The sequence below is a fragment of the Peromyscus leucopus genome, chromosome 10 (genome assembly GCF_004664715.2).
Source record: "Peromyscus leucopus breed LL Stock chromosome 10, UCI_PerLeu_2.1, whole genome shotgun sequence".
Lineage (NCBI taxonomy): Eukaryota > Metazoa > Chordata > Mammalia > Rodentia > Cricetidae > Peromyscus > Peromyscus leucopus.
In genome coordinates this window covers 89,202,444-89,346,622 of record NC_051071.1, presented here as the reverse complement: position 1 = coordinate 89,346,622, position 144,179 = coordinate 89,202,444, and the positions used below count along the sequence as shown (strand labels likewise).

Sequence of the window (144,179 nt, the reverse complement as noted above, 5' to 3'; positions counted from 1 at the left end):
GGATTTTTCAGAAACTCTCAACATAGTAACTGACTCTCAGTATGCTGAAAGAGTGGTGTTACATATTGAGACTGCAGAATTTATCCCTGATGCTTTAGAATTAACTTCACTATTTATTCAATTACAAGATACAATCAGGAAAAGGGATCATCCTTTATATATAACTCACATTCGATCCCATACTGGTCTGCCAGGCCCTCTGGCACAAGGCAATGATGAGATTGATAAATTATTGATAGGAAATGTGCTGGAAGCCTCAGAATTTCATAAAAAACATCACGTCAATAGTAAAGGTTTAAAAAAGGATTTTTCCATAACCTGGCAACAAGCCAAAGAAATAGTAAAGAAATGTCCTACTTGTTCCGTCTACAATCAAACGCCATTACCAGCAGGATGTAACCCAAAGGGTACTCAGAGAAATGAAATCTGGCAGATGGACGTGTTTCACTTTGCAGAATTTGGAAAATTGAAATATGTACACCACACTATCGATACTTATTCAGGATTTCAATGGGCAACTGCTTTGAGTTCTGAAAAGGCTGATTCTGCAATCACTCATTTGCTAGAAGTTATGGCCATCATGGGTATACCTGCACAAATCAAAACTGACAATGCTCCATCATATGTCTCTGTTAAAATGAAACAGTTTTTTGCTTATTACAATATAAAGCATATTACAGGCATACCACATAATCCTACAGGTCAAGCAGTTATAGAAAGATCAAACAGAACTCTAAAGGATATGCTAAATAAACAGAAATGGGTAACAAAAACCCCCAGAAATAGACTACATAATGCTCTTCTAACTTTGAATTTTCTGAATGCCAATGAGAAAGGAACAACAGCTGCAGAGAGACATTGGATAATAGAAAAAACTACAGAATTAAATCAGCCTATATACTTTAAGGATGTGCTGACCTCAGAATGGAAACCAGGGTATGTATTACATTGGGGACGTGGTTTTGCTTTTGTTTCCACAGGAGAAGATAAGCTGTGGGTACCATCAAAATTGATAAAGGTTCGATTTGAACAAGAGAGACCTCTTAATTGAGGAGGTGATAGTTCATCAACCAGCATGAACATCCAATTTAAACTAACTTGTATCAATAAAACATGCCTTTTCATTTAATCAGATAATAACTTGCGAAAAAGGAACATCCCCAAAATTAGTCTTGGGGAAAGGTTTTTGTTTTTGTCTTTTAGGAAAATGAAGGTTAAGGAATCTGAAGAACACTGGACAAATGAGACAACTGAAGAAAAGTGACAAATCATCTATCCCAAGAAACAGAATGAAACGGTGTATGGGTATATATTATCTAAAAAATTTTATGTCTTCCTAAATGTTTGTTTCTGCTTTTCTCTAAAGATTTAACACTATTGGTCTTCTAACAGTCCCAGTTCAATTAAAATTTAAAGCTGACTTTGGAGTTGGAGAATGGCTCTCTCCTTCTTTAAACTCAAGCATGTTGTTAAAAGGAAAATGCAAACTCCCTGTATCATGCCAGAATAAGAGCCATCTTCTGCTATGGTACAGGACAAAAGCAAAATTAATTAAGGGACTATTCTATTACTAATCTCAACTCTTTGATTCTATTCTGATTCTTTAAACTTTTCTCAAAGTATAAATTTTATATCAAAATTTACAAGATTAATATATATATACATTTTAAACTTTGTTAAGATATGAATGGTCACATAGAGTACTAACTAATTCTAGAAAAAAGGCTAGCTGCATATATATGTTTTTGTGTTCAAGTCTCTTATCAGTTTTCTGCAGGAAATCACGGCCAGGCCTAACATCAACTGAAGTCTACAGAAAGAAGATGGGGCCCCACAACAACAACAATTCCACGTGGACAATAATAATATCATTAAGCTGACAAACATCATCCACAGATCAGCTTTGAACTACAAGGTGCTCAGAGCAAATTTGAGATGACTAGCTGAGATGATCCAGTCTCAAAGACTACTTGAATAAGGACTTGAGATAAACCCTGAACTTTGGCATTATACACAGACTGGATAATGAAGGATATAGTTACCTCTCCTAGAATTTGACAATTAACCTAAAATCTTTCTTTCAGGATAAAGAAAACTTCGCCCATACCCAGCAGGAAGCAATTTTAAGAATACGACGCCCACATTCCCAAAGAGGTAGTGTGGGGCGGGTGGTTTTTTGGTCTTTTTAATGGGTTTTGGGTCTGGGATAATTTTCAGTATTTAGGGGGGTTGGTTACAAGTTATTGTCAAGGGTTAGGAAAAAGGCTAAGCAAAGGAGATTAGATTTAAGGTTCTTGTTTAAAAAAAAAAAAAGAAAAGAAAGAAAAGAAAAAGACAATTACTAATTTTAAATACTTTACATTGGATTGGATTGTTTTATATTGTATACAAATTTGAAACTGATATTGTTAGAAAATGCTATATGTATATTTCTAATTGTATTTATTCCATCCATTTAACAATGTAATGCAAATTTCTGATCCTTGAATGTTATTATTATCAACTATTAGGATATAAAGAAATGAAAGTTAGTAGTTAGACATTACCATAGAACTTTTAGTCATATTAGATATGTTTTAAAAATTGAGCAGAGATGTTTTAGACAGGTCATCTTCAAACCCTTCAGAGATCTATAGAATATGGCATTTAAAATGTTTTAATAACTTAGAAAATTTTCTTTTTTGAGACATGTCGGCTCCTGGCAGTACCAATCTACTTTAGAGAAAATATGGGCATTGAAGAAACTGCATATGGAGTCAACTTTCATTCTGGCAAAAGTTAGCCACTGGACAACAAAGTATCCTTGAATCAACAGGACAAAATGGACAGACAGATCACGAAACAAGGGACTACTGATTCTTGCCAAAACAAGTGTGGTTATGGCTTTATCAAAAGGCATCTTCTGAGGCCAGGACAATATGGCCCCATCCCTGAAGTGGCCTTCGCATCCGGAAAAGGTACGGTGCCCTTTTCTTCAAAGCAGCTTAACAGGCAGAGGGCCGATGGATTCTGTTGTACAATGGAACAGCAGCTGAAAGCTCATGCCTCTCAAAAGTAGACTGGCATTTAATAGAGGGATGTGGAGAAGAAGAGGATGCTGAGATGAAGCCATATATACACAGCCAAGAAGAATGGACAGTTGAATTTAAAAACTGTCAACAATTTCCAGAATTTAAAATCCTGAATCATGACAGAACACTAGTGGAATTCAGGTGTTTCTGGTACGTGGACTGCTCTCACCCAATGTGAGGTTGAACTGTTGACCTTGTGTACATCCTACTTCACAAATGAGTCTGTCAGATACACTAAGCCTATAGGCTGAAGATGATGCCCCAACACTGCAGAGAAACCTCAGGTGACTGCCCAGGCAGCTGGCTGTTTCTGTCAACTCACAAAATTTTTTGGAAGTTGCTTGCATGCACTTCCTGTTTTTATTTTTGTTAGCTAATATTATTCCCTTCTTGGGTCTCTGAGGGAGTTGAAGATTAGTTAGTTATGGTTGAAGATTAGTTAGTTATAGTTGAAAATTAATTAGGATAGAAAGTGCATTAGATACATCTTGGATTTACCAAAATAGGATAGATAATGGAATTATTTTCTCTGATTTGTCAAATACCTGTTTAGGTATTTATTACTTGTATATATTGTATATAGTTATTGTACTTTTGTATATAGTTTTTCTTTTGTTAGTTATAACCTTTTGCTTTCTTTTTCTTTTTATTAAAATAGAAAAGGGGAAATGTGGTGGTAATCTAATTGTACTGAATTATTATTTTGATTGTATGTTAATAAATAAAGTTGTCTGGGGGTCAGAGCTATTAGAGCCATAGCAAGAGTGTGGCGGTGGTGGCACACGCCTTTAATCCCATAAGATCTCTGTGTGTTCAGGGTCAGAGCTATTAGAGCCATAGCAAGAGTGTGGCGGTGGTGGCACACGCCTTTAATCCCATAAGATCTCTGTGTGTTCAGGGATACAGTCAGCATTGGAGACATATACCTTTAAGACCTAGGGGGCTGTACATTCAGACAGTGACGAGGCAGTCATGTGTTTGGGTTTACAACCAATGAGAAGGCAGAACAACATACTTTAAAAAAACTAACCGACAGGAAGTAGGGCTCTTTTCGAGAAGCTGGGACAGCAGAAGGAAGGGTGAGATTTAGCTCTGAGCTCTGACCTCTTGGCTTTCTCTTTTACATTGTTTCTGTGTTTCTTATTTAATAAGACGGTTGGTTACATCAACATGGAGCCAAGGGTGACCTTAATTTCTGCAGGTCCTCCTGTGTCTGTCTCAGGTGCTTCTACAGTTATGCACCTTCACATCCAGTTATGTGCTGCTAGGAACCAAACTCAAGGCTTTATGCATGCTAGGCAAGCATTCTACCAGCTGACCTGTATCTTCAGCCCACCACTTTTTGAGCATAATAAAATTACTCCTGTGTAATTCCTTACAGATTAGAAAAGTGTCTCTAACTGACCTGACTACTGTCATTATCCTATGGACACAGCAAACCAAATGGTCTCTTCCCATCTGTATCCCAATTCTTAACAAAGTCTTCCTTCCCTATGGATCTATACTTCTTAACATAAAAGTCTGGTCCCTGCTTTCTTGTTAGGAGCCACTGTCAGCAACTATGCAGGCCATGACCAATTGCAGTTCATGGCAATTGATAATTCAGATGTCAACCCACCACAGGGGTGATTCTCTATGGGGTACCCTGTCCAGCAAGGCTTGCAGGTCACTGACTCTGAATACTGTTGCTTTCGTCTGTAATTTCACTTGTGCAATAACAGCTATGGTATCTCCCCATTAGCATCATTTCCATGTAATGTGTACATTTAATCACATGATTACATCTCAATCTTATGGGCACACATATTTGTGGGTGGTCAGGAAGATGACTTCTTATTTAAGTGTATAATTTTGATGAGTAGAAACATGCCAAAATATGCTTCATAACTAGATCTATTGTTCCATGTGGACCTGTAGACACTTAGAGGTCTTGTTCTCCAACCTTAGCCACTGACAAGGCAATTGGCCAAATGAAGTGTCCTTGTGTATCTTTCACAGTGCAGAATTGCAGGTGCCTGGCCTTTTTGGATCAAAACCCTTCAGAAGAATTACAGCAAACTAGAAGTGATAGTGCAAGTGTCTGGCCTTGGTATATCTGAGTCCTTCAAGACAATTATAGTGTCTATATTGCCCTAAGCTTCCTCCACCAGCCCCTCCCCACTCTGATTCAAATAACAATTAACACTTTGTATTTATTTCTACACCAGTTTTTATGCAAGATTCTAGGCTCAGAAGACTAATCATGTATAGGTCCTGGGATTCCGGTGATTAAAAGAAAAGGGCTGTTAACTGATTTATCATGTCTGAATATTATTAATGACATAAAATAGTACATGTATTCTTTGCCTTTTCCTTAAATCTCTCATTGGTTTAATTTCTTCTCTTTTATCTCTTGTAGCTATCCCTTTAAAAGATAGCCAGAACTTTTTACAACCTACAGCTGTTGTCAGACACCAATTAAGTTGGCCAATTCTTTGCCAAGTGTGACTCCTAACAGAATGCTTGTCCCTGAGAGTTTATAGATTTTACTAACAAGTTGCTAATGAATGGACTGGGGAATTTGTAATGAGTAGTAGAATAGAGGTGTTGTGGAATGGAGATGTAATAGAACAGAGATATAATAGAATAGAGATATAGAATAAAGATGTAGAAGAATAAAGATGAAGAGGAGTGAGTGGATGTGAATAAGAGTATGTAGGTATGTGCTGAATGAGGGATGCAGCTGAATGGCCAGAGAGAAAAGTAAAAAGCTATGGAGAGAGTAGATTTTTACATCCCTTTTAATACCCTGAGCTGATAGTGGGAGCCACAAGTGAATGTGTATGCAATCATGTAAACTGCCAAATATCATGTTTTTAAAATGTTATAAATAAAGCCAGGCATGATGACATATCTCTGTGTCTTAGTGAGGGTTTCTATGGCTGTGATGAAACACCATGACCAAAAACCAAGTCGGGGGATGGGTATTTGGCTTACACTTCCACATGGTGGTCCATCACTGATGGAAGTCAGGACAAGAACTCAAACAGGACAAGAACCTGGAGGCAGGAGCTGATGTAGAAGCTATGGAGGGGTGCTGCCTACTGGCTTGTTCTGCCAGCTTTCCTATAGAACCCAAGACCACCAGTCCAGGGATGGTCCTACACACAATGGGCTGGACCCCCCCCCCAATCATTCACTAATTAAGAAAATGCCCTACAGGCTTGCCTAGAGCCCAGTCTCATGGAAGCATTTTCTTAACAGAGGTTCCTTCCTCTCAGGACTTTAGCTTCTGTCAAATTGACATAAAACTAGCCAATATACCCCATAATATCTATAATTCGGAGGTTAGGTAGAAAGAGCACATATTAAAGGGCAGTTTGGCTACATAAGCAAACCACATCTAAAATAATAACAAGAATAATATGACAAACAGTAAGTACAACAGAAATTTCCTTTACAACTGACAATAGCATATAAATTGTCTTTTATAAATTAAATTTAAAAAAAACACCAAGCCCTAACAGACAGCAAACTCTATTAGTTAACATAAAATTAATTAACATAAAAAGCTAAAAAGATAGATTCTAATAAATCATGCTGTTGTGTTTTAATGAAATTAGTTAGGCAAAAATCTGGCTCTAGAAGACTCACATACCATCATGGCTGTATTCCTCTGTGTCTAATGTAGCAAGGAAACCTCCATTAATGATGTCCAGGAAGAACAACTCAGTTCTTGTAACCTACAAAGAAGTTGGCCAAGAACACAAACCCGAGGATCCTCTTTCAGAGAGTGGGATAGGGGAGGGGAGAAAGAATCTAAAACTTCTCCCACTTCTTGCCCCTCCCCCCATTAACTTATCCTTTTCTGTTATATATAAACTCATGATATTTCAATAATATGTTCCAGTCTAATATATATTATATACATATATACATTTATGAATATATATGTATGCTTATGTGTATGTTATACATACTTATATGAACTCTTCCTATGAAACAATCATTTGAATTTGGCCTACATTTTTATTGGACCCTAAAGACTCACAAATGTTTACCCATTTTTAAATGACAAAGATTAATCAAAAACAAAGAGTGATGGATAGCAATATTTAAACCTATATTTGGAGAGAGAAACATCCATAACTATACTCAAATTTCTCTAAGATGAAACTGACAGCATGAACCATTACAAAATATATCATCACTCAACCTGACTCTGAAAAAAAAAAGGCACACAAACATATGAATCCACAAAAGCCAGACTTAAACCACTACAGCCCCCAAACATTGCCTAAACCTGAAACACAAAGTTATTGCTAAAGTTAAGTAAGGTCTCCATAGCTCCCCATTGTCAGATAACACTAGGGGAAAACTGAAAACCACCATCTGCTACCTGAGCAAGAACACTATGATGCTGGCCTTCCCAAAGCTTTTCCAATGACAGATAACTGAGGCCAGCTCATTAATTAAGAGGATCACCACAACTGGAAGCAGAACAAGAGGCTCAGGAAAAATATTGTAACACAGGTGTGGGAGCCCGTTCTCGGGTTCCTCGTGGCTTTACCCAGCAGGTCCGAATAGAGGATGATCAGGACCACGGGCCTGAGTGCAGGTGTCTGAGATGGTCTGCACTTGGCTGTGCTGGGGGAGGAGGTCTTTTGCTCCACCCCTTGGCGTCTCTATAAAAACCCTGGGGCAGAGACAGTTGGGGCCCGTTGGAATAGGTTCCAGGTCCTCTCGAGGCTATCCTGTATTTTCTATCTGTTTATCTCTGAAATATTCTCCGCAATAAATCCTTCTATCTAATATTTCCTGCTGCTCACACTCAAGAAAACTCTGGGAAGCTGTGGGGTTGATGGGTAAACGCCCCCCACACAGGCATGACACAGGACAGCAGGAAGAAAAGAGAGCTGAACAACAAGCCTGTGCTGCACAGCTAACAGAATCCTGTCACCAAACTAACCAAAGGTATTTAAAATGGAGAAGCCCACACATGGTAAGTCTGCACCAGGGTCAAGCAGTACTCATGGAAGCCCTGTTCTCTTCCTAGATCCCAAGAATGAAGGAGCTCTCACGGCAAAAGCCAGCCATACCTACTGATGTGAAGTACTCCAACGCCTCTTGTGCAGGGCTGTGATACAGGACTTTTCCTGAGGCCACTAAAGTGAGGCTATCAAAAAATCTGAAGATGGAGTATTGAGCCTGATTAATGGAGAAGATGATTGTCCATCCCCTCACGGACATCCTAAATTTAAAGAAGTAAAAGTCATAAGTCACTGGACAGCAGAACCTTGAAATTCTCAACAAATATTTTATTTCTGAAGTTATATTCTTTGTTCCAATTTCAGCTTGAATTTTTCTTAAAAACACCTCTTCTAACTTGTATTATGCACCTGATAGAGAAACCAAGCTCTAAGCCTTTATTTAAAAGACTAGGACTTGTAAAGTGTGGGTCATTAGTAGTCCAGGGTTCACTATAGTGTCAGTATATAGATCCGTGCACAGTCTTCTCAACTGAATCAGAATATCTGGGAGTCATTGCAAGGAATGCATATCATGAACAGGCAGCCCAGGTGGTGGGCATGTTCATTCAAGCCTGAGAATCCATGACAGAGCAAGGATTACAACTATGATTGTATGCACAATTCTCTTCCATCACTTTCACTTTCTGCCTCTTCAGGAATTGGTTTTCATTGTTCTGAAACTGTGATTCACATTATAACCACTTGTTCTCCCTGCTAAACCCTTCAGCAAGAACCTCATCTCAAATTTCACAATATCGGCATAAGGCAATTCTAATACAATTCCCCCCTTCCTGTTGATAAGACTTAAAAGATCTAGCACCAAGGCAAGGGGTCACAGTGAAGGGCAAGCCTGGGATTTGATCATTGGTTTAATTCCATGATAGGAAAAAATAAGCTGAACTACCATTTCAGGGAGTCATGTCTTCTGTTAGGAGAAACAATAACCAAAAAAAGTATTTAAACCTGCTAGGAAAATATTCTCCTAAAATCTGGGTATGGTGGCATATCTGTAATATTCCACCCAGTACTTGGGAGGATCAGGAGTTCAAGGTCCAACTAGGATATATGAGACCCTGTTTCAAAAAGACAAACAGAAAGAATGAAAGACAGAGAGGGGTTGGAGGGAAGGAAAGAAGGGAGGGAGGGAGGGAGGAAGAGAGGGAGGGAGGGAGAAAGGGAGGGAGGGAGGAAGGAAGGAAAGGAAAGAAGAGAAAAGAGGGAGAGAGAAAAAGAAAACTGAAATGTAGTGCACACCTTGAATTCCAGCATTTAGAAGGCAGAGGCAAGAAAGTGATATCAGCCTGGACTTCAGAGAAAAATAAAAAACTATGAAACTTCAAAGAAAGCATCTCAAAGCATATACTTTAAGGTGTCACTCTATCCAAAGATAGACAGCCTCAAAGAAGCCAGGCCAGATAGTAATGTCAATACAGGTTGGAAGAAGTGGAAAAGGTTTCTTGTGAGCTAAATAGACTTACAACCCCATCTGCTGGTAAAACAGAGTACTACCAGGTAAGAAGAGAAAGAACCAGCTGTACACAGTGTGAACTAAAATATCTGTTCAGGAAACTATGAGAGCTCACTGCTACACAGCAAGGATTGTGTGTGCCTGAATGTGTTTGAGGAAGGGAGGAAGGGAGAAGAGGAGACTGGGAGGAAGATAGAGGTAGATAAAAAAGGATACAGAAAGATAAATAAGTGGCATAGAATTAGAATATTAAAAAAGAGATTGTAGGAAGAGCAGCTTAGACTCAGGAAAATCCCTCTGTCATAAGCTGGAACATCAGGTGGAGGGTAGTAGAGAGCTTGCAAGGACTCAGAGTAGACATGACAAGAGCCTTCCTCAGAGTAAGGTCTAGGATCTGTGGCCTCAGCATCTCCTCCCACAGCATTTAGTTTGGAATCCTGGGCAGCATCTCAATCACACCTACAGAATCACACCTAGAGAGTCACACCTACAGGATCATACCTACAGGATCACATCATCTACAGGATCACACCTACAGATCAGACCTACAGATTCACACCTACAGAAACAGAAGGTGGGTTTTTTGTTACATGAAAGTAGAATTTTATTTTAAAAATATATATCCTTGTCTTCAATTTTCTAAAAAATATTTATTTATTGTACAGGGTGTTTTGCCTTAAGTGTGTGTATGTATACCATGTGTCCTTGGTTCATGTGGAGGTGAGAAGCCTGCAATAGATTCTCTAAAACTGTACTTACAGATGGCTGTGAGCTGCCATGTGGATGCTGGGAATTTAACCCGAGTCCTCTGGAAGAGCAGCAAGTGCTCTTAACTGTTAATTCATCTCTCTAACTCTTGTCAAAGAATTTAATTTAAAACATTTTATTTTAAATATATGAATCCTTGTCAAAAATAGGAATAAAATTGAAATATATTGTATAAATGTCTAAAAAAATTAAAACATAAAAAAATCTCCCAATGAAAGGACTTCCTCTAGCCAAAAAGGGATTGATTTAATACTTAAAGTAATGAAGATTAACATATTACAGCCCACTGTACAACATAGGAACCAAGGAGAGAAACCTTTCCACACACAGTGGCATGACAGCTGGCGAAGTGGTTAAAACAAGAGCAGGAGTTACCAATTCACAGGACAGCTGGTTGGTGGAGATGAGATAAGGAGCAGAATGATGCCATGACAGCCAACTGTTCCCTGTCAGACTGTTAATAATCACAAAGGGAAAACTGTAATTTCATATGATATAACCCAGAACCACCAGCATGATTAGATGATCAGGATTCAAGCCAGGGAAACGAGATGGATCAATGGGTAAAGACACTGGATGCCAAGTCTAAAGAGTTTAATTCCCAGAACCCAATTAATGGAAGGAGAAAGCCAAGTCTCCCAAGGTTTCCTCTGACCCCTACATGCATGCTATACACACACACACACACACACACACACACACGCACACGCACACGCACACGCACACGCACACGCACACGCACACGCACATGCACATGCATACGCACACGCACACTCACACACATAAATAAATAAATTAATTAAATAAATGCAAAAATTGAAATATTCCTACCATGGAGGATGCACTTCCAGGAGTGTTGGGGACCAAGGAGAACACAGCATATTGGGTACTGAGTCTGCTCCAGAACACTGGGAGGAACCACACTTAGGATGACCCCATGCAATGCACTAAGACTAGCCATGGCACGAGACACGGGACAGAGAGAAATGTTCCATACTGAAAATGACAAGAACTTGATCTTAGAGTGTCCTGAAGCAGACAGGAGAGAGGACAGACAGGGAAGGTGTGACACCTGAGGAGTCTACAGACTAGAAGGTGACAAGGCCTCAGGTGTTGACTTCCTCACTGGGAAGGTGCAATGATGGATGATGTGGTTCTTGGAGGGATGGGCAGGAGTGTTTAGGATGATGGACCATGATGTCAGAACAAAAGAAAGAGCAAGGGGAAAGAAGGACAGACAGAGAGTGCAGTAGAGTTCAACAGCCAGGAGCCCAGGTCGTGGGAATGGGGCAGTCCTTGTACGGTTCTTAGGGTTATTCAGTCAGTGTGAAACTCTTAATTTTAAAATGAAAAAAAAACTAACCCTTACACTTTTTTCTATAAACATTCCAACCCCAGACTTATTTCTTGAGAGAAGGAAATATCACTTCTTTTAATTCATTCTTCCTCAGGTTCAGGACCCAGACCTTATGAATCATCCCCTCAGCCATCACATCCAGGGTCAGTTGCAGATATAATGCTATTTATTCCATCTTCAAAGCACACCCAGAACACAGCATTTCCTAGTTAAAGAAGCCCCACCTCTCAGCTCCTTACTGACATCTTTGCATCCCCATAATGCAACTGCACAACCTTCTCCATGATGCATGCTCTGCTCTAAACTCAAAAGCCTTCCCACATCCCATGCCATGGAAACCTTAGTGCTTATAGTGGCCCAGGTAGTCTAGGCAATCTATAGCCTACCTAACCAATCCCCCTCACTTCAACTGTGAATGTGGAGGGCTGAATTGTGTCCTTCCAAAGACTCATTTGTTGAAGATTCTATATAGCAATATAGAATGTGACTATCCTTAAAGACAGTCTTTAAAAAGGTAATTATGTTTAAATAAACTTACTAGTGTGTCCTAATATAACTGGTGTCTGTTTTATCTTTATAGATACATGAAGAGGGAGGAGACACCATCCACAACTCAGTGACTGAGGCCTCAGGAGACACAGCCTGTGGATACAATAATATCTGGCTTCCAGGATCAAGAACAGTAATAAATTTAATTTCTATCAAGTCACTCAGTCTGTGGTGATTTTAGCAGTGCAGTATCAATTTTCCATCCTCTCAGGCCACCAGGTCTAGTCAAGTTGGGCTATTTAATGTTCCAAACACAACCAACATGCTTTGCCTCAGAACAAATGCATTTTCCCTCTGTACAGCACTCTTTTCAGTTCTCACACATAGCTCACGTGACACTTGCTTGATGGTTATGGGGACACTTATTTAAAGCAGTCCTCCACCTTCTCCACAGCCATCTTTCCCTATGCTCTTGTCTCATTGTTCTTGATGTGTGTTTCTTGTTAATTGAAGTTTCCCTCTAACAAACCAGGAAGAAACTCTGTGGCTTACTTCTGAATCTCCTGCACCAAACACACACACTAGTGACCAGGTATTAAGTGAATAAAACTTAATTTTCCTTTGGAACTTACCTTTTCATATCCAAGATGACATCTATTGTGGTTACCAAGTCTAAGTCAGTGGTGGGATCGTCCAAGAAAAGAATGGGATGCTCGGTGACCAGCTCCATTGCTATACTGGTCCTTTTCCTGAGTTCCTTAGATCTAGGCTGAAGCACCAATGACCACCATTATCAACAAGAACACCCACAGTCATTGTCATTGTTGAACTAGCCTCTTCCAGCATTAAAATGTTTTGTTATATCATTATCCTAAGGAGCACAATGTGGGTACCTGGGAGAAGAAGGAGGTTTTTCTTTTCCAAGTGAGTAGAAGAGGCTCAGGTCAGACTTGACATGAAGCCCATGCTAATGACAGTTACTGTTTGTTCTTTATCAAGTCACATGTTCTATGGTAATGAGTTATCACACTCCAAGACTGGCACAGTGAGATCTCTGTCTAAGGAAGGAGGAAGACGGGACAGAAGATGAAGTATCTCTAGTAACTTAGAAGTCATTTAACGTTCTCCCAACACACACATACACACACACAGGCATGCTACACAACACACAGGTACACACAGGCATGCTACACAACACACAGGTACACACACACACACACAACACAGACACTTTATACAACACCCACAAATACACAAATTACATAATGCAGCACATAGTCACACACATGCACATACTGCTTTTTATCAATGGGACCTTCTAAAACTGAGAAGATTTTTAGGACAAAGGACACAGTATATAAGACAAAACAACAGCCTACTGGATGGGAAAAGATCTTCACCAACCTGACATCTGAGAGAGGACTGATCTCTAAAATATATAAATAATTCAGGAAACTAGACATCAAAACACCTAACAATCCAATTTAAAAATGGACTACAGAGCTAAATAGAGAATTCTCAACAGAAGAACCTCAAATGGCAGAAATACATTTAAGGAATTGCTCAACATCCTTAGTCATCAAGGAAATTCAAATCAAAATGTGTCTGAGATACCATTTTACACCTGTCAGAATGGCTAGGATTAAAAACACTGAAGACAGCTTATGTTGGAGAGGATGTGGAGCAAGGGGAACACTCCTCCACTGTTGCAGGAATCTTAAAAGTTCTTATTAATAAAATCAAACCCGAGGCCCGAGTTATTGGGGTCCATGCTGGTAGATCAGAGAGACAGAACAAGCCACAGCTATCTCACCTCGCCGGATCCTCAGCTGGTCTTGTCTCCTCAGACTGGAGGCCTCTGCGTCCTCATCCTGAATGGGTCTCAGCTGAACTGCTGCTTGAAAGCCTGAAGCTTAACCAGCCACATGCTTAACTAGCCAAAATGCTTCTAGTTTCTGGTCTCCACGCCTTATATATCTTTCTGTTTTGGTCATCACTCCCTGGGATTAAAGGCTCGCTTTCTGGGATTAAAGGCATGTGTCACCATGCCTGGCTGTTTCCAATGTGGCCTTGAACTCACAGAGATCCAGATGGAATTCTATCTCTGGAATGCTAGGATTAAAGGTGTGAGTGCTACCATTTTCTAGCCTTTGTATCTAGTGGCTGTCTGTTCTCTGATCCCAGATAAATTTATTAGAGTACACAATATTTTGGGGAACACAATACCACCACATTTCCTCTCTTTTTGTCTAAAATTAAAGAAAGCTTATAACTAATACAAGAAATACTATCCAATAAGTATATACAATATATACAGCCAAAAATTACATTAATGATATCTAGTCCATTAACATTTGACAGACTCAGTAAAAACTCCATTATATATATTAACAATGTCCAGTCCAGTAATGTCTGATAAACTCAGACCAAAAAATTTTCATTACTTATCTTATTTAAAACAAGTAGTTCCTTTTTAAAAGTAGATTCCATAATCTCCCTTTTTATCTTATCATATCCATATTCTTTTTTCTTTCATAATACATTCAGTAGTCTACCTTTTGTCATTTTTATATCTTCCCCTTTTCTTCAGTGTAGATTCAATGATCTACCTATTTATCCTATTATTTCTTTATCTTTTTTCTCAGAGTAGATTTGATGATCTATCTCATATCTATATTCTCTTTTTCTTTTTGCTTTCTAGGGGTGAAGATATCTTTAGGGAATATTGAAAAGAAAATTTTTGGGTAAATCATCAAGTCCCGTATCATTTGTCCAGTCTCTGCATAATAGGAAAGTTCAGGGCTTGTTTCAAGTCCTTGGTCAAGTAGTCTGTCAGGCTGGATCATCTCAGCTAGTCCTCTCAAAATTGTCCTGACCAGATTGTAGTCCAAAGTTGATTTTTCCATGGTGTTAATCAGCTTGATGGCTTTATCATAGTCCATATGGAATCATCGTTGTAGGATCCTGTCATCTTTTTGAAGATTTCAAAGTCACTGTTAGGCGTAGTCATGGTTTCAAGCAGACTCTTTTTTTTTTTTTTTTTTTTTTTTTTTGTGCCTCCACTGTGGTTTGAAGCAATCACAGTCTGATAAATGTCTGTCTCTCGGAACCATGAACATTCTTCCCTAGAACAGAAAATCTTCACAGCAATTTTTCCCCACCATTTGTCTTGCCAAACTTTTCCAAACTGACCTTTGCCAATGCTTTCTTGAAACACGATGGTCCTGGCAATTTTTCTCTGAACCAGCAGTGGTAAACCCTTCGTCCCAGGTAGCAGCATCTCTACAGTGACCAACACAATGAGAAGGAGCTGGCAACATGGAGCAGTAGCCACTGCTTCCATGGTCCCACCACTGTTTGTGGCTCAGTCCGGGCCAAAGCTTCTCTCAAGCCTCCTAGGCCGGCCTCAAACTCGGGATCCTACTGCCTCTGTCTCCTTCAGCAAATCCTACCAGTGTGGGCCACCACAACCGGCTGAGTGTAGCTTGGGCCTGAGCTGGGGCTCACAAGGCCACAGGCAAACAGCTTTTTCATGAATTCGTAACACGAACGTTGGGTGCCAGATGTAGATGTAACTAACCATCTTATTAAATAAGAAACACAGAAACAATGTAAAAGAGAAAGCCGAGAGGTCAAAGCTCAGAGCTAAAATCTCACCCTTCCGCCTGTGGTGTCCCAGCTTCCCGAAAGAGACCTATTTCCTGTCTGTTCGTCTATTTATAGTATTTTGTTCTGCCTTTTCATTGGTTGTAAACCCAAACACGTGACTGCCTCGTCACTGTCTGAATGTTCAGCCCCCTAGGTCTTAAAGGTATATGTCTCCAATGCTGGCTGTATCCCTGAACACACAAAGATCTATGGGATTAAAGGCGTGTGCCACCACCGCCACACTCTTGCTATGGCTCTAATAGCTCTGACCCCCGGACAACTTTATTTATTAACATACAATCAAAATCACATTTCAGTACAATTAGATTACCACCACACTCCACTGTTGGTGGGAATGCAAACTTATACAGCCACTTTGGATATCAGTATGGCAGGTTCTCAGAAAATTGGTAATCAACCCCCCTCAAGACCCAGCTATACCACTCTTGGGCATATATCCAAGAAATGCTCAATTATACCACAAGGATACATGCTCAACTATGTTCATAGAAGAATTATTTGTAATAACCAGAACCTGGAAACAACCTAGATGCCCCTCAACTGAAGAATGGATAAAGAAAATGTGGTACAAATACACAATAGAGTACTACACAGCAGAGAAAAACAATGACATCATGAGGTTTGCAGGCAAATGGATGGAACTAGAAAATATCATCCTGAGTGAGGTAACCCAGACTCAGAAGGACAAATGTGGTATGTACTCACTTATAAGTAGATACTAGATGTAAAGCATAGGATAACCACAGCTCCAGCGAGACTATCTATCAGGGAGGACCCTAGGAGGGATGCATGGATCACCCAGAGAAGGAGAAATAAATGAGATCTACATATGCAAACTTGGGGTAAGGGGGGTTAATGGAGGGCAAGGGATGGGGGATGAGAGCTTAGGGGGGTGGGAAGTTTGAGCTGGAACAGGGACAGAGTGGGAGAGCAAGGAAAGAGATACCATGATAAATGAAGACAGCATAGGAATAGAGAGAAACAGAGTGCTAGGGAAGTTCCCAGGAAAATCCACAAGGATGACCCCACTTTAGACTACTGGCAATAGTCAAGAGGTTGCCTGACTGGCCAACTCTGGTGATCAGTTGGGTGAATGCCCTAACTGTCATCATAGAGCCTTAATCCAGTGACTGATGGAATCAGATGCAGAGATCCATGGCCAGGCACCAGGCTGAGCTCTAGGAGTCCAATCGATGAGAGAGAGGAGGGATTCTATGAGCAAGGGACATTGAGATCATGATTAAAAAAATATACAGAGATGGCCAGCCAAACTAGTAGAAATGCATGAACTGTGGACCAATAGCTGTGGAGCCCCCATGGGACTGGACTAGCCTCTCTGGATAGGGGAGACAGTTGTTTAGCTTGAACTGTTTAGGGGGCCCCCAGGCAATAGGATCAGGATCCATCCCTGGTGCCTGAACAGGCTCTTTGGAGCCCAGTGCCTATGGTGGGACACCTTGCACAGCCTTGGTGCAAGGAGGAGTCACTTTGCCTCAACTGAATGTACCAGGCTCTGACTCCCCATGGGAGACCTTGCCTTGGAGGAGGTGGAAATGGGTGGTTTGGGGGGAAAGGCAGGGAGGGCAGGAGGAGGGAGGACAGGGGAATCTGTGGTTGGTATGTAAAATGAGTAGAAAATTTCTTAATAATAATAATTATTATTATTATTATAAAAAGAATCGAAACGTTCTACATTGTCTTTTTAGGACCTTTTTAAGTCCCTTAAGACTTTGTAAATTGACATTATTTACACTGTACAGCATCGCAGAATTCATGACTCATCCTTGTAAGGAAATCCAAAATGTGGTATAGTCTACAGGTCAAACTGGCACAGTCTTGGACCAGTCAATGTCTGTGGTGATGTTTTATTTGTATGTTAATAAAGTTTGCCTAGAGATCAGAGGTCATAGCCAGCCATAAATAGAAGTTAGGTGGGGGTAGCACACACCCTTAATCTGATCACATGGCAGGCAAAGTCTCTGTGTGTTCAAGGACACAGCCAAGTCTGGTGGCACACACTTTTAATCCCAGTACCAACCATAGAGACCTGGAGGTCTGTATAGACAGACAGTGACAAGGAAGTGAGGTGGCTGGGTTAAGAGGCAATGAGAAGGCAGAACAGCAAGACAATAAAGGCACAGGTTAGACAGGAAGCAGGTTCTTTTGCTTGGGAAGCTACAGCGACATGGTGAGCTAAGGTTAGTTGATAGCTATTCACTATTTCTCTGATCTCTTCAGCTATCACCCCTGTATTTGGCTCTGTGTTTCTTATTTAATAAGACTGTTTAGAAATTTGTCTACGAATGCCATTGTGTAAAGTGAGAGGGACTAGCAAGGTTAAGGAGGACACAGAAATAGGGACAATTCTCCCCAAACATGATAATCAAAACCATGATCAAGCCCTATTGACAACATACAACAAAGGATGTCTGGGGAATGTGGATGAGTGTGGCCATGACAAGGCTAAGGATATAAAGGAATTATTCATTTTGATAGTTAAGAATAGAGTTTCTAGGTAAGCAGATGTCCTTATTTTATGAATGAAAAGTGAGTAATCAGGAATAAGATACTCCCTAATGTTCTTTTAAAATGCCGCAATGAGAAACAGCTTTAGTGAGTATGTTGTTGTAAACACTCATGTGCCCAGGAGGCTGGTATTAGCAGTGTGTTATTGTGCTGGTTATACAACAGTCAAACTTTACAGGAACCACATATTGCCTCTACATTTCTTAAATCAAAATCGTATGAAAAGCTGAAGAGAAGTCTTAGCAAGGAAAAGCACTTGCCACACAAGCCTGAACCCTGGGTTCAATCCCTGGAACTCACATATAAAGCTATATGCAGTGGATTGCATCCATAATTCCATCAAGATGTAATTACAGTGAGGTGGGAGATGGATCAGGAGCATCAGGCATGCATGTAGAGCATCAGCAGAAAGAGACAGAGGCTGACTTTAAATCAAGGTGGAACTCTGTGAGTTTAAAGCCACCCTGGAAATAGCCAGGCAAGGTGACTCAAGCCTTTAATCCCAGGAAGTAATGGCAGAAAGCAGAAAGGTATATAAGGTGGATCATGAGCATCAGGAACATCAGGCATGCTTGTAGGGCATCAGTGAAATAAGACAGACCCTGACTTAAAATCAAGGTGGGAAGAGAGAATGGACCCTATAAATATGTATATATGAAAGGGATAATAATGAAATCATCATATAATAGACAAGAAAATGCTCTGGAAAGACATCTTATGTCACCAAGTAAACCTTGAGTACCAGGAATGGATGACATCATGTTCAGTCATTGGCCACTAAAAAGTTATATTGAAGTTCTTGCAATCTCCCCAAATGTCACAGACTATTGCCAAGGCTTTTGGTTGCTATCTATAATCTGATAGTAGGATCCTATTGCTGAAGACCCCACTTACTTATGCCATCAAATGCAGAGAATTGAAGCAGGTACACATTGGAGGCTTCACCACTACTCCTAGCATTCATGCTCCTGGGAGGTTCTTTGATGTTCCTACAGGAGGATAGTAATCAACAGTATCACCTAGCTATGAGCTCTGTGACTTCCACAGTAACATGCCTACAAATATTCTGGCACAATAGTGGCACAAATGTTATGGAAGACTGGTTAAGCTTTGATGCTTTCGAGCAACAGTTCAGCTGAGATTCCATCACTCAGGAAAAAATAAAGTGTCGTAAACATCAGTTTTTTTATTATTTTCCCAACAAGACAAACATCTCATAAAAGATTGTAGAGAAGTATTGTGGGAATCAACAGCCAGTACCTTCCTGTTCCTCACTGCCTCTAAGGAGGAACCACCACAGGAGTTAATCCATGAGAATCATATTCTGGGGAGCACATTTCCATTCATACCACCAAATGTCTGCTCAGCAGACATCTATGTATAATCTTCTCAATTAGTCGATGTCACTGTGAGAGACAGGACGGTTTGGAAGACACAAGAAGAGGGAAATAACCCTAATGTTGAAAAACTCTAGGCATATAATAAATTAAATGCCTGATCAAGTTCTATAAACAATGTAATAATTAAAAAAAAACATTTGGGGAAGGTGAATAGTTGTAGACCTGATGGGGCTGAGGAGATTCAAGATTTTATTCATTTTGATAGTTAAGAATAAAATTGTTAAGATAACCATGTATATTTAATTTTTAAAGATTAAGAATAATTAAGTATTTAGGAACGAAGTATTATCTAATAGTCTTTTAAATTATGTTAGTAAGAAACTAGTTAGCTATGACATAGTTAGCTGTGAAGCTCACCACTTATCTATTACCCTTCCTGATTCTGCACAAATCCTCATAGGAGTCACCAAGTCCACTCTTTGTTGCTCTTGCTCAGGTTTGTATGATTAAAACCTAACACAGGAGCTGGTACTAAATATTGACAGAGGATAAGGAAGGAGGGAGCAGGGGCAAAAGGCTATCCTAGGTTTCCATCCAGTTACAAAGAAAAAATGACCTTGCAAAAAGTAAACAAGGAGTGAAAGGTTTTATTTCAGCACAAAATTTCAAAGTACAGTCAACCATTGCAGAGAATTCCAGGCAGGAAGCCGATGCAGCGGGTTACATCCAGTCAAGAGCACAGAGAGGATGAATGCATGCAAGCCTGTCAGTGTTCAACTCACTTTCCCCATTCTCATGACACCCAGGACCCAAACCCAAAGAATGGTGCTGCCTAAGTGGGCTGGATCTTTCCACATCGCTTAACTCAATCAAGACAGTCACCTCAGAAATGACCACAAGCCAACTGACTACAATCCCTCATTGAGACTCTCTTCTAGATGATTCCAGGTGGCTCCAGACTGTGTCAAGGTGACAGTTAACACTAGCCACCACAGACAGGATGAGATAAAAACACAGAAAGGCTACAGAAAATAACAAGCACTGAACAAGTCAGAAGGAAATGCTAGAGAGACCAAGTACAACCCTGGAGGAAATAAATGCAGAGTGAAACACAGAGCCAGAGTCCTCAATCCCACGTCATATGTCAGTCCAGAAAACATTCTGAAACAACAAAGGGACAAGTCCTCGGGGAAGAGACAATAAACAGAAGAAAGCCCTTGTCAGATTCTCCATGAGTCAAGAGTTTAAGTCTGAGGAGGAGGAGGCTCATGTGAGGAAACTTGGAAATGGCCATGTGAGGAACGCTTTTCCCTCCTGGATCACACTCCATTCCCAGTTTAACCATTGCTAAGAAGGCTTCCCAGCTCAATTTCCACTTTACATCATGTAACCAGTCAGTCAGTTACTCATTAATACAGAGAGCAGCCACCTGGACCACACACATGAGAGGAAACTGATAACAGATGGTCATTTATCAACACAGGGAAATTTTTTTTTTGGCTCTAAGTCTTTCTTTTTTTTTTTTTGTTTTGTTTTTTTGTTTTTTTGAGACAGGGTTTCTCTGTGTAGCTTTGCGCCTTTCCTGGAACTCACTTGGTAGCCCAGGCTGGCCTCGAACTCACAGAGATCCACCTGGCTCTGCCTCCCGAGTGCTGGGATTAAAGGCGTGCACCACCACCGCCCGGCGGCTCTAAGTCTTTCAAGAAGTTTCTTCACATTACCTGGACATTTGCCACTTTATCCAGATGCAGAAGTTCAAGGACCTCATCAATTCGCCGCCTTCTTTCATCTCTTGTTACAGTCATTGGGAGTCGAAGAGCTGCTGAGAACTCTATATTGTCTCTCACAGTCACTGTGTGCATCACCACGTCTTTCTTAAGGTTAAATAGTATTTCAATTAAATGTAGTTATCACTAAGACAAACATTCCAACAAATGTGACGTAAGCCACATATAAAACAAAAAAATATAATACTCTACTGAAAAATAAGCCTTCAGCGTTACTAATTTCAAGTAAAAAGCCTGATGCAATCATTTTCACCCCCTCATGCCTTCCAAGTAGAGCACAGGGATTTAGGTGACTGCTACCTGCAACTTTGCAGAAGGCATCTTCTATGCAGTGGAGAAAGATGAAGGAATGGCAAAAATCGGACAATAGTCCTTTGTAGAATTAAATCACAGCTGCAATTGCTAATACTGAGCCACAGTGGTCATCCTCCAGTCCCTCCCCATCTTCTTATTTAATAGTGCCAGCCTCAGGCTAATGAGTCATCAGGAAAAGCTAGTGTAGAGAAAGTTGGACCTACAAATGTATCATATAATCAATCAAAAATGCACAAATCTATAAGCTGAGCATCTAACCATACAGAAGCAGGGGAAATCTCACATTATAAACCCACCAACACTTACTTGTGGTACATAACCAGAAGTACATTTGAAATTAGCAGGTCGAGGTTTCCCATTTATCAAAATATCTCCTAATAATCCACGTGGATCTTGCCTTGCAGCTAAGACATCCAATAACCTACAACAGGTAATATATGTTGTGTAGTTTACTTTCTCCCTTCAGTAAAAGCTATCACCTTTTAGCTACTCAGACTAAATATTCTGTATATCATAAGTTTAACTGAAATCACACACACACACACACACACACACACACACACACACACACACACACACACACTCCTTTCTGTTCATTTTGTGCTCTAATGCCGACCAGAATTATGAATGCAAGAAATGATCCACATGACCATCCCTCCTGCTGTCTGACCTTGGGAACTCAAACTTGTAATTTGCTGCTGTATTTTGAGAATTAGGCCTAGTGATTATTTCTTGTACCCAGAAAACTTTGCTCCATCTTTCTAATTTTAATACTATCTCCCCCATATTAGATAATAATATGATCCAACACCATATGCTAATCACTCTATCATTTCCTATCAGTAAAGTGGCCCTTGTAGAAAATTGAATGCACCATCCTTCACATTATCCACAGCAAATGAGAACAGACTCACACATATAGACTCACACAGTAGATGCAGACTCACACTATACACTCACACATAAATAACGCCTGTGGAAGTGATTTTACAGCACAGAAACTGGACACAAAGGGCTTGCATGTGCTTTCCGTTATACTCACCAAGATCTGCTCCCATCCTCAGGTCCCATGATAGCATTGAGGCCAGGTCTCATGATCCCACTGTAAGCACAAAGTCATACTGGCTGATTTGTCTATTTTAAAGAAAGTTATATTAGCTTAGTGTCGACACTGAATAGTCTATTGAAGTGGATGGAATTGCACACACATAATTAGTACAAACTCATAGGAAAAAATTTAATTTTAATACAGGTCCAATATTTATGAAGTTGTTGAATACTAACTAGTGTGGGACTCATCAGAAATGTGTCTCAGATATCACAAAACTCCATTTGTTTATTATTTAAAGGATCTGTCTTTTTTGAAACATGGTGGTCTATGTTTAGTGTTCCTTGAAGCAAGCAGCAGGTTCTCATGAAGACTCTGTTACACACATGGGCTTCATGTGTCAAGTACACAACATCTTCGTGTTCATGTTTGATGGTGAGTATCTTCATACAGCCCTGCTTACTGCCTCATAAACCCTTATCACAACAAAATAATTCATGGGATACCGGTAGCAGGGTTATTACTATTAAAATAGAATCAAACCAAAATCAATACATCTTAAGTATAAATCCAAAGATTAGAAAGAAGTACTCAGAGGACAGAAAAGTATTGCCAAATTTAACACTCAAAACAAAACAAAACACCACATTAATCAAAATAGAAAAACTAACTACACACCCACAAAATGATGACTTCCTTTCCTGATACAGTGACTAGCATATGCTCAGTTTAGAATGGGGAAACATCCCTCAAGTAGAGGACATTCTTCATTGATGTATAGGTACTGCCCAAACACAAAGTATGTCAGAAAACTGATTGATTCAGAGTAGTGAATATCCAGATTAAAAAGGCATATGCTCTTAGAAAACTTAGCTACATTCCTGTTTTTTATTTCAATCCAGACAATGTGTCAATCCTTTGCCCTGCCCATTCCCCTCTTAGTAAGAAAATGATGGAAGTTCTGGTGGAAGAGCAGAAGTGACCAGTGCCCAAGAACAGAGGCCATGGTTGGGGTGGGAGGAAGAGTCTATACAGACTGAGCAGGGAATCTTGGTGTGTGTGTGCTCTGTCCTCAGAAATTTGGTCAGATCCATGCCTTCTCCATGTTATGGAACAATGTGTAGAATGTTGGTTTTAGCTCTTCTTAGCTCTTAATGAATTTTGAGCAAATACATGAGGCCCTGGACCTTCTGCTGTTGGGACTTCCTCATTGCTTCCATCTCATCACTTGTAACTCACCCAGACAGCCTGTTAGAAACCCTCAGTTCAGTTTAAGGAGGGGATATGGGCATAGAAGTGTACACAATTTAGATTTTCAAATTTGTGGAATTTAAATTTTCAATATTTCCTCATATCCCTTGATTTTAACAGTATGCCTTTGATATTATTTTTCATCCTTAATTTTATTGAATTAAAACCACTTCTCAGGATTGTTTTTTTTAATGTATTTAATATGTCTAAGGGATTGTCAAGCTTGTTTGTATTTTCAATGAACCAACTTTTTGTGTCATTAATCCAAATATGTTGTAGTCTCCATCTCATTAATTTCACTGTGATAATTAATCTATCTGTATGTATGACAAGGTGAGGCTGATGATGGTTCACTGGGTGAATCACTTGCTGTGTGAAGGGGAGGCTCTGGTAAAACATCCAGAATTTACATGGCGTTGGGTGAATTGTGGGCACCTGGAACTCCATGCTCTATGGAGAGATGGAGACAGAGGCAGGAGAATTCTCCCAGGACTCTTGCAGGCTGCTAGCCTGGCGCACCCAGCAGTGAACAAAGACAGACTCTGTCTGCAACATGGTAGAAGGTGAAGACCAGTGCTCAAGGTTGTCCTGTGATGGCCTTGTGCCATGGGTGTGTCATAGCATGCACACATCTGCACATGTGAACACATACACACACATAAACAGATATATATATATATATGTATATATATATATTGAACACACACACAGCTTATTGATAATAGACAACTTGTTGAAAAAGTTATAAAATATGCTGATATCTTTAGTTCATGCACATACTTGACATTAAGATAGTCTTTCTTTCTCTGTTTTTTTACGAAATGGCAAGCCACTCTGCACTGTCTCTCGATAGCTGATGTTATGAAAACTCAACACAGCCTCTCCAGTCAATGTGTTTGGGTCACTGGTGTCCATTCCAAGAAGGTCGCTGGGATTTCTTTCTATCATCGGGATTGCAACAGGGTCATTATTGAAAGACATCTCCAGAGGTTCTTCCTTCCTGTAGAAGGAACAGCAATAATAAGTTGATGATCCACACAAACAACATTATTACACAGCACAGCCCACTTCAGGATTGTTTTAAACTGTGCAGTCATAGGCAGATTCCTTCCTGATGAACAGTCCATATGTTGTAATTACCTAAGGACCCAATGAGAAGCAGACAGAACTGAGAAGATAGACTCCCCTTAGACATAAAATTCCTAGTAAACAAATGAGCCCTAATGAGCAGAGTATAAATGTTATTCATAATTCATAAAAGAAGAAGGGGACAGATGAGGGGACAGATTTGTCTTACTTCAAAAACATATTACAATATATGAATTCAAAGCTAGAATACATGACCACCATTACCACATCTCCTCTGTGTGTATGGGCCATGTGTGTGCACATGCACAGGTGTACAGATATGTCGATTTGTGGAAGGAAAATCACATAGATGATACACATGCAGAGAAAGCTGTTCTGGAACAGGGTGGCCAAAATACTCAGTTGGTTCAAGGCACAGTGTCAGTTCAAGATCCAGAGAGGGTTCAAGGGGCAGATTGCTCCAAAGCACGGAGCTGACTCCAGGCATAAGGGGTCTGAACAAATGGGAGCTCAAGTGAGCCACTTCACATAGGGCTGGTCATGGTGAGCAGAAGTCCTGGGATAGAGTAGAGAGTCTGTTGCCTTGTGTCTAGTGATGCATAAATCAGGTGGCCTGATGATGGCTCAGGGGCTCCAAGTGAGGGCAGGACAGTGCTCATTGCTCTAGTGTTCTGGACAAACACACAAGCTTGTTTTCATCCTTGGATCTAGGTGTTCCTGCCTTGATACTTTTATAGGTAGGGGTAATTTGTTTGTATTGATAAGTTATTTAACAACCTACATTTACTTTCTGTGTTGGACATTTGCACAGTTAAGGTACAGAGTCATTTTTCCCTCAGCATTGTTTTCAAAATGAAGCAAATCACTGCTGTATAAAATGGAGTCACTCAGGGCAAGGCACACTCTGAAAACTACTGTCCTATACAATATAAAGGAACAGAGACAGGCACAGCCCAAGCTCTGCATACTCAGTCTCTCATGGTGCTAGAACCAGGAGCTTCTATTCTCTGAGTTTAAGCTGTGGTGGGGATCCAAAATCATCAAGCACATGTCATGGTGCCCTGGGATGCACTGGATGGTGGGCAGCCATGAGGGACAGCCGTGCAGGTGGGAGTGACTGACAGACACACTCCTGGCTCAGGCTGTGGAGGCCTGAGGACAGGCAGCCCTGCCTCCTGTACCGGGAATGACATGGCTCCTGTGGATGACTGCTGAGCCTGAGAGTTCTGAGCAGGTGGATGGAAGATCCTTTGGTTTGTGAGACTGCCTCATGCTGCAATTTGTGTGCAGCAGACAGGGGCTGAGAACTCGGAACCCCAGTGAAAGAATTATTCAATTTCCACAGCTTCTTGCTTATTGCATGGTGGTTTGCTGCTGGATAGGATCTGAAAATGCTTAGGCACACAGCTCAGCTCCCAGGACTTCTCTCCATTGCAGAACTTCATGCTCTGTTTTCAACCCCACTTCCCCCAAAGCATCTGGGAGACAAGGCTTTGTTTAGACAAACCCACAAACGGAAGTGTCTACCTGGACTACAGGCCACATGACCTCTGGGACTTTCAGTGGCAAAGAACATACAAAGATAGTCAGTCTTAGAGTGAATGATGCTCTGTACTTAAGGCACCTGTGTCTTGTGTCCAGCACCAGCCGTGAAGGCAGCAGCAGAGAGGGACGGTACACACCAAGTATGACCCCAGTGCCCCAGACCTGGAAAATTCTATGGGAGCATCAAGAGGGAGGCTCACCCAAGTCTCTCTCTTTCAGATATTAAAATATTATGTGTTCTTTTCATATAGTACATTACTTCTAAGTTTTAAAAAAGTTTTTAATCTTTAAAAAATCCTTGTCTTGTGTTTCATTAATCTTACTGTTGTTGACTATGAGGCAGGGTCTCTTTGAATGGTCCAAACTTGCCACAAATTTGTGATCCTCCTGCCTCACCTTTCATGGGTCAGGATGGTAGGCCCGTGGTTTACCTATTTTATTTACAATTTTTAAACTTCGTAACCATATTGTTTTTAATCTCTTGTTCTTTTCTCTTCTGCTCCTTTTCTTTTTTCTATCCTTTCTTTCTACACATCCTTTATTCAATTATTTCATTATTGTTATTTTTACCTTTTTTAGTTTCTAATTTCATGTTTTATTACATCTATTATGATAACTGTGGGGAAATTGGTTCTGGTCTGGTTACTGGGGTTCATTTTCTCCATCCTGACCTTGCTGAGGTTTAAGCTCTTGGCAGATGAATGTTGACTGTGCACGTCCTCACATCAATGTCTAAAACATATTCACTCCACAGGTACACAACCCACAACAACAAAACACAAGAATGTGAGGAAACAAAGTCAGACCACTTTCTCCAAAGGTCATAACATGTCAGCAACAGAGTCTAAACATATTTAACTAGGTGGAGTGTTGAAGAAACCATTCAATGGATTAACTTAGAAAGGATTGCAACTTGAAAAGGAGACAACTGAAGGAAGTAAGCAAAACTACATTGGAGATGAGCAATAAATGAGAAAAAAATTTTAGATGGAAATTTTGGAAATGTTTATAGATAATTTTTTTAATTCAGGAAAAAAATCAAAAGCAGACTAAATTAACTGAAAGATAAAAATACCGGGGCTTCAAAGACACTTAGTTAAGGAGTTATTGCATTCAGAGAGGAATAAAGAAAACCTTATGATGACCTTCAGGAAAAGACAGACAGAACCAACAGGAATGTTTTTATTAGAATAGAATGCTGAAATAGAGACTAAAGACACAGAAATCCTGTTCATTGAAGGAATATTGTAAAATGTCCTGTATCTACTGAAAGATTAAGATGTCCACATACAGAGGTAATTTAGACCACCAATAGATATGATGAGAAAATAATCTTGTCATATCACATTCATGGTAAAATGCAGAGAGTACAGAACAAGAACAGAATGCTGGAGCCACTAAGAGAAGAGCCATGATACAAACAACGTAACTGATTGGCAAACCAGTCAGAACAACAGCACATTCCTTGACAGAAATGCTAAGGGCCAGAGTGTGGACCTATGTATTTTGAGCACTCAAAGAAAAGAACTGACAACCAGTGTGACTACAGCAAATTTGTTCTTTATAAAGACCTTCAGGAGGAACATAACTAAAGCAATGCTGACCACTGAGGCTGCCGTGAGGAAGACACTACCAGGAAAATAAAAACACAAAGGAAGAAGACTGAAAGCTACACTCCCAAGAGCTCTGGAGAAAATAACTCCTGTAGTTCTCTGGAATCAACAATATTAACTCAGTAAGTGTGCTGGTTAGCTTTTTATCAACTTGATACACACTGGAGTCATCCGGGAAGAAGAATCCTCAGCCGAGGAATTGCCTTCATGGAATTGGCAAGTCTGTGGGCATTTTCTTGATTGATGATTGATATGAAATGGGCAAGCCCACTTTGGGGTCCTGGGATGTTTAAGAAAGCAGGCTGAACAAGCCGTGAGGAGCAACTAGTAAGCCATGTTCCTCCAGTGTCTCTGATTCAGTTCCTGCCTGAGTTCCCACCTGGCTTCTTTCAGGGGTGGCTTGTGATGTGGAAGTATAAGCCAAATAAACCTTTTCCTCCCCAAGTAGCTTTGGTTGTGATGTTTTATCACATCAGTAGAAAGCAAACTGCCAGTGAGTCAGCAAACTTCTAAGATGAGAAAAATAGAAAAGAACACATAGAAAATGAAGCCAAAAAGGAAAATCGAAAGATGAACAGAAGCCTGCTAAATTACAGGATTTCATTCAGTACAAACATTTCAACACTAACCTAAATATCAATGGTCTCAATTCCGGAGTAAAAGATGCACCTGGCAGGCTGAATTGAAAAGCAGAAAACAATAACCAACTGTTTATTGCAGCAGGAAACTCAACCAGCTGGCAATGTATATGGAGACTGAAAGTGCAAGGATGGAAAACGGCATTTAAGCAAACAGACTCCAAAAACTATGCTCCTACCTGACAAAGCAGATATCCAGCCAAAGTTAGGAAAAGTAAAGATAATTACATATTAATTATTGGAACACCCCATCACAAATGACTATAAATGTATATGTAAGGAAAATCAGTATAGCAAACTCCATAAATTAAACACTACTACACAAATGCAGTTGAATATAGTAATGGTGGGTGACTTTGGTTTTTTATTTTTTATTTAATATTCTTTAATGTATACTGTTTAATGAGAAAAAGTCATATCTGTGGATGAATATTTGCTGTTCTGTGCTGTAAGCATTGATGCTTTCTCTTCAGTGTGTAAAGAGTCCTTGGTAGTCTGCCTCTGATCCAGGAACCTTGGCCTAGACTTTGATTCGCCATGGTAGAGTGTGTGTGTGTGTGTGTGTGTGTGTGTGTGTGTGTGTGCGCTATTATTTGCTTTGCTTTTTCATTCTCTTTCCTTTTCACTCTTATCTAGTTATGGTTAGAATGATTGTCTCTAGTGTAGTTATTTCAATGATGGGTGCTACAGTGTTGGAGTACATTTCTTTTCAAATTTATTTTATTCTTTTATGTGTAGAAGTGTTTTCCTCCATATCTGTCTACATATGACATGTGTGTCTGGTGCATGTGGTGGCCACAAAAGGGTGTTGTGTCCCCTGGAACCAGAGTCAAAGTTGTGAGCTGCCATATGGGTGCTGAGAATTGAACCTTGATCCTCTGGAATGTAGCCAGCATGCTGACCCATCTCTCTAACTCCTGTAGTTTCTTTCTTCTTGTTAGTAATGTATATATTCTGCAATCTGTGGTTTTGGAAAACAGTACTTAGTAAATTTAGGAGACAGACAGTTGCTTATGAAGTTACTCTGACTGACTCATGATAGTTGAGTGATAAAATTTCCACATTTTACCCTGTACCCTAGTGTAGGAATCCTAGCTATGCATGTGATGTGTGTACTGTCCATTTAGAGTTGTTCAGCACACATGACACTGCTTGAGTACGCTCCCCCTTCAGTGAGAGAAAACTTCTGGAAGCTTAGGGGACCATGTACACCCTGGGTTCACACCTGGGTTCTGCTTGCTACTTGTCTGAGTGACTGCTAAAGTGCTTCCCACACTTCCAGGCTTGTGTGGGATTAGGGAGACTAAGGCTATCAGGCTGAGGACTCTGACCCTGGGCCCTGTGAAGCAGCACAAACCTGGAGCTCACGAGAAGGGAATGGTTGTAGTGAAGCTCACTGTCTCCTTTTTCCTGTTTGTGCCTGGGTAGTCCCCACCCCTGACAGTTTTGCTATAAAATCTTCTAGAACTTTCAGATTCTCCTACTTAAAAGGAATATATTCCAAGTCCAGTGATATCTATTTTGATATTTTTCTATGCTTTCAGATTTGATGCCTCAGCTTTTTATTAAGAAATGTGTGGTTAATATATTGTGCACCCCAATAAACTTATCTGGGAGTAGGAGAACAGAACAGCCACCATATTAAACATAGAGGTTAGCCAGTGGTAACACATGCCTTTGATCCTAGCATTCCAGAGGCAGAAATCCATCCAGATCTCTGTGAGTTCAAGGACACACTGGAAACATAGCCAGGCTATGGTGGCACACGCCTTTAATCCCAGGAAGTGATGGCAGGAAGCAGAAATGTATAGAAGGCATGAAGACCAAGAACTAGAGGTCTTTTGGCTTTTAAGCTTTTAGGCTATTAGCAACAATTCAGCTGAGATCCATTTGGATGAGGACTCAGAGGCTTCCAGTTTGAGGAAACAGGATTGGCTCAGAAGTTGGCAAGTTGAGATGGATGTGACTTGTTCTCCTTCTCTGATCTTCCAGCATTCACCCCAGTACCTGGTTTGGGTTGCTTTTTTTTTTTTTATTAAAAAGACCATTTAAGATTCATCTACAGAAATGTGCTATTAGATAATGTTAGTCTTTAAAATTAACCAAATATCGGCATTCTACATAATGGACAGCTGAAACTATGTGAAGTGTAGGGTGTTGTGACTGAGCTACCTGTTCTGGGCTGTGTCCCAATGACATCGTGGCCCACAAAAATCTTTGTGACCTGAAGGCAGAGGCCTGACACAGGCAGGCTGGGTGGAGGTGGTGCCCTCAGGAGCCCTGGCCAGGTTGCAGCCTCGGGTGCAGCTTACTTTTTAAGACCCAATGAAAGCCTTCTATGCTTTCTATACTGTCCTTTTGGTGTTTGGGCATGTCTCTGAAGCCAAGTTTGATGATTTCAAAGATGAGGAAGACATAGTAGAGTGTGATGATAATGATTTTGCTGAGTTTGAGGATGTCATGGAAGATTCCCAGGAGTGATAAGCACTGAAGATGATGAAGATGAGACCACTGTGGAGTTGGAAGGGCAGGATGAAAACCAAGAAGGAGATTTTGAAGATGCAGATACCCAGGAGGGAGATACTAAAAGTGAGCCATATGATGATGAAGAATTTGAGGGTTAAGAAGACAAACCAGGAGGGACATTCAGGCCCAGCGGTGGCCCACAGAGGTGGACAGGCCCTGCGGCGGAGATAAGCAGATGGAGGTGGACAGGCTCGGCGGCGGCAGCCAGCCGACAGAGACATTCAGGCCTGGTGGCGGCCCACAGAAGTAGACAGGCCACACGGCGGATAAAACCAGATTTAATCAATACCTGTCTACAAACTCAGGCCTACAGAAAGCACTAGAAGGGAAAATTCAACCCAAAGAAGCTAAACACATCCATGAAAAATCAAGCAATAGATAATCCCACACCAACATACACCACAGAAGAAACAAGCTGGTGTAGCTATCCTAATATCTAGAGAAAAAGGATGTTTCAAAAGAGAAGAAGTCTTGTGGCAATGCCTCAGTGGTCCAGGTAACTACCAGAACTCGGAAAAGTTGGTTGAACTTGGGATTGACTGGGAGACCAAAGATTTAAAAAGCAGAAGATTCTCTCAAGACACAAGTTGTGTGATAATAGTGTGTTTTGTGTGTGTGAATGACAATTTGTAAATGTTGAATTCTAGGCTTCGACAATCATTGTCAGTGCAGATTAAGCTGCAAGTATTTATGTTCTAAAACTTAAATTATAAAGCTAGTTATGTCTTTCTAACAACTAGTTTTAATGTTTATGAGCATATTTTACCTACATTACCTTTTCAGGATGTTGAGAAAGATGCATCACAAGCACAGGCTGGAGGCTGGGGACTAGATGGTTTTGAGGAAGAGGTCTTGGTGGACACTTGTATAGAGCAAAGGGAAGCAATGCCTTCTGGGAAATGAGCTAAGTTTTAATCTAGTCTTTAAGATTAGAAGTCAAAAACAAAAATATTAAGGAAAGGAAAACCTAATTCATCTTTGAAGTATTGTTATGTGGAATTGAATGGGACTTTTGAGGCCTTTCTTCCAGAAAACAAGGACTTGGTTGTCAGGCCTATATTAGGCCTAAACCTTGGTGCCATGTAGTTGTACTTAAATCATTTCAATGAAAGTGTCTTAGTTATTGGATCTTCTAGTGCAGTTTGGAGTTCTTCCATTTGAAAAATGTGATATTTGCATGGGATTGTTTGAATCTTGTTTTCTAGTCCCTCCCATCACCACCCTCATAGTCTGAAGGTAGATTTTTCTCTTGATAAAGGAACAAAAAAGGTGAACATCTTGTTTGTAAATAGGTATTTAGTAACTAGTGATAAACTTGAAATGGTAGAATTCTTTAAAGCCTAATTCTAGGTAGCCTTAAGAAAATGTATCTTAATTATTTTTTGAACCTGTATTCACCTTGTTTTTTTCAAATATCTTAAGTTATATTTTCTTTTTCAGAGCTGCTTCTTATTTGGGGCTACTTTTTTTTTTTTAATTGAGGCGTAATTCATAAAAGGGTATATTGTTTTGATGAGACTTTTTACAACTGTGGCTGGATGTCTTTCTTTAGTCTTCCAAGAAGGGCCATTTTACTTTTTTAGAGTTACTTTTTAAAGTCATGAGGTCAACAACTTGGACTACTATGCATGTAAGTGCTAATGCAAATTAAAGCCCAAGTTGACCTCCAGCAGCAGTTCATTCTATGTTGACAGTGAGAGAACACTTTGCCTGTTAGGATACTGTTACTCGTGGACTGAAATGCTGAAGAAACCCCTCCCCCTATTTTGTTTTTTGCAAAAATCAAGGTATATTCTAGGGTTTCCTGGTTGACCTCAACAGATAAACTGAGATGATAGTCTTAGTTCAGAAATGATCTGATTGTAGATTTACAGTCTACGTGTACAGCTGGCTAAGTGAGATCGCTTTCGCAGTTCTGCATGTATCCCATCGGCTCCCCATTAGTCACTGAACTCTTAAAACTGGTATTGTAACATTATCACAATGTTTTGCGCCAATTTTATAAAGTTTATAGTGCAATATGTGTTCCTTTTCTGAGGCAAACCAAAGGTATACTTCTCAAGGTTCTGCTGCTATCAGCAGCGTTGATGGAGGATTTTTTATACATTTGTAATAGATAGAAATAAACAAGAAAAAAAGTGGTGGAGGAAAAGGTGAACACTGCAAGAATACTCAAAAGGGCTGAGAGTTGCAAACGCCAAGAATGGCTTTGCATAGTAAATGGAATAGAACAGCTCTGAACTATAGCTTACTTTTCCTGGTTTGGTTTGACAGAATGATTGAATGCTTTTGTACAAAAATCAGAGCCTTAAAAACAAGGATTCGGTGAGATTGTAAAATGGTGTGCCACTTTGGCAAAACAGTTTGGTGGTTGGTCAAAATGCAAAACATTGTTACTCTGTTACTCAACAATTCTACCCTTAGGAATATATCCTCAAACTACTGAAAATGTGCACCTATGAAACATGTACATGAAGGTTTACAGCAGTGTGTTGCTAATAGTAAAAAAGTTAAAACAACTCAAATAGCTATCAAATACTGTAGAGAAATAAAATGTGGCTTATTCATACAATAGAATATTATTAAGACATAAAAATGAATGAGAAACTGACAGATTAAATGACTTTGGTGAACCTTCATAATTTCATTTGTAGATCTTTCCATTTCTAATTTATAAATACATTTGGGGTTATAAATTATAAATGTACTGTCTCCTGTCAACATTGTATACTTCTATTTGATGATTTGTGTCAAACATTATATGGAAATGTTTCCAAGTATTTTCTGTATTAACTGTGAATGAATAGAACAAAATAAATTGCCTGTGATGGAAAAAAAAGAAGACAAACCAGATACCTCTTCTAGCAAAAACAAGGACCCAGTAACAATTGTTGATGTCCCAGCACACCTCCAGATCAGCTGGGAAAGTTATTATCTAGAGATCCTGATGGTGACTGGTCTGCTTGCCTATATCATGAACTACATCATTGGGAAGAATAAAAACAGCTGACTTGCTCAGGCCTGGTTTAACTCTCATAGAGAGCTTTTGGAGAGCAATTTTACCTTCATGGGGGCTGATGGGACTAACATAGAAGCCACAAGCACGGGAAAGTTGAGTCAGGAGAATGACACATCTATAACCTAGGTCTGGAGCAAAATGTGGACTGCCAGACTCTTTGGCCATTCTGTCAGGAATGGGAGAAGGCACAGAAGGAATGATGGATACAAAGGCGGTTCACTTTCTTACACGCTATGCTGACAAGATTGAATCTGTCCATTTTTCAGACCATTTCTCTGGTCCAAAGATTATGCAAGAGGAAGGCCAGCCTTTAAAGCTGCCAGAGGCCAAGAGGACACCTATCATAGAAATAACTATACTAGAGACAACCATTCTAACCATAACTAGATAAGAGTAAAAAGGAAAGAGAATGAAAAAGCAAAGCAAATAATAACACACAGAGACTCCTACACACAGACACAGACAGACACACACACACACAGAGAGAGACACACATGCACACACACACACACAATCTGATCAAATATCCTGCAACGTCACAGCTAACTCCCTGATCCTCTGGCTCTTATACTCTTTCTGCTTCCATCCTCTTCCACAATGTTCTCTGAGCCTTGGGTGAGAAAGTGTGTAGATGCATCCATTGGAACTGTGTCCCCAAACAGCATTTTAGTTGGTTGTAGTTTTTTGTAACAGTCTCTATACATTGCAAAGAGAGTTTTCCTTGATGAGAGGTAAAGACTACACTTATCTATGGGTGTAAGGACAAGTGTTTACGGAGTGTTGTTAAGGATTATGCTGCTTTAGTAAATTAGAGTTATAGATTTTCCTCCAATAACTGTGGCTTCACTAGCACTGGTTAGTTATCTAGGTTTCCAGTACCAAGCTCAACTAGAGACTGCCTTAGTTAGGGTTTCTATTATTGTGAAGACACACCATGACCACGGCAACTATTATAAAGGAAAAACATTTAATTGAGTGGCTCAGAGTTTATAAGTTTACTCCATTATCATCATAGTGGGCCATGGTGGCACACAGGCAGACATTTTGCCCAAGAAGGAGCTGACAGTTTTACATCTTGTGTGGGCAACAGGAAGTGGCCTGTCTCACTGGGTGTGACTTGAGTATATATGAGGTCTCAAAGGCCACCTCCACAGTGACACATTTCCTCTAAAAAGACCACACCTACCCCAACAAGTCCACAGCACCCAATAGTGTCAATTCCTTTGAGGATCATTTTCTCTCAAACCACCACAGTTACTGGCAGGGCTTGTGTACCACTACTTCACCCACAGGGCTACTGGACAGGTCATCACTGATGTGGTTCATGATGTCATTGCTAGGGAGGACTGCTATGTCTCTCTCCTTTGGAAGCTTTCATGTGCCTTCTAGTATCTTCAAAGATAGTCCTCAGGGCAGGGTGGCAGGGAGGGGGTCATCCAAGTCAGTGACAGCTCAGGGGCCTCTGGGCCCTGTGTCTGAAGTGCATGGTGTCTTCATCAATGGGGAATTACCTTCCACCTCTGGAGGAAAACTAAGGGCAATAGCAATAGAGTGTATGTTTTAGGAGTCTCTTAGACAGCCCTGGCCACAACTCACAAGAGGGCTTCTCATATCCAGTATTTGTTTTTATTTTTTGTTAGGTGGTCTTTGGGAGCTCCATCAGCCTAGATGAGAAAGATTCATTAAACTATATATGTGTATGTATATTTTCTCTCCGGTCCCGCCAAACCCCAGCAGTCCTACAGCCCACTTATAAAATATACACACAGACACTTATATTATTTAAACTGTTTGGCCTAATGACTCAGGCTTCTAGCTATCTAGTTCTTACATCTTAAATTAAGCCATTTCTATAAATCTATACCTTGTCACGTGGCTCGTGGTTTACTGGCGTCTTCACAGGCTGCTTGTCATGGCAGCAGCTGGCAGTGACTCCTCCCACCTTCCTGTTCTCTCAATTCTCCTCTCTGTTAGTCCCACCTATACTTCCTGCCTGGCCACTGGCCAAGTGGTGTTTTATTTATTGACCAATCAGAGCATTTGACATACAGACCATCCCACAACAGTGAATTGTGGGCATTATAGCTTTTGTTGTTTTAGGCAAATAGTTAACAGTATGATTCCTTGAGCCTTTTTCATCCATCCATATTGTTATTTTATGTGCTTCTCTCCTCCTGTATTTACCTCCCTCCCCTTTCCTAAGGAGAACCCTTTTCTCTATCAAATCAATTTTATCCTAAAACTATGGAATGCTTCACCAATGTGTGTGTCATCCCTGCACAGGGGCCATGCTAATCTTCTCTGTGTCACTCCAGGCTTAGTATATGTGCTGTCAAAGCGAGCACAGGGGTTGACTTTAATACCCCACTCATATCAATAGGTTCTACAGATATCCACAAGTTAACAAACATAAAGCTAAACTGTGCCATAGATCAAATGGACTCACAAGACTTATACAGAATGTTCTATACAATCACTGAAGTCACATCCTCCTCAGTAACTCATGGGTCTTTTGCCAAGACAGATCACATTTTAAAATGTAAAGCAAGTTTTAACAAATAAAAAGATAATTGCTTGTATCCTACCAGATCATAATCTCAATAGAAGGAGAAGTCTTTGAAAAATTAAATTCATTCTTGATTATAGCCCTGAACAGCAACCTCACACCTGCACACAATAAAGGCCACTGTGATAATTCTACCAACAGCATTGTACTGAATACAAAATAATTCTAATTAATTCCTCTAAATACAGGATAGAGACAAAAGCAACCATTCCCTTAACTATTATTTAATACAGAGCCTGAATACTCATAGAAATAAGAGGAGAGGGAGGGGGGAGAGAGAGAGAGAGAGAGAGAGAGAGAGAGAGAGAGAGAGAGAGAGAGAGAGAAAGGAAAGGAGAAGTCAAATTACCCCATTTGTGGATGAAATGCTTCTATATTTAAAAATCCCACCAGGCTGACAGATTACTTGCCTAGCATATGGAAGGCTCTGGATTTGATCCTCTGAATCACACACCAAGAAAAGGGCTCTGAAAATCATCCAGGATCCAGCAAGATGTCTCTGCAGGTAAACCTGCTGGCTTCACAGACTGGAGATCTGAGATCAATCCAAGAACACCATGAAAAGGGGAACACAGTAGCATGTCTTTGGAATCCCAACACAGGGGAATCACCTGGAAACTGAAAGGCGAGATAACCTGGAGGACCCAGCATGGAAGAAAATACAGGAGAGATCGCTTCACAAGTTGGAAGAAAAGAACTGACTCTCAAAAGGATCTTATGATCTTCACACACAGTGTAACACACACACACACACACACACCAAGAGATGCTGTGGTAAAGCATCTCTGGATTTAAAAAAGCAGAGTTAGTTTTGGAAATTTGCTTACACACATCTGAATATACCTATAGCCACAAAATAGTGCACTGTAAATCTGTGAGGTGGATAATGTTAATTACACTACAATAAAGCCATTCTTAAAAAGAAATAGTGTGAAGTCAAAATCATTTAGACTATTAATTTTCATTTCACATCCTGAGTGAGCTGGGCAATAATCTTCGCGAAGAATGGATTTTAATTTTCTATGTACCCACCTAGCTTATGTGTATGTGGGTATGTGTATGTGGGTGGGTATGTGTGCAAGATAGACTTTTCAGTTCTCTAATTTTCATAATCTATCTTAATCCTAATAAATTTCCTCAAGCAGCTGATTCTGACACTGCATACTTCATATGGTTTTCAAATACAACTAAACTTAAATCGAAAATAGTCAACAGAATGTCCTGGGTGTCAGGAAAACTGCCCTGAGCTGATCATACACCGTGTTCAAATGCACTGAAATGTCAAATGGTGCTCCCAAATATATGCAATGTGGCTATAAGGTAAGTATTTACCAAATACTTAAATAACATGAAATTCACATAAGCATAAAAAAAAAATCTTGGTTTGTCTTTAAGTAAGACCTGTTTGTTCATCAAGGGTGTCTGTGACAGGGTAAGGAACATGACATCTACAGTTTCCCTTAGCATAGGCACTGCTGCTGGTATTATGGGATGGTTCTAGGCACAGCCTTCCTTTGAGTCTCCTCAACATCCCAGTTTAACACACACAAGAGATGGTCCCTCAAAAGCAAAGGCCAGGAGAAACTTCTCAGAAAAACCACTATGTTTCCCCTTCTCGTTCCTGAGCTGTGAGACTGATCAGCCCCCTCTTGTTATGGTCTCAAGAATGCTGGAGAGATGGCTCAGCAGTTAGGAGCACACACTGCTCCTGCAGAGTTCCTGGGTTCCATTCCCAGCTCCCACACAGGGGACTTCCAACTGTCTGCTACTCCAGTTCCAGGGGATCCAGTGCCCTCTCTGGCCTCCAGGGGCACCAGGTATGCAAGTAAAACACTCATACACAATAAATAAAAATGAATAAATCATTTAAAATGTAATTCAATTCAGTTTTAAGTGCCCTTAAATATATTTATGTCTCTTCTGATGTTCTTCTCACAACAATTCTCCATTCTAGTTTGTATTTTATTTATGAGAGGGTCAGAGAGCCAGACAAGGGCCATGACAGGCTCTCCTAGTAGCCCTGCCAGAGACCAAGCCTTAGTTTCCATTTACTAGAGCTGGCTAGAGCTGAGCAAGTAGTTATCTGGAAAACCACAATTCAAGGGCAACTAATCAGCAGGCCCCACAGCCTTCTGCTAGCTAAAGATAGCTTTCCCTACTCTCCCTCCAGAAAGTCCCTAACCACTAGTGCCTCCTATCAATCCTAGAAACTTTTTGTTTAAACCCACCAATCAGCCCCCAGACTAATCTCTCCTCCCTGGAATTCCCCTAACTCTGCTTAAAAGGTGCCTTTGTGGGATGGTCAGACCCCAAAATATTGATAATTTTTAATAAACTCTATTGCTGATTGCATATGTGACTGGTGGTCTTTCATGGGACATCTCACAGATTCTAACATTTTCCACTCATCATATTTATCCTCCTTCCAAACGCTTCACAGATCCTTAGAGACAGGTAAGTGCAGAAATGTTTCTACATGTGTGTGCATTTTAACACAGGTTGATTGAAGAGAATGCACTGTTGGAGAGGCCTGTGTTAACACCACAGGAAGGGCTCTTCTGTGCAAATGCCCAGGCCTGGACACATGGTGCTCAGTAAATATGTGTTACTGTTAAACTTTATGTGTTTCTAAAACTAGACAAGCAATTACATCTCTTGTGTTACACAAGAAAGGAAAGATAGCATTATAGATACACAGTCACTGAAAGGTTTACAATCTAGTTATTTTGGCCTTTAATTTTTCTGTCTGTTTAGACTTTTTCCACACTATCTGAGTAAGAGTTAAAGGAAGTTGGTGACTATCTGTATAGCAAACTAGAGATTTTTGGACAAATTTTAAATCATGAGACAAAGAAAAAAAAAATAAATTGTTCCGGTTCCTAAAATACCAGTGTTAACAAGTTTCTTTTGCACTTGTGGTAAGTTGACCGCTTGATAAAACTTTTACCCACCCAACATCAACTTTATTTACCTTCACACATTTAGAGATCAGAGGTTGTACATCCTCAGCCCACCCCTGTGGACACCATACCCTCTGCAGACAGATGACATGACCAGTAGTCTGCATTTTACACTTGCAAATGAAGCTGCAAAGGATTTCCCAGCCCTGCCTGCCCACACTCACCAGGGTCAGATGCAGGGGCCCAGTCTGCTTGTGCACAGGACAGGAGGAGAGCTGCAACTTCTCCCCGAGGCTCTGGCTTCTGCCCCTCAGCGTCCTAGAGTCTCTGCACCCAGGTCACCTAGGCTGCCCTCCTTCAAGGGCTGTGACATGCATGGCTCCCAAAGATAAGAGAGGAAGGAGCAGGCCAGGATGTCTTGGGGTGGGGGAGGGGCTGTAGGATCGAGACACCATGGGGTCTGGGAGGGCAGTGTGCAGTGTGGTACAGGAGTGGATCCATGTTCCTTCCAGGTGGAAGCATGAGACTGGCGCCCTTGAGGCGGGGGGTGGGGAGTGGAGTCAATATGCCTTGAGGTTGGAGCACTGTGAAGCCCTGGGGTTCCTGACTCCTGGCTCAGGAGAAGATTCCAGAGAGCTGAGCATGTGCATGGTGGCTTAGGTCAGGTCCACATCAGTGATGGAGGATGAGAAGTCAGCATCCAGCATCCTGGAAGAGACAAAAGAAAGTAAAGGTTTCTGTGTAGGGAGGGGGTGGGACGGGGTGGTTTTTTAGCAGATGGGGTAGAGAAGAAACAGGAGGTGAATATCTGCTTAACACAGAAAGGGACAAACACGGGGTCAGGACAGCCCAGGATATGGCTTGTTAAGCGCCCAGTTTGTCAATGTAAATTGATTCATAGATTCATTTTACATCTCAAGGGACCAATTGAGAAATAATTTATTGTTCACGATTGTAATCCCTCTAGCTGAGAGACTGAGGCAGGAGGATTCAGGGTTAGGATGCCAGGGCTAAATATCAAACTCTAACCCTGAAGAACAGGAAGAGGGGAGGGGGGACTAAGTGTAGACTGTGACCCTGCAGTCAGATGGTGCAGTGTGTGCAGTACAGGACACTTCATAGGCCACAAAGTTCAATGTTGAAAACAAGTCAGGTTCATACTCCAATAGTCTCCCTAACATTCCAGCATGAAGGGGGAAGGGTCACAGGAGCCTCCCCCTCCAGCTGTGGAGCTATGGACAGTTGATGACTGCCAGGAGAGGGAAAGTCGGTTTTCTCCGGGAGTGTGGTCCTTGGTGTGTTGACTATCCAGGGGATAATTCTACTCCATGTGTACATGGGCAGCACTGACTGGACTCAGTAGTCACTGAAGAAGGGGAGGGAGAGGGGTAGTGTAGCATGAATCTTAAAGAATCTTATTAATAAAAACAAACTCTGGGCAGGTTTTGGGGTAAACACTGGAAGATCAGAGAGACAGAACAGGCCACAGCTACCTCACCTTGCCAATTCCTCAGCTGATCCTGTTTCCTCAGACTAGAAGCTTCTTAGTCCTCATCCAGAATTGATCTCAGCTGAACTGTGTTGCTCGAAAGCCTGAAGCTTAACCAGCTAAAAGCTTAACCAGCCAAATGCTTCTAGTTTCTGATCTCCACGCCTTATATGTCTTTCTGTTTTTACCATCACTCCCTGGGATATAATGCTCACTTTCTGGGATTAAAGGCGTGTGTCATAATGCCTGGCTGTTTCCAATGTGGCCTTGAATTCACAGAGATCCAGAGGGATTTCTACCTCTGGAATGCTAGGACTAAAGGTGTGTGTGCCACCATTTTCTAGCCTTTGTATCTAGTGGCTGTTCTGTCTCTGACCCCAGATAAGTTTATTAGGGTGCACACTATTTTGGGTAACACGATACCACCACAGGATGGGGAGGGATGAAGTAAGGGAAGGAGGGAGGGAGGGAAAAGAGAGGAAAGGAGGAAGAAGTTGTTGGGAGGGGAGACTTTGGGCGAATTCTGTTGTAAGGTAGCAGTGGAGAGTGAGTGAGGCTGAGTATGATTAAAATACATCCAATGTATGAAGTTCTCAAAATTCTCAAAGAATAAAAATTGTCAAAGTTTTTGATAAGATTAAATTTATTACAGTACAAGATATACACAGAGAAAGTACAGCCTGGGCAATGGCCTGACTCTGTAGGCATGAGGACCTGAGTTCAGATCCATCCCAAGCACCAGATAAAAGAAGTCTGATAGTGGAAGGGGAAGCTGGGAACTTGCTGACCAGTCATCCTGGCTAGATCAGAAATCCCTGGTTCATTCCTCAGGCTCAGTGTGAGAGTGAAGATAACACTATTGTTGACCTCCACAGGGATGCACACCCACATACAGCCACACATGCACATACATACACAATTATAGAAAATCTGACTAGACAGCTTGATGTATAGTTACAATGTGACATATTGTATTTGTGAAACTCAGATTTTTTATAGAACATCCCGAGTACTTCAGAAGGAGGAATAGGAGCACACACCTATAATCTCAGGACTCAGACTGAGGCCCAAGGTTTGCAAGTTGAAGGACAGCCTGTGCTACATAGAGGGGGCTGGCCAGCCTGGGCTACAGAATGTAACTGCTTCTACTCTCTGCTTTGAAAACAAAAGAGCAGAAAGAAAAGGGAAGAGGGAGGAATGGAGAAGGACAGAGGAGAGGGAGAGGAGGGGAAGGGGAGAGAGCAGCAATGAGACACACAGGAAAGACAGGGGACCACAGGGCTTCCCTCAAGCTCCATCATGGCCGCCCTTTCCAAAGGTCACCGTGTTCTTCCTTCTGTGCATTTGTTGTCTACTTCTAGTTAGTTTTTATTTCTATTGTGTAGTAGTGCTGGTACCGAACCCAGGGCTCCAGGCCTGCCCCAGGTATATAGCATCGATGCTATATATTCTCAAGTATCTTACTGTGTAGATATGCTCAAGCAGTGCTAAGACCTAAGATGATTAGCTAATGAGTAACTATTATATCAGTTACTTTTGCTTCAAAATGGGCCATTAAACCTAGTGACTTAAGGTAACAGTTATTTTCTTATCTCACAATTCTGAGGTGCAGTGTCAGTGGGGTGACTTTTCTGCTGGTCTGGCTCAGGCATGTAGCTGCAATTTGGTGATGGGTTAGCATGCTCTCTCCTGATTGTAACATGAATCTTAAAATGTCTTATTAATAAAAAAACAAACCTGGTGCCAGTTATTGAAATATCAGAGAAGCAGAACAAGCCACACCCAGCCTTACCTTGCCAAGTTCTCAGCTGATCCTGTTTCCTCAGACTAAAAGCCTCTGAGTCCTCATCTGAATGGATCTCAGCTGTACTGCTGCTCAAAAGCCTCAGGCTTAACAATAAGGCTCTAGTTCTGGTCCTCATGCCTTATATACCTTTCTGCTTCCTGCCATCACTTCCTGGGATTAAAGGCGTGTGTCACCATGCCTGGCTGTTTCCAGTGTGGCTTTGAACTCACAGAGATCTAGACAGATCTCTGCCTCCTGAATGCTAGGATTAAAGGCGTGTGCTACCACTGCCTAAACCTATGTTTAGTATAGTGGCTGTTCTGCTCTCTGACCCCAGACAAGTTTATTAGGGTGTACAATATATTGGGGGACACAATATCACCACACCTGATTTTACTTTTTTGTAGGCTATTGATCCTTCCCCCTTTTGTTTGTGGCTACATTACTGACCTAGAATTCACCATGGACCATCCTCTTTACTTCATATAAACTGCTAACTCCCATCTGAGAAGGAAGAAGGAATCTATTTGGCATCCAGCACCAGGTTTTTACATATCCATGTTGAGTTAATAATATCAACTATGATTGAAATACTGTGGTTGAGCACTTAGGAGTAACCAACCACTTTTTCACTGGATGTAACACCTACTTCATGAGATGGAACCCATTCATGACACTACTAAAGTGACCAAGAACCTGACTTATTATGCCATGGCCCTAGGGGAAAACCAAATACTATGACTCTCAGGAAATGTGGTGATATTTTATTTGTATGTTAATAAATAAAGTTTGCCTGGAGATCAGAGGTTATAGCGAGCCATAAACAGAATTAACAGAATTCAGGTGGTGGTAGCACACGCCCTTAATCTGATCACATGGAAGGCAGAATCTCTGTGTGTTCAAGGACACAGCCAAGCGTGGTGACATGAGCCTTTAATCTCAATACCAACCATAGAGACCTGGAGGTCTGTACAGACAGGCAGTGATGAGGAAGTGAGGTGGCTGGGCTAAGAGCCAATGAGAAGGCAGAACAGCAAGGCAATAAAGGTGCAGGTTAGACAGGAAGTTGCTGGTTCCCTTGGGAAGCTACAGTGGCATGGTGAGCTAAGATTAGCTGATGGCTCTTACTCTTTCTCTGATCTCTACAGCTTTCACCCCTGCATGTATTTGGGTCTGTGTTTCTTATTTAATAAGACTGTTTAGAAATTTGTCTACAAGTATGTTTTCCCAGTGACTGTTCTATGACAGGTGACAGGAAGACTGTGGGAAAACATGAACAGTTGAAAATAACACAGCTCCCCTGATTTTGGAAGCCCTGTGGAGACATGCTCCATGGAGGGTAGTGGAGACAGCAGACACTGAAGGGACACATTGACCATTGTGAGGCTTTGGTGGAGTTCCCAGGCAAAACCACTAGCCACGAAAAGAAGCTGTTCCAAACTGTGAAACATAGATATTGCCAGTGGGAAAATGTGGTTTCTAAATATGTTCCACAAATGTACGCTAGGGTGTGGAAACATGGATCAATCTGTAGAGCCCTTGCCATTCAAGCGTGAGTGCCTGAGTCTGAATCCCCAGAATCCATGGGAAAGCTCATGCTGTTTTGTGCATATGCTGTCTCGGTGCTAGTGTGGCAAGGCAAGTGGCAGAGACAGAACAATACCCAGAAACCTGCGGGCCAGCTTGCACAACTTGTAACAAACAAGATGGGAGCATGGACCTCCAGAGCAACGTGGCACACACGACCTTCCCTTACACACATAGACAAGCACTCACACAAACACAGACACACACATCATGAGAGAGACAGACAGTTTTTAAAAAACAAGAAAACTGCAACAGAGCTAAGGGGTTTAATTGCCTTTGTGCTTTAACTTTGTAGTTGCAAACCTCTTTAGAGCTGAAAAGAAACCGCTTTCCTGATTTGCTACCACAAGAAGCAACCGAGTTCCTAGAAATGCCCCAGGTACAGAAGAGGCTCAGCTGCTTTCAGTTTCCACCAGAGTTACACCCCAGGAAATGCCTTTTCAGGGGCAGGCTTTGGCAGCAATCCTGCAAGGCTGGAAATGTGTTCAGTATGGAGGGAGAACCCGCATAGGTCAGATCCCGAGACCCATCCACCCTTTCTTGCTGCCTTTCATAGCAGGATAAGGCTCTCTTTTGAAATCTTTCTGTAATCGGACTGCATGTAGAAGGGACTGCTGCCAGGGCCAGGCAGAAATGCTAAGAAAGGCCAATCAACATTTTTGGCTGTCTCCAATACAGTAGTGGCAAAAAAAAAAAAAGAAAGGAAGGAAGAAAGGAAGAAAGAAAGAAAGAAAGAAAGAAGAAAGAAAGAAAGAAAGAAAGAAAGAAAGAAAGAAAGAAAGAAAAAGAAAAGAAGGAAGGAAGGAAGGAAGGAAGGAAGGAAGGAAGGAAGGAAGGAAGGAAGGAAGGAAGGAAGGAAGAAAGGAAAGAAGGAAGAAAGAAAGAAAAGAATCATACCACCTGCTCAGAAATCTTAACCACTTCCTATTGCTTGGGATAAATACCATCTCCACACCACGCTCTGTGGCATCTTATGCACTTCGGACCCCTGCTGCCCTGTTCTAAGCCCAGTCTAACTGGACAGAAATTCATTCAAGACAACTAGACACCTTCACACACAAGCACACACATGAAAGGTTGATCTGGGGTGGGATGTTTCATTGCAAGGCTCTGAGTTTGATTTTCAACAATGAAAAGGAGCTAAGGTGCTTTGTCTTCCTCAGGCTTTATTATTCCTTTCAAGTGGTGCAGCATGCTCACAACTGTCAGATTCCTCATGCTCTCCTCAGAGCTCCCTGCTCCTTACCTTCACCCCTGTCCTGTTCTCCTTTCTCCTCACCCTCACCCCTGTACTGTGCTCCCTGCTCCTCACCCTCACCCCTGTCCCGTGCTCCCTGCTCCTCACCCTCAGCCCTGTCCTGTGCTCCCTGCTCCTCACCCTCACCCCTGCCCTGTGCTCCCTGCTCCTCACCCTCACCCCTGTCCTGTGCTCCTTGCTCCTCACCCTCACCCCTGTCCTGTGCTCCCTGCTCCTCACCCTCACCCCTGTCCTGTGCTCCTTGCTCCTCACCCTCACCCCTGTCCTGTGCTCCCTGCTCCTCACCCTCACCCCTGCCCTGTGCTCCCAGCTCTTCTCCTTCACCCCTTTCATGGACACCCACCAATAGTCATGCTCAGTCTTCTCCTGAGTGACCTCCAGCATGGAAAACATGGAGGCTGACAATCTTTCTGTTAGAGCCTCCAAAGCTGAGTCAGCTCTCCAGCAGTATTTCACAGGGGTCTCTTCATTCTTCTGCACAAATCCCCTTCTTTGCTATGGATTCCTGCAAGGAAAATGTACAGAGATGTGACCAAATGGGAAGAACAGAGAAACTTTCAAAGAACCCAGTAGGAAGTCAGTTTGACTATTTCTCATGAGAAGAGTATTGTGATGTAAGACTTGAAATAAGTCAAAAATCATAAAACTTGACTTATTCCCGACTAAGAAGAGAGCACTGGCTTCCTCCTCACAGGCTGTGTGCACATCCAGCAGGTCCTGGAGCGTGTCTGTGGGGAGCCTCAGTCGCTGGGCCATCTGCTCACTGTAGTGGTCAGCTGCCTTCTGCACAGCTGCTGAGTTCTCACACTGGGCCAGAGTTGTCACCGCGTCATCCAGACAAGGCACAGCTCCACTGTTGATGGCATCCACGTAGGTCATCACCAGAGTCCCCAGTCCTCCATGAGCCAGATATATATAGTAAAATATTATTTTAAGGTGTGTAACTTTTGTTTATATTGCATTTATTTAACTCTGTGAAGCTGTGTTAGTGTGCCTGTGTAAAACACCTTATGGTCTAATAAAGAACTGGCTAATAGCAAGGCAGGAGAAAGGATAGGCAGGGCTGACAGGCAAAGAGAGAATATATAGAGGGAGAAATCTGGAAGGAGAGAACTAGGAGCCAGAGAAGAAGGAGGACTCCAAAGACCAGCCACCCAGCTACACAGCAAACCACAGAGTAAGAGTAAGATTTACGGAAGTAAAAGAATGGAAAAGGCCCAGAGGCAAAAGGTAAATGGAATAAGTTAAGGAAAGCTGGCTAGAAATAAGTCAAGCTAAGGCTGGGCATTCATAATTAAGAATAAGCCCCCATGTGTGATTTATTTGGGACCTGGGTGGTGGGCCTCCCAAAAGAGTAAAGAAAACAAACAAACAACATATATCTTCAGTTCGGTAAGATCCAATGTTCTGAGATTATGAGTCTAAGATCACAAACACAGACTGCAGTGGAGTATACATTAACCTTCCTGGAAAATTCAGTTCTCAGATTCTGCCCCACAACCTGGTGGAGTCAGGATGGGGAGCCTTTTATGAGGTGTGTAAGTGGCAGGTGCAGAGATCTTGTGACTGGAACTAGTGCTCTTACACAGTGCTTTCTAGACAACTCCCTAACTCCTTCCACAATATGAGCAGTGGGCAGTTACCTAGCTGAAGTCTCACCAGACACCAGCATGCTGCCACCCTGATCTTAGTCCCAGGGTCCAAAGCAAGGAAATGATTTTATGTTGTTGTTGTTGTTGTTGTTTTTTAAGTATATCCCGTTTGTGATCTTTTTAATCCTAGCACCAAAAGACATAACAAACACACCCATACTTATTCTTCCTATCAGAGCCTACATCTTAATATTCTCTTCTCTGAACTATAACATTAAACATTAAATTATCACCTCTGTTGGTCAGGTCAGATGAAACTTCAGCATGGAGAGGTGAAGGGGACACACAGTTTCACACCCAGCTAAGGAGTCACAGCTACTGGGAGAGGGGAGTCAGTGTTTTTTATCTTTAATGTTGCAGCCCCTGGTGAGAGGACCACCCTCCAGTGAATACTATGAACTCAAGAGTATATGAGCGGCACAAACTGTCTTTAATGGGTTTGAAAGAAAAGATATGAAGTTGAGTGGGTCAGGAAGGAAGGATGGATGTATCTGGGAGTGTTGGGTCTGGATGTGATCAAAATACATTGCATGAAATTCTCAGACAACTAATAAAATGATGGAAAATAAATTGTCAACCTTCTAAAAGCATAAAGGTTGTCCACAAAAAAAATAGCATTCATGTTAACATAGGACTTAGGGGGAAATATACTGAGTTAGCAGGCTAAGCCACAGTGTATTTATTTAAATGCACTAAGCATACAAACATTTTCAGTTCCTTATACATTGGTACTTCTCTTGGACTGGTTTAAACTCCCACTGGTCTACTTATGAAGCAATTCTTTATCAGGAATTCAGAGACAGCCAAAGGTTAAGAGCACATGCTCTTCAGAAGACATGAATTCTGTCTCCAGCAACCACATGGTAACTTACAACCATCTAGAACTCCAGTTCTCAGACATCTGATGTTTTCTACTAGACTCCTAAGGCATTGTGCATGCATATAGGCCACATACACATATACAGGAAACAGATCCATATGCATAAAATGAAAAGCAAATCTAAAAATTGTGTTAAAAAGGAATCCTTTATCTTACATGACTTCACTTAAGAAGATAATGTGTTCTGATAGTATATTGAGTTGATGCTATTTCATCAAAGATGGGACCCTTCGTACATGTGGAGACACAACACCACCAACATATTTGAGGAAGCTGTGAGCCCTATGGCATGAGCACACACATTTTAATATGGCTTATGAGCTGTGGAGGCCTGATTGAGAACGGATCCCCGAGGCTACTGAGTTTGAATGTTTGATAGCCAGTTGGTGGAACTGTTTGGGGAGGATTCGGAGGTGTGGCCTTGTTGGCGGAGTTGTAACACTGGGGGTGAGCTCTGAGGTTTCAGGAGACCAGCCCATTCCTAGAGAGCTTTTTCTCTCTGCCTTGTGCTTGTAGAGTAGAGGTGAGCTCTCAGCTACTGCTTTGGGCATGCCTGCCTGCCTGCCTGCCTCCCTGCCTGCCTGCCTGCGGCCATTCTCCCTGCCATTGTGGTCATGGACTCCAACCCTCTGAAATTGGAAGCCCCCAATTAACTCTTTCTCCTGTAAGTTGCCTTAGTCATGGTGTCTTAGCACAGCACTAGAAAAGTTACTAATACATAAATATTATCAAATACCTATTTCTATGTGTAAAGAAACCAAACTATTGAATAACATGTGTTATAATTAAATACTCAACACACAGAAACATGATTTAAATGGAGACTCACAATTCCCTATGACCTTGAATCCTGGACTTGGGACTTCTATTAGTGAAGATGTAAGAATAGAAAAAAATTTATTTTGTTCTAGGAAATTTTTATCAAGATTGTTTTCACATAATTATTCTCTAGACTATTTTTTAAAATACTGGAAACACTTCCATTTGAGGGATGAATTACTACAGTCTCTGAACATGTTGCAGCTTCAGCTCTGGGGTGGCCTCCTGAGGGTGAGGGGAAGAGAGTTATATTGACGGTCTTACAACCTGGCAGTTCATGAATGTTATATTCTATTATTGATCTCTTTTGAATCATTCCTGAGCAAGTTAACACTGTATCTGCCAGGAACCATTTACGACCATAAATATAGAGGGTCCCAGTGGGAGAGTGTGATCTGACAACATCTACAGAAGTGATGTGGAACATTGATGTGCTTATAGGAAACAGTTTAAACAACCTGCTATGGATTTAGGTTTTGTTTAGGCAGAACAAGTGTCTGCTGGTTTCTTAGAAGTCGGCCTCTTATGCAAATGTCTCTTGTCACCTGGTTTCTGTCTGAGCTGCATTCCCACACTCTTCCACTTCAGACATCTTCAGATAACTGAAGGGATTTTCTTTTCAAGCTTAGAAGCCTATATATCACACTTTTAAACACAATGACTGGAAGTGTGTGTGATATGAAGGAGGCAAATGGCAAAATCTATTTAATATTTCTAGCACTTCTTATTGTTCAAGAACAAGTATATGACAGTTATTCCCTTAAACATTCCACAGGTTGGAAGTTCTCTGAAGCTGAAATGATGGCTTTGCTTTCAAGCCTGATGACATGGACAGGGGCAATCATTTTCTGAAAAATTTCCAAGTCCCTGATGTGGGGCTCTGTTTAAAACACAAGATGAATGATATCAGGATTCTGAGTAAAATCCCCAAAGAGTTCTTTTTACCATTAGAATGAAGTTCCACGTCCATGTCATGTTCTTCATAGACTCGTTGAGGCAGGCTCCTGGCCGCCCTCTTCCTCATCTTGCAGAACCCCAAGTGTGACACACATGCCTTCATTCAGGACTGAACACAGCAAGCTTCTCCTTCTTAAGATTGATTTGTGTATGTGTGTGTGTGTGTGTGTGTGTGTGTGTGTGTGTGTGTGTGTGTGTAAACTCACATCACTCACTTCTTTCCTAAATTTGTTCTCATTTCCTGACAGAAGGATCACACACTCACTGACCTAAGTAGATGATATCCTTCCTCTGCCTTATGCTATTCCTCTATAAACCTGATTAGAGATTCAAATAGTGTACTTGCTGGTATAACTGTTTTAATGTACCATTTCTGAACCAAGAAATGAATCGCAGAGCACACGAGCCGTGACTGTTATGTAACCATGTTATCTTCAGACCCTTCCCAGTGTGTCCACGCTGCCAGCAGCACGTGGTCCATGGACTAAACAGCCTGAATAACCAAGTGCTGTTATGATCAAAAGTGCCTTCTGTGATATCACTTTTACTACATTTTGGGGCGTTTATCCACCAACCCCACAGCTCCCCAGAGTTTTCTTGAGTGCGAGCAGCAAGAAATATTAGATAGAAGGATTTATTGCAGAGGATATTGTGGAGATAGATAGAAAATAAAGAACAGTCTCAAGAGGGCCTGGAACCTATTCCAAAGGGCCCCGACTGTCTCTGCCCCAGGGTTTTTATAGAGATGCCAAGGGGTGGAGCAAAAGACCTCCTCCCCCAGCACAGCCAAGTGCAGACCATCTCAGACACCTGCACTCAGGCCCATGGTCCTGATCATCCTCCATGTGGACCTGTTGGGTAAAGCCACGAGGAACCCGAGAATGGGCTCCCACACTACATGGACTTTTGTGAATTTGCATAAAGAAAAGACAGAGACAACCTATCTCTAATAATCAAGTATGGGGCTGGAGAGACGGCTCAGCCATTAAAGGCTAGGCTAACAACCCAAACTGTCAAAGTATGAACTCGTGAGTCTGAGGGGTTACTGTCACAAGTTTTGCTGCAGTCATCTTGTTAGCTTTACTTCCCTGCTCTGTGACCCTCAAACTTAGTGGGTTAAAATATTTTGTAGCCAACATTAAAATTAACATTTTTTAATATTTTTTAAAGAAACATAGAATAGTATTGGGAGAGGCAGCACAAAGAGAAAGATTTTTATATGGCCATCTAAGGGTAATAACAGAAGAAGGTGCCTTCAATATTTTCTTCTTCTCCTCCTCCTTCTTCTCCTTCTTCTCCTCCTCCTCCTCCTCCTCCTCCTCCTCCTCCTCCCCCTTCCCTCCCCCTTCTCCTTCTCTTTCTTCTTAGTTTCACACTGCAAGAAATACAAAAGAAGTGTAGTCTCTTTCTAAGGATTTACCACAAGTTCTAGAAAAAGTTCTCAACTTGGTGTGCCTCTGTCTCTGTCTCTGTCTCTGTCTCTCTCTCTCTGTCTCTCTCTGTCTCTGTCACACACACACACACACACACACACACACACACACACACACACACCAGACTCCTGCCTTCCTCTTCTGATCGTTCATTTTAGAATTTACAAACACAGCCTCCTCACATTCTCAAGGCAGTTGCAATCATCCCCATGGTCAGGTTTTGAGTCTCTTGTGTTAAAATCTCTGTGACCCTCCATGTCACTAATCAAGAACCCTCAAGTCCTCCTCAGAACCTTCCAAGTCCTAGAGTGGGAGCTCGGAGGAGCATTCTGGCCCCTCATTATTAGAGCCCTGAGAAATGACTGGGCATGCACATTCTGGACCCATCCCAGACGTAAAGTCAGAGTGTTAGGATCCAAGTGAATTTCAAGCAAGGCCTGGTCTGATGCCCACGTCCTCCTCATTGAATTTCCTGCTCTCAGTTATGGTGTTTGCTGTCTTTTTCAGATTTACTACTCATTCTCCCACCCCAGGATGCTGCTTCTTCTGACTCAAATCATCCCTTCACAGAAACCCAGGAATTGAATTCTTCCTTTGAAATGTTATTTCACCAATGTGACTAACCAGTAAAGGGCTTCCTCAAGCATATTATTATTTTTAATTTCTTCTTAATATTTTACATCTGTTCTACCTCACATTGATTTTGCAATTTTACCTTGATTATGTTTTTCCTAATAAAATTCAAAACATTTTCTGATTCTGGATTCTTTGCGTGACAACCTGGACTCCTCTGCAGCTGCCACTATGTCCGTGCTGTTCTGTACGTCTACCCAAGGCCCGAGAAACACCTGCAGGAGGCTCTTTATGACAAGTCATGTGTTTTATGTCAGTCCATGCAGTTGTTTTTAATTTTAGATTTTAATGTAGCAACAGTTACCTCTCAAAAATGAAGGTCTTGTGTTCCTGTTCAATGTCACATGAAGTCCTATGGATGGTGAACTCCCATGTTCTATATTCTGGAGCATGGCTAACCTTACAGTCTAAGAAGAGACACTTTTCCTTCCACAATGTAGAGAGATAAGACAGAGGTTACTGGAATGAACAGTATATTCTACCATGAGGTATTTTTCCTCAGTAGACTACTGATTAGTTCCTAGATTTCAGAGGAGAAAAATCCAGCTCCCTGCCCAAGATGGGCACATAACTGGTCATGGGTTGGAAGAACAGTTTCAGGACACAGGAAAGAAAACTGCATCTGTTCCCATGACATTGATATTAGGTCATATAGATATGATATTTAAAATCAATATTAGTATCCTCATTTTTAAATCTGAACAGATTAGTTCCTCAATAAAGTAGGGAAACTTTCTAACTCACTCCAGCAATGTAGAAATCTTTCTAAACAACTCTAATGCCAAGTTAATGTTGGAATGTTTAACATAGAAGCCAAGCAAGGAGCTTTAATTCAATCTTATTGTAACATAAGGGATTGATTGAGAAAAAGTCATGGATTAAATGCAGACACTCTCTATAGAACATCAATGCCCATATTCAGTGCAGTGTTTAAAACTGCATTTAAGCATATTTAGGGTGTTTCATTAATGATGTCAAATTAAATTTAAGAAACAACATGGTCTTCTTATTAAATGCAGAAAAAGCCTTTGACAAAATCCAACATCCCTTCATGATAAAAATCCTGGAGAGATCAGGGATACAAGGGACATACATAAACATAATAAAGACAATTTATAGCAAGCCTATTGCAACATCAAATTAAATGGAGGGAAATTCAAAACAGCTCCACTAAAATCAGGAAAATAAGACAAGGTTATCTACTCTCTCCTTATCTTTTCAATACTGTATTTGAAGTTTTAGCTAGAGCAATAAGACAACTGAAAGATATCAAGAGGATACAAATTGGAAAGTAAAAAATCAAAGTATCATTAACTGCAGATGATATGTATACCTTAGTAACCCTAAAAATTCTACCAGAGAACTCCTACAACTGATAAACACTTTCAGCAAAGTGGCTGGATACAAGATTAACTCAAAAAAGTCAGTGGACCTCTTATACAGAAAGGATGAATTGACTGACAAATCCTAGAAACCACATCTTTCACAATAGTCTCAAATTATATAAAAAATCTTGAGGTAACTCTAACAAAGAAAGTAAAAGACTTGTATGATACAAACTTCAAGTCTTTGAAGAAAGAAATTGAAGAAGATGGAAAGCAATCCACAGATTCAATTCAATCCCCATTAAAAAATCCAAATTATTTACAATTGAAAGAACAATTCTCAACTTCATATGGAATAATAGAAAAAAAACAACCAACCAACAAACAAACAAACAAACAAAGAATATCTAAAATGATCCTGAATAATAAAAAGAATTACTAGGGCTATCACCATGCCGCTTTCAAGTTGTATTACAGAGCTACAGTAAATATCAGTACTTTATTGCCATAAAAAACATTTTGGAAACTAATGATTCAAGATGGCAGAGCCGAGCAGAGGCAGGTAGGCCTGTGGCTGAGGCCCGCGGAGGTAGACAGTCCGGCGGCAGTGGCCGACAGGGACATTTAGGCCCGGCGGCAGCTGTCGAAGACATTCAGGCCCAGTGGCGGCCCACAGAGGTGGACAGGCCCTGCGGCAGAGATAAGCAGATGGAGGTGGACAGGACGGTGGCGGCCGCCAACAGAGACATTCAGGCCCGGCGGCGGCCCACAGAAGTAGACAGGCCACGCGGCAGAGACAGGCGGACGCAGGTTGGCAACTCGCGGAGGTGGACGGGCCCGGTGGCAGCGGCTGACAGGGACATACAGGCCCAGCGGCAACCAGCAGAGACATACAGGCCCGGTGGCAGCCCGCAGAGGTGGATGGGCCCGGCAGCAGTGACAAGCAGAGGTAGGTAGGCCCGCGGTGGCAGCCGGCAGAGATATACAGGCCCTTTGGCCGCCCGCAGAGGCGGACAGACCCAGCGGCAGCTGACAGGGACATACAGGCCGGGCGGCAGAGACAAGTGGATGCAGGTGGGCCTGTGGCGGCGGGCCACAGGGGTGGACAGGCCCGGGGACTGAGACGGGCGGATGCAGCTTGGAACGGGGACGCCCCTAGCCCCAACATCTGGGGAAGAGGCTATCTCCGTGGGTCAGAACCAGGGTGAGTCTGGGCACTCCGCCTGGAGACAACCCAGGGCCCAACTGCTGATCCTGTGAAACCCAACAACTTGGAGGTGTTGGTGAGACTATCCTGCTCAGCTGAAACCCATCTGGGAGAGGATTCAGATGCCTACAGTTTGAAGTCTGAAGAAACAAGATCAGCTGAGGAGTTGACAAATGAACAAAACGTGGCCTGGGAACACAGAAGAAGGCGCTACCCAGCCACTAAACCAGATCACCAGAATCATAAGTATATAATTCACCGACTGAAATCAGCTGCCCCTGAAGAAATAGCCCAATAGCACCAATTTAACCAAGAACCCCTACTAAACCAAGACTAAAAATTAGAACAAGAGAGGCACTCTCAGACACAGACACCACCTGCACTGCACAGAGGAAAGATGAGTAGACGCCAGTGCAAAAATACAGGCAACAACATAAAGACCTATATGGCAACATCAGAACCTAGTGATTCTACACCTGCAAGACCTAAACATGCCATGACAGAAGAAACAGAAGAGATCAACCCTAAAAATGACTTTAAGAAGATGATAGAGACCCTTAAAGAAGAAATAAAACATTCCCTCAATGAGGAAATAAAAACTTTCCTTAAAGAGGAAATGAAAAACTACCTTAAAGAGGAAATAAAAACTTTCCTTAAAGAGGAAATGAAAAACTCTCTTAAAGAGGAAATAAAAACTTCCCTTAAAGAGGAAATGAAAAACTCCATTAAAGAGGAAATAAAAAACTCCCTTAAAGAAATGGAAGAAAAAACGAACAAAAAATGGGAAGAAATCAAATCAAGCCAAGAAAAAGCAATTAAACAGATGAAAGAAACATTCCAAGATCTGAAAAATGAATTTGAGACAATAAAGAAAACACATGCTGAGGGAATGCTGGAAATAGAAATCCTGACAAAACGAACAGGAACTACAGAAACAAGCATAACCAACTGATTGCAAGAGATGGAACAGAGAATCTCTGACACTGAAGACACAATAGAGAAAATAGATTAGTCAGTCAAAGAAAACACTAAAGACAAAAAAGTCGTAACACAAAACGTCCAGGAAATTTGGGACACCATGAAAAGACCAAACCTAAGAATAATAGGGATAGAAGAAGGAAAAGAATACCAACTCAAAGGCACAGAAAATATATTCAACAAAATCATAGAAGAAAACTTTCCTAACCTAAAGAAAGAAATACCTATGAAGATACAAGAAGCTTACAGAACACCGAATAGGCTGGATCCAAAAAAAAAGTCCCCTCGCCACATAATAATCAAAACACTAAACACACAGAACAAAGAAAAAATATTAAGAGCCGCAAAGGAAAAAGACCAAGTAACATATAAAGGTAAACCCATCAGAATAACACCAGACTACTCAATAGAGACTATGAAAGCTAGAAGATCATGGACAAATCTCATGCAGACACTAAGAGACCATTGATGCCAACCCAGACTATTATACCCAGCAAAACTCTTAATCACCATAGGCGGAGTAAACAAAATATTCCAGGATAAAACCAGATTTAATCAATACCTGTCTACAAACCCAGCCCTACAGAAAGCACTAGAAGGGAAAATTCAACCCAAAGAAGCTAAACACATCCATGAAAAATCAAGCAATAGATAATTCCACACCAACATACACCACAGAAGAAACAAGCTGGTTTAGCTATCCTAATATCTAGAGAAAAAGGATGTTTCAAAAGAGAAGAAGTCTTGTGGCAATGCCTCAGTGGTCCAGGTAACTACCAGAACTCGGAAAAGTTGGTTGAACTTGGGATTGACTGGGAGACCAAAGATTTAAAAAGCAGAAGATTCTCTCAAGACACAAGTTGTGTGATAATAGTGTGTTTTGTGTGTGTGAATGACAATTTGTAAATGTTGAATTCTAGGCTTCGACAATCATTGTCAGTGCAGATTAAGCTGCAAGTATTTATGTTCTAAAACTTAAATTATAAAGCTAGTTATGTCTTTCTAACAACTAGTTTTAATGTTTATGAGCATATTTTACCTACATTACCTTTTCAGGATGTTGAGAAAGATGCATCATAAGCACAGGCTGGAGGCTGGGGGCTAGATGGTTTAGAGGAAGAGGTCTTGGTGGATACTTTCATAGAGCAAAGGGAAGCAATGCCTTCTGGGAAATGAGCTAAGTTTTAATCTAGTCTTTAAGATTAGAAGTCAAAAACAAAAATATTAAGGAAAGGAAAACCTAATTCATCTTTGAAGTATTGTTATGTGGAATTGAGTGGGACTTTTGAGGCCTTTCTTCCAGAAAACAAGGACTTGGTTGTCAGGCCTATATTAGGCCTAAACCTTGGTGCCATGTAGTTGTACTTAAATCATTTCAATGGAAAGTGTCTTAGTGATTGGAACTTCTAGTGCAGTTTGGAGTTCTTCCATTTGAAAAATGTGATATTTGCATGGGATTGTTTGAATCTTGTTTTCTAGTCCCTCCCCATCACCACCCTCATAGTCTGAAGGTAGATTTTTCTCTTGATAAAGGAACAAAAAAGGTGAACATCTTGTTTGTAAATAGGTATCTAGTAACTAGTGGTAAACTTGAAATGGTAGAATTCTTTAAAGCCTAATTCTAGATAGCCTTAAGAAAATGTATCTTAATTACTTTTGAACCTGTATTCACCTTGTTTTTTTCAAATATCTTAAGTTATATTTTCTTTTTCAGAGCTGCTTCTTATTTGGGGCTACTTTTTTTTTTTTAATTGAGGCGTAATTCATAAAAGGGTATATTGTTTTGATGAGACTTTTTACAACTGTGGCTGGATGTCTTTCTTTAGTCTTCCAAGAAGGGCCATTTTACTTTTTTAGAGTTACTTTTTAAAGTCATGAGGTCAACAACTTGGACTACTATGCATGTAAGTGCTAATGCAAATTAAAGCCCAAGTTGACCTCCAGCAGCAGTTCATTCTATGTTGACAGTGAGAGAACACTTTGCCTGTTAGGATACTGTTACTCGTGGACTGAAATGCTGAAGAAACCCCTCCCCCTATTTTGTTTTTTTGCAAAAATCAAGGTATATTCTAGGGTTTCCTGGTTGACCTCAATAGATAAACTGAGATGATAGTCTTAGTTCAGAAATGATCTGAATGTAGATTTACAGTCTACGTGTACAGCTGGCTAAGTGAGATCGCTTTCACAGTTCTGCATGTATCCCATCGGCTCCCCATTAGTCACTGAACTCTTAAAACTGGTATTGTAACATTATCACAATGTTTTGCGCCAATTTTATAAAGTTTACAGTGCAATATGTGTTCCTTTTCTGAGGCAAACCAAAGGTATATTTCTCAAGGTTCTGCTGCTATCAGCAGCGTTGATGGAGGATTTTTTATACATTTGTAATAGATAGAAATAAACCAGAAATAAAGAAGAAAAAAAAGTGGTGGAGGAAAAAGTGAACACTGCAAGAATACTCAAAAGGGCTGAGAGTTGCAAACGCCAAGAATGGCTTTGCATAGTAAACGGAATAGAACAGCTCTGAACTATAGCTTACTTTTCCTGGTTTGGTTTGACAGAATGATTGAATGCTTTTGTACAAAAATCAGAGCCTTAAAAACAAGGATTCGGTGAGATTGTAAAATGGTGTGCCACTTTGGCAAAACAGTTTGGTGGTTGGTCAAAATGCAAAACATTGTTACTCTGTTACTCAACAATTCTACCCTTAGGAATATATCCTCAAACTACTGAAAATATGCACCTATGAAACATGTACATGAAGGTTTACAGCAGTGTGTTGCTAATAGTAAAAAAGTTAAAACAACTCAAATAGCTATCAAATACTGTAGAGAAATAAAATGTGGCTTATTCATACAATAGAATATTATTAAGACATAAAAATGAATGAGAAACTGACAGATTAAATGACTTTGGTGAACCTTCATAATTTCATTTGTAGATCTTTCCATTTCTAATTTATAAATACATTTGGGGTTATAAATTATAAATGTACTGCCTCCTGTCAACATTGTATACTTCTATTTGATGATTTCTGTGTCAAATATTATATGGAAATGTTTCCAAGTATTTTCTGTATTAACTGTGAATGAATAGAACAAAATAAATTGCCTGTGATGGAAAAAAAAAAAACATTTTGTAGCCAAGCATAGTGGCACATGCCTTTATTCCCAGCACTTGGAAAGCAGAAGCAGGCAGATCTCTGTGAATTTGAGACCTGCCTGCTCTACATAGTGAGTTCCAAGACAACCAGAGCTACATAGTGTGATGTTGTCTTGAAAAAATATATAATAAGATATTTCATCTTACCTAATGATTTCATAATTATGTTGGTCAGAAATTAGGATAATGATTCAGTCACAAAGGAGTTGTCACCAGGGCCCCATTCTCGACTCCCCACGGCCTCATGGCTCTGGGACCTGCAGTGACGAAGGTCAGTTGAGACAAAGAATGTGGTGTCGAGGACGGGCACCAGTTTGTTGCCCAGTAGAAGGGAACCACTCTGCAGGGGAGAGCTGAAGGACCCAGGGTGTTTGCACTTAACTGTGCTTGCCTTCAAGGCAGGCTTCATCCTGCTCTGAAAGTCTGCAGAACAAGTAGTGTTGTCTGGGAACCTGTTTCTGTACAGACTGATAGGTCCTGTGGGACTTCCGCCTGTGGGAGGGCCAGAGCACACTGATTGAAGAGACTATGGAGACAGCCCGTCACAGAGCTGAAGCTCACATTCTCTCCAGACCCTTCTGAGTGACTAGCTTGAGGAATTCATGGAAGGCACCAACCTTGCTCCTACCTAGACAAGCAGCAGCTCAGGAACATGAGACAAGTGTTCAGCCTAGTTACGTTTTCTTCTACTGATTTGTTTTTATAGTTGCACATACTCTTGGAAAGTACTGAAGTTGTCAACCTGGATATCAAAACACATTAAATGCCAGATGAATATACACTAAAAAGTGATATATATTATAATATATAATTGTGCTTTATGTTATATACATATATTATTATAAATGGGTGGTTTTTCTCAATTGCACTGCACCTTATTCTTTGAGTCAGGACCCCTTATTAATCCTGAAACTTATTGATTCAGCTAGACTAGCTGCCCAGTGAGCTCCATGATCCTCCAGCATCCCTGCTCCATTACAGACATGCACCATCATTCTGGCTTTTCTGTGGGTGCTTGGGATCTGAACTCAAGGCCTCCTGATGTACAGTGGGCACATTGCCAATGGAGCTGTCTCCCAAGTGCCCATTTACTCCATTTTAAGTGTACAAGTCAGTGATGTACTCATGATGCTGCACAATACCACCATGATGCATTACTAACTAAAGTTTTCCAGAATGAAGTCTCATGCTCTTAATTATCACATTCTCTTTCCTCCCCTGTCCAAGTCTGTGGTACTCTCAACTCCACTTTGTCCATGAATGATGACTCTAAATGGATCATGTAAGGAAAATCATACTATTGTCTTTTCATGCTGTACCCACCTCACTTGGTATGATGTTTTCAATGTTCTTGCTGTACCACATATGTAAGATACTCTATATCTTTTTAGGGTGAAATAATATTCCATTGTATTCTGTCATCACATTGTATCGTCCATTCATCTACTAGTCTTCCCTTTCTTATAGCTTTCCAAATTTATCCAACTTAACAGGGCCATGGACCAGCTGTCTACAATAATATCTCAGTGTGCCACAGACCCCTTTGGTTTCTCAATGGAAAAAAAATAATATAATGCTGACATTTGACATCTGGCCACCATAGGGCACACACATGTACACACAGAGACACACATGCACCTCACTCAGTATATAGCACACACACACACACACACACACACACACTAAAAAAAATAGATAAATAAATAAATAAATAATAATAAATAAATAAATAAAATTGGGAAAGTGGTAAATTTTATGCTATGTATTTACCTATTAAGGAGAGAAGGGGATTGTATCTTCCGTTTCTCACTGAGCCCCACTCCCAGCACAGCAATTTCTGTTTCATTATGCAGGAAGCATGCCCATGTCATGACAAGAGCTGTTCTCAGGGCAGATACCACAGCAGCAGACTGAGCATGGCCTCTGTCTCTTGTTGTTTACATCTCACATGACCATTAGAACAGCAAGCCAGCCCCTTGCTGTGCACTTGAGGATGTCTGGGAGAAGTTGGCACAGGTGTCTAGCTCATGAAAGAGGCTGGACAAGGACTCAAGGAGCTTCTATGGGAAGCTTTGCTGTGACTGAGGCATCAGAAGAGAAAGCCAAGGCTCCAGTCTCAGTGAATAAACACACTTCCTACCTGTTTCACAAAGAAAACTGAGAAAGAGAGTAGGGTCGGGAAACACACCAAGGTGTGTGTGTGGGGGGGGGGGTAGAAGCCAAACAGACAAGTTTCTAGAATATCAAATGCAATGGAACCAAAATCTAGAGACCTGAGACATCCAGAAAATTTGGCAAAGATGTTGAAAAACACCCATATTACTGACGAGTACTCTCCTGCTGTGGAAAAAGACTGAATGAAGGACTTGTGAATTTAAATTATAGAAACATAAGGGAAATAATGACCTGTGAAGGTGCAGATACAACAGCTACAAAACCATAGTCTGTAAATCTCTAGGAATGCAAAAGATCTTGGGAACCAGCAGATGTAGGAGTGGGCAATTATTCCAAGAGGCAGTTTCCACAGAGACTGATGTGCAAGGCAGGGCCCCAACATCTGTGTCTCAGCAATGTTCCTCAGGAGAGCCTCTTGCCAAATTCAGTTCCACTGAGTTAAGCTGTAGCTTAAGGACTTTCTGATCAGAGTCCCCCTGAAATGTCACAAGAGCCATTTCATATCACAAGAACCCTGTCTTTACTGCAAATATAGCCAAAGCCCCTAGTCAAGACTCCTGAGCCACTACATCACCACAGAGGAGTATCCACCTGTTCTGGCTGGTTTTATGACAAGTTAACACAAGCTAGAGTCATAAAACAAGAAAGGGCCTCAGTTAAGGAAATGCCTTCTTAAGATCTAACTGTAAGGCATTTTCTTAATAAGTGATCAGTGGGAAGAGACCAGTCATTGTGTGTGGGGCTACCTCTGGGCTGCTAGTCCTGGATTATATAAGAAAAAGGCTGAAGGAAGCATGTGAAGTAAACCAGTAAGCAGCACCCCTCCTTGGCCTCTGCATCAGTTCCTTCCTCCAGGTTCCTGCCCTGGCTTCCTGTAGTGATGAAGAGTGATATAGAAGGATAAGCCAAATAAACATCTTCCTCCCCAACTTACTTTTTGGTCATTGTGGTTCATTAAAGCAACAGAAACTCTAACTAAGACCATCTATAAATCTTATTTAATAAGCTCATCAAAGATGTTTTATGGTCACTAATTATGTGTGTGTTTGTTAGTTTTTGTTTTGAGGTTGTGTCTGTTCTAGTCCAGGGTAGCCTCAAACATACCAATCTACCTGTGGATGACCTTGAACTCCCAATCTTTCCACTTCCCAAGTGAAGACACTGTATGCATGCACCACTATCACGTTCATTTATTTTTTTTAACCTTAGAAGGAACATAGGTTTTTATAATGTATTTTAGAACCATGCTTTTAAAACAGAATCAATACAATTTTAATGGACCAGATAATGGCCAATGATGGATTCATTCGGTATTACATTTGGTGGATGATTGCTTATATTCTCACTGTAAAGATGAAGATGTAAAAATGTAAAGAATGTAAGATTTTCTAGGACAAATTTTCCTTTTCCAGGTAAAAGAAATTTCATTGATTGCCTGTCATTATTGTTATCAATGAGATGAACTAATATGCAATAGTTAATAACACTATCTTGAAGCTTAGATTCTTTTACTTATAATCTAGTTTGTGAACTTAAAAAAAATTAACCATTGCTGATTTACAGTGTAACAGAAACCAAATTTAAAAAGTCTTCATTAGATACTGTTCTTTTTTATATTTGTAATCTTTATTTAAAAGTTTTTGACAACTCCATATATGCACATAGTAATTTCAGCCATTCTTACTCCCTCCCATTTTTATTATTTCACTTTCAACCCCTTCAAATGCCCCTCTTTTCAAGTCCCTTTCTCACATTCATATATTTGGGTTTGTCTTGTGACCCATAGTTTAACCAGAGTTATCTGTGTGACCCTGGGTTTTAGAGTATCCTCTGGAGCCTAGCTGGCTCTCCTCTGAGTATGTATGTGAGATCAATGACTGCCTCTACCCATAATCTGCCAGTAGCAATAGTTCAGCAGAATGGAGTACGGTCCTGTTGAGTCCCTCTCTGACCCTTGTTGAGCTGATGAGGGACCCAGTCTTGTGCATGTAGCTGTAGATGTTGTGAGATGGACCATGGTTGCAATGGCTGTGTGTGTCCTGCACACAATAAAGCATTTCCAGCCCTTCCTCTCATCTTGTGACTCCTGTACTCTTTCCACTCATCTTACACACTGTCCTAAGCTTGAGAGGAGATGGTATAGGTGTCCTGTTTAGGGTTAAGTGCTCAAGTGTCACTTACTCTGGTACCTGGAGCAGCCATGAGCCTCTGCATTCACCACAGTTCATTACAGAGGGAATCTTTTCTGGGTAAAGCTGGCTGTAGCATTTGTCCATGAGTATAAGTATAAATATTTGAAGACAGTTTGCGATCACACTTTTTTAAATAACTGTAAAAAATTTATACCAAAGAATTTAAGACCCCAGTTGATGGTTTTTAGGTTGGATTTACACAACAACAACAGCAAATTAAGTTTTGCTGCTGTAGAAAGCAGCCTTCAGCACCCCAGGATTTGAAGGGGAAACACAGAGTCTGTGGACTGATCACTCCATTGACTTTTCTATCTGAGGGAGTAAAACTTATTTCTCTGGGGCCAAAAAACAAGGGAAACTAACACACACACACACACACACACACACACACACACCTCCAACATGTCAGGTTCTCAGAGTGTTGATGGGTGGCAGCCTTCAGCAGGTCAGAGAAACTGAAGAGCAGATGCAGAGCAGGTGAACTACTGGACAGACAGACACATTAGGACTTTTCTGAGGGTCAAAGCTTAGTTCTTCATTTTATTATTGTTTCCATTGCTTGTTCTACTCTGTCCTTTTTCTGTTCTGTTCTTCTACTCTGATGTTTCCCTTCTTCCTCTTTCCTGATGACTTCCTTCTCACTACTTCCTGATGACTTCCTTCTCACTACTTCCTGATGACTTCCTTCTCACTCCTTCCTGATGACTTCCTTCTCACTCCTTCTTGATGACTTCCTTCTCACTCCTTCCTGATGACTTTCTTCTCACTGCTTCCTTCTAACTTCTTTTTTTTCCCTTACAGCTTATATACTCCAGTAGAATCTTTCAAGCAATATAAAAATTACAATGTGGTTACATTTTATTTTTAAGTAAATGATTATAATGAATATCAGTAAAAAAAACCATGTTTTCCATTTCTCTATATATGAGTAAACATTTTACATATTACATGTGAAAAACAAATTGTCCCAAAGTACCCACATACAGTTAAACATTTATCTTTTAGAATTCTCATAGATCAGGGGCCTTTCAGCCATAACTGTTACAAAGGCAGTAGTTTTTATAATTGGCAGAAAAATGGGTTACTAGTTTAAATTTTCATATTTTAAGAGTTCTGCCGAATTATCTTAACTAACCATCCAACTTTTTTTCTAGTTACATGATGTATTATTTAAAGCTTTGTTTTAGCTATGATGCACTCCAAAATCCATGAACACATTTCCCAATATTAAAAAGAACTTAAGCTAATTCCTGGGTCTTGGTTGTTTTCCTTAATCATTCACCTAAACCATAGTCTATAGGACTCCTCAAGAGAAACTCATAAGTCTTAGCTGCATGACACTTCCTTGGTCCAAATTTCTATCAATGCAGCCCCTGCTTCATTGGGGGAGAGGGGGAACAACACCATATCTTATATTTACCTATAATAAATTTCCCACTAAACTTACCTCTATCATAATCCCTTACTACATGTGTTAAAAACCCTTAATCATCAAAATTCTATTTAAACTACCACTACTATTGTATAAAATCATTACTTCAGTTAAGCAGTACAGCTTAAAAGGAAATCATCTTTATAATAATCCACAGGAAAAATGCCCAGTAGAATGGGATATTTCCACAAGATAAATATAAACATTAAGGCAGTGGGCATTCCCTCACCCCCATTCACACAATTCATTCCAGAAAAAAAATGGCAGCAGCAAACATGTGAAGGCACAGCAGTAGCAAGAGACATTCAGAAGCTCAATCCCTCCAGCTCTTGCCTATCAGAGATTCACCCATCAGTGCCTTGCACTCTGGTGACTGAACTCTTGAAGCTTCAGTGCCACCTGCTGCTCCTCTGACACGGCCACACACAGGGCAAGTTTTAATTTATTTTCAATGTCAGATGAATTCAAAGAAAGTGGAGGAGTGATTTTAAAAATGTCTCTTTTTCTTAATAACTAATAATTGCACATAGGTAATTGATAAGAAGATAATCATTATACAAGCTAAGGCCACGTGATTCTTCCAGAAGCCCCATGATGAGAGATCAATGCCCTGGATCGTCAAGTACTCTTCACCAGTACATCTGTAATTCAACACACACAAAAATAGTGTCAAAGTTTATTCAGTACATTCACTGTTGCTTCCTTTTAAAAACTCAGTTTCTATACATCATTAAAATGCTCTTCTTTATGTTTAATTGATATTAGTAATGATGTATTTACTATTTTGTTATATATTACATCAATCTAAACTACCTGAATCAGGTTCCTTTGTTAATTTCAAAAACCATCCAAAGAGGCATAGCTATCACATCTATTTAAAAGCATAGAGGAAGTAGGCTCAGTAAACTGGGCTGAGTATAGAGAGTCACACTAAGGTTCAACTTTGTAGTCTTCAGTATGTCACACATTTCTAAATCTACAGTGCTGCCCTCTACTCAAAGGGCAAAGGCATGGATGAAGGACTAGTTTCTCCCAAAGTGGAAAACCTCAGCTTCCTAATGACACACAGACACTCTAAGAGATCAAAGCTTTGTGCAGTTCAGCTGACTCAGTAGACACTCATGCAATAAACACAGCATCAAATTCTAGACTGAAGACCAGAGGAGACTAAGGGCTTCTGACAGGAGTCAGTCCATTGCTGTCAACTCTTCTACTAAGGGAGCATGACAACCATGGATGCTCAGCTATGGAACATCCCCAGCAGCCCATGGCTACAGACAGAGCCTGGGTTGCAGGTGGAACACAGCGGGATGCAGGGGTTCAGACACAGGTTAGAAAAGCAGCTATTGCTAAAAAGTCAGGATACACTACAATCATCACTTGTGTGTCTCCATCCCTGTGTGTCTCCATCCCTGTGTGTCTCCATCCCTGTATGTCTCCATCCCTATGTGTCTCTTAGGATTTAATAGTTTTCAAATCCACTGAAAGGGCAGATTTCTTCCTCTTGTGAGGTCTGTAAATGACCCATCTCTGGTTTCACTTTACCCATCTATTTGTGGAATATTATTTTAACATGTGTTACCTTTGTTTGTGATGTGGAACATCTGTTTAATGGTGCAAAGATGTGATGCATTCTTTTATGCTGCATTTGTTTAACTTTGTGAAATTGTGTTATTTTACCTGTCTAAAACACCCAATGGTCTAATAAAGAGATGAACAGCCAATAGCAAGGCAGGAGAAAGGATAGGTAGGCCTGGCATGCAGAGATAATAAATAGGAGAAATATGGGGAAAAAAGGAAAAAGTACAAGAGAACAAGGAGAGGAGGATGCTAGGGGCCAGCCACACAGCCACACAGCTAGCCACAGAGTAAGATTGAAAATAAGATATACAAAATAAGAAAAGGAAAAAGCCCAGAGGCAAAAGGTATATGGGATAATTTAAAGTTAAGAAAAGCTGGCAAGAAACAAGCCAAGCTAATGCTGGGCAGTTATAATTAAGTATAAGCTTCTGTGTGTGGTTTATTTGGGAGCTGGGTGGGGGGGCCCTAAAAGAGCAAAAACAACCAACAACACCATCTGCATCCTTCTGACAAGAAAGTAGTAAGGAACTTCTATTAAGATACAGACCACACCAGGAGAAAGGAGATATGGGAAATAAGACACCCCCTCATACTTGTTTTCTTATCAGTAGTTCAAAGATAATTTAGGTTACTATTATTCATTATTATTTTGAATATCAGGAGAGACTGAGCATATCAGCCTGTTCCTCTCTCATTTATACATCAAAATCAAATCAATGAGAGCAATTGTAGAAAGGGAAGATATTGAAACTTTAAAACAATATACTTTAATTTTATTTAAAAAATTGTTTCTATTTTCATGGTATTAGACAAAAATGATATTTCCTTCTCAATACACTGAAATATGTGTTTCTTTCATTGTAGGACATATCCTCTGGTAGGACATTTTGTACACACACACACACACTAGTCTTTGATTTCTTCAAGTCCTCTAGAATGTAAGGCAAAGGGAAGGCCCTGAAATCTGGCAGGTAAAACTCACTCACTTTAGTCCTTGCTGCCCTGATGTTATTGGGCTCTGCTCACAGGTACCATAGTCTATACATGTAGAAACTAAGTGTCCTTGTTAACTATCAGAGCAGCCTAGGTCAAACTCTAATGTTCTGAAACAAGAAACTCAAATCCACAATCAAGACACCAAAACCATTTACTTTTTTTTTGTTTTGTTTTGTTTTGTTTTTTCGAGACAGGGTTTCTCTGTGTAGCTTTGTGCCTTTCCTGGAGCTCACTTGGTAGCCCAGGCTGGCCTTGAACTCACAGAGATCCGCCTGGCTCTGCCTCCCGAGTGCTGGGATTAAAGGCGTGCGCCACCAACGCCCGGCTCAAAACCATTTTCAAAAGGCCCAATGAACCCTTTCTGCACATTATCTACACCATGGAGCAGTAGGATCAAAACACATCCATGTGTGCATTGGTTACAGTAATTCTGTCTGGGGAACCAGGAGAGGACAATGTTAACCCTGAAAGTATGGGTTTCCCCTCCAAGTCTAGCAGCATTCTATGTCCCCATTATGACAATGAACTCAAGCTTACATCACATAGTTCTGACATCTACTGATTTCTTCTGCGTTATGTTCTGGACAGAAGTTTTGTCCCAGGAATTCATTGTGCAGCAAAGCCTGTAACACAAACAAAAACAGAGAAAAGCAAATAGTTTAATATTTCCATAAGTTTCTAAAGAGTAAATACAGCTATAAATTCAAGATCAATCTGGACTGTAATTTCCAAATATATTTTTAAATGAACAACCTCCACCAAGTTCAGTCTGCCCAGCAAAGCAGTGCCCCTCCCCCACACTCAGGAGACTTAGGATTGAAATGATGGGGCCTCCCAACTACTAAGAGGTGGACTCTCCAACTAGATTACCTCAGGCACCTCCTTCTCTGCCCAGCCCATAACCATGTAAACACTGTAATTAAAACAATACTATAGATTTATAGTAATAATATTTCTTGCTTCTTTTCATCAAAACCAGTTGTGATCATGGGAGTAAGAAAGTCTGTTAAGACATACTTTAGTGCAGAGAACGCTTGGCAAAGCCAATATGTGTATGGCTATCACATGGTTTCTATTTCTTTTAATTTCCTGATATAAACTATATATCTTAGTCCCAGATCCTTTCATTATTACTGTATTGAATAGAGTCACAAATGCATACTTCTCATCATATCATCTATCTTTCCTCTTTACCCTGGGGTTTTTCTCACTCTTTATGTCTCTCAAATAACATGTGACTGGGGGAAAACCCAGATGACTCACTGAGCTTTGGCTAGAATTAACAGGGAAGTTCTCATCTTTTGCTTCTGGAAGGAAAATCCTGGGCAGCTGCTGGTTAGAGATTACAGCTGGGGAAAGGACTTGGCTGGGATTCATTTCAGTTGCTAAAATTGGAGACCCCAAGTACAGTGACAGACAGGACAACTTACTGTAAATCCATAATGAGGAATGTTGAAGTACTGAATCCATGAGAGCCCAGGTACTAAGGTTCCTGAATATAGTGACAGACCTGAGAAAAACTATGAAGAGCAAAACCATGAATTAGAACCAGTCTATTGACTAAGAATTCTAGACAAGATCCTCCCTCTTCAAGACCCCCTCATCCTTCTGACCATTTCTGCTCAGACCAGCTTTTTTTATTTCATTTTTCTTTATTAAGAAAATTTCTACTCACTCTACATACCACCCACAGATCCCATTTCCTCCCTCCTCCCACCCTGAGCCCTCTCTCCCAAGCCACCCTACATCCCCACATCCTCCAAATCAAGGTCTCCTGTGGGGAGTCAGCAGAGCCTGGCACACTGAGCCTAGGCTGGTCCAAGCCCCTTCCCACTGAATCACAGGCACCAGATTCCCAAAAGCCTGCCCATGCACCAGGGATGGATCCTGATCCCGCTGCCTGGGTGACTCCCAAACAGTTTGAGCCAAACAACTGTCTTCTGTATCCAGAGGGCCTAGTTCAGTTCCATGAGGGCTTCACAGCCACTAGTCTGCAGTTCATGGGCTTCCATTAGTGAGGAAATAAATTTCACATGGAAATACAAAAGTCCCACATTAGCAAAACAAGCCTGAACAACAAAACTGTCAGAGGTATCATCACCCAACGGTAAAAGAATCCATCCCCCTTTTGTGTAAGGAATAATTCATCTTCTCTATGGATAAGAGGCTTCCAGTGGGCCTGTCTGCACATATGGGAGCAGAAGCAACATGCTCTGGCAAACTTCACCACCCCATGTGTCCCCCTCTCATAAAGAGTACAACATGTCATTTGCTCTGGTAGGACCAGGGCCACACTCAAAGGAAAAGGACACCTGAGCCCGGGGATGTCCTGCCACACAATTGTAGCAATCCCTCCTTGGGCACATGTGCTGTGCACTGAACACAGTTTACCCAAGTATTCAGTTCTCTACATCAGTTTTATATGCACATTTATCAAAATGTAAAAGCAAAGTGAACTCTACCAACAGGTCCTTTAGGTAATGAGGTATTGTTAGGTTCCTTTTCAGAATTAATTTTAAAGAATGTCTGGATGATCCAAAGAGGACAATTTGGGACACATGTACTTGTCAATCCAAGAAAGCATTCTGATTATTTTTTTTAAGTAAGTGTAAAACTAGACACTCATCAAATTGAGTTGTTAGTAGAAAAACTGTTTGAGTTACATTAACAAGTTTTTATTATCATTAAAAAATAATAAACAATACTTTTCAATCTTAATTTTAATGATTTTCCTTGTGCTGAGCTTGTCCATTTCCCCTGGGCAATGACGTCAGCAGCCTCTCTCTTGGGTGTAAAGTGTCCCACCTCTTCAATCTTCTGGACTGTGCTCTCAGTTAACGGCACAGGAAGGGGCCTCCCAGGTCTCTTTCAATTTGTTTTCTGTTTTGTTTTGTTTTTCAGATTTATAGCAGTATTTGGTCCCCAGCAAGAAACAGTGAGTTGTAAATTTTAGCAGAGGAGTCTGGGTGAAAACTTTGTAACCTAAGAGGAAAGCAAAGTAGAGGAGAGATCCTCAACACAATTGATGAGAAACTGATTTTAGTTTCCCTGATGGAAATGCCTGAAGACTCCCTAAGGTAGGAGACACGGAACATTTATGTGGAGAGAGGCCCCTAGCCCTTCTGAGAGCAATTCTAATCTTAAACAAATCTCTTTAGTTCTGAGTTACTCTAAGATAGTCTTCACCATTCTAGTAGCAGCATGGGGAAGGGAGGAGGCCTCTATCCATCTAAGGCAGTGTGCATTCCTACCAGTGTATGTTAAAGTTTTCTGTTATTTGTTTACTTGTTTCTCTGGTATTTGTGGAATTTCATCTGGATTCTAACCATAAAAGGTCAATCTAGTTCACAGAATGTAGGGAGACTTCCAGGAGAAAGTTTATCATCATAATATATCATGTACTCCTTCTGAAATTTCCACCCATATATTCTCTGGGATAAACTTACTCTTGTTATGAACCTATATTCTCCCTTTTAAATATATAATCACACATGAGAAGGGAAAGGGGAGGGGTCACACAGGCTCTGTCTACCTTATTTATATGTACACATTCAATCCTCTTTAACTCTCCACCCAGTGCACTGGAGTCACTGTAAACTGTATTTCCCTTTTTACAATCTCTATAACAATGCTCAGGCAGTTTTGGGCTCTGGAAGGTGACAAGGCTTCCCTTCTACACTCTGGGGTAGAATTACCAGAACCAACAATGGGCAGAACTCCTTGACATGGTCCCTTGGCCTTGTTCTTTCCTCTGTGTTGTGGGATCCTTGCTCTGGGATGGCAGCAGAGCCAATTTCCTACAGATTAAATGGTCCATAAGTGCCATGATTATCTACTGCTCCATGCTCTCAGAGTCTAGCACCCCAGTAATGAGGGAGGTAAAAACATCATCACTATACCTCACAGGAGCACACAAGGATGTTTCAGACTTTTAGTTCTAAGAACCAAAATGCCAAGGCTTCCTTTATAGAAACTAGTCTACATTCTAGGCTAGCAGCCTCCAATATGAATATGATGGGGCACAACTCTCTATCAGTTTTTCTTTGTCTGTCTGTGGTGACTTTCATCTTGATTAGGTGTTGTCACTATAGACAGTGACCTAGAAATGCTGAAATATGGGAGAGGGGTCCCAGGAGACATGGGGTAAAGTTACAAGTGTGCTCAAGGACAGTGACCATCCCACTTGGCTGCTTTCAGCTTTTCTTTTTCTTGGAGGGAAAGAAGTACACAAGGGACACTGGACAGACAACTACAATGGCAGTGACTGACCATTCATTTCTGATTATATTTATGTCCTGTTCTTTGTGATGGAAATCATGTCTGACACCATGGCTAGTGGGGTTACAGGGACCAGAGGAGAATCTACTGTTGTTCTTCTGAATGGATGTGGTATTAAACTGACTTCTAATGAATTGTTTTGACACCTATATATTAGTGCATCTTAGACTTTCATCAGAGAAGCTGCATTTCACAGGAAACAGTGATTAACACAGGCTTACCACAGGTCAACATACAGAGAAGAGAGACTACAGAGGATCCAGCCCTGAATGGGACATCTGTATATCGCACCCCCCCTCCCAAGAATCAAGGATCACGATGAAAGAGGCTAGAAGGATTGTAAGAGCCAGAGGCTGTGGACAACTACAACAAAACAGGGTTCTCCTGTCACTATTGGACAGTGACACATAGGAATGCAGTGCAGTGTGACAACATGGGAACACCTATACAAGATCAAGTCAGAGAAGATCCCTGCATGGAGGGGAGAGGTGGACATGGCATCCAACACCTACCTGAGGAGCTACTGGCAGTTGATGGTTGCTGGGAGGGGAGCCACTTTTCTTTAAGCATGTGGCCCCTGAGGACCTACCCATGCTGCAGTAGATGGCTCTACACACAGGCACATGTGGGCAGTGCTAGGTAGACTCAGTGGTTTATAGAAAGCATAACAAAGAATGAAACAGGGAGAGAATAGCAAGAGTGACAGGAAATGTAGCTGTTACTTTCCTGTTGCTGTGACACAACACCATGATCAGGGAACTTGAAGAAGGGAGAGTTCCTTTGGCCTCAGGTTTCCAGAGTGACAAGAGGCCATCTTGGCAGGGAGGCATGGCAGTAGGCAGCGGGCTAGGAAGTGGGAGAGGAAGCTGAATACTCACACCTTCATGTAACAGTGCAAAGAAGAGAGGGAACAGGAAGGGGGACAGGACTATAAACACCCAAGCCCCTCCCTCACCCAGGGACAGACTCTTCTGTAGACAAATTTCTAAATAGTCTTATTAAATAAAAAACACAGAGCCAGAAATTGGGGTAAAGCCTAAGAGAAATCAGAGGAATAGGACAAACCATGAGCTAACCTCACCTCACCAACTCCGCAGCTTCCAAAAAAAGCAACTTCCTGTTTACCCACACCTATATGCCTTGCTGTTCTGCCATCTGATTCACTTTCTCTGTCCAGCTACATCACTTCCTCTTCCCGCCCAACTCTGTCAGTTCTTTTCTGTCTGTACAGACCTCCAAACCTCCATGGTTAACTAGTGTTAGAATTTAAGGCATGTGCCACCACGCCTGGCTCTGTTCCCAGTGTGGTCTTGAACTCACAGAGATCCAAAGAGATCACAGAGTCCCAAGTGATAGGATTAGGAGCATATGCCTTACCGTATGTATATTTCTACTCTTGCTTAAGGTATTATGTTTGTGCAGCTCATTTAAAATTGTAATGTATAATTAAAAAATACAGATTAATAATTAGTTATCTAAAATAATCAAACTTATAGTCATGTTAGTTAAGTTTTTAGGTATACAAAGATATAATTCAATTAGGTAAATCTTCAAACACTTCAAAGACTTTTAAAATGTTTTAAAAACTTATGACTTTTTTGGACAATGAGACATATAAGCTCCTGGCAGCACCAATTACTTCAAGAAAAATAATGGGCATTGAATAAACACATTATAAAGTTTGCTTTCTTTGTGGCAAAAGTTAGCCACTGGGCAAGACAAGTGCCCTTGCATCAACTGATTGATAATATGCTATATAAACTGGACATCCAGGACCCATAGGAAGATGACCACTGAATTTTGCAAGGCAAGATTGTCCTTCAGGTTCTTGCTTCACAGAAGAAATTGCCAGACATTCTACAGGACACAGAGAGAAGTGACTGCGAGACTCTAGACCTATGGGCTGAAGATGGATGCCCCAACATTACAGAGAAACTTTGGGTGACTGTCCAGGCAGGCAGCTGTCTCTGTCATTCTAGATTTTTGGAAGTTGCTTAAATGTTCTTGCTTATTTAGGTAATATTATATCTTTCTGGGGTCTTTGATGTAGTTGAAAACTAGATAGTTACAATTATAATTTTCCTTGATTATGATAAAAGATAAATTAGATATAAAACTTTAGACTCAGAAATATAGGATAGATAGAATATTGTCTTTAATTTTGCCAAATACAAATAAACTAGATCTTATAACTGTAATTCTTGCTTGATAACTGTTTTTGTTATATATGATTTTACTGTGTTAAAAGTTAAAATCTTCCTTTTTGATTAGACAGAAAAGGGATGTCTTTCTGTATGCTATGAATATGTGTTGCTCTGATTGGTGGATAAATAAAACACTGATTGGTTAGTAGCCAGGCAGGAAGGATAGGCGGGGTGAGCAGATGAGGAGAATTCTGGGAAAAGGAAGGATTGAGTCAGGAATCGCCAGCCAGATGTAGAGTAAGCAAGATGTGAATGTCTAACTGAAAAAAGGTACCAAGCCACATGGCTAAACATAGATAAAAATTATGGGTTAATTTAAATTTAAGAGCTAGTCAGTATTAACCTTGAGCTAATGGCCAAGCAGTTATAATTATTATAATCTTCTGAGCAGGCCACAAGACTGTGGGGGCATAGTGGGACTGGAGAAACCATCTGACTACACTTTCCCCATTAAGTCTCTACCTCCCAGTGATCCCAGAACCTCTCCAACAGTGTCACCAACTATAAAACAAGTGTTCAAGTCCCTGAGCATTAGAGGACATTTCTCATTCAAAATTCCACAGGGAAGGATTTGGGAGGGAGAAAATAGCATGGACTTCATCAGAACACTTTATGTGTATTTAAGAATCTCTCAAAGAAAAATTAATTAATAACATATTTATTGAAGATTTACATTACTGGATGTCCATATATATATGGCCATATAAAGAGGAAATATAAACAAAACTTAGCACTTTCTTCAATGACATGCATCTGCCATTGCCAAACTACAGTATGCTCTTACACTACCAGAAAAATATGACTATTAAGATACTAAATAGTTTTATTTACTTGATATGCTTTTTGGGAAATGGGGGATCTGTTTCCATTAATTGGTTGATTCATTTACATTAAGTGTGCAATTCATGGGCATGAAAGACTAAGACTGAATAACCAGTTACAGACAGATGAGTAGAAGTATGCTAATTCAGGAGACTGATTACTACTTAGGAGTCTGGAATCTTCCACTATTTCTAACACTTTTCAGAACACAAGTGAACCCTGAGATATATTCCTCCTGCTGTACACGACCTTTGCTCTCCCACTGAGAGCTACTGAATAAACCAAATCATATCTGCTGTGATTAAAACAGCAGGTGAGTCTCTCACACCAGCATGAAAGGAAGGCTGCAATCTGTCTTGTGAAGAAATCAGCCAATCATACCACTTTCTTGAAGTCCCAATTTACTATGGTTTTATAATATGATCCCAAGAAATGTCTGGTAAGAGTTCACTAGAAAGGGCATGTTAACTACATCACAGAACTGACATCAGAGCAGGATCCACAAAGCCTGGGAGGAAAGGCAGCTCCCTCTCTCCTACAGATGACAATAAGCTTTAGCATAAGGCCTCAAGTACTGATGTGTCAAGCATATACATGTTCAAGAAGGAACACAAGGAAAATTTTCCTCTTAGAAAAACACAATTCACACTCACCAGCAAGTAGATGAGTTCTGTTAGTACAGATGCTGCATTCATCACTGCTCCTAAACACAGCGACAGGGAGCTGGCAGAACAAGCTAACATCATGACAGTAAGTATCATAGCGAAGAAACCATTCACATCTGTGTTTACTCCTTAGAAAGAAAACAAGTGGGGTCAGTTCAGCTACCAAAGTCCAGACCATTGTACAGTTTTTAAATAATATTTCAATGGCCAAAATGTCTAATAACAATTTTACAGCTACCCTACTGTTCTGGGTCTCTAATTTAATTGCTTCCTTCCATGTGACTATATAAAATTGTCTTATTTTTTTAAAATGATTTATTTGATTTTTATTTATGTGTATCTTGTGTGTTGTGGGAATGTCATATGTGTGCAGTTGCCTTTGGAGACCAGAAGAGGGAACCAGATCTCCAAGGTGTGCAGTTACAGGCAAATGAAAGCTGTCTGATAATGCGAGTGCTTGGAAACAAATTTGGGGATTTTGGAGGAGCAGCTTGTGCTCTTAACCAATGAACCATCTCTCCAGCCTCATCATATGGCTTTATTTTTATACTTTCCGTGAAATACCTTTCTATATATTGCCTATTCTCTTTTCTATATAAATGTGACCAATTATAAGATCCTGACATGTACAACTGGCCAAAATTCTACTGCATTCTCTCACACAAGAATCAACAATAGAAGACGTTTCACGTCCACAGTCCCCTGTATTTATTATAATTGCATTAGTTAAAAAAAAAAAAAAAAAAGGCCGGGCAGTGGTGGTGCACGCCTTTAATCCCAGCACTCAGGAGGCAGAGCAGGCGGATATCTGTGAGTTCGAGGCCAGCCTGGACTACAGAGCGAGATCCAGGAAAGGCACAAAGCTACACAGAGAAACTCTATCATGAAAAACCAAAAAAAAAAAAAAAGAAAGAAAGAAAGAAAGAAAAGAAAAGAAAAAGAAAAGAAAAAAGAAAAAATGGGATCAGGTCAGGACTGTGCAGGTTAGTTTTTTTATCAGCTTAACACAAGCTAAGGTCTTATGGGAAGAATAACCTTGTTAAGCAAACGCTTGAACTACTAACAATAGTGGAGAGGGTGCCTGAACTAGTCTACCCCAGTAATCAGATCGGTGAATACCCTAACTGTCATCATAGAGCCTTCATCCAGTAACTGATGGAAGCAGATGCAGAAATCCATAGCCAAGCACCAGGCTGAGCTCTGAGAGTCCAGCTGAAGGGAGAGAAGGATTATATGAGCAAGGGGTATCAAGATCTTGATGAGGAATCCTACAGAGACAACCAAATCAGACCAGTGGGAATTCATGAAATTAAGACCAACACCTGTGGAGCCTCCATGGCACTGGACTTGGTCCTCTGCATAGCAAGACATTTGTGTAGCTTGGTCTGTTTCAGGGGTCCCTGGCAGTGGGATCAGGATCTATCCTTGATGCATGTGTGGATTTTTAGAGCCCAGTGTCTATGGTGAGACACCTTTCGCAGCCTTGGTGCAGGGGGAGGGGCTTGGACCTGCCTCAGCTGAATGTACCAGGCTCTGCTGACTCCCCATGGGAGACCTTGCCTTGGAGGAGCTGGGAACGGGGTGGGGGTGGGGTGGGGGGGTGGCTTTGGTGGAGACTGTGGGGCAGGAGGAGGGAGGAGAGAGGGATCTGTGGTTGGTATGTAAAATGAATAGAAAATTTCTTAATAATAAAAAAAGAAAAAAATAACAAAAAGAAAGAAAATGCTTCCATAGATTGGCCTGTAGACAAGCCTGTGGGGCATTTTCTTTTCTTTCTTTCTTTTTTTTTTTTTTTTTTTTTGGTTGGTTTTTTCAAGACAGGGTTTCTCTGTGTAGCTTTGCGCCTTTCCTGGAGCTCACTTGGTAGCCCAGGCTGGCCTCGAACTCACAGAGATCCGCCTGGTTCTGCCTCCCGAGTGCTGGGATTAAAGGCGTGTGCCACCAATGCCCGGCTGGGGCATTTTCTTGATGGATGTTTTATGTGGGAGGTCTTAAACAGCTGTGATGATGCCATCCCTGGGCAGGTGGTCTTGAGTTCTATAAAAAAGCAGGCTGAGGAAGCCATTAAGAGCAAGCCAGTAAGCAGCATTTCTTCTCCATGGCCTCTGCTTTACTTCCTACCTCCAGGTTCCTGTCCTGAGTTCCTGCCCTAACTTGCCTTCTAGAAGTACATTGAACTGTAAGATGAAATGGACCCTTTCCTCTCAAAGTTGGTTCTGATCATCATGTTCATCACTGTGCTAGAAACCTAACTAAGGCAAGGATTAAACAACCTTGCTTTGGTTTTAATATCTAGAGGACAGGAAGTACCTCCAGCTTTAGTTTTCCCTAGGAAATTACCATGTAACTGCTGTGCAGGAAGGCAATGGGTTCCATAAGCTGATTTGTAATCTTAAGGAGCTAAGGTCATGAGTCATACACAGTCCTGTGTTTTTATAATAGTCACAAGGACACAGAGTCTGGGGGAACTGAGTTCCATAGCTAATTGTTTTCTAAGTTGTTGTTATTAAGATGGTGTTTATAGCACATGTATGGGTATAGTTGTATGTTTATCATGATGTATATACATGCCATGGTGTTCATGTGCCATGGTGTGTCTGTGTCATGGTCATAGTGTATATGTGGAGTTGAAGGAAGGACATCTTTCTGGAGTGATTCATTCTTCCAATGTGGATTCTGAGGATCAAATTCAGGTTGTCAAATTTTCAGGACAAGCACATTTCCCATAATCATCCCATGGCTTAGATGACTGGTTCTGAATGATGAATCTCTTATAAAACAAAGTCTAAGCTGTATCAGTGCTTATCCTTGAAAGTGTGAGTGTGTGTCTGTGTGTGTCTGTATGTGTATGTGTATATGTCTGTGTGTGTCTGCGTAAGGATGTGTTCATGCCTCTGTATGTGTGTGTGTTTGTGTGTCTATGTTGGTGTCCTTGTGTGTATGTATGTGTTTATGTGTGTGTGTGTTTGTGTATGTATGAAAATTATAGAATCTAAACAGTCTAGGATGAAGCCTAACCATATGCACAGATGAGTCTGTGCATACATTTTAAATAACAATTATATAATGTAATTTCTACAAACCCCAAATTTACTGTCCTCTCTTTGTAAGATGGTAGAGGCAGACAATGTTGTAAATATGTAAGAGATATTATCCACTTTTCTATATTTTATTTGCATATAGAGACACACAGAAGCACAGAGAAAATGTGCAGCTGGGCTAGAGAGATGGCTCACTAATTAAAAGCATGTGCTATTATTACAGAAGCCCTGGATTCTGTTCCCAGCAAGCACTTGGTGGCTCACATTCTGTAACTCCAGTTCAAGGGGATCTGATGTCTTCTTCTGGCCTCCCAAAGTACTACATTTACTCAGTGCACACATACACAGACACACACATATACAGACACACACACAAACACACAAATAAGCCAAAAAAAAAATCTTTTACAATACCTATGGCTAGATATCTAGTAATTGATCTTGCTCCATTGACACTTTCTCAAATGTATAACTTAGTTATTAATTCATTATAATACACAGAATCGCTTAGTAAAATCACAGCTTTATAAACAGCTTTTGTAGTAGTTTGTGAACAAGTCCTGGAGACTTTCCTCACACTGAACACCTGTTTTAGATGGCACACAGTGGAGACATGCTTTTCTACTTCAGGCTTGCCACAGTTGTACAAATCAAAACACGCTCCCCCACATTCTCTTGCTTTGTCTCTTATGGGAACCCACAGAAGTTTCCTTGTGAGATCTGAGTTTGCCTGGTACAGTAGAGCTGCACAAGTGGATGATTTGACCACAGGCAAGGTTGCCAGGTGGTTAGAAGGGTCTGCACTTGGCTGTGCCTGGGTAGTCTTTCCCTTTGGCATTCCAAGCCCTTTGGCAGAGACAGTCGGGGCCTGATGGATAAGAATCCAGGCCCTCCTGAGGATATTCTATGTTTCTCTCTCCAGCTATATTTCTATCTGATATCCCCTGCTGCTCCTGCTCAGGAATACCCTGGGGGAAAGTAGGGGTGGGATTGCCCCCCACAGATGGCGCCAGTGAACAGGGACAAAGACAAAGACTAAAAAGACAAAAAAAATCCAGGGACTTGGCAAAAGTGGAAGTTAGGTCCTGCAAGAAAGCAGTTGGATCCATCTGGTTTTGTAGTAAAAAAAAAAAAAAAAAAAAAAAAAAAAAAAAAAAAAAAAAAGAAGAAGAAGAAGAAGAAGAAAAAAGAAAAAAATGTGGCAGGGGAAAAAAGGAATCTGAGTGGGTCAGGAAACTGGGGGAGGGGGATGAGCTGGAACCAAGCCGGGAGCTGTCTGGGAGGGAGTCTCTCTGAAGGAGCTGTGGGAAAGCTTTGTTTTGAGTGCCTTCATTTCTTTTCACTGACTGGCTGGGCAGATGAGCAAGCCCCAAGGAAATTTTGGTATCAGGGTGCCTCCTGCCTCAATGCCAGTTGGGGCCAGTATCAGATAAAAGAAAAACGCCTATTAATGCCAGCTCAGGGATAACAGAACTCTTTTGACTCAAGAAATCTCCCATAGTGAAGAAAAAAGCTTGTGTGCTCTTGATTTTTAATACGAAAACAAGCCTAGTAAAGAGGACTGGAAATTGGCTCCTGGACCTGAAAGGAATTATGGGAAATGTAGTTTTTTGCTAAAAATGTCAGTACTGCCAAAAACTTTTTTTTTTCAGCTTGAAATGAAGTTTCTTTCCTAAGCACTGCTAGAAAGCTTAGATTTACTTCCCAAAACTCTGAGAGTGAACAAACAGCTTGCCTCACTGGAAATAATTAAATCGCCAATACTGTTCATCAACAAGTCATTTAAAGCCCTTTAGAAAACAAGGGAAAATGGTCCTTACACTGAGAGATGGGTTCAGGTGTGGAAAAAAAGCTTATGAGATTGAGTTGTGCTTAAGATTCAAGAGAGAAACATTGACATCATTAAAAAATGGTCATGGTAAACAAAACAGTTTTAAAATATTAAGAAGGGGGAAAATTGAGCACTTGGTAAGGAACATGGAACATAAGAAGGTCAGCTCCAATGATGCTCCTCTAGAACTGGAATGAAAGTAGCTGAACCAATATTCCTGATATTTGAGGTTCCTTCCTGCAGTCTGGAGAAGGCAGGAGACTTAGGGGACCCTCAGACTGCTGAGGAGTTAGGGACAGAGGTTTTATTGCTGGTTAATACAAAATGAAAGGAAATGGATCAATACAGGCTCCTTTGAGAAAGTGCCTTATATTGTCTAATAGCTGCACAGAGTTTTTTGTTTGTTTGTTTGTTTGTTTGTTTGTTTGTTTGAATACAGTAGTCTCGCCCTTGCTCTAAAGCGGTTTTTTTTTTTTTTTTTTTTTTTTTTTTTTATGGTAGCTGGGTGAAGATAGCAATGGCGGTCTGAATTGTGTCGATGGTAAAACTGTGATAGGCTTGGGGAAAATGACAGTCCCTCGCTAAGAAGCCATCTACTGCAGGGTACTTCTCTGCTGGTTCTGGAATGGCTGAAAGGACCTGGTGGGAAAGGTGAGTGGGGAAAAATAGCTTTACCCCAAGGATTACAGCCTTAACAATGACATTATATCGTACAAAGAGCTACCTATAAGGACAGTAAAGTCACTTAGAAATACATTCTAGCAGGGGAACCTGCTAAATGATATAGGTTTGGAACCCCACTCCAACTAGACCAGCATGAGAAAATGACTGTTGTAGAATTGCTACCTGAGCAATCCAGAAACAGAATGCCCCTTAGGAGGTTTTTCTTTTCATTCTCTTTTCTTCCATTTTGGGTTTGATAACTAACAGTCTATTCTTAATTTCTATTTCTTAAATGAAGTCCAAAGAAAATCACTCTGTGTCTTGTTGGAAGATACTGTAAGTAGTTCAGTTAAGAAATTCCTTTTAGGTGTTGGTTGGAAAAAGTTAGTTCTGCTAAGAAGTTCTTTCTAGTGTAAATAAATTCTCTTAAGAAATTCTAATACTTCTATAGAGTTTCCTTAGAGATCTCTTGTAGTAAGTGCTGATGTTGAATGTGAGTTTGTAAGTAAATAAGTGCTGATGTTGAATGTGAGTTTATAAGAAATGTACATGTTAAATGTAAATCTAAATGCTTAATGTAAGCTAGCAAAAAAGTGTAAATATATATAGTGGTAATAGTTCAATAAATAGAGTTTTAAATATGTATAATGATGTTAATACCAGAATTATGTTCAGGTTAATGAACCAGAGTTTGGTAAAAAGCTAAGGGAACCTTTTAGTTGGATGTAGTTTATTGGATGCAGTTTACAACGGAGTTCAAGTTGAAAAGGGGCTTGGCACAGCTAAAACTGTTCTGGACATCTTAAGACCCATTCCCCAAAAAAGATATACCATCTCTATCATCCTTTCCTCCTTTATTGGGGGTGTGGCAGCTATGGAGATTACTCTGGATGTTTGTAAGCTTAGTGGAAACGTGGGCAGAACTGAGATAAGCTTAGTATCCCCTCCTGCCAGAGGCTGAGTACTCAGAAAGACAGATCTCAGTCTACCTGAGGGGACTGAGGGGAATCTTTAAAAAATTAAGAGGGGGGCCTGTGGGAGCCCACAGAAGATTGTGAGATCAGAGTTTGCCTGACACAGCAGAGCTACATAAGGAGATGATTTGACCATAGGCAAGGTTGTCAGGTGTCTGGGATGGTTTGCACTTGGTTGTGCCTGGGTGGAGTTCTTTTGCTCCTCCCTTTGGCATTCCTTTAAAAGCCCTTTGGCAGAGACAGTTGGGGCTCGATGGATAAGGATCCAGGCCCTCCTGAGGATATTCTATGTTTCTGTCTGTCTCTCTCTCTCCAGCTACATTTCTATCTAATATTTCCTATTGCTCCTGCTCAAGAGTACCCTGGGGAAAAGTGGGGGTGGGATGGCCCCCCAGAGTCACTTACCTGCTATGCTGAATACTATAACAGTAAATACAATACTTGGTAATACCCTCCTGGATACCAGCTCAAACAGCAATTCCCCAAGGAAATATGGTGACACTCTGTAGTATCCACTGGTATGCTCATGTCTACAGAGACAAAGATCACATTATACATCCTTAGATTAGTCTAGTAGACACAGGTGAGATGCTGGCTAAGCTGACTTCTGCCACCACAGGGAGCCTAACAGGACAGTGTCCCCTGTGCCCCAGGCTGACTCCCATACACGTCCCCATCTTAGGGACCAGCATCCCTAGGCCAGCATCCTGATGACATTCTCACTAGTATTCTCCCCATCAGAGAACTCTCCCCTGTTTTGTCCACTCTGGTCACACAACAGCCGCTCCAGGGAAACAGCCCAATGTGTCCACTCTCCTCAGAGTCTCTGCCCCTCTGAAGCTGGCTCCCTGAGGAGCAGCTCATTTCTACCTCACCTCAGACAGTGGTCATGGTGACTTCTCTCCTTCCAGTTCTCATGAAGAAGGTGACACTGTCACTCTGAGGTCACAGTGCAGCTTCAGGACACTACATCCTTCTCTCCAGCAACTCTCACTTTAGGACAGATGTATTCCTTCAGTAATCTCTCTGTACAACCATGAATCTTCACCAGATACCAAATCCCAAATCTAATCCTTTCCCTTCCAGCCCTTCAAGATCCCAAGCTCTTTCCCTCCCAATGTCTTCATTTCATATCTCTCTCTCTCTCTCTCTCTCTCTCTCTCTCTCTCTCTATATATATATATATATATATATCATATATCATATATCATATATCATATATATATGATCACCAGTGCTGGCTGGCCTTAAATTCCATATGTACCCAAGAATGACCAGCCTCCTGTGTTGGAGAATATTATTTTAAGGTGTGTTACCTTTGTTTACATTGTATTTGTTTAACTCTGTGAACCTGTGTTACTGTGCCTGTCTAAACACCTGATGGTCTAATAAAAAACTGAAAGGCCAATAGCAAAATAGCAAGACAGGAGACAGGATACGATGGGCTGACAGGCAGAGAAAATATATAGAAGGAGAAATCTGGGAGAAAGAAGTAGCCAGAGAAGGAGGAGGACTCCAGAGGCCAGCCACCCAGCTACACAGCAAGCCATGGAGTAAGAGTAAGATTTATGGAAGTAAGAGAATGGGAAGAGCCCAAAGGCAAAAGGAAGATGGGATAAATTAAGTTAAGAAAAGCTGGCTAAAAACAAACCAAGCTAAGGCAGGGCATTCATAATTAAGAATAAGCCTCCTGTGAATGATTTATTTGTGAGCTGGGTGGTGGGCCTCCCAAAACCGAAAGAGCAAAACCAAACAACAGTTTTGTATACCAACATGGTGCTTTAATTTCCACAATGCCTAAAAAAGCTTTAAAACACACACACACACACACACACACACACACACACACACACACACACACCCCTCCTCTAAGAATTTCAGCTGGACAGTTTCTGCCAGTCAGCAAGCCGTTGAACATCTAGTGCATTAAGTAGGAACAACACACTACATAAAAATGCCTGCCACAGTGCAAGCATCAGCATTCTAGAGCTCTAGGAAGGTTGAATGCAGTTAGTCTTGGTCAGACAAACCTCCAACAGGCTACAAGTTTCACTCTTGGTTTTCAGGACCCAAGAAGTGGGAAGAGCCAGCTGAGAGCTGCATGTGGAAGATCCAAATGTAGGTTAACAATTTAAAGGTTTGCTCATATGGTCAAAAAAGTTGGAAGATACACAATAAAAGAGGTCCAGATGAAAAAACCTCTAAACAGGTTACAATATGTTTAACAATATGAATAGGTTTTAAAAAAAGGAGGTTATAGTCATAGAAAAATAGTTTATAAAATAAAATCTTTAAAGAGAGAATAAAAAAGTCACATAAGTTAAAAGGTATACAAGGAATCTGGATCCTATATAATATTATATTGATTTTGAATTTTTAAATGCTGAGAAGACTACTACTAAGACAGATGAGATTGAAAAGACTGCTAAAATAACCCAGCGTAGATACTTCAAGAATGCATTAACTTTAAATAAAGTCAAAAGCTATATTTGTCAAATAAAAATAAAAAAAATGCTTTGGAGTTTTGTTCCCACAGGATCTGAGAGGCTATAGATTCCTTCATGTTTAATATGGATCAGAGTTGATCAGGTGAGACCTCCTGAACATTGACAGGTGGTATCTATCAACAAAAATTACTGCTGATCCTCTCAAGACTTGGTGATTATCTCAAAATTTTCTCTCTGGGACCCTAAAGAGACTTTGTCCACAGACAGCAGGAAGAAGATTGGAGAACATAATGGCCACATTCTCAAGAGAGATATGGGAGGCTTTTTGCTATTTGATGGGTTATGGATGTTTGTTATCATTTAGGGGAATATAATATATAGATACATATATATTTGTTATACTGTATATATGTTTCTACTCTTGTTTAAAGAATTTTTAAATATTGATAAAAATTTAGTTATTTTTGTTACAAAGTATTGTATATATGCTTCTATTCTTGTTTAAGGTACAGTACTTATGTAATTTATTTAAAAAGTAAGATAAAATTCTAGTTTTTAAGAGTTATTATTATGCACTGTATAGAATCATCAGGAAACATAGGTTAATGATTAGTCATTTATAACAATCAAATTTATAGATATACTAGTTATGTTTTCTAGATTAAATAGATATATTTTAGATAGATGGTCTTCAAACCTTTCAAAGACCTACAGAATATAACATTTAAAATGTTTTGTTAACATAGAATTTTTCATGATAATATGTTCCTGGCAGCACTAATTTACTTCAGAGAAAATGAGGGGCATTGAAGAAACTCCTTATGGAGTTTGCTTTAATTATGGCAAGGTTAGTCGCAGAGAAAAAAAAAAACAAAAACTGTTCATGCTTTAGACCACTGACAATATGCTGTGCAGACTGCTCATGTAGGACAAAATAATATTGGGAAATATTTATTATTTTAAGGTATGTTACTTTTATTTATGTTGCAATTACTTAATTTTGCAAAGCTGTGTTACTGTGCCTGTCTAAACACCTGATGGTCTAATAAAAAACTGAAAGGCCAATAGCAAGACAGGAGACAGGACAGGATGGGCTGACAGGCAGAGAAAATATATAGAAGGAGAAATCTGGGAGAAAGTAGCAGCCAGAGAAGGAGGAGAACTCCAGGGGCCAGCCATGCAGTAAGAGTAAAATTTATAGAAGTAAGAGAATGGGAAAAGCCCAGAGGCAAAAGGTAGATGGGATAAATTAAATTAAGAAAAGCTAAGGCAGGGCATTCGTAATTAAGAATATATAAGCCTCCTGTGAAAGATTTATTTGTGAGTTGGCTGGTAGGCCTCTCAAAAGAGTGAAAACAACCAACAAAACTCCCCCCAACTTTTGGGATGGCAGAAATTCAGCCATTCTCAGGTTTATGTGTGTGATACTGTGAATCTAACATAGGGTTTCGGGCACACAAAGCAAGCACTCTACCAACTGAGTGAGGCTCTCAGCTCCTCTCTGAGGACTCTTCTCTTTGGCATGCACTTGGAGGCAAATCTTGGCCATCTTTGAGAGCGGTGAATCCTAAGCATAGGCCACCAGGGAAAGGTTCTTCCATGTTTTAAAAACAGCTCTCTTACATTCAGCTGCTGTCTGGCTCTTTCCAGCCCTCTATGAAAAAGAGACTCATTCTTGTGCAGCTGTACTATGCAACCCCAATGTGCTGCTGCTAAACCCTCTATACTTAAGCTCTGGGGAACCCCTGACACCCTTATCTGGGGGAGGTTTCATGAATTTCTGGTTATTTTCAGCCCCCTACTACTGTGTCGTCTGGAGCACTGAGATCTGGTGATCTCACCCCAAATTTTAAGCTTTCTCTGAGCAGCAGATATCTCTGCTCCAGATTTCCCATCCATTTTTCATTGATATTAGTAATCTTTTTACATACTTCAAAACATATGGGGCCACACAATGATGAACACAAACTTTCTTTGTTTACATTTCAACTAAACAAATAAGAAAAAAAGGAAAATACTGGTATTTCATAAGATAACATCCTAGGCCCAACTATGAATGTAATCAACTTGATCACCAGCCCCTGATTTCTGCTTCTGGAGAAGGGGTTACTTACAGAAAGCGATCCCTTTTGTTCATAACATGCTCAAAGGAAGACAAGCCTGTCATACATCCAAAGCCTATGAGTATGAGGAGCAAGATGGCTCTGTAGGGAGAGAATGGAGGCAAAAGCAAACAGCAGATTCAACATTAGAATTAGAATGATTTTTTTTTCTCCCAACACAGCTTGTTCCATAGACTAAATAACATAACATAGAGTTTTCAAAAAAAAAAAAAAAAAAAGCAGGACTGGAGTCAAGACTGCTTGTTGTAGTTGGAATTTGCTCTACTTATGATCTTGGACTAGCTGGCCTGATAGAGGCGGTGCTTCTTGCCTGTCTATGTGACCTCGTAAAAGGGAAGTGGGAGGGGGTCCTGAACTCTCTATTGGACTGGATGGTTTCTTAGTGCATGGTCCTGGTGCATGGTTCAGGCAGTGTGAAACAGTCATATACATCCATGAAGAAAATACTCATATACATAAAAATAAAATATGTTTAAAAAAGAAGGAAAATTTACAACTGTTCTGGTTAAAAAGGTCAGGAAGTATGAGTCTCATAAGATATTTTCCTCTCTGTCTCCACAGCAGTATCTATTAATTGAAGTGTGTCCTCTGAAATCCAACAATTGGATAATGATGCTTAATGTAATGATTCTAGAGTGTGTAATTTAGAAGTTAATTGGTTTTAGATGGAGTCATGAGAGTGGAGCCCCATAATGTCATCTGTGTCCTCATCATGGGAAGAAACAGTAATGCAGTGTCTGCCAGGAGAGGGCTGAGAGAAGGTGGCCAGACAGGAAGAGCCTGGGAGAGAATCCTCACCTCAGACTCCATACTGCAGTGTGGAGACACATTTGCTTTTAAATCCACTGAGCCTGTGATATTTAGTCATGGCAGCCCAACCCATTACTTCAATTTAACTAACAAAGTTGGTAAGCATCATTCCTAATGTATAAATAAAGAAACATAAAGATTAATAAAACTCCAAGGAGTTTTCATATTCAGTTGGCTGTGTTGATTTACAGAAGAGTAAGAATGAAAACATGAAACAGTGGAGGGAATCTCTACTCAACAGCTTACTGCAGACATGGACTGTAGAGACATCTTTAAAGCCTTGATGGTTATCCATAAAATAGACCAACAACTTCCTGCATGGTTTCCAAAGAGCTCAAAAAATAATTCAGTCATGCTTGTTTATGAAGAAATAATGTGTTGATGTGATAGGGGATGGTAAGCAGGAGGAGGGGAATAAAAGGCCCTCTGCAGTAATCTGTTTCCTGGACACACATGTCAGGTACCTCTAGACAGATGCATGATTGGGTCCTAACAGCCTGCCACATAACACCTTCTCAACTGACAGTCAGAGGTCAGTGACTCTCTTTATTTAGGTACACAGTGGTGGTTGGAGATCCAGATCAGATCTGGGGGAACCTCAGTGGAGAATAGTTTCCTTCTACACTAAAGAAAAATTCTATTTTACACCCCACCAAAGGCCAGATTAAAGAAAAAGGTTGGGAAAAAAAATATTTGAACAAGTAAGACTCTGAGAAGAGCAGGAAGCAAGACCTCCAAACTCCTGGACTTGGGAGACAGAGGCATGAGGACTGCTGCAGACTGAGGCCAGCCTGGGCTACATGACAAGTTCTGGGCTTGTAAAGTCACACAACTGTGGCCCTGCCTCAAAGGTTCAAACAGAGTAGAGTACCTAGACACCCAGTGACCAACCATAGAACACAGGACCTGGGCACCCCATGACCAAACAGAGCAGAGGACTTGGGATTCCCTTCCTCTTGCCAATCTTGTTTTCAAGCCTCATCTGTTTAACTTTACTAAATGTACAACTTTTTCTCTCCAATCTTCTATTCCCACACACAACCATTCTTTGGTACTCAGGGCATTTTCTCTCTGTCTCCAATAAGTTGTCCTCAAGTTCTGTTTGTGTTTACTTTCATATATTTTATCAACAAATCCAAGTACTTAGAAAGGGAACCTTATGGCCCTGGCTATACTTAACCATATATACTACCTCTACTTTCTCATCTGACTTTTTAGATAAATAATTGTAGAGTGACAACCTATAGCTACACATTTAAGGTCTAACACTAATATGTTCCATCCTGGGATCATCTGTAACAGTCATCTCACTGCAGACTAACTTCTGATCCACACAGAAGGCAATTCATAGAAGAACTGATTTTTATCAGTTTCCTTCAAAACTAGTCAGTGTTTCCATACATCAAGACAGATTTGTAGGGCTGTGGAGCTGGCCCATTCAGGAAAGTGTTTCCATGCAGCCATAAGGACCTGAGTTCAGACCCTAGGACCTATGGTGATATTTTATTTGTGCTGAAATGTGATTTTATTTATATGTTAATAAATACAGTTGCCTGGGGGGCAGGGCTAATAGCAAGCCATTTAGCAGAAGTCTGGCAGTGGTAGCACATGCCCTTAATCTGATCACATGGCAGGCAGAGTCTGTGTGTTTAAGGACATAGCCAGCTTTGAGACACACGCCTTTAATCTCAATACCAACCATAGAGACCTGGAGGTCTGTATAGACAGGCAGTGATGAAGAAGTCATGTGGATGGGTTTAGAACCAATGAGAAGGCAGAATAGAAAGTCAATAAAAATGCAGACACACAGGAAGTATGTCTCTTTCTGAGGGGAAGGATGGCAGCAGCTGGTAAGCTAAAGGCTATTCACTAGTGCTCTGACCTCTTAGGCTTTTAACTCTGCATTTGGCTCTGTTTCTTATTTAATAAGACAGCTCAGAATTACATCTACAAGGACCCATGTAAAAGTATGCAGGCACAGTTTTTCTCATCTGTAATTCCAGTGGTGAAGGGTACAGAGTGGATAATTGGAGCTCATTGACCAGCCAACCTAGCCAAGTCAATGAGCTCTAGATCCAGTGAGGGACCTGCCTTGAAAAAGAAAGTGGAGGGTCACAAGGAAAACCTGGCATCAACCTCTGACCTCCATATGCAGACACGTGCATGCTCACCAACATACACCTGTGCACACACCCACATAAACATGATTGCACCCCACACAAACCTGGACATATAACACACAACACTACATACACATATACACACAAACACCAAGTAGCAGAACTTCCATGGTCAAGTCTCTCTGGCCATTTGGAGGTACTCTAAGGCTGTGGGTGTCAATCACAGAATCCAGTTGAGCAAAGAATGGTGTGCCATATATAAATTACAATGAAAATTGTGATCCTGATGAGAAACAATGTTTGGAACATGCTATAGTCATTAAAAAGGTTTACCTTGAAAGTATATGGTTAAAGCCACATTATAGCTCAAACTAGACAAGGACCACAAAGGTCACATCTATAAGATAAGTCAGGAAAAACCAATCCCATCCTAATACCCCACACTCACATTCAAAGAAATCTAATATATTCAAGAAAATTGGTACCAAAGCAACAAAATAAATAGGTAAACTAAAAATATTTATGTACAAAAGGCATTATCAACAGAATAAAAAGGCAACACACAGAAGGGAAGAAATGTATGTGGATCATGTGTCTGCTGGGGGACTCACATCTCAAAAACAAAAATCACTATAACTCAACAGCAAGGAAAGATTAAGGGGCCAATGAGATAGCTCAGCAGGTAAGATGACTGCCACCAAGCTTGATGACCTTGAGGACAATCCTGAAACACATGTGGTGGAGGAATTGCTCTTGTAAACTGTCCTCTGGCCTCCATGTACATGCTGTGGGACACGTATGCCCACACACTAATATACACTAAGTAAAAAAATAAAAATTTTGGATTGGAAAGAAAACATTCCAATTTAAAATGGGAAAATAGGTTCTACAGACACTTCATAAACTATCCAATGTATTGTGATTTATTTTTTCTTAGACATCTTATTCAAAACAAGAAATAACGTAAGTTTGGGTGAGGATGTGGACGTATTGGAGCCCTTGTATTATGCTGGTGAGGATATAAAATAGTATAGTGGAGTTGGAGACAGGGTAGCAGTTCCTCAAACACACATTTCCAGCCACAAATGAATAGGAAGCAACACAGCATACACACAATGGACTATTGCTCTGCCTTACTGTTGTTCAAATATTAGATGTCTTAGGTAAAAAGAAACCCAGAGCCAAATATTAGGGTAAAAGCAATCAAGGTAAGGGCACTTTCTTGCCCAGTGGCTAACTTGCCACAGTGAAAGTAAAATTCATAAGAAATTTCTTCAATGCCTTTCATCTTCTCTGAAGTAGATTGGTGCTGCCAGGACCAGACATGTCTCATTGTCATAACAAAAAGAAAAAAACTATGTTATTAAAACAGCTTAAATTCCATATCCTGTAAATCTCTGAAATGTTTGAAGATGACTTGTTTATCTAAAATATATTTGTTTGACCTTGAAAACTTACCTAATATGACTACAAGTTCGATTGTAATGACTACTAACTTGCATTTCTTTATATCTTAATTTGTTGGTAATAATAGTTTTCAATGACTAGCAATTTGCATTACATTGTTAAATGAACTGTATAGGTACAATACCTTGAACAAGATTAGAAATATACAGTATTTTCTAACAAAATCAATCTCAAATTTGTATCAATATACACAAATTGTATACAATACAGAAAAATCCAATCCAATGTAAAATATTTAAAAATGGCAGTTGCTTTTTTAAAGTAGATTCAATAATCTACCTTTTTTGGTTTTTTGGTTTTTGTTTTCTCTTCAGTGCTGAGGACCGAACCCAGGGCCTTGCACTTGCTAGGCAAGCACTCTACCACTGAGCTAAATCCCCAACTCCAATAATCTACCTTTTTATCTTATCATAACCATATTCTCTCTTTTTTTATTTTCAGAGTAGATTCAATAATCTACCCTTTATCCATGATTTCAGTATCTTATTTTTCAGAGTAGATTCAATACTCTACCTTTTATCTTATTATCTATATCCTCTTTTTTCTTTTTACACAAGAACCCTAAATCCAGTCTCCTTTGTTTAGCCTTTTTCCTGACCATTAACAATTAACAACTTGTAACCAACCATCCTAAACAATGACAATTATCCATACCCCACTGAATGACCAAAAACCACCCACCCTACCACTTAGGAATGTGGGTGTCATGTTCTTAAAATTACTTCCTATTGTCTGGGGAGGAAGGCATATTAAGGGGATCCTGAAAAGAAAATTTTGGGTTTGTCAGGTCCTGGGAGAGGTAGCTGTATCATTTGTTGTCCAGTCTCTGCATAATGGGAAAGTGCAGGGCTTATCTCAAGTCCTTGCTTGAGTACTCTGTGAGGGCAGATAATCTCAGGTAGCCATTTTGAAACTGTCCTGAGCAGTTTGTAATCCAAACTAAGACAATTTTTCTGGATGATTTTCCTTTTTCTTCAGATGTCTCATTTGTCCAGTGTTCTTGAGATTCGTTAGCCTTCATTTTCCTGAAAGATAAAACTAAACCCTTCCCCAATCCTAACTTTGGGGAGGGTTACTTTCTAATCTTTACCACTTTTAATTTATGGTTTCTCCTGAATTTTTGTTCTCTCTTCTATAGCTGTAATATCACCCCAAGCAGTTTAGTTTTTTACAATAGGTATTAGGTATCTAGCTACTCTTGGAAGGGGTTTCTTACATGATGGTAGGGAAGGACTGAACTGATTTTGTCATGGGGGCCTGGTAAGAGGCCCCTCAGGGAGTTTCTCAACAGCAAAGGATTACCTTGTCTGTCCCTTGTTGATCTACATTCGTTAGTCCAATGTTTGTCTTCTGCATAATAATAATTCTGTTGGGATTATTCCTTGAAAAAGCATTGTGTCTAAGAATGCCCTGTTTACATTCTCTTTTAAGTGACATTGTTTACCATATTTGAAACATCTGACATTACTATTTTTCTTCAGACCTCTGGAAATCACCTCTCCTATCCAAGTGTCATTATGGTCATGAGATTCAATATTAATTGTATCTCAAATCCATTCCTCCAAAGGTGCTGATCTTGCCTTTAACAGCCTAATTATCCTTTTGCATTGTGCATTGGCATTTTCAAAAGTCAGAGATTCAATTATTATCTGGCTAGCTTCTGAATTTAGTATCACTATATTTACTGCTAAAGACAGCCTTTATAAGGAATCTGTGAAGGTTTCTTTTGAGCCTTGTATAACTTTTGTAAATGACTCAATTTTCTTTTCTACTTCTTCAATTCTGTCCCAAGCATTCAAGGCTGCCATTTGGCATGGAGCTAGTGTGTAGTCATCACATAGAGATTCCCTTTTTATATTACCATAATTTCCCTCTCCAAGAAGTTGGTCTTGGGAGATTTCCATACCTCTAGCCCTACCTCATTGTTCAATGGTCTTAGCCTCATCCTTCCACCAGGTCCTCCATAAAAATTGTGGATCAGCCTCCAAGACAACTGTAACCAAATCTCTCCAGTCTTGAGGGATAATTCTATTACAAGTTGACCACAAGTTTAACATCTGCTTCACAAACAGGGAATGCATACCATATGACACTATAGCGTCTTTGAATCTCCTCAAATCTAACATTTGCACAGGATTCTAGTTAGCTTTTACACAGCCTTGAGCATTTGGCAGTTCCTGTAAGGTTACTGGATAGATTAAGGTTGGCTGTTTGAAAGCCTTAGGCTGTTTCTCTATAACCTTATAATGCAATACTGAAATAGGTTCACCTTTAAATTCTTCTATCTGGATCTGAATTTCTCTATGATTTGTTTTAACAAGGTTTTCTAAAACTTTTATCTTGGCACTCACATTAACCAACATTCCTGAGTGCTGGGATTAAAGGCGTGCACGACCACCGCCCGGCTTTAAAGATTTTTTTAATTCTTTTTTTATACATAATTTATATTATGGACATTGGTGTTTTGCCTGCATGTATGTCTGTATGAAGGTGTCAGATCTCTGAAACTGGAGTTACAGACAATTATGAGCTGCCATATGGGTGCTAGGAATTGAACCTGGGTCCTCTGGAAGAGCAGCCAATTCTCTTAACCACTGAGCCATCTCTCCAGGCCCTCCAACTTTTTTAATGATAAAACAAAAATGATCAAACAAATAGTATTTATATCTGACATTACATAAATCCCATCTATATTAATTATCCTCTCATTTAATTGTTCCATTTTCAGACTGTTTAATGTATAGTCAAATAAAGACCAAACACCCTTCATTGTAAAAATGTTTCCCATTTTTAATGTGGGAAAAAAAAAATTTTGTTTTTGTTTTTGTTTTTAGAGACAGGATTTCTCTGTGTAGCTTTGTGCCTTTCCTGGATCTCGCTCTGTAGACCAGGCTGGCCTCGAACTCACAAAGATCTGTCTGCCTCTACATCCCGAGTGCTGGGATTAAAGGCATGCGCCACCACTGCCCGGCCGGGAAAAAATTTTTTAACTAATTTCTTCCTTTAAGAAATCCCAATTGTCTCACCGAATCTGCTGACAATGACAATTCAGATGTGAGGCTGACTGCTTCTGTGTAGAACAGTAGAAGCTGGAGTGGGTTTCAAGGAAGCTACCTAGTATGGTAGCAGCCCAAGTTGGAGATCGGGAGCCCACAACTCACCGGGAGAGAAGAGTCAAAAATCCAGCTATCTGCATGAGGGAATTCAAGAAAGCAGCCTCTTCTATGGTTTTTGGAGTTTGCTGCAGAGAGGCTACAACAAAAACTTTGCCAGTAAGTTAGAGACTCCAGCATACATGGGGTGCATACTCCGACTACATGCAGAGTCTGCAAGGCCACAGACAAGTGGTTCCCAACCCCAACCCCCACCCCACCCCTACCCTCATGAATTCATGCACCACAAATTGGATGCCAGATGTTGTTCGAATCTTAGATAGTCTTTTAATAAAAACCCAGAGCCAGATATCAGGGTGAAAGCTGAAAGATCAGAGAGGCAGAACAGCCAGCCACTAATTCTTACCTCTATCAAATCCTCAGCCTACAGAGAGTGAATTTCTGTTTTTTCACGCCTTATATTCCTTTCTCTGCTCAGCCATCACTTCCTGGGATTAAAGGCTTGAGTGCTTCCCAAGCAAAGGCATGATATCCCAAGGGCTAGGATTAAAGGTGTGTGCCACCACTGCTTGACCTCTATCCAATCTAGTGGCTGGCTCTGTCCTCTGATCCTCAGACAAGTTTATTAGGGTACACAATATATCACCACACCCTACAGACCCAAGAAATACACACACACATGCCACACTTTGATGAGCCTTGAGGATATCACACCAAGAAAACAAGACAACAAAAACAAAAACAAAACAACAGCGAAACACAGATAATTTGACTCTAATTCAGGGTTCCCACTTTAGTCACATTCAATGACAGAGAGTAGGATGGTTGATGCCAGGAATCGGGAGTGGGTAGTATGGAGAGTTTTCTTTCAGAGCTATGGGATTCCATTCAGGAAGATGAAAAAAATGCTCTATATTTAGAATGTGGTGATAGTTGTACAACATTAAACTACCCCATAACCCAAAACTGGCAAAATGTGAATGTATGGTGTGTATGGTTTCATGCTATCTACACACAAACATATGTGAAAAAGTGAGTTTTCTCTCTCGGCCTTCAATGTACCAACACACTCTATCACATGATAAAATGTTTACTTTGTTCTTGTCACAGATTCCAATTCTTAATGGGTTTATATAAGCTTGAACAAAGTGAGAGCACTTTCTCCAAATCAGGATCCAGGTTTGCTTACCTTATCTGGACTGCAACACAATCATTTTGTAGGAAACGGAAAACAGTGCCGATAATCACAGATGGTAGGACTGCAAAAATTTCCTTTTAAAAAAAATGGGGAATAAAACTAATTTTCATTAGGAATAGAAAGTATTTTACGCGTTGTCCATTATTTTAAGATATATGGTTTCATAGTCAGATCTCTCCCATGAGATAAACACTATATTATGACCAGAGTCCATAGAAGAATATAAAACACACATGTTAATAGACTGCTTGTATGTTAAACTGAAAACTAAGGTCTCTGCAATCTGAGGCTCTGACAGCACAGACCCTGGAAAAGCTAAGACTTCACCCAGTGCTCCACCAGGAACGGCCAGTGAAGGGCTCAGTTCAGGTTCTGAAACATGGATGACACAGGGTGGAGAGAATGCAGGCACCTGGGGAGGTTAGGGGACAAACCAAAGTGAGTGACAAAAGTGTTCACCTAAACTGAGCTCTCAACTCTGGTGCAGTGAACATGTGCAGTTTCTACTTCAAGTGGTTTGAAGAACTCGGTCTTTCTTTACTCTTTAGTTAGAAACAAGTTCACCCCAGGCCAGGGGACAGCTCAGTGGCAGAGCCCTGCACAGCATACACTAGACCTAGCCCTGATCCCAGCAACTGCAAACCAAATAACAAAACTAAAAACAACTCACAACCCAGTTCCTGGCAGTGGGATTTTGTGTGCTAAGAAGGGGTGAGCTGGTCCTCACCTGTGTCTCCTCTGGAAGTCTGTGCCTGTGTGGGAACGAGCACTATTGCTGTTACCACAGTGTTCAGACAGCGTCCTCTGGGTCACCTGATGCCCCATTGCCCCTCATCTCTGTCACTGCTGCTCCATCAACCTCAGCCAGGGCGGCCTGTGCTCAAGTCTCATCCAAGCTGCCAACTCCTCCAGACCCTCATCTACCTCCATCCACTCAGTCTGTGCAGACAGTCACAAGGACCTGCACTGCTTTGGTTTGGGGTTAAAATGGCTTTAAAAGGTGCTTCACTTAGCAAAGGAGTAAGGCTACATGATGTTGTAACTTATTTAAAAGATTCTGTTATTCCTCTGATGATGTTTTAAAAGTAGAATATTATGATCTAAGGGAAAGCATCCTACCATGTAACTTGATAAATTATAAACCAGATTTCCAGGGCTTGGAGTTAAGGCTCAGCAGTTAAGAGCACTAGCCGCTCTTGCAGAGGACCTGGGATTCAGTTCCCAGCAATCAAATGGCCCTAACAACCTTCTGTAAATCCGAGTTCCAGGGGATCTGATGTCTTCTCCTGGCCTCCATGGACATGCCTATGATGCATAAATATTGATGCACTCAAAACAGCCATACATAATAAACAAATAATTTAAAAAGTTAGTCCTTAATTACTAGCATTGCTAACACACACACACTTCTTAACTCATGATGTTGCCTCACTGTTGAACAATTAGTAGCCCAATTTGATGAATGTAACTCACTTTTTCCCAATCATATTGAATCTTTTTTTCCCAAAAACAATGGACATAAAAATGCCTCTTTTATGACACAAGTACCCAAGTAAATGACTAAAGCATTTGGAGCAACAGACAGTATAACTCAAATGGTAAGAATATTCACATACATACAGGGAAGGAAGCAACATTGAAATATGAAAAGGCCAGCACACATGTTAGGAAGTAAGTGGTGTTTCATTACAGCCAACAACACAGGAACTTTCAACAGAAACTAAATCCCTAAAAATAAAGTAACAACATACTAACAGCCGAACTGAGTATAAGGTCTGTTTTACAAGGACAGAGATGTAGGTCCATGGTAGAGTGATTGCCTTCTCATGGCTGAGGCACTAACACAGCAAAATCATCAACATCATGAATAAATATAAATGAATAAGCGATGGCCCAATGAGCTGGAAGAACCACATTTCTGTGTGACATTCATGTTAAAATAACAGAAGTTCCTTTTTTTTTTGCCCCGCCCCCCCCCAAGACAGGGTTTCTCTGTGTAGTTTTGGTGCCTTTCCTGGATATCCCTCTGCAGACCAGGCTGGCCTCAAACTCACAAAGATCTACCTGGCTCTGCCTCCCAAGTGCTGGGATTAAAGGCATGTGCCACCACCACCTGGCTAAATAACAGAAATTCTTAAGGCATGATGATCCTTGTTACAGAGCCAGTTTAAAGAAAAGTGGAACCTCACTTCCTCCCAGTTCCCAGTCAGCTGACAGGGAAGAGCACTGTTCAGTCCAGTCACTATCTGTGTGTGAACTGCACTCTGAGTGGCTTCTGCTTTCACACTGGACTCCAATAAGGAACAGCACTCTGCAATGGGCTCATCTCTCAGGCAGTGCATGCACAGGCTCACTCAGAGGGGATCAATGGCCCTGTTTCCTCATCCCATGATTTCAACTACAGATCAGCCCCCTTTCCCTCCTCAGTCACCTCCACCCTTCCTGCTTAAACTTTCTCCAAAGTCCATTCTTTCATCTGTTTATTCAGTTACCATCCATCCACCCACATGAAAAGTTACATCAGAACAAAAGCCTTTGACTCCCTTACTCATTCCTGGACTTTGAACTTGTAAGATGCACTGGTGAATTAAAGTAGACAGGGGTGAAGAACTCCCAGGTGTGCTGAATTTCTTGTTACCTTCCCTGAATTAAATTTCCTACTGGGATTAGTCATTATAGTTCCTCTAAATACAAAACAACCACTAAAAATGTTTTCTTTAAGTAAAAAGTTAATCACGTTCTACTTGCTTTATTGAATATATGCCGAGTGGAAATGACAAATATATGGAACAGAGTAGAAGATAAATGTGACCTGAAGTAGACTGACTCAGAAACAAATTGTTCCCACTTGAGTTTTTCACAATACAATTAAAATAATTCATCAGATTACCTGAATCATAGTGACCTGTCGAAAATTCTTTATATTTCTGAATGAACGATGGATAATCCACCCAAGCTGATGCCAGAAAGGGGTGACACACGTGATCTCCTCCAAGGCTGAGCACCTCCCTGCCCTCTGTTCCTCAATGAGTGAATCCAGTTCAGTTCTCTTTTCTCTGTATAAGGAGGACTTGGCATACATGTTGGCTAATTTTTTAGGGACTTGGCGCCATCTCTGAGAAAGCTCTTTATACTTGTCAGCTTTAGGATAAAAGTGGATAAAGACAAGAAACAGACAATAATTTAACTGATTTTTCTGAGACACTTTTCATGAATAATATAAATTATGTATCAGTTTTTCTTTGAGACAGTCTCATGTACCCTAGACTGGCCTCAAAGTTGCTATGAAGCCAAGGGTGACCTTAACTTCTGCAGGTCCTCCTGTGTCTGTCTCAGGTGCTGTGATGACAGGCATGGACTTCACACACAGTTATGCACTGCTAGGAACCAAACTCAAGGCTTTGTTTGTGCGGGGCAAGGACTCTACCAGCTGAGCTACATCTTCAACCCACCAAATTTTGAGAATAAAAAAAAATAAATTACCCCTGTGTAATTCCTTACAGATTAGAAGAGTGTCCCTAACTGACCTGACTACTGCCATCATCCTATGGACACAGCAAACTGAATGACCTCTTCCCATCTGGACCCTAAGTCTTAACAAAGTCTTCCATCCCTATAGATCTATACTTCTTAACATAAAAGTCTGGTTCCCTGCTTTTTGACACATGAGAATGTATATGCAAATGTATAAACTGCCAAGTATCTTGTTTTTAAAATGTTATAAATAAAGCCAAACATGGTGACATATCTCTGTAATACCTACACTTGTTAGGTGAGGTAGAAAGAACACACATTCAAATCTAGTCTGACTACATGAGCAAACTCTATCTAAAATAAAAACAAGAATAATATGACAAATAATAAGTACATTTACTTTTTAACAGAAATTTCTCTTGTGACAATATCATATAAATGTTCTTTTATAAATTAAATAAAAAAAAAAATACCCAGCACTAACTTACAGCAATGGCTGTTAGCAAACTTAAGACAGTTATTTAACATAACAAGTTATATTCTAATGAGACTCATCGTTGTGTTTTCATGAAATCAGTTAAACAAAAACCTGTGTCTCTAAAAGACTCACATACCATCATGGCCTTCTTCCTCTGTGTCTAATATAGCAGAGAAACCTCCATTAATGATGTCCAGGAAGAAGTCTGCAGGGTTGTTATGGGAATCATATTCATAACCTACAAAGAAGTTGGCCAAGAACACAAACCTGAGGACCCTCTTTCAGAGAGTGGGATGAGGAGGGGAGACAAAATCTAACAGCTTCTGTTGCTGAATGTTATTTTAAGCTGTGTTTCTTTTGTTTATGTTGCATTTGTTTAACTCTGTGAAGCTGTGCTTAGTGTGCCCGTGTAAAACACCTGATTGGTCTAATAAAGAGCTAAATGGTCAATAGTGAGGCAGGAGAGAGAAGTAGACAGGGCTGGCAAGCAGAGAGTGTATATAGTGGGAAGAAAGAAATGGAAGGGGGAGAAGAGAGCTAGGAGCCAGAGAAGGAGGAGGACTCCAGGGGCCAGCCACCCAGCTACAAGGTCAACCCACAGAGTAAGAGTAAGATTTACAGAAGTAAGAGAACAGGAGAAGCCCAGAAGAAAAAGGTAGACGGGATAATTTAAATTAAGAAAAGCTGGCTAGAAACCTAGCCAAGCTATGGCTGAGCATTCATAATTAAGAAGAAGCCTCCCTCTGTGATTTATTTGGGAGCTGGGTGGCAGGCCTCCCAAAAGAACAAAAACAAACAACAACAATTTGTGTCTGCATTCCTGCTGAGCTCCTGGCCTGGCTCCAAAGAGCAGCACCTGGCCCTAACCTTCCTTTGTTTAACCACACCTTTTGTTTCTTTTATCTTTTGTTTCTGTTATCCCCCTATGTGAATCTTGTTTGAGAGTCAAAGATCACAGACTCTCCCAAGGATCAAAGGCTTATGTAAAACTTCGTTCAGGAAACCCAGAAAACCATGGTACCTGAGAAGTCAAGTAATATGCACTCGGAATTTTATCTCTAGGACTTCCTTTCAGGTTGCTTTGAAGATACAGAATTTAACTGGCTAACATGTAATTAGAGAGAAATAAAAATGCCCTGGGCAGAGGGAAAGTGCTTCAGTCCTTTGAGGCTGGACCCCCCTGCAGCCGTGAAAGGCTAGATTCATTCTTAAGATGCCTCTGAGTCTTCTTTCCCTGGAGTTATATAAACACATACACCTGTGTCTTTACACACAGTGACAACAATTTGGAGCCCAACATGAAGCATAGCCCAATTTTGAGAAACAGGGTTAATCATGAGCAGGAATGAACCTCATTTTATTTACTATAAGATGGCTGTAAGAAATCAATATCCTCTCAGGACCCCCACGATCGAGTTCTCAGCACAAAGAAGATTCATTTGCCCCAGAAAAAGGGAAGGTAACAAGGGAGAAGAGAAAAGGGGCAAGAGAGAAAGGGAAGGGGTATTTAAAGGAACAAAGAACTGTCTTTGGATAGAGAGGAGACAGGCATGGCTCATGGGCAAAAAGTGGCTTATAAAGGCAAAAGGGGACCCTCCTGTTAGAACGAGATGTTTAATTTTAACTGAGAATGTTAATTAAGTGAGCCAAAGGGAGCTTTTGTTTACTAGACTTCAATATTTTGATAGCTGGACCTTGATAGTCAACTTCAGGAGGAGGAAGTAACCAAATAAGGGAATAGACGTTGCTGCCTACCTTTAGGAATGTAGTTTAAAGGCTTTTTGGTGTTCTTTTTAAAATTATTGCTGCCTTTTAAGCCATAGCTATCCAAATCAGCAACTGCAACTCCACCAATAGCAGCAGCAGTTAGGCTCCAAGGGCATAGCCAGAAGGAATTCTCTTCCCTCTGGCTCCGACTTTTGCAAGGGTAGGAAGGAAACTTAACTAATCCTCTGTCCCTCTAAAGAAAGTATTCAAAGGTTAAGGTGGAATTCTGCCCTTCATAGAGGCTGAATAGCAAGTAGCTCACCTCCTCTCCTTGCTCTCCTCCTTCAAAAAGTCTTCATGCTTCTCCTTGCCCCTCCTTATAAATCCTTTTTCATCTGGCTCCTCTCTACCACTTCCTGTCAGCTAGTTGCTGACTCAGCCTCCTGACTGCAGATGAATTTTTTTTATCAAACACATCTTTGCATCCATACCTTTGGATGTGAAGTACTTCAGTGCCTCTTGTGCAGGGCCGTGATACATGACTTTTCCTGAGGCCACTAAGGTGAGGCTATCAAAAGTTCTGAAGATGGAGTACTGAGCCTGATTAATGGAGAAGATGATTGTCCGTCCCCTCATAGACATCCTACATTCAAAGAGGGGAAAGTCATAAGTCACATAGACATAGAATAGACATAGCCTATACATAGACAAAGACAACTGGACAAGAGAACCTTGAGAGTCTCAACAAAATATTTTATTCCTGAAGTTATACTCTTTGTACGAATTTCAGCTTGAATTCTCCATAAAAACACTTCATCTCACTTGTATTATGCACCCGATAGAGAAACCAACCTCCAAGCATTTAGTTAAAAGATTAGGACTTCTAAAATGTAGGACATCAGTAGTTCAGGTTCCACACAAGTGTTACTATGTAGATTCCTGCACAGTCTTCTTGACACTGAATCGGAATATCTGGAAATCAGTGTAAAGAATCCATGTCATGAACAGGAAGCCTAGATGATCAGCAGGTTAACTCAAGCTTGAGAACCAGTGACAGAGCAAACATTACAACTATGATTGTATGCACAATTCCCTTCAATCATTATTCTACCTCACCAGGAATTGGTTTTCAATGTTCTGATAATGTGATTCACATTACTAACCATTGTTTTCCCTGATAAACACTTCAGCAAGAACCTCATCTCAATTTTTACAGTATCAGCATGAAGCAATTTTAATACAATTTCCCCTTTCTGTTGATAAAGCTTAAAAGATCAAGCAGCAGGCCAAGGGGTCATAGTTAGTGAGGGGCAAACCTGGAATTTGATCGTTGGTTTAATTCCAAGATAGGAAAAAATAAGCTGAACTACCATTTCAGGAAGTCATATCTTCTGTTAGGAGAACCAATAACCCAAAAACACTGTTTAAAACTCTTTGAAAACACATTTATAAAAGCTGGGTATGGTAGCATATCTGTCCTGGACTGACCAGCTCATCTACCACCCAGGCACACATCCAGGGCTTTGAGTTTGCCCAACCTATCATCTACCCCATCTCTGACCTGCTGTAGCACATGTAGGGACTGACCCTGCAGATCCATAGCTGTAGGATCTCCATGACTCAGGGTAGCAGCAGGATATCCCAGAGGAGTTCCAGTGAGGGTCCTGCATTGATGGTGTACCAGAAGCCAGAGGCCTTGAACCTCACCAACAACTGGTTATACAATTAAAGCTGTTTGGACAGAAGGGTCTGCTCCATGATGTGCTGCAGCTCCCAGTGCCACTAATACAAATGAAGGGGTGATGGGAGGCGGGAGACAGAGGAGTGAAGTGTTTGTTTTTCTTTTGCTCTGTTGTTTTTATTGTTACTGTCTTTCTTTTGTATTCTTTTGTTTGTTTAAATTTAATTAATATTTTTATTTCCTTATTTTTCTTTTTAAATTTTTCTTTAGGGGGTGCTATGAGGGTGAACTGTGGATATGGGGCAACAGACTGGGAGTTGGGTGGGATTTGGGAGCGTGATGTGGAATTCCCAAAGAACCAATAAAGGATTATGGTTTTTTTGGTTTTTGTTTTTTTGTTTTTGTTTTTTTGTTTTTTTTGGTTTTTCAAGACAGGGTTTCTCTGTGTAGCTTTGCGCCTTTTCCTGGAACTCACTTGGTAGTCCAGGCTGGCCTCAAACTCACAGAGATCCGCCAGCCTCTGCCTCCCGAGTGCTGGGATTAAAGGTGTGCGCCACCAACACTTCTTTTAAAAGCTGGGTATGGAGGCATATCTGTAATGTACCAATACTTTGGAGGATCAGGAGTTCAAGGCCCACCTAGGTTACATGAGACTCTGTTTCATTAGGACAAACAGAAAGACTGGGCAGTGGTGGCACACACCTTTAATCCTAGCACTAGGGAGGCAGTGGCAGGCGGATCTCTGTGAGTTTGAGGCCAGCAGATCTACAGAGTAAGATCCAGGACAGGCTCCAAAGCTACACAGAGAAACCCTGTCTCAAAAACAAAACAACAAAACAAAACAACAACAACAAAAAAGAAAAACAGAAAAAACAAAAGAAAGAGAGTGAGGGAGGAAGGAATTAAACAAGGAAGGTAGAAAGAAAAGAAGAAAGGAAAGGAGGGAGGGAAAGAAAAAGGGGGTGAAAGAGCTGGGCGTGATAGTGCACACCTTGAACTCCAGCAGGACAACTGGTTGGTGGAGACGAGATGGGGCAGACTAATGACATAATAGCCGACTGTTTTCCCAGAAGGACTATTCATAAATCACAGAGGAAAAGCTACAATTTCATAAAATATAACCAAAAGCACCAGCATGATCCCATGATCAAGACTCAAGCCAGGCAAACAAGATGGCTCAGTAGACAATGGCACTTGATGCCAAGTCTAAAGACCTGAGTTCACTTGGTGGAAGGAGAAAACCAAGTCCCTTGAGTTTTCTTATGACCTCTACATGCATGCTAGACACACACACACACACACACACACACACACACACACACACAAATACACAATAAATAAATAAAATTTTAAAAATTAAAATGATTGTACCACTAGGATGCACTTCTAGGAGTGTTGGGGACCAAGGAGAACACAGCATATCAGGCCTGAGTCTGCTCCAGAACACTGGGAGGAACCACACTTAGGATGACCCATGCGATGCACTAAGACTAGCCATGGCATGAGACAAAGGGACAGAGAGAAGCGTTCCATCCTGAAAATGACAAGAACTTGATCTTAGAGTGTCCTGAAGCAGACAGGAGAGGGACAGATAGGGAGGGTGTGATACCTGAGGAGTCTACAGACTGGAAGGTGACAAGGCCCCAGGTGTTGACTTTCTCACTGGGAAGGTGCAATGGTGGATGATGTTGGTTCTTGGAGGGACAGGCAGGAGTGTTTAGGATGATGGACCGTGATGTCAGAACAAAACAAAGAACAAGAGGAAGAAAGGACAGACAGAGAGTGGAGTAAAGGTCAACAGCCAGGAGCCCAGGTCATGAGAATGGGACAGTCCTTATATGGTTCTTGGGGTTATTCAGTCAGTGTGAAACTCTTACTAATTTTTAAAATGAAAAAAATCTAGCCCTTACACTTTTTTCTATAAATATTTCAGCTGCAGACTTCTTTCTTGAGAGAGGAGAATATCACTTCTTTTATTTCATTCTTCCCTAGGTGAAGGACTTAGATCCTGGGAATCATTCCTTCAGCCACCACACCCAGGGTCTCAGATGCTGTGGATAATGCTCTACATAAATAAAACACTGATGGCCAGTGACCAGACAGGAAATATAGGCGGGACAAGGAGAGAGGAGAATTGGTGAAACAGGAAGAAGGGGGAGGGACACTGCAGCCACTGCCAGGACAAGCAGCATGTAAAGACGCCGGTAAGCCACCAGCCACATGGCAAGGTATAGATTTATAGAAATGGGTTAATTTAAGATAAAAGAACAGTTAGCAAGAAGCCTGCCACAGCCATACAGTTTATAAGTAATATAAGCGTCTGAGTGATTTATATGTGGATTGTGGGACTGCGGGGCTTGATGGAACCTGGAGAGAAGCCCTCCAGCTACACCCAGAGATAGTTCTATTTATTCTATCTTCAAAGCACCCCAGAATACACCATTTCCTAGCTAAGGAACCCCCACACCTCAGCCTCCTGCTGACACCTTTACATCCCCATGATGTAGCTGCACCACCTTCTCCATGGTACATGCTCTGCTCTAAACTCAGAAGCCTTCCCATATTCCCTGCCATGGAAACCTCTGTCCTTAGAGGGGATCTAGGCAATCTACATCTAACCCAAACAGCCTCTCATTCCAGTTGTGAATATGGAGGGCTGAATTCTGTCCTTCCAAAGACTCATTTCTTGACATCCACACATCTAAGAACTTAGAATGTGGTTATAATTGAAGACAGAGTCTTTTAGCAAGTAATTAAGTTTAAATGAGAATACCTGTATGTCAGGAGCCATTATCATGAGTTATTGCTGGCTGCAAGAGTATGCAATGAGATCTCAGCAGTTATTTAGAATATCAACCTAGTAGAAACATGGATATTTTGATGGAGGATTAAACCAACTACCAAGGCATAGTGGAATAATTGCCTTTTGAATGAATTGGCTGATTTCTTATTGCAGATTTCTTGTGTGAAGCCATAGCGCCTTTCCTCCTATTACAAGTTTGGGATTTCTTCCCGCAGCTTAGCAGTGTATTAATCATTTATTGGGCACAATTTCTACTATGCACTGGTATATTGGATAACTTCCCCCAGTAATGTGTGAAAGTAGGTCATACATTTAAACCTCTGTTCCATTTCCCAATATAAACTTAGAAGTCTGCTTTCCTGCGATTATCTTTATTGGCAGACAGTTGGTCAATGTTAGTGTCCAGGCAAAAGAATCTCTTTTGAGACACTCACAGATGCCCAAGGACATAGAATGTCTGAATTTGTTGATTCACAACCCTCAGGTAGACAAGGAACAAGTGTGCCCTGGACTCACCCTGCCAGTAGATAGGGAAGTGCTGCCTTGAGCTAACCCTGCATAATCTTAAACAAATTCTTAACTCCTTACACTTACTTTCACATCCATTCATTGATTAGCTTATTATCTAGCCACACTTAGGAATGTAGTAATACACTCGAATTTCCCTCTTCCCTTCCTGGACTTCCCTATTGATTTAAGACCTCTCTCCCTTTCATTTGACCCCATTTCCTTTAGTGTTCACTGGGGCTTTTACAAGTCACTCCCACCTTGAATCATAAAGAAAGCCTGACTGTCACTGCCTGGTACATTTCTCATTGGCCTTTAAGACGCTGAAAGACTCAAGCCTTGTGACCTTGTTTTGGCCAGAGAATTGCTGATTGTGTGTGTATATAAACTGGAAACTTTGGAGAACAAAAGGAGAATAGAGAACAAGAAACATGCCTAGAGAGAGTACACTGCAAGCTGATTCATTCCTTCACCCTGAGATCATTAGATTTTCCTCACTTGTAGTATCTTTTTTGTACTCTGAAAGAGGCCTTTAGGGCTGTCACCTAAAGGTCCTCATTACTAGTATGTCCTAATGTAACTGGTGTCCATTTAAGATCAGGTCATAGACACATAAAGAGGAAGGAGACACTATCCACAGCTCAGTGAGACAGGCCTCAGCAGACACATCAAACATGCTTTGCCTCAGAACAAATGCATTTTCCCTTTGTACAGCACTCTGATCAGATCTCACCCCCTCACACACAGCTCATTTGTCACATGCTTGAGGATTATGAGGACATTTATTTAAAGCAGTGCTCCACCTTCACCACAGCCATCTTTCCCTATGTTCTTGTCTCATTGTTCTTGATGTGTGTTCCTTGTTAATTGAAGTTTCCCTCTAATGAACAAGGAAGAAATTCTGATGCTTACTTCTGAATCTCCTGCACCAAAAACACATACAAGTGACCAGGTATTAAGGAAATAAAACTTAATGTTCCTTCAGCACTTACCTTCTCAGGACCGAGATGACATCTGTTGTAGTCCTGAAGTCTAAGCCAGTGGTGGGATCATCCAAGAACAGAATGGGATGCTCGGCAACCAGCTCCATTGCTATACTGGTCCTTTTCCTGAGCTCCGTAGATCTAGGCTAGAGCACCAATGACCATCATTATCAACAAGAACTCCCATAGTCATTGTCATTTGGTGAACTAGGCTGTTTCAGAAATAAAGAGATTTTGTTATGGCTTTATCCTGAGGAGCATAGTATGGACGCCTGGGAGAAGAAGGTTTTTCTTTTCCAAGTGAGTAGACAGAGGCTCAGGTCAGAGTTGACATGAAGCCCATGCTAAAGACAGTTACTGTTTGTTCTTTATCAAGTCACATGTTCTAGGGTGATGAGTTATCACACTCCAAGACTATCCCAGAGAGATCTCTGTCTAAGGAAGGAGGAAGATGGGACACGAGAAGGTGAAGTACCTCTAGTAATTTAGTCATCATTTAACATGCTCCCAACACACACATATATACACACACACAGATACAGAGACACACAACAAAACACACACACACTGCTTTTTATCAAAAATTTCTCATTCCTTATTAGGGCCTTTTCAACTTCCTTAAGAGTTCATGAATTGATGTATTTACTCAGTACAGCATTACAGAATCCAGGACTCATAGTTTTAGACAAATCTAAAAGGTGGTATAGTCTACAGATCCAACTAGCACAGTCTTGGACCATTCAATGTCATTGTGTAAAGTGAGAGGGAATAGCAAGATTCATGGGGACACAGAAATAGGGAGCAATTCTCTCCAAACACGATAACCAAAACCATGATCAAGCCCTACAGACAACATATAACAAAGAATATTTGGGGAATGTGGATGAGTGTGTTCATGACATGGCTGAGAATATAAAGGAATTATTCATTTTGGTAGTTAAGAATAGAGTTTATAGGTAAGCAGATGTCCTTATTTTTATGAATGAAAAGTATTTAAATACACTGCAGGAAGATACTACCCAATGTTCTTTTAAAATGCTGCAGTGAGAAACAGCTTTAGTGAGTATGTTGTTGTAAACACTAAGAAGCCCAGGATATGGTGATATTTTATTTGTACTGAAATGTGATTTTATTTGTATGTTAATAAATAAAGTTGCCTGGGGGTCAGAGCTAATAGCAAGTCATAGCAGAAGCTGGGCGGTGGTGGCGCACGCCTTTAATCCCAGCTCTTGGGACGCAGAGCTAAGCGGGTCTCTGTGTGTTCAAGGATACAGCCAGCATGGAGATACAGGCCTTTAATCTCAATACCAACCATAGAAAATGTGGAGGTCTGTACAGACAGGCAGTGACGAGGAAGTCATATGGTTGGGTTTACAACCAATGAGAAGGCAGAACAGAAAGTCAATAAAAGGACAAACAGACAGGAAGTAGGGCTCTTGCTGAGAGGAAGGACAGCAGTGGCAGTAGGGTAAGAAAGGGGTTTTAGCTCTTAGCTATTGCTCTGACCTCTTGGGCTTTTAACTCTGCAATTGACTCTGTGTTTCTTATTTAATAAGACGGTTACATCTACACCAGGAGGCTGGTATTAGCAGTGTACTATTGTACTGGCTATATAACAGTCAAACTTTACAGTAATGACATATTGCCTCTACATTTCTTAATCAAAATCTTATAAAAGGCTAAAGAGAAGTTTTAGCAGGTAAAAGCGATTGCTATAGAAGCCTGAACACTGGGTTCAATCCCTGAAGCTCACATATAAAGCTATATGTGGAGGAATGCATCTACAGTTCCATCAAGATGTAATTACAGTGAGATGGGAGGCGGGTCAGGAGGATCAGGAGCATCAGGTATACTTGTAGAGCATCGGCAGAATAAACAGAGCCTGACTTAAAATCAAGGTGGGAAGAGAGAATGGAGCCATGACAAAGGTGTCCTATGACTTCCATGTGTGTGTTATAGCATTCAGGTAGACACTCACACACACACACACAAACACACACATAAATGCATGCACACACAACTTTTTTGAAAGCTATCATTAAAATATTATTGAAAATTCTTGTAATCTATTACATTTCATGACTTTCAAGATGGCAATTAATATCTTTCTATGCTGTCTCTTACAATGTAAGTAAGGAACTTAGGGAAATGACTAACTATTGTTAAAAAAAAAAACTAAAGAAAAAAGTACCTTGCTGTAAACATAAAACCATGTAAATAAACAGAGCCAAAGCAAACAAAATTCCATCACTCAGGAAAAAAGAAACTGTGGTAAACATCAGCTTTTCCATTATTCTTCCCCAAAAGACAAACATCTCATAAATGACTGTAGAGAAGTATTGTGAGAATCGACAGTCAGTACCTTCCTAATCCTCACTGCCTCTAAGGAGGAGCCACTGTAGCAGGAATCTTAGAGAGTCTAATTACTAAAATCAAACCTGAGACCAGTTATTGCTGAGTGCTGGAAGATCAGAGAGACAGAATAAGCCACAGCTACCTCACCTTGCCAGTTCCTCAACTGATCCTGTTTCCTCAGACTGGATGCCTCTGAGTCCTCATCCAGAATGAATCTCAGCTGAACTGCTCCTCGAAAGCCTGAAAGCTTAACCAGCAAAATGCTTCTAGTTTCTGGTCCTAACCCCTTATATAGCTTTCTGCTTTCTGACTCATTCCCTGGGATTAAAGGCATGAGTCACCATGTGTGGCTGTATCCTTGAACACACAGAGATCCAGAGGGATTTCTGTCTCTGGAATGCTAGGATTAAAGGCTACCACTGCCTATCCTCCATATTTAATATTGTGGCTGTCCTGTTCTCTGACCCCAGATAAGTTTATTAGCGTGCACAATATTTTGGGGAACACAATGCCACCACAAGCCACCACAGGAGTTAATCCATGAGATTCATATTCTGGGGAGCCCATTTCCATCCATACCACCAAATGTCTGCTCTGCAGACATCTATATGTAATCTTCTCAATGAGTCGATGTTGTAAGAGACAGGATGATTTGGAAGACAAAAGAAGAGGGAAACAAGCCTAATGGTGAAAACTCGGGGCATATAATAAATTAAATGCCTGCAGGTTCTATAGACAATGTAATCATAAATATTTGGGGACTGCAAATGGTTATAGACCTGACAGGCTGAGGATATCAAGATTTTATTCATTTTGATAGTTAAGAATGGAATTGTTGGCCGGGTGGTGGTGGTGCATGCCTTTAAGCCCAGCACTCGGGAGGCAGAGCCAGGTGAATTTCTGTGAGTTCGAGGCCAGCCTGGACTACCAAGTGAGTTCCAGGAAAAGGCGCAAAGCTACACAGAGAAACCCTGTCTCGAAAAACCAAAAAAAAAAAAAAAAAAAAAAAAAAAAGAATAGTTAAGTATTTATGAATGAAGTATTACATAATAGTCGTTTAAAATATGTTAGTAGAAACTAGTTAGCTATGACATAGTTAGCTGTGAAGTTCACCACTTATCTATTGCCCCTCCTGATTCTGCACAAATCTTCATAGGAGTCACTAGGTCCACTCTTTGTTGCTCTTGCTCAAGTTTGTACCATTAAAACCTAACATAGAAGCTGGGAATAAATATTGACAGAAGATAAGGAAGAAGGGAGCAGTGGCAAAAGGCTATCCTAGATTTCCATCCATTTACTAAGATAAAACAATCTTGCAAAAAGTAAACAAGGAGTGAAAGGTTTATTTCAGCATAAATTTGAAAGCACAATCAACCATTGCAGGAAAGTCCAGGCAGGAAGCTGACACAGCCGGTTACATCCAGTCAAGAGCACAGAGAGGATTTCCCCATTCTCATGACACCCAGGACCCAAACCCAAAGAATGGTGCTGCCTAAGTGGGCTGGGTCTTTCCACATCGCTTAACTCAATCAAGACAGTCACCTACAGAAATGCCCACAAGCCAACTGACTACAGTTCCTCATGAGACTCTCTTCTAGATGATTCCAGGTAGCTAAAGACTGTGCCATGCTGTGGGGTGTTCTGTATGTCAAATGTGTTGCTCTGGTTAATAAATAAAACACTAATTGGCCAGTAGCCAGGCAGGAAGTATAGGCGGGACAAGCAAAAAGAATTGAGAGAACAGGAAGGCAGAGAGAGAGAGAGAGAGAGAGAGAGAGAGAGAGAGAGAGAGAGAGAGAGAGACACTGCCAGCCGCCACCATGACAAGGGAGATGTAAGATACCGGTAAGCCATGGGCCATGTGGCAAAGTATAGACTAATAGAAATGGGTTAATTTAAGATAGAAGAATTATATAACAAGAAGCCTGCCAAGGCCATACAGTTTGTAAGCAATATAAGTCTCTGTGTGTTTACTTGGTTGGGTCTGAGCAGCTGCAGGACTGGCGGGTGAGAGAGATTTGTCCTGACTGTGGGCAAGGCAGGAAAACTCTAGTTACAGTGTCAAGGTGACAGTTAACACTAGCCACCATAGACAGGATGAGATAAAAACACAGAAAGACTACAGAAAATAACAAGCACTGAACAAGTCAGAAGAAAATGCTAGAGACACCAAGTAAAACCCTGGAAAAAATAAATGCAGAGTGAAAACACAGAGCCAGAGTCCTCAATCCCATGTCATATGTCAGTCCAGAAAACATTCTGAAACAACAAAGGGACAAGTCCTCGGGGAAGAGACAATAAACAGAAGAAAGCCCTTGTCAGATTCTCCATGAGTCAAGAGTTTAAGACTGAGGAGGAGGAGGCTCTTGTGAGGAAACTTGGAAATGGCCATGTGAGGAACACTTTTCCCTCCTGGATCACACTCCATTCCCAGGTTTAACCATTGCTAAGAAGGCTTCCCAGCTCAATCTCCACTTTACATCATGTAACCAGTCACTTACTCATTAATACAGAGAGCAGCCACCTGGACCACACACATTAGAGGAAACTGATGACTGAGGGTCATGTTGTCAACATGGGATTTTTTTTTTTTTTTTTTTTTTTTTTTTGCTCTGAGTCTTTCAAGGTTTCTCTTCACATTACCTTGACATTTGCCACTTTATCCAGATGCAGAAGTTCAAGGACCTCATCAATTCGCCTTCTTCTTTCATCTCTCGTTACAGTCATTGGAAGTCGAAGAGCTGCTGAGAACTCTATATTTTCTCTCATAGTCACTGTGCGCATCACCACATCATTCTTAAGGTTAAATAGTATTTCAATTAAATACAGTTATCACTAAGACAAACATTTTAACAAATGTAACCTAATCCTCATATAAACCACACACAATGTAATACTCTACTGAAAGATAAGCTTCCAGTGTTACTAATCTCAATCCAGAGCCTGAAGCAATCATTTCACACACCCCTCCCATTTGCCTTCCAAGAGATTTAGGTGACTGCTACCTGCAATTATTTGCAGAAAACAACTTCTAAGCAGTGGAGAAAGATGAAGGAACAGCAAAGTCAGACAACAGTTTAGTCTTTGTAGAACTAAATTACAGCTGCAGTTACTAATGCTGTACCATAGCTATCAGACTCCAATCCCTCCCCCTTCTTCTTATTTAATAATGCCAGCCTCAGGCTAATGAGTCATTAGGAAAAGCTGGGACTATAAATGTATCATATACTTAAATGGAAACACACAAATCTATAAGCTGAGCATCTAACCATACATAAGCAGGGGAAATCTAAAATTATAAGTCCACCAATACTTACTTTTGGTACATAACCAGAAGTACATTTGAAATTAGCAGGTCGAGGTTTCCCATTTATCAAAATATCTCCTGATAATCCACGTGGATCTTTCCTTGCAGCTAAGACATCCAATAACCTACAACAGATAATATATGTTGTGTAGTTTACTTTCTCCCTTCAGTAAAAGCTATCACCTTTTAGCTGCTCAAAAAAACAAAAATTCTGCATATCATAAGTTTAACTGAAATCACACACACACACACACACAGACACACACACACACACACACACACACACACACACACACACACACATTTCTGCTCATTGTGTACTCTAACACAGCCCAGAATTATGAATGCAAGACGTGATCCACATGACCATCCCTCCCTGCAATCTGACCTTGGGGACTCAAACTCATAATGAGCTGCTGGATTTTGAGAATTGGACCTAGTGATGATTTCTTGTTCCCAGAAAACTTTGCTCCATCTTCTAATTTTAATATTATTTTTTCACATTAGATAATAATATGACCCAACTCCATATGCCAATCACTCTATCACTTCCTATCAGTAAAGTGGACCTAGTAAGACTTTCTGTTCTCGGTAGAAAATTGAATGCACCCCCCTGCACATTATCTACAGCACATGGGACCAGACTCACACATATATACTCACACAATACTTACAGACTCACACACATATACTCACACAATACTTACAGACTCACACACATATACTCACACAATACTTACAGACTCACACTATACACTCACACAGTACATAAATAACCCATGTGGAAGTGGTTTTACAGCACAGAAACTGAATACAAAGGGCTTGCATGTGCTTTCCGTTATACTCACCAAGATCTGCTCTGATCAGTTCCCATGATGGCATTGAGACCAGGTCTCATGATCCCACTGTAAGCACAAAGTCATACTGATTGATTTTCTATATAAAGAATGTTATATTAGCTTAGTGTCTACACTGAATATTCTATTGAAATTGGATGGAATTGTACACACATAATAAGTACAAACTTGTAGGAAATTTTTAAATATTAACAGAGGTTTATTGTTTATGAGAGATGTTGAATGCTAGTGGGGACTCACGAGGAAAATGCCTCAGATATCACAAAATCCATTTGTTTATTATTTGAAGGACTTGTCTTTTTAAAACATGGTGCATCTAAGTTCAGTGTTCCTTGAAGCAAGCAGCAAGTTCTCATGAAGACTCAATTACACATATGGCTTTTATGTGTCGAGTACACAACAGCTTCTTGCTCATGTTTGATGATCATCAGTATCTTCATACAGCCCTGCTTGCTGCCTCGTAAACCTCATCACAACAAACCAATGATTCATGGGATATCAGTGGCATTGTCATTACTATTAAAATAGGATCAAACCAAAATCAATGCATCTTAAATAGAAATCCAAAGACTAGAAAAAAGCTCTCTAGAGGACAGGAGAGCATTGCCAAGTTTAACATTCAAAACAAAACAAATTGCCACCTTAATCAAAATAGAAAAGCTAAATACAAACCCACAAAATGTTTTCCTTTCCAGATAAAGCAATTAGAATACTCTCAGTTTAGAATTGGGAGATATCCTTCAAGTAGAGGACATTCATCATTGATGTATAGGTACAGCACAAACACAAGGTATGTCAGAAAACAGATTGATTGACAGTAGTGAATATCCAGATTGAAAAAGGCATATTCTTATAGAAAACTTAGCTATGTTCCCATTTCTTATTTCAATCCGGACAGTGTGTCAAACCTTTGCCCTGCCCATTCCGCTTAGTAAGAAAATGATGGAAGTTCTGGTGGAGGAGCAGAAATGACCAGTGCCCAAGAACAGAGACCATGGTTGGGGTTGGGAGGAAGAGTCTATACAGACTGAGAGGGGAAATCTTGGTGTGTGTGCTCTGTCCTCAGAACTTGGTCAGAAGCACAGCTTCTCTATGTTGTGGAACAATGTGTGGAATGTTGGTTTTAGCTCTTCTTAGCTCTTAATGAATTTTGAGCAAATACATGAGGCCCTGGAACTTCTGCTGTTGGGATTTCCTCATTGCTTCCATCTCATCACTTGTAACTGACCCAGACAGCTTGTAAGAAACCCTCAGTTCAGTTATGAGAGTGCATGTGCAGACAGACACATATACAATTCCTTTATATATTCAAATTTTTAATATTTTAATTAAATTTTCAATATTCCCTCATCATATGTTGATTTTAATAGTGTGTCTTTGGTGTTATATTTTCATACCTAACTTTACTGAATTAAAATCATTTCTCAGGGTGTTTTTGGTGTGTAATATGTCTAAGGGAGTGTCCGGCTTCGTTGTGTTTTCAAAGAACCAACTTTTGGTGCCATTAAACCATTAAGTTGTTCTTTTAGTCCCCATCTCATTAATTTCACTGTGATCGTGAACCTATCTGTATGTATGGCAAGGTGAGGCTGGGGGATGGTTCAATGGGTGAATCATTTGCTGTGTGAGGGTGAGGACCTAAGTTCAACATCTGGAATTCACATGACATTGGGTGCAGTAGGGGGCACCTGTAACTCCATGCTCTGTGGAGAGATGGAGACAAACAGGAGAATCCCAGGACTCTTGCAGGCTGCTAGTCTGGTACACCCAGCAGTGAACAGCAAGAGACTGTCTGCAAAATGGTAGAAAGTGAAGACCAGTGCTCAAGGTTGTCCTGTGATGGCCTTGTGCCACGGGTGTGTCATAGTGCCCTCACATCTGCACATGTGAACACATACACACACATACACTTATAGACACATGTAAACAGATAGAAATACATATATTTATACACACATGTCAACACATATGCACACTTATACACACATGTGAACACATACACACATACACTTATACACACATGTAAACAGATATGAACACATACATTTATACACACATGTCAACACTTATACACACATATAAACATATATATATATATACATGTACACATATATACTTAAACACACACTAAACAGATATATACACTGAACAAACACACACACAGCTTATTGAATATAGACAATTTGTTGAAAAAGTTGTTCAATGTTGTGGTCTCCTTAGTTCATGCACATACCTGATATTAGATAGTCTTTCTATTACACGTGTTTTTTTATGAAACAGAAAGCCACTCTGCACTGTCTCTCCATAGCTGATGTTATGAAAACTCAACACAGCCTCTCCAGTCAATGTGTCTGGGTCACTGGTGTCCATTCCAGGAAGGTCATTGGGATTTCTTTCAATCATCGGGGCTGCAACAGGATCATTATTGGAAGACATCTCCAGAGGTTCTTCCTTCCTGTAGAAGGAACAGCAATAGTAAGTTGATGGTCCACACACACATCATTATTACATGGAATAGCACACTTCAGTATCGTTCTAAATTGTGCAGTCATAGGCAGATTCCTTCCGGATGAATAGTCCATATCTATGTGATTACCTAAGGACCCAATGAGAAGCAGACATATCTGAGTACATAAGACTCCCTTAGACACCAAATTTCTAAGAAATAAATGAGCCTTAAGGAGTAGAGTATAAATGTTATTCATAATTCATAATATAAGAAGGGGACATATGAGGGGGCAGATTTGTCTTACTTCAAGAGCATATTGTGATACAATGTAAGTTCAGATGCAGACTACATGACAACCATTAACACATGTCCTGTGTGTGAATGTGTTTGTGTGTATGTGTATGTGTATGTGTATGTGTGTGTGTGTGTGTGTGTGTGTGTGTGTGTGTGTGTGTGTGTCTGATTACGGAATATAACATGGTTATAAGTTGGACATGCACAGTGATCAGGAGAAATTTCTGATATTTCCAGCTTCAGACTATACCTCTGGTCATTAGGCATCTTCAGAAGCCGAGAAGATGAACTGCTGACAATGACATCAACATTGCTGGAATGGGAATGTTGAAATTCTAGCAAGACTTAGATTTAAAGATGACAATAATTAGGGACACCAAATCAGTAGCTAATCAGCTTAAGACTTTCAAGGAAAAAGAATACAAATGAAATTTAAATGTCTCTTTTCACAAGTTATTAATGTCTGCTTTAAAGTAAGACCTTTAGTGAACGGAGCTTCAAACAGTTTAAAATACCATCTTCAACACAGCTGGCTTTCCTTTCTAAGAGCTGACATCTTGGTGGTGAGCTCCTGCCTGTGAGGGACCAGCCCCTCAGGCAAGGCTCCTCCAGGAGCCACCTTAAAGCAGACAGGGTGGGAGCAGCTGTGTGAAGAGCTCTGATGACACCAACCAAAGCAGCCAGGGCTGAGGGACAGCAGCATTGGAGCCACCCAACCCCCTCCTGCCTTCCCTCCTGCCATGAGCACATAAAACCTCAAAGTACAGGGCGACTCCAGGAAAGGCAGGAAAACAAAACCTGCTAAACACATCTGCCAGATGCCCTGTTACTCCTGGGGAAACCATTACCAATCTGTCACCAGACAAACCTGGATCCTCAGAACAATGGCATGCTCTAAACCCTGTGCCTTGAGGTCCAGAGGGCCGAGGCTTTGGGAATTCAGACAAACCAAACTATGGGGCCAAGTCTCTTGCCATATCAGTGTGCTGTACACAGACATTGCTGGAAGAATGTTAAATTTCTCCTGCTCAAAAAAAAATGTTACCCAAAATTTCAATTTCTAGGCATGCCAGTAAACATGATCAAATATCCCTAAAGTGAGAGCATAGAAAGAGGATCACAAGCAATTCAGACTGAGATTAGCAATCATTAATAATATGGCAATTCATTGCTACACTCAAAGATAGAAAGGAATTATAGATTTCTTATCACAAGACACAAAATCTATTTTAAAAACCATCATAATTAAGATTTCAGAAATGCATTTAGCAACCACCTAAACACTGATAGATTAAGAAGGAGAACAGGAGAAATACATGACTGATATTGAAATGAAATCCATTCTGAATGAGAATTATCACAGGAAAAAAGAAGCTCCAAGTTGGAAAGACAGAGAGCTACATGAGAGCATAAGAAGTCTGCAGGACTTGACAACAGGGTCTGAAGGACCTGAACAGGATCTCCTGTGAGGGGGAACATGTGGAAGACAACCAGCACATAGGGAATCACTGGCCTGGGCCTGAGAGGACAGGCCTGTGCATGTGCAGCCTGTGTGAGGCCAGGGCAGCAACTCCAAGGTCAAACAGTCTGCCCTGGTGACAACAGGCTGTCAGGAGGAACCCATCACTCTCATGAGCCGAAATCCAGCTCGGGTATTCCACCTGACACTGTCTCCCCCTGCATGGCAGAGCAGTACTGAGATAAATCATTGAATCAATCACTGTCATGGGGATGCCATGGGAAAAACATGCATGGATATACTTATGTCGTCCACATGTCAGAATATTGAAGAACGATGCATTCACAGGCTGCGTCAACTCTCCTGCCTTTCATTTTCCAGGCACTTTTGTTTTTTTCTGAGGCTTCTGCTTCTGGCAAGTGTAAACTGGTTCCTTCCAATCCTAGTGACCAATATTTTCTCTTGGATCACAGACTGCATTGAACACAGTGATACACAGTATCAAGAAAGCTTACAGTGGTGCAAGGTTAAAGCAGAGTTGTGGAAGGAAAACACAGTTGATACACGTGAAGCAGAGAGAGCTATCTTAGAACAGCTATTCTGGCCAATAAATACTCAGTTGGTTCAAGGCACATGTCAGTTCAAGATCCAGAGATGGTTCAAGGGGCAGATTACTCCGAAGTATAGAGCTGACTCCAGGCGTAAGGGGTCTGAACAAATGTGAGCTCAAGTGAGCCACTTCCATTAGGGCTCATCATGGTGAGCAGAAGTCCTAAGAAAGGGTTGAGAGTCTGTTGCCTTTTGCAAGTGGCCTGTTGATGGCCCAGTGGGTGTGATCCAAGTGAGGGCAGGACATCGCTCATTGCTCTGGTGTTTTCCACAAACACACAAGCTTGGTTTCTTGGGCAAGGTCTTCAAATATCATGGGTCTCGGTGTTCCTGGTTTGATATGTTTATAGGTAGGAATAGTTTAGCTGTATTAATGCTATTTATCAACCTATGTTTTACTATCTTGCTGGACACTCGCACACATAAGGTACAGAGTCATTTTACCTCAGTATTTGTTTTCAAAATGAAGCAAACCACTGCTGTATAAAATGGAGTCACTCAGGGCAAGGCACACTCTGAAAACCACTGTCCTATACAATATGAAGGAACACAGATGGACAGACTAAGCTCCACACACTCAGTCTCTCATGGTGCTAGGACCAGGACCTTCTGTTCTCTGAGTTTGAGCTGTGGTGGGGATCCAAAACCATCAAGCACATGTCATGGTGCCCTGGGATGTGCCATGAGGCACAGCTGTGCAGGTGGGAGTGACTGACAGACACACTCCTGGCTCAGGCTGTGGAGGCCTGAGGACAGGCAGCCCTGCCTCCTGTACCGAGAATGACATGGCTCTTATGGATGACTGCTGAGCCTGAGAGTTCTGAGCAGGTGGCTGGAAGATTCTTTGGTTTGTGAAACTGCCTCATGCTGCAATTTGTGTGCAGCAGACAGGGGCTGAGAACTTGGAACCTGAGTGAAAGGATTACTCCATTTCCACAGCTTCTTCCTTCTTACATGGTGGTTTGCTGCTGGATAGGATCAGAAAATTCTTAGTTAGGTACACAGCTCAGGACTCCTCTTTATTGTGGAACTCAATGCTCTGTTTAGAATTCCCACTTCCCCTAAAGCATCCAGTAAACAAGGCTTTCTTTAGGAAAACCCATAAACTGAAGTGCCTACCTGGAATACAGGCTACAAAAACCTCTAGGGGTAGCAGTGGCAAAGAATTGCTGTGGGATGGTCTGCATGTCAAATTGCTCTGATTGGTCAATAAATAAAACACTGATTGGCCAGTGGCCAGGCAGGAAGTAGGTGGGACAAGGAGAGAGGAGAATTCTGGGAAGCGGAAGGCTGAGGCAGAGAGACACTGCCAGCTGCCGCCATGACAAGAAGCATGTGAAGACACCGGTAAGCCACCAGCCACGTGGCAAGGTATAGATTTATGGAAATGGATTAATTTAAGATATAAGAACAGTTAGCAAGAAGCCTGCCACGGCCATACAGTTTGTAAACAATATAAGTCTTTGTGTTTACTTGGTTGGGTCTGAGCGGCTGTGGGACTGGCAGGTGACAAAGAGTTGTCCTGACTGTGGGCAAGGCAAGAAAACTCTAGCAATAAAGAATATACAAAGAAATTCTTTAGTGTGAATGATGCTCTGGAACTATATTGTTTTTAATCTCTTGTTCTTTTTTTCTTACTCTTTTCTTTGTTCTAATCTTACTTTCTACACCTTTTTGTTGTTGTTTATTTGAGACAAGAGTATCTCTGGGAAGCCCTGTCTGTCTGAAACTCACTGGGCATACTAGGCTGGTCTTGAATTCAGAGATCCACCTGCCTCTGCCTCCTGAGTGCTGGGATTAAAAGTATGCATCACCACCTCCTGTCCATTATTTGTGGGAGGTTTGTGCTGGTATTGTTACTGTGGTTTATTTCCTGCACTATGACCAGTGCTGGGGATTAAGTCCTCTCTAGAAGGAAGCTTAACAATAAATCCTCACATCGATGAGTAAAACAAATTCCCTTCCACAGGTGCACAAACCACAACAACAAAACACAAGAATGTGAGGAAACAACACTTCCTCAAAAGATCATAACATGACAGCAACAGAATGGAAACATATTTAAATTAGGTAAAGTGCTGAAGAAATCTTTCAAGAGTTAACATTTAAAAAGATTGCAATTTCAAAAGGATAGACAGCTGAAGGAAATAAGCAAAACAATATAGGATATGAGTGATAAGAGAAATTTTAAAAATTAAAATTTTGAAAAATTTTGCAATTAAATATTTTAAATTCAGGAGAAAGCATCACCAACAGACTAAATTAACTGAAAGATAAAATATCAGGACTTCAAAGACAAGCTTAATGAGTTATTGCTTTCAGAGAGGAATAAAGAAAAAAATGATGACCACCAGGCCATAACAGACAAACCAAACAGAAACATTATTTTATTAGAATAGAATGCTGAAGTACAGACTAAAGATATAGAAAACCTGTTCATTCAAGCACTATCATAAAATGTTCTCTATCTATTGAAAGATTAGGATGTCCAGGTACAGAGATAATTGAGACCACCACATAAATATTATCAGAAAATAATCTTGTCATACTACACTCTTGGTAAAATTCAGAGAATTCAGAACAAGAAAAGAATGTTGGAAACTACTAAGAGAGGAGCCAAGTTATTAACAACGTGCCTGATTGGGGAAACAGTCAGAACAACAGCACATTCCTTGACAGAAATGCTATAGGCCAGAGCATGGACCTATGTATTTTGAGCACTCAAAGAAAAGAACTGACAACCAATGTGACTACAGCAAATTTGTAAAGACCTTCAGGATGAACATAACTAAAGGAATGCTGACCACTGAGGCTGCCGTGAGGAAAATACTCACAGGAAAATAAAAACACAAAGGAAGAAGACAGAAAGCTACAATCCCAAGAGCTCAGGAGAAAATAACTCCTGTAGTTCTCAGGAATCAACAGTATTGACTCAGTAAATGTGCTGGTTAGTTTTTTGTCAACTTGACACACACTGGAGTCATTTGGGAAGAATCCTCAGCTAAGGAATTGCCTCCATTGGATTGGCAAGGATGTGGGGCATTTTCCTAACTGATGATTGATGTGGGATGGCCAAGCCCACTATCAGGTCCTGGGATGTTTAAGAAAGTAGGCTGAACAAACCGTGTGGAGTAACTAGTGAGATGTGTTCCTCTAGCATCTCTGATTCAGTTCCTGCCTGAGTTCCCACCTGGTTTCTTTCTGTGGTGGATTGTGATGTGAAAGTTTAAGTCAAATAAATTTTTTTCCTCCCCAAGTAGCTTTTGTTCATGATGGTTTCTCACTACAATAGGAAGTAAACTGTCAATGAGTCAGCAAACATCTAAGATGAGAGAAAAAGAAAAGCACACATAGTAGTTGAAGATAAAATGGAAAATCAAAAGATGAACAGAAACCTGCTAAATTATAGGATTTCATTCAGTACAAACATTTCAATACTAACCTTAATATAAATGGTCTTAATTCTGGAGTAAAAGATGCACCTGACAGGCTGAATTGAAAAGCAGAAAACAACAGCCAATTGCTTATTGCAGCAGGAAACTCAACTAGCTGGCAACTCATATGAAGACTGAAAGTTCAAGGGTAGAAAGTTGCATTTTAAGCAAACTGCAAAAGCAAACAGGAGTAGCTATGCTTCTACCTGACAAAGCATATATCCAGCCAAAGTTAGGAAAAGTAAAGATAACTACATATTAATAATTGGAGCAATTCACCACAAATGACTATAAAATATATATAATGAAAATCAGTATAGCAGACTCCATAAATCAAACCGTACTGGACAAACACAGCTAGATAAAATAATGGTGGGTGACCTTGGTTTCTTATTGGTACTTTAATATTCTTTAATAGTATACATTTATTGAGGGAAGTCATATCTGTGGATGAATATTTGCTGTTCTGTGCTGTAAGCACTGATGCTTTCTCTGCAGTATGTGAAGAGAACTCAGTGGTGTGTCTGTAATCCAGACAGCTTGGTCTAGACTTAGATTTGCCATCATAGAGGGAGTGTGTGTGTGTGTGTGTGTGTGTGTGTGTGTGTGTGTGTGTACATTTGGGTCTTTGTGTGTCTGTGTGTATTTGGATCTGTGTGTCTCTGAGTGTGTGTATGTCTGTGTGTGTCTATATATAAGTGTGTGTGTGTGTGTGTGTGTGTGTGTGTGTGTGTTATTATTTGCTTTGCTTTTTCCATCTCTTTCCTTTTCACTCTTATCTAGTTATGGTAAAAAGTGGTTGTCTCTGCTGTAGTTATTTCAATGGTGGGTGCTACAGTGTTGGAATTTATTTCTTTTTAAATTTATTTTATTATTTTATGTGTATAAGTGTTTGCCTTCATATCTGTCTGCATATTATGTGCATCTCTTGTGCTCGTGGAGACCAAAAAGAGGATATCAGGTCCCCTAGAACCAGAGTTACAACCATTGTGAGCTGCCACATGGGTGCTGAGAATTGAACCTTGGTCCTCTGGAAATGCAGTAAGTGTGCTGAACCATTTCTCTAGCTCCTGGAGTTTCTTTCTTCTTGTTAGTAATGTATATATTCTGTAATCTGTAAATTTAGGAGGCAGGTAGTTGCTTATGAAGTTACTCTGACTGACTCATGATAGTTTAGTGATGAAATTTTCATGCTTTGCTCTGTACCCTAGTGTAGGAATCTTAGCTATCCATGTGGTGTGTGAACTATTCCTTTTAGAGTTGTTCAGCACATATGACACTGCTTGAGTATGCTCCCCCTTCAGTGAGACAAACCTTCTGGAAGCTTAGGGGACCATGCACACCCTGGGTTCTGCTACTTATCTGAGTGACTGTTGAAATGAACAAAGCATGCTTCCTACACTACCAGGATTATGGTGGGATTAGGGAGACTAAGGGTATCAGGCTGAGGACTTGGACCCTGGGGCCCTGTGAAGCAGCACAAACTTGGAGCTCACAAGAAGGGAATGGTTAGTGAAGGTTACTGTCTCCTTTTTCCTGTTTGTGCCTTGGTAGCCCCAATCCCCGACAGTTTTGTCATAAAATCTTTTAGAACTTTCAGATTCTCATATTTAATAGGAACATATTTCAAGTCCAGTGATATCTATGTTCATATATTTCTATGCTTTAAGATTTGATGCCTCAGCATTTTACTAAGAAAAGTACTCTTAAACAACATCAATGACTGGTCTCCTGGCCAGAGAGCCCCAGTCTCCAGGCCCTACACCCCAGGGCACGTCCCATTTGCCTCCCCCTTCCATGTCAGCCCCAGCAGCTGCTCAGCAAGTAGGACTCCTACAGGCAGGCCACTCCACCAATACAATCACCCATTGGACTCTGTAACCTACAAGACACACCCCACCCCCCAAACCTACCTAACCCACCGTCCTCCCCCTGGCCAAGCATCCCCTGTGGCATCAGTGACCCCCAAAGGCACAGACACCACTGCACCAATCAAAGGAAGAGCCCCAGCAGCAGGTCAGCGGTGGCACCTGGAGGCGAAGGCACCACTGCACCAATGGGAAAAAGAGCAGCCCTGGAGGAACAAGCACCACCCATATCAGTTAGAAGAGCAGGCACAAGTAAAACCTACACCACTTGGGATAACAGACTCCATAGGCACAAGGAAAACCCACAACAGCCAGAAGAACTGTTCCATAGCTGAATCTAGGTATCCAAATCCACAAACTCCAGCTGAGATAACTCTACTCAACATGGCAACCAGCCAATCACCAGAACCTCTGGCCATTCAGGACAAAAGACAATAAAGAAAACAGACAATAAAGGAACAAAAAAACCATCCAACAAAGACATCACAAAAATCAACACCTGTACCTATAATTACCCAAACCCAGATGGTTAGACAGAAGTGTAAGAATACACTCAACAATATCAAAGACCTCACCATAAATCCAGTTACACTAAACCTGATAGAAGCAAAAGTAGGAAGTAGCCTCAAAATACATTGGCACAGGAGACTACTTCCTAAATATAATATCATCAGCAGACACTGAGATCAACAACTAATAAATGGGATCTCCTGAAACTGAAAAGCTTCTGTAAGGCAAAGGACATGGCCAATTCAGCCTACAAAATGGGAAAAGATCTTTACCAACCCCACATCTGACAGTGGGCTGGTCTCCAAAATATATAAAGAACTCAAGAAACAAGACATCAAAATACCAAATAATCCAATTTAAAAATGGGTACAGATCTAAACAGGAAATTCTCAACAGAAGAATCTCAAATGGCTGAAAGACATTTAAGGAATTGTTCAACATCCTTAGTCATCACAGAAATGCAAATCAAAACAACTCTGAGATACACCTCTGAGATACACCTCTGATCTTATACCTGTCAGAATGGCTAAGATCAAAAACAGTGATGACAGCTTATTTTGGAGAGGATGTGGAGTAAGGGGAACACTCCTCCACTGCTGGTGGGAGTGCAAACTTGTACAGCCACAGTATGGTGGTTTCTCTGAAAATTGAGAATCAATCTACCTCAAGACACAGTGATACCATTCTTGGGCATAAACCCAAAGGATGCTCAATCATACCAAAAGGATACTTGCTCAACTATGTTCATAGCAGCATTATTTGTAATAGCCAGAACCTGGAAACAAACTAGATGCCCCTCAAACAAAGAATGGATAAAGAAAATATGGTACATTTACACAATGGAGTATTACTCAGTGGTTTAAAAAAAATCATGAAATTTGTAGGCAAATGGATGGAACTAGAAAAAAAATCATCCTGAGTGAGGTAACCCAAACCCAGAAAGACAAACATGGTATGAATTCACTCATAAGTGGATATTAGATGTAAAACAAAGGATAACTAGGATAAAATTCACAGCCCCAGAGAAGCTAAGTAAACAGGAGAACTCTAAGAGGGACACATGGATTGCCCTCGAAGGAGAAATAGATGTGATCTCCTGGGTAAATTAGGGGTAGGGCAGGGTAGAGGGGAAGGGATGGGAGATGGGAACATGGGGGAATGGGGTGATCCAGTTGGGGGAGAGACAGAGTGAGAGAGCAATAAAAGAGAAATCTTGATAGATGGGGCCATTGTGGGGTTAGGGAGAAACCTGGTGCCAGAGAAACTCCCAGGAATCCACAAAGATGACTCCTAGCAATAGTAGAGAAGGTGCCTGAACTGGCCTTCTCCTGTAATCAGATTGGTGACTACCCTAATTGTCATCATAGAACCTTCATTCAGTAACTGATGGAAGCAGATGCAGAGATCCACAGCCAAACCCTGGACCAAGTTCTAAGCAATCCAGTGGAAGAGAGGAAGGAGGGATTATATGAACAATGAGGGTCAAGAAGATGATGGGGAAACCCACAGAGACAGATGACCCAAGGTACTGTGAGCTCATGGACTCTAGCCTGACAGCTAGGGAGCCTGCATGGGACCAACCTAGGTCCTCTGCATGAAGGTGACAGTTGTGTGCCTTGGTCTATTTGTGGGGCCCCTAGCAGTGGTGCCAGGATCTGTCCCTGGGTCAAGAGCTGGCTTTTTAGAACCCATTCCCTATGATGGATGACTTGTTCAGCCTTGAGGCAAGAAGGAGGAGCTTGGTCCTCCTCCACTTGATATGCCAGACTTTGTTGACTTTCCATGGGAGGCCTTACCCTTCCTTTCTGAGGAGTGAATGGGGGGGGGCTGGTAGAAAGGAGGTGAAGGGAAGGGAATGGGAGGAGAGGAGGGAGGAGCAACTGTGGTTGGTATGTAAAATAAATTTTAAAAAAAGATTTAATGCCTCTACTTTTTATTAAGAAATGTGCTCTTTTGCTTGTCTTCTGTTTCTTTGCAATAGGTAATAGAAAGAATAGTCATAAAAGTCACAGGTTTTGGTAACTGAACGACATGACATTCTATGGCCAATAAACCTTGGCTCCTGCATGTGCTGACATGTGTAGACTGGTACCTCAGCTCCCAGGTGGCTGCTGAAAGCACACAGGCTGGGGAGAATGAGGACACAGCTCTCCTGCAGGCATTTCTAGTCAGCCTTTGACTTAGTGTGCTGGGAATCAAAGGTGTTCTACTATACATGGAAACCTAAACCTCTTTTCCAAAACTTTGTACTTTTTTTCATGAAATAGTTTAAATATTTTCTCCCTAAAAAAAAAGGAAGGAAGGAAGAAATGTGCTCTTAGAGAATATTAGTCTTTAAACTTTACTGTAGACTGAAGATTTTTGGTCCCGCCAGTTCCCACCAGGGCTGCAGCTTTTTTTTTGTTGTTGTTGTTGTTGTTTGTTTGTTTTTATAAAATAATCACTCAGAGGCTTAATATTAATTACACTCTGTCTGGTCTATGGCTCAGGCATATTGGTAGCTAGCTAGCTAGCTATTATATCTTATATTAATCCATTTCTATTAATCTACATTTTGCCTCATGGCTGTGGCATTATCAGCCTGCTGGCATATTTTTCCTTGGTTGGCTGGATGGCACATCTCCTGACTCCACTATTCTCTTTCCTGTCCCTCTCCTTGGATTTACCACCTGCCTCTAATCTGCCTTGCTATAGGCCAAAGCAGCTTATTTATTAACCAGTGGGAACAACATACATTCACAACACACAGAAAGACATCCACCAGCACTTCCCCTTTTCTATCTAATCAAAAAAGAAAGTTTTATCTTTAATATAGTAAAATTATATATAACAAACAGTTATCAAGCAAGAATTACAGTTGCAATATCTAGTCTATTTGTATTTGGCAAAATTAAAAAAATATTTTATCATCTATCCTATATTTGTGAGTCTAAAGTTTCATATCTAATTTATCTTTTATCATAACCAAGTAAAATTATAACTATCTAGTCTTCAATACATCAATGACCCCAAAAGGATATAATATTACCTAAGTAAACAGGAAGTGCTTTGTAAGAAACTTCTAAAATTCTGAAAATGACAGAGACAACTGCCTGCCTGGACAGTCACCCAAAGTTCCTTTGCAACATTGGGCACCCATCTTCAGCCTATAGGTCTAGAGTTTTTTAGTCACTTCTCCCTGTGTCCTGTAGAATATCTGGCAGTCTCCTCTACAGAGTAGGAACCTGAATGACCATCACGCCTTGTTTTGGCAAAATTTAGTGGTCACTTTCCTATATGTTTAGTTTATATAACATACTGTCAAGCAGTCCAGGCAAGAGCAGTTTCATGCCCAAATGGCTAACTTTTACTATAAAGAAAGTGAATACCATATGGAGTTTAGTTGATAGGCATCATCTTCTTTTAAGTAAATCAGTGCTGCCAAGAACAGACTCACTCTGTCCAGAAAGTCTGTCTCACTGTCCAGAAAGTCTAAGTTTTTAAAACATTTTAAATACCATATTCTGTAGGTTCTTGAAGTGTTTGAAGTTTACCTACCTAATTGGAATATATCTTTATATACCTAAAAAACTTAACTACCATGACTATAAATCTGATTATCATAGAAGACTCATTATTAATCTGTATTTCTTAATTATACATTACAATTTAAATGAGTTGCATAAACATAATACCTTAAACAAGGGTAGAAATACATATACAGTATATATAACAAAATTAACTTTAAATTTGTGACAATAAACCAAAATTCATAGCAATGTAAAACATTTCAAATAAATCGTTGCTCTTTAAAAGTAGATTCAGTAATCTATCTTTTCATCTTATCACATCTATAATATCCCCTTTTCTTCTTTAGGAAGAGATTATATTTATAATCAACCTGCTTTAAATAAAAATAAACATTTATGAACAATATTTTATTTATAATTTTTGGGAATTTGGGTGTAGCTTCTCATACTACTTCCTGCTGGTTGGGGGCACTGGCAATCTTATGGGGATCCTGAGAAAATTAAGAATTACAATTAAATCTTGGCTATAGTAGCCTGTGAAACTGTATTGACCTTTCAGGGGGTCTTGGCTGATCAAACCATATTGGCCTGGAAGCAATCCACAGGTTCTCATCTTCTGTGAAAACAAAATCATAACCTCTTTTCCAAAGTAACATATCCTTAGACACAAATTTTGAAGTCAAGATACCTTTAAAATATATTTATTGGTTTAACTTAGTAGCCTTTACAATCAAATGTCTCTCTGCAGTTAAAAATCCCAAAGACAATATAATCCAGACTTTCTGTGTAATTTCCATCTTTATGTGGCTAAACTTTTATATTACTTTTATTGCCTCTTTAATATTTTTTAAAACCATCTATTTTTTTATATAACTGCATATACTCTTTTCCCTCTCTCTTCTAAGCCTACCTACATTTTACATACACTGTAAACCATTTAGAGTTTTATTCCATCTGAATCTGTCTCATTGTGAATCTATAGTCCTTCTCTTATCAGGAGAGATTTTAAACTGCTAAACTGCATGGCTAGGACCAACACAGCAGCCTTGGCTGCAGGCTCCACCCATCTCAGCTGCCCAACACAGCAGAGATACACCTGCTGCCAACTCCAAGAAGGTTCCATGCCTCAAAAAAGCGGTGTGTAGCCCAGAAACCTTTTTTTCCTTTTCCTTTTTTTTTTTTTTTCTTCTTTTTTTTCTGTACTAGCAAAAGCTAAATCCATAATGGAGTGTGCTGCATGGATTGGAGATACTTCTGCATACTGTGGTGGGAATCAGCCATGCTATAGGTCAAGCCTACATGCAATGAACCCGCCATACTCTAGTTCACAGCTTGTCTGAGAGACACAACTAGGAAGCTGTTTTAAGCTCTGTTTTAGAATCTCTTCTCAAGTTTTCTCAGGTTTTAGGTGGAAACTTGAGCCAACACGTTGGGCAGCCAAAAGTAGACTAGAAGTTTTTCAGTCCTGCCAGGTCCCACCAGAGCAGCAGCTGTTTTTTATAAAATAATCACTCAGAGGTTTAAGGTTTAATATTAATTATAAACGGTCTGGTCTGTGGCTCAGGCTTATTGGTAGCTAGCTAGCTATTTATCTTAAATTAACCCATTTCTATTAATATATATTTTGCCATGTGGCCATGGCATTATCGGTGTTCTGGGAACTTGTTCCTTGGGCAGCTGGATGGTGTCTCTCCTGACTCTGCCTTTCTCTTTCTTGTCTCTCTCCTTGGATTTGCAACCTTCCTCTAAGCTGCCTTGCCATTGGCCAAAGCAGCTTATTTATTTATTAACCAATGTGACAACACATATTCACAGCATACAGAAAGACATCCCCAGCCCTTTACCAACTATCACTTTGCTGACTTATTTTGTTGTTTGTAGGGAGCCGCCATTCTAAGATGGCACCGACTTCCTGATAGCCTAGCTGTAAACAACTCCATATTTGGCTATGCTCCTAGGACTACGTGTCTTAAGGTCTGCGCATGTGTGAGTATGGTAATTGACCTTATGTCCTCAGCCTATCCCGTGGCTCCTCTGCTTGCATTCTGGCGGGACCCAATCACAGTACGGCACGTTTGCCTGATTCTCTATATAAGCAGCGGCAGTTTAGTCCTCGGGGCTCCTCACCTTCAGCTCTCCCTTAATCAAGAGGCGCTCCAATAAAGTGTGATCTGAGAAGAATCCTCGCATGGTGGTCATTCTTCCTCACTGGTCCAGGAGCTCGCCGCAGTTGTTGTTATTTTGAAATTGTGTTTTAATTACAACATTTCTCCTTCCCTTTCCTCCATCCAAACCTTCCCATAAATCCCTCCCTGCTCTTCTTAAAATGAGCTCTTGTTCCTAAATTGGTACTGTGTTATGTATGTGTGTGTGTACATATATAGTATTTCCAAATATAACCTGTTGAGTACATATAATGTTAACTGTCATGGTTTCAGGGCAGACCATTTGGCTCCAAACAACCAATTGGTGTGCTCTTCCATAGGGAAGACCGCCTCTCCTGCTCCCAGCTTTCCTCAGTTGCCTGTAGTTCTTTGTGTAGGGCTGAGGCCCCCTGGACTTTTCTCCATGCAATTGGAATGTTCACAGCTGTCCTCCTCTTTAGCCCATGTTTGGGCAGTTGTGTTGATGAGACTTTATGGGTGTAGTTAGTAGGACTTCCTTGTCAGACTTTCTTGGAACAATAGTAACCAAATAATTACACAGACTTACTATTAATTATGAAAACTTGGCCTTTAGCTTAGGTTTGTCCCCAGTTAGCTCTGATAACTTAAATTAACCTGTTTCTAGTAATCAACAATCTGCCACATGGCTTTTTACCTCTCTTCCATTCTGTATGTCTGACTTACTCAGTGTCTCTCTAGTGTCTCTTGCTCACCTAGATTCATAACCCTGAGTTCCTCTCTCTACCCAGAAGTCCAGCCTACTCTCTCCTGCCTAGCTGTTGGCCATTCAGCCTTTATTAAACCAATCAGAAGGCACCTTTCACACAGTCTGATCAAACATCCTGCACCATCACAGCAAACTCCCTGACGCTCTTCCTCTTACACTCTTTATGTTTGCTTGGTCTTCCACAGTGTTCCCTGAGCCTTGCGGGAGAGAGTGTTTTGTAGATGCTTCCATTGGAGCTGTGTCCCCAAACTGCATTCTAACTGGTTGTGGTTTTCTGCAATGGTCTCTATCCTTTGCAAAGAGACGTGTCCTTGATGAGAGGTGGACTACACTTATGGGTTTAAGTGGGACTTACACTATGGGACTTACACTACTGGTGTAAGGACAAATGTTTTCAGAGTGTTGTTAAGGATTATGCTGCTTTAGTAAATTAGAGGTTATAGGTTCTCCTCCAATAACTGTGGCTTCACTAGCACTGATTAGTTATCTAGATTTCCAGTACCAAAATCAACTAGAGACTGCCTTAATTAGGGTTTCTATTATTGTGAAGAGACAACATGACCATGGCAACTATTATAAGGAAAAGCATTTAATTGGGTGGCTCACAGTTCAGAGGTTTGGTCTATTATCATCATAGTGGGACATGGCAGCATGCAGGCAGACATTTTCTAGAGAAGTAGCTGAAAGTTCTGCATCTTGCCTGTGCAACAGGAAGTGGTCTGTCTCACTGGGTGTGCCTTGAGCATACATGAGGCCTCAAAGGCCACCTGCACAGTGACACACTTCCTCCAACAAGACCACACCTACCCCAACAAGTCCACACCACCTAATAGTGCCAATTCCTTTGAGGGTCATTTTCTCTCAAAACACCACAGTTACTGGCAGGGCTTGTGTACCACTACTTCACCCACAGGGCTACTGGACAGGTCATCACTGATGTGGTTCATGATGTCATTGCTAGGGAGGACTGCTGTGTCTCTCTCCTTTGGAAGCTTTCATGTGCCTTCTAGTATCTTTAAAGATAGTCCTCAGGGCAGGGTGGCAGGGAGGGGGTATCCAAGTCAGTGACAGCTCAGGGGCCTCTGGGCCCTGTGTCTGAAATGCATGGTGTCTTCAGCAATGGGGAATTACCTTCCACCTCTGGAGGAAAACTAAGGGCAATAGCAATAGACTGTATGTTTTAGGAGTCTCTTAGACAGCCCTGGCCACAACTCACAAGAGGATGTCTCATATCTGGTACTTGTTTTTGTTTTTTGTTAGATGGTCTTTGGGATTTCCATCAGCCTAGATGAGAAAGGTTCATTAAACTATGTATGTGTATGTATACACTGAATTGTGGGCACTATAAGTTTTATTATTTTAGGAAAATAATTAATAGTGTGATTCCTTTTTCATCAATCCATATTGTTATTTTACATGTTTCTCTCCTTCTCCTGTATTTATCTCCCTCCCCCTTTCCAAAGGAGAATGCTTTTCTCTATCAAATCAATTTTATCCTAAAAATATGGAATACTTCACCAATGTGTATGTCATCCTTGCACAGGGGCCATGCTAATCTTTTCTGTATCATTCCAGGATATGTATATGTGCCCAGCCTGCAGGGCTTCAATGGGTTCTCAACCACCCTAAGGAGGGAATGTAGAGACAGGAGATACAAAGGAAAGACACCAAGTCTGGATTCTGATCAAGGTGCCACTTTATTTTTCTTCCACAAAGGTTTATATAGTTCCGCAGGGTGGGGGGAGCAAGAAGCTGTCATCTGCATAAGGTGGGGCAAGCTAACAGGATGTTTGTATAGGATGTTTACAGGGTGAAAGGGTCAAGGGCTCTGACTCAATGTCCTGTTGCTAGGCAACCTGACTGTAAGCTGATCTAGTTCCCTGTCTTATGGGGGTCTGTATTTTTCCACTAACTAGAGATTCTGTCCTTGTTCCTGACATATATGTGCTGCCAAAGCAAGTATGGAGGTTAACTTTAATACCTCACTCACAACAATAGATTCCCCAGATGCCCACAAGTTAACAAACATCAGAGTTAAACTGTGCCATAGAGCAAATGGACTCACAAGACTTATACAGAATGTTCTATAAAATCACTGAAGTCACATCCTCCTCAGCAGCTCATGGGTCTTTTGCCATAGCCCTGAACAAACCAGGAAAAGAAAGCTTACACCTGCACACAATAAAGGCCACTGTGATAATCCTACCAACAGCATTGTACTGAATATACAAATAGCCACAGAATTGTGCACTGTAAAATGGTGAGGTTTATAATGTTAATTATACTACAATAAAGCCATTGCTGAAGAGAAAACATCTGAAGCCAAAGTCATCTAGACGATTAATTTTTGTTTCACATCCTGAAGTGAGCTGGACAATAATCTTTATGGAGAAGAAATTTTAATTTTCTATGTACCAGCGTAGCTTGTGTGTGTGTGTCTGTGTGTGTGTGTGTGTGTGTGTGTGTGTGTCTGTGTGTGTCTGTGTGTGCATGTACAAGGTAGACTTTCCAGTTCTCTAATTTTCATAATACATCTTAATCCTAATGATTTCCTCAAGCAGCTGATTCTGAGACTTTGTACTTCATACAGTTTTCAAATACAACCAAACTTAAATGAAAATAATCAACAGAATGTCTGGGGTGTCAGGAAAACTGCCCTGAGCTGATCATACACCGTGTTCAAATACACTGAAATGTCACATGGTACTCCTGAAATACATGCGACATGGCTATAAGGTAAGTACTTACCAAATACTTAACATGAAATTCACATAACCCATATAAAATCTTGATTTGTCTTTAAGTAAGACCTGTTCATCAAGGGTGTCTGTAACAGGGTAAGGAAAATGTCAACTAAAATTTCCCTTAGCATAGGCACTGCTGCTGGCATTATGGGATGGTTCTAGGCACAGCCTTCCTTTGAGTCTCCTCTACATCCCAAATCAACACACACAAGAGATGGTCCCTCAAAAGCAAAGGCCAGGAGAAGCTTCTCTGAAAAGCCACTATGTTTCCCCTTCTCGTTCCTGAGCTGTGAGACTGACCGGCCCCCTCTTGTTATGGTCTCAAGGATTCAACTTAGGTTCTGCTCCTGCAGAGGACCTGGGTTCCATTCCCAGTTTCCACATGGGGACTTCCAATGGTCTGCCACTCCAGTTCCAAGCGATCCAGTGCCCTCTCTGGCCTCCAGGGGCACCAGGTATGCAAGCAGTGCCCTTACATACATGCAAGCAAAACACTCATACACAGTAAATAAAAATGAATAAATCACTTAAAATGTAACTCAATTCAGCTTTGAGGGCCCCTAAATGTATTGATGTCAATTCCAATGTTCTTTCTCACAACAATTCTCCATTCTAGTTTGCATTTTTTTCCCTCTCATCCTGCCAAATGCTCCACAGATCCTTAGACACAGTTATGTGCAGAAAAGATTCCACATGTGTATATATTTTAACACAGATTGATTGAAGAGACTACACTGTTAGAAAGGCCTGTGTTAACACTGTAGGAAGGGCTACTCTGTGCAAATGCCCAGGCCTGGACACATGGTGCTCAATAAATATGTGTTACTATTAAACTTTCTGTGTTTCTAAAACCAGACGAGCAATTACATCTCTAGTATTACACAAGAAAAGAAGATAGCATTGTAAATAATACACAGTCCACTGAAATCTGGTTGTTTTGGCCTTTAATTTTTCTGTCTGTTCAAACTTTTTCCACACTATCTGAGTAAGAGTTGTAAGAAGTTGGTGAATATTTGTATAGCAAACTAGAGATTTTTGGACAAATTTTAAATCGTGAAATTAAAGAAAAAGAATAAATTGTTCCAGTTTCTTGAAAGACCAGTGTTACCAAATTCCTTTTGCACTTGTGGTAACTTCACTGCTTGATAAATCTTTACCCACCCAACATCAACTTTATTTACCTTCACACATTTGGAGATCAGAGGTTGTACATCCACAACTCACTGCTGTGAACACCATACCCTCTGCAAACAGATGACATGGCCAGTAGTCTGCATTTCACACTTGCAAATGAAGCTGCAAAGGATTTCCCAGCCCTGCCTGCCCACACTCACCAGGGTCAGATGCAGGGGCCCAGTCTTCTTGTGCACAGGACAGGAGGAGAGCTGCAACTTCTCCCTGAGGCTCTGGCTTCTGCCCCTCAGAGTCCTAGAGTCTCTGCTTCCGGGCCACCTTTGCTGCCCTCCTTCAGGGGTGGCAACCTGGGCGACTCCCAAAGAGGAAGTAGGATGCCAGGACACCATGGGGTGAGGACAGGGGGCGTGGGGAAGGGGTGCGTTAGGGGAGGGGCCCTGTGGGGCCCTGGGATTGGGGAGTTCTAGCTCAGGATGAGCTTCCAGAGAGATGGGCAGTCTGCACAGCGCCAAGGGGCAGGCCCAAACCAGTGCAGCAAGATGAGAAATCAGCATTCGGATTCTCAGAAGAGACAAAAAGAAAGTAAAGGTTTTTGGGGAGCAGGGGAGGGGGTGTTTAGCACATGGGGGAAAAGAAGTAGGAGGAGAATAGAATATCGGCTTAACACAGAAAGGGACAAACACAGGGGGCAGGACAGCCCCGGATATGGCTTGTTAAGCGCCCAGGCTGTCAATGTAAATTGATTTTATAGTTTGATTTTATATCTGAAGAGACCAATTGAGAAATAATTCACTGTTCTCAATTGTAATCCCTATAACCAAGAGGTTGAGGCAGGAGGATTTTGGGTTTGGGTACCTGAGCTAAATATCGAACTCCATCCCTAAAGAACAAGAAAAGGAGGGGGACTAAGTGTAGACTGTGACCCTGCAGTCAGATGGTGCAGTGTGTGCAGTACAGGACACTTCATAGACCACAAAGTTCAATGTTGAAAACAAGTCAGGTTCATACTCCAATAGTCTCTATAACATTCCAGTATGAATGGGGGAGGGTCACAGGAGCCTCCCCCTCCAGCGGAGGAGCTATGGACAGTTGATGACTGCCAGGAGAGGGAAAGTCGGTTTTCTTCAGGAGTGTGGTCCTTGGTGTGTTGAATATCCAGGGGATGATTCTACTCCATGTGTGCATGGGCAGCACTGACTGGATTCCGTGGTCATTGAAGATGGAGAGGGAGTGAGGAAGGGAGGGAAGGAGGGAAGGAAGGAGGGGAACAGAGGATGGGGGAAGAAGTTGTTGGGAGGGGGAGTTTGGAGGGAATTCTGTTGAAAGGTAGCAATAGAGGGTGAGTGAGGCTGAGTATGATTAAAATACATCATATGTATTAAGTTCTCAAAATTGTTAAAGAATAATTTTTGATAAAGTTAACTTTTATCAGAGTACAAGATACACACAGAGAAAGTGCAGGCTGGGCAGTGGCCAAACTCTGTAAGCATGAGGACCTGAGTTCAGATCCCCAGCACCAGGTGAAAAGCCTAGTAGTGGGAGGGGGAGCCAGGGGGATCCCAGGGGCTTGATGACCAGCCATTCTGACTCAATCAGAAAGTCATGATTCATTCCTCAGGTTCAGTGTGAGAGTGAGGATAACACTATTGTTGACCTCCACAGGGATGCACACCCACATATAGCCACACAAGCACATATGTACAGAATTATACAAAATCTGACTAGACAGCTTGATGTGTATTTACAATGTGACATATTTGTATTTGTGAAACTCAAATTTTTTATAGAACATTTTGAGTATTTCAGAAGGAGGAATAGGAGCACACATCTAAAATCTCAGGACCCAAGGTTTGCAAGTTGAAGGACAGCCTATGCTACATAGAGGTTGCTGGCCAGCCTGGGCTACAAAGTGAAACTTCTTCTGCCCTCTACCTTGAAAAACAAAAGAGCAGAATGAAAAGGGAAGAGGGAGGAATGGAGAAGGACAGAGGTGGGGGAGAGGAGGGAGAAGGATAAAGCAGCAGTGAGACACACAGGAAAGACAGGAGCACAGGGCTTCCCTCAAGCTCCATCATGGCCACCCTTTCCAAAGGTCACCATGTTCCTCCTTCTGGGCATTTGTTGTCTACTTCTAATTAGTTTTTACTTCTATTGTGTAGTAGTGCTGGTACCTAACCCAGGGCTCCAGGCCGGCCCCAGGTATGCCAGAGTCACATCCCCAACTCCAAGGATTTGATAACTATGTAATTAACTTTCTGGGTGATTCTCTTCACCCCCTAATCCTAACTTGGCCTTACTCTAAATCCAACTGGATCTGGGACACCTGCCGTACACTTCTGGGGCACCTCGAGTGTCCTGGACCAACAACTCATAAGGAGTTATGAGAATTTTGTTTAAGAACCCATTACTCTGGAAGCAGCATATACACTCATACAGCTCACCACCTTCAAACTCAGTTTTTAAATTATTTTTGTTTAATTGGTTTAAAAAATTGTAGATTTCCACATGACTTTTTCATACAGATCTAATTTCAGATGAACTTCCTTCCACCTCCTCACCTCCTTCCTCCTCCCTTACCCCCAAATAAACCTTCCTATGCCAGAGTTCCCTCTCTATTTTCATATAATACACATTTTAGTATCCTCCCTAGCAATGACCCTCTTCACACATCCTGGCTTCTACAGGCATCCAAGGTAAACATAGAAATCTAAAAATTTCAAAGTAAGACCAACTTTTGTGAGTGAAATTTGTTTTCCCAGGCCTGGATTACCTCACTCTACATTATATTTTCCAGTTCCATCAAATCTGAAATATCCATGCTCTGTCAAAACAAATGATGCAAGCTTATTTTCCCTCTCGTTCAACATCAATGAAATTGTAGGTTTTGCCTTTAAAATGCTGTGCCTCTGACCTTCTGCAGCAGGAGACTCTGAGTCATGAACACATTCTTGGCCAATGGCTAAAACTAAAGGAATTTTATAAGCTTAATTGTCTACAATAGTGTGGTGATCTGTATCTTCCTCTCATGGATAATTATAGTGCCACTTTTCCATTAAGTTCATCACCAGTGCTATCTTAGCACTGGACATCTAGACAATTTCCATTTCCTCTAGTATGTCTAGAGGAGCAGTGAACACAGATGGGCAAGTATCTCTGTAATAGGAGACAGAGTCCTTTGGATTATGTGGTGGGAGAAAATCCTCACCAGCTACACCCTTGACAGGGGAATAACAGCCAGAATACAGAAAAACCTGGAAACAGCAAGAAACCAAATGATAAATAGGCTATGGAAATAAACAGAGAGTTCTCAACAGAAGAAACACACATACACGAAAAAGTAAGAAAAGAAAGAAAAAAGAAACAAAACTCAATGGATAATAAATATTTTTAAAGTGCTCAAGTCCTTACCCACTGGGGATTTGTAAATTCAATGATTTGAGGTCTATCTCACTTCAATAAAAGTGGACATCATTGAGAAGACAAATGGCAACAAATGATGGTGGGGATGTGAGGGAGGGGAAGCCCTTCCTCTCTGTTGGTAGGAGTGTAAAAGGATACAGGTGCTGTTGAAATCAGGGAGGAAATTTCTCAGGGACTGAAAATAGAACTACCATAAAAGTGAGTATATCCTGGTCCCCAATTCTATTCCATTTATTTGTATATCTATATCTGTGCCAATACTATACTGTTTTAATACTTTGGCTCCGTTGTATATCTTGGAATCAAGCATAATGATACCTCTAGCATAATTCTAATATTGTTTTCTATTTCTGTGAAGGATGGTGGAATTTTAGTGGAGATTATATTGAACCTATAGACTTCCTTTTTCTGGAACAGCGATTTTTTACAACAGTACTTTTTCCAGTCTATGTGCATAGAAGGTCTTCTTTCTGGGATCTTCCTCCATTCCTTTGTCAGTGTTTTTGAAGGTTTTATTGTGGGGATTATTCTTTTAGGTGATTTCTTGCAAGGTGTTTTGTTGCTTTTGTAGTTGCTGTGGTTAATATTGTCTCCTTGATTTCTTTCTCAGTTTGTTTGTCATTGATTATAGGAAAGCTACTGATTTTTGTTTGTTAATCTTGTATCCTAGCACTTTACTGAAAGTGTTTATTAGTGCTAAGAATTTTCTGGTGGAGTCTTTAGTCTGTTATTTGTGGCTCCTGTTATCTGCACATAAGTACACTGTGACTTTTCCCTTCCTGTTTGTCTCTGTCTTTCTCTTGTCTTATTGCTTTAGCTAAGATCTCAAGCAGTGTACTGAACAGGAGTGGAGAGTGCAGACTGCCTGGGCTTATTCTTGTTCTTAGTGAAATGCCTTGAGTTTTTCTCAACATGTCATGATGTTGGCCGCAGGTCATTAAGTCTGTATCATGCTGAGATGTGTTTCTTCCATTCATATTCTCTTCAGGGTGATTTTCATGAAAGGGTGTTGAACTTTGTCAAGGTCCTTTCCTACATTTATTGAAATGATCATGTGATTTTTGTCCTTGAGTTTATTTATGTGGTGTATTACATTTATTGATTTGTGTATGTTGTAGTGAATAGCCATTCCAGCTTTGATCTGGAAGTTTCAACCCCCATTGAGACTCTGGCAGCTGTCATGCCTATGAGGCAGGGCCAGGGGAGGAACCTGGAGACCTGAGATCTGGATGGGCAGGCGCTCTCTGTTCCGGGACCCTGAAAGGTGGAGGTGGACCAAGCAGAACTCCAGAGAACACCGCTGGATTGCAATACACCTTCCCCAGACCCTGCGACCTACATATCCCTTAATTTGTGAGTTCCACCATTAAATAAATATTCTTTTAACTACGTGGAGTGGCCTTAATAATTTCACCAATATCTGGTGCTCACGTGGGACAAATTCCAAAGGCCTAGGTGGCTCCCACCCTCTCCTCCCTGGCTGGCAGGTACCTAAACCCGCCTGCAAAGTTCCATATAACCAGGGAACACCTACACGGTTCCATTCCCAAAAAAGGGAACAGCTAGTCCGGTCTCAGTTCGCTAGCTTAGCCCCGAGACCAGCAAAAGAGGCACTCCCCTGTTCCCTAGCCTGTTCTCTGAGTGCTGGCTCTGGTTTCCACCATCTTGACTCCAGCCAAGATCCCCAGCAGGCCCTGCTTTGGAGCTGTACCAACACCACCTGTTGGCTGAAAAGTTGTACTACATGCCCCCAAACCATGAAAGGTAAGCATATTGTTTCAAGTAAAGGTACTTGATAATTTTACACCTTAAAATTGACTAACAAATTTTGAGTAATTCTTGTAATATAGCCGACAACATTACCTCACAAGAATTTAAAAACCTTTTTGCCTGTATGATGAATGACATCTTCCTGGAAATATATGACATTCCTAAGGCATATCTGGTCTGTACCATTTTGGCATTCATCGTAATAATTCACACAGTGTTCAAATACTGGTTTAAGAACAAAGATGAGTCATTATTGGGACTGATACAGGCTTTAAAAGATAGCAATGAAGGCTTACAGAAAAAGATTCTCTCTCTGGAATCTGCTTTAAAAGATAGCAATGAAGGCTTACAGAAAAAGATTCTTTCTCTGGAATCTGCTGATCAGGATTTACAAAACAGGGTTGTACCGAAAATTGATCTTATTGATAATAAATGTGAATATTTAATGGACAGAACACTAAATCTCCAGACACTATATAAGGAAGAAAGATTATCATTAATTGATAAGATAAGGTCCATGGAATCATGTGTTTCTGAGGAACATAAAAACTTCCATGATTCCATGAGAAATCTGGAGTCCCTTGCCAGAGAAGAGGTTCACTCCCTAGAACAGACCCTAGGTGCTCCTTTTTAAGCCCTAGAAGAAACTCTCAGTAAACATGACAAGGGACCTAATAAGCAGAAGGGCAAGACCATAGAGGTTGTAACATCTCCAAATGGCTCCCATACAATGGTTTATCCTGTTATCATCCATGAGAAGCCAGCAGATGACACACACCCCGAGTCATATAATACATATACATTACAACCAATTTCAACAAGGGACTTTAAAAATATAAAGGAAGCAGTAGTTACATATGGGATACACTTCACATATGTAAGACAGATGTTAAATTCGTGGTCTACCTCACATAGAATCATTCCAGATGACTGGCATCAGTTAATTTCAGCTGTTCTAGAATATAGCCAGCAGTTACAGTGGAAAAGCTGGTTGAGAGAAGAGGCAAAAAATTTAGAACAACAAAGTAAAATCAGAGGTTTTGTGATCTCCCAAGATCAAATACTTGGTGAGGGATGTTTTGCTGACAGGAATGTACAAGCCACTTATGATGAGCATACAATATCCCTATGCCGTACAGCAGCTCTAAATGCTTGGGAAAAATTCCAGAACCTGGAAAACCAACTGAGATATACACAAAGATATTTCAGGGACCACACAAACCCTTCACTGATTTTTTTTACAAAGACTGAACACAGGTATAACAAGAGCTGTGTCAGATAAAGAATTAAGAAAAGTATTAACTGAGTCCTTGGTGTTCGACAATGCTAATGCAGAATGCAGAAGAATACTTACACCATTAAAGATCAGATCAGCTCCTTTGGAAGAATGGATTCAGTATACTAATGGTGTTCAGTCTCTTAACTACAGTAATGAGGGTTGGGTAGGAGAGACAAATCCCAGAGGTGAAAGAAGGCCTCATAGTACCAAATGTTTTAAGTGTGGTACACCAGGTCATATAAGTAAAAACTGTACATGGGGTACTCCTAGAAGTAATACTCCTTCTAGGAATAGCCTAAACAGGAGACCCCAACCACCTCCTGGATTATGTAGAAGATGTGGCAAAGGATGTCATTGGACAACAGTGAGTGCAGATCAAAAATAGATATACAAGGCAACCCTTTACTGGCAGGAAACTCCTCAGGGGGCCTCTTGCAGGCCCTCAAATCAAATGTAGTATGAACATTCCCAGCCACTGTGGAAGAAATTACTCTCCAGGACAACTGAATAAACCAATGCCTAATGTAAAAACTGATACTGCAATGGATGATAAAACAGCTTTGATAGATGGATCACAGTTTACAAAGAACACTATAAAACAAATATTTTGGCATACTTCCATAAATGAACAAAGACCAAAGCTTAGAATGCAAATTAATGGCCTGGTTCTGGAGGGCCTGGTAGCCACAGGTGCAGATGTGACTATAATTACACCAAAACAATGACATCCGAATTGGCCTCTTTAAGAGGTAGATGTCCAACTGTTAGGGATTGGCACCCTATCTCAGATAAAACAGAGTTCGAGATGGGTTGAATGCATAGGGCCAGAAGGACAGAGAGGAAGGCTGAAGCCATATGTAGCAAATGTAGCAGTAAATCTTTGGGGTCGAAATCTGTTACAACAGTGGAATACCCAGATTAAAATTCCTACACTTTCAGAAAAGGAATACAGACCAATGCATGTTTCTAGGAATAATATCATGACATGCTATAAAAATCAGTCACCAGCCATTCAGGCTGTTCACAAACAGAGCACGACTGTTGTTGAACTCTCAGAAGTACCAACTGCCTTACCTTTAAAATGGCTAACTAATAAACCTGTCTGGGTTGCACAATGACCTTTGACAAAAGAGAAGCTACAAGCTTTAGAACAGCTGGTTCAAGAGCAGTTAAATGCTCAACACATTGAATAATCTACCAGCCCTTGGAATTCTCCTTTATTTGTTATTAAAAAAAAAAAAAGTCTGGTAATTGGAGAATGCTGACAGATCTGAGAGCTATTAATAAAGTAATTCAGTTTATGGGCTCCCTACAGACTGGGATGCCCTTGCCCTCTCTGCTACCCAAAGAATGGCCTATAATAGTTATTGACTTAAAAGACTGTTTCTTTACCATACCCTTACGAGACAATGATAGAGAAAAATTTGCCTTCACAGTACCTAATTATAATTATTCTCAGTCAGTCAAGAGATATCAATGGAAGATCCTCCCACAGAGAATGTTAAACAGCCCTACTTTGTGCCAATATTTTGTTCAGAAACCGTTGGAGATAATTCGTGTAAAGTTTCCACAATCCATAATGTATCACTATATGGATGATATCCTATTAGCTGATCCAAAGTCAGATACTTTAGAAAGCATGTTTGAAGAAGTAAAAAAAGTTTTGCCTTGCTGGGGACTGCAAATTGCTCCTGAAAAAATACAAAAAGGAGATTTTATTAATTACTTAGGATATAAGATAGAGCTACAAAAAATTAGATCCCAAAAGGTACAACTAAGGAGGGATTGATTGAAGACTCTTAATGATTTTCAAAAGTTATTAGGAAGCATTTCCAACTTACTGGGTATCATGGGAATACCCAAAGATGGACTACAAAATTTGGCTAATACTCTAGAAGGGAACAAAGAATTAAATAGTCCAAGAGAATTATCAGCCAAAGCTGAGAAGGAATTGGCTCTAGTAGAAAAGACAATTCGAGAAGCACATGTGGATCGTGTGGATCTTAAATGCATTCTTGTCATATTCCCCTCCAGACATTCCCCAACAGGTACTTTGATGCAGAGGGAAGATATTATATTGGAATGGATATTTTTACCACATAAACCAAATAAGAAATTAAAGACTTATATAGAAAAGATCTCTGATTTGATTCAAAAGGGTAAATTAAGACTTCGCCAGTTGACAGGAATGGACCCAGCAGAAATTGTAGTACCGTTAACTAATGAGGAAATTTTATCACTATGGAAAGATAATGAATACTGGCAGGTTGCCTGCAGTAAGTTTTTGAGAGAGATTAACAACCACTATCCCAAAAGCAAGAGAATAGAATTTATAAACAAGACTGAATGGGTCCTTCCTCACATTGTACAACAAAAGCCAATTTCTGGAGTCCTCACATTCTGTACTGATGCAAATAATTCAGGGAAAGCAGGATATAAATCAGGAGACTTAAGTAAAGTGGCACAAAGTCCATACAGCTCTGTACAAAAGGCAGAAGTGTATGCCGTTCTTATGGTACTGATGGACTTCACAGAACCCCTCAATATAGTCACTGACTCTCAATATGCATAGAGAGTTGTTTTACATATTGAAACTGCTGAATTTATTCCTGATAATACAGAATTAACTTCATTATTCCTACAATTGCAGGAAATCATCAGAAAAAGAGAACATCATATATATATATATATATATATATATATATATATATATATATATATATCACATATCAGATCCCATACAAGTCTGCCAGGACCTCTAGCACAAGGTAATGATGAGATTGATCAGTTACTAATAGGTAATGTGCTAGAAGCCTCAGAATGTCATAAGAAATACTATGTAAATAGCAAAGGTTTGAAGAAGGATTTCTCCATCACTTGTCAACAGGCTAGGGATATTGTGAAAAAATGTCCTACTTGTTCCATCTATAACCAAACTCCATTATCTGCAGGGAGCAATCCAAAAGGTATACAAAGAAATGAAATTTGGCAGATGGTTGTGTTTCATTTTGCAGAATTTGGAAGATTAAAGTATGTACATCATACCATTGACACCTATTCAGGATTTCAATGGGCAACTCCTATGAGTTCTGAAAAGGCTGATTCTGTGATTACACACCTATTAGAAGTTATGGCCATCATGGGAATACCTGTACAAATTAAGACAATTCCCCCGCATATGTCTCCAATAAAATGAGACAATTCTTTGCTTATTACAATATAAAGCATGTTACAGGTATACCACATAATACCACAGGCCAAGCAGTCATAGAAAGATCCAATTGAACTTTAAAGGATATGCTAAATAAACAGCAACAGGTAAAAATGACTCCTAGAAATAGACTGCATAGTGCTTTATTAACCT

The 144,179-nt window shown here is 40.7% G+C and overlaps 2 protein-coding genes, 2 non-coding genes and 1 pseudogene across 4 annotated transcripts; 1 reads left to right on the top strand and 4 right to left on the bottom strand.

Annotated features, from left to right (window-relative positions):
* Positions 1-12,775: 12,775 nt before the first annotated feature.
* On the bottom strand, positions 12,776-26,459 carry LOC114691875 (ATP-binding cassette sub-family G member 3-like). The gene is made up of 6 exons (XM_037208862.1): positions 26,369-26,459; positions 24,879-24,966; positions 22,842-22,901; positions 22,106-22,220; positions 21,419-21,571; positions 12,776-12,931 (listed from the first exon to the last, which is right to left on the bottom strand). The coding sequence occupies exons 1-6, from the start codon at positions 26,457-26,459 to the stop codon at positions 12,791-12,793; spliced, it is 648 nt and encodes a 215-aa protein (XP_037064757.1). The 3' UTR covers positions 12,776-12,790.
* A 4,849-nt stretch (positions 26,460-31,308) lies between these two features.
* On the top strand, positions 31,309-34,654 carry LOC114691874 (annotated as a pseudogene).
* Positions 34,655-36,766: 2,112 nt separating this feature from the next.
* Positions 36,767-36,873, bottom strand: LOC114691885. The gene has a single exon (XR_003734286.1). It is a non-coding gene; the product is annotated as a U6 spliceosomal RNA (small nuclear RNA).
* Positions 36,874-65,441: 28,568 nt separating this feature from the next.
* On the bottom strand, positions 65,442-134,629 carry LOC114691795 (ATP-binding cassette sub-family G member 3-like). Its single transcript, XM_037209249.1, has 16 exons — positions 134,547-134,629; positions 115,678-115,899; positions 113,436-113,492; positions 112,598-112,712; positions 111,924-112,076; positions 106,935-107,071; positions 101,443-101,594; positions 99,381-99,482; positions 98,183-98,433; positions 95,284-95,366; positions 86,576-86,665; positions 82,420-82,544; positions 75,494-75,633; positions 68,967-69,056; positions 68,074-68,159; positions 65,442-65,600 (listed from the first exon to the last, which is right to left on the bottom strand). The coding sequence occupies exons 2-16, from the start codon at positions 115,878-115,880 to the stop codon at positions 65,447-65,449; spliced, it is 1,938 nt and encodes a 645-aa protein (XP_037065144.1). The 5' UTR covers positions 115,881-115,899; positions 134,547-134,629; the 3' UTR covers positions 65,442-65,446.
* Positions 131,967-132,072, bottom strand: LOC114691886. The gene has a single exon (XR_003734287.1). It is a non-coding gene; the product is annotated as a U6 spliceosomal RNA (small nuclear RNA).
* Positions 134,630-144,179: the final 9,550 nt, after the last annotated feature.

Bases quoted from the DNA above. Each gene is read 5' to 3' on its own strand.
- LOC114691795 (XM_037209249.1), bottom strand. From the start codon at position 115,880: ATGTCTTCCAATAATGATCCTGTTGCAGCCCCGATGATTGAAAGAAAT. The intron at 107,072-111,923 runs GTAATGTGAAGA...TTGGTGCTCTAG, and splicing joins ATAAAGTGGCAAATGTCAAG to CCTAGATCTACGGAGCTCAG. The intron at 68,160-68,966 runs GTAAGTTGTCCT...TTTGTGTTACAG, and splicing joins TTCCTCATTATGGATTTACA to GCTTTGCTGCACAATGAATT.
- LOC114691875 (XM_037208862.1), bottom strand. From the start codon at position 26,459: ATGAGGCAGTCTCACAAACCAAAGGATCTTCCATCCACCTGCTCAGAA. The intron at 24,967-26,368 runs GTACAGGAGGCA...GGCTGTGTTGAG, and splicing joins CAGGAGCCATGTCATTCCCG to TTTTCATAACATCAGCTATC. The intron at 21,572-22,105 runs GTAAGTGTTGGT...TTTAACCTTAAG, and splicing joins CTTCTGGTTATGTACCACAA to AAAGACGTGGTGATGCACAC.